General features: G+C 38.3%; 1 protein-coding gene across 1 annotated transcript; it reads right to left on the reverse strand.

The window, feature by feature from the left end:
* Positions 1-48,212: 48,212 nt before the first annotated feature.
* Positions 48,213-94,456, reverse strand: LRIG3 (leucine rich repeats and immunoglobulin like domains 3). The gene is made up of 19 exons (XM_090273536.1): positions 93,956-94,456; positions 87,980-88,051; positions 87,704-87,778; positions 68,516-68,647; positions 67,794-67,937; positions 66,629-66,772; positions 66,183-66,326; positions 65,620-65,763; positions 64,679-64,759; positions 63,615-63,686; positions 61,208-61,279; positions 60,529-60,692; positions 58,051-58,371; positions 56,637-56,918; positions 55,280-55,732; positions 54,350-54,508; positions 52,656-52,799; positions 52,293-52,565; positions 48,213-51,049 (listed from the first exon to the last, which is right to left on the reverse strand). Exons 1-19 carry the CDS (start codon positions 94,168-94,170, stop codon positions 50,805-50,807), a joined length of 3,336 nt encoding a protein of 1,111 aa, XP_090129662.1. The 5' UTR covers positions 94,171-94,456; the 3' UTR covers positions 48,213-50,804.
* Between the last annotated feature and the right edge of the window lie 49,723 nt (positions 94,457-144,179).

The following is a 144,179-nucleotide window of genomic DNA, read 5'->3' on the forward strand; positions in this document are numbered from 1 at the left end:
GGGTTGATGATTGTAGGGATTTAAGAGCATTTCAAGGAATACAAGACGAATGCCTTTGAGCCTAAGGAATGAACTGGAACAGGGACTGGAATGCTCTCAGGATTCTCAGTCTCCCACTAAAGCTAATCTTAGCACATCTGCTTCATTTTTGTTTCTTCTCTGTACCTCCTTCTACTCCTCAGGTCCAGTTAGTGCAAAACAAGATGACAGCAGGTCCTAAGTGTTACATGTTATAGGATCATTCAGTCCTTCATTTATTCAGCAAATATATATTGATATTGATTGCTATAATATATCAAGTACTCTTAGAAGCCTTGGGGCTCTAGCAGCGAACTAATGAGACAAAAGTGGATTCCAATTAAGGGAAAAGAAGGTAAGAAACAAGTAAATACACTGCAATAATATAATTTCAGTTAAGAATAAGGATACTGTCAGCAGCCGTCCGTCTCAAGAGACGATGGTGTAGCTTCTTAAGAGTCTATCTGCACCGCCAAGAATGGCTGTGCAGTCCGACTCGGGAGCGACACGGTATCTGTCTCCTCCCGTGTTGAATCAACATCTTGCGATGACGCTGGAGTGTCCTCTCCAGTGAAGCTGAAGCTACAGAGCCTGGGCAGGGTGATATGGAGGGTCTGCTGTTGCCCATGCAGCAGACCCCCCCTCTCTTCTCAGCTGAAGGGTCCAAGGGAAAGACGGAGTCAATACAGCTTGGCTTCAGGTGCGCCGCAGGAGTTGCCGGTGTTGACTACAACGTCAAACCGCCTTAGGGACTCCGGCTCCGGATTTTCTGTCGGGGTTTACTCCCTTAGCCTTTCCCCTGAAGAGGTATGCCGCAAGGCAGCGGAGGTTTTTTGGAATCAGAGTTTTCCTTCTCTGAATAAGGATACTAAAGAAAAGAAAAAGGGTAATGCAAGTCAAAGTGACTTGGGTGGGTGGGGCGGGGCACAGCTTTAGATGAAGTCTTGAAGGAAGACTGAAATTTGAGTGATGAAGAAGAGACTGTCTTGGGAAAGTTGGAGGACATTGATTTCATTTTTTAGGTGGAGCAACTGTAAAGTCTTTGAGACTGAAAGAAACATGCAATATTTCAGAGATAGAAGAATAAGTGAGGCCGAATGAGGAGTGGAATGATAAAGAGTAAGGTCAAGAAGGTAAGCAGAAGCTGTTCTAGAAAGCTGTGCAGACAGAGGTAAAAAATTAGTTTCTATTTTAAAAGCAATGGAGAATCATTGCATGATTTTAATTGGGAGACATAGAATCTGACTATATTTTTAAACCGAAGAAAATAGACTCTCATTAGGTAGTTTTTATATCTTTTTCTTAAATTGTTGTTTTTAAGTTATTAATTATAGATCCAAATTCCCCCAGAGAAAAAATTAATTTTTCCAATCTGTATCAGTTGTCCATCCCTTAGTTCAATGACTATGACCATTGAATAGAATCGTGCTACGGAATTATGACAGTGCCTTTTGAACTGTATGTTTAGAAAAAAGAAGAATTTTTAGAAAATGTGCGATAGTCCTGTCAGTGCTCACTCTGAGTCCCTGTGTAAAAACTGAAGTTCTTTGTGAGTTTTCTGTTGTAGTTCCAAGGAGAGATGTGACAGAAATTGGAGAGGCTTGAAGGAACCCATGCTTTGGAAATTAGAGAAGTGGTTTGTGCCTTGGTTTGTGGTTTGTGCCCCTGTCTACATCATCCACTCCAGCAATGTGGCTACTTCACTTAATATCTTAGAGGAATTGGCAGATGTGCCATTTTCCATCAGTCTGCATTGGGTGGAATCACTGATGTCTCCAAATGCAGATAGTTGCTAGCTTTCTTCCTTTTCACTTGAGGGCAAGGGATCAAGTCTGTGTTGTTAACTGCTGCATCCACAGTGAATGTCATTTAGTAGGTGCTCATTATATTTTTTGAATATGTAAATTATGAGGCCATCAAAAATTTATTCCTCGATTTTATTTTATGTCTGTTCTGGAAACTGCAAGGAAAATGATGTCTCAGGATTGTTAAAAAGAAAAATACAGTGTCTTAGACTGGAAGAAAAATGTTGGGACATTATGGTTTGAAATGTTTGGCAGCACATCTGGGTTTTTTGTTGGCTGAAGACAGCTCTACACATCGTCATGGCTCATTGAAGTAATTATCTTTCCTATTCCCTGCTATATCCCTAAAGCCATATAGAGGTCCTGATACATAGCTGCTGCTTCATAAGTATTTGCTAAACTACTTATTACAAATACATCAAAATGCATTGACATCAGAGATTTTTGCCAATTATCTTGAAGCAAGTCTTGTCTACTGCTATGATATTGTCACCTTTATGGGAAATAGAATTTCTCCAAGAAGTTTGTAAGAAATTGGAAACAGCATGAAGTTCTTTTTTTTACTATGTGCAAAAATCTATGATTTCCCAGAAGACAAGTCTCAAGGCCTTAATTGAACCTGAGGAAGATGTTTCACTTTTATTGAGCATTTGAGAAATCCCATTCTAAGTTTGACAAGGAGGGGCTTGTTACAGACCTGGATTGTTTGGTGGATAATTTTAGCCATGCAAATCCAGTAACTTTCTGTTTTAATACCCTGCAGTAACATGCTGTTACTGTAATCTCTTTTGACCAAACGGTTCCAATAGGAAATAAGATGGAGGCCAAGTGCTCTGTGAACTTCTAATCCAAAATGAATGCTCTGTAAAGTGTAGGCTCCAAAGCAACAAAATAAATGGTAGCAAAATTTTCTGTATATCAGTCTTACGCATTTCAGGCAACTGAGAGCTTTCAAAAGATTCTCAGTGAGCCTTTGACTCCAGAATGTTAAGAACCGCTGTTACCTATATTCACTTTGCAGATAAAACCACACAAAGATAAATGTACTCTGTTACAGCTTCTGTTGATAAGGTTCGTTTTCCTGTCCTATGGGGAGCTTTAAATGAGGGTGAAGGAGGAAGAAAAACAGCCTCTGGGCCAGTGCTTCACATACATTATCATTCATATACGTATTTTCAATGCTGTCATGACCAGTTTTGAGGTCCTGGGAAGAGGTTACTCAGTTCCCCTTCTTGAGCTCTCATTCTCCAGGCTACTAAGCATCATCCCTGATTGCATGGGGTCAGATATCACACAGCAAGGGACAGACCCTATGGGCTGGCACCTGAAAATTATTCAAATTATCCAATCCACAAAACGCTGATGAAACCCAACTATGTCCACCTGGCATTTGACTTGAATTACTTTTGCAAAGGGCCTGAGATTCTCTCCAAAAGTAGGGGTGTCTTGGTGACTATGAACTTGATTGCTTTTTCCCACTGTTGATCATGGAGAACCACTGGAGCTGTCAAACACATTCAGAGATGGCAGGTGAAGGGAAGGGTGTTGCCATGTAGTAGACTCAGGTAGAATGGAAACCAGAAGTCTGAGTCTGAGTCTCAACACTGTTTCTTAGGCGAGACTTAAACTTCCTAAAAGCCAGCAGGGCCATACTTGCCCTGACTGTCTCTGCAGGCTCACTGTGAGGACAAAGTAACCTAAAGAATAAGAAATTTTATGAGCACCGAACAAAAGAAGTTTGATTAGGATGCATTTTAAAGGGTCCCTTATATGATTTTAAACTAATTCATCTCTTAGTCATCTGTCTTCCAAGTTTCACCACTTTAATTAGAAAACCTTCTCTCCTCTGTCCTATCACCTTAACTGCTCATTACCTATATATGAACTCTTTCCTGCTTTTCTCTATTCCTCATTGTGTTGTGCTGCTCCCAGCTTCATGTAATTTTACATTTTTGTAATGTTCTGCTAAAAACTTACATTTAAAAAATTATTTAAAATCATCATATCCACATTATGGCAAACCTGAATTTTGAGAAATGGAATTCACTAAGTATTACAAAATAAGAAGTAGGAATTAATTACTTAATCTAACATCAACAAATTACTACATAAAGTGATAATAAACATATACGCCTAAGGACAGAACAATGAGCACGAGACTGCGAAATCACTTAATCTTTTGTGCTTTAACTCCAATACCTGCAAAATTGAAAACTTTAATTTTAACAGAAAAAAAACAAACAAACCCAAAACCATTATGCGAGAGAAGTGTTCAAAAGCAAATGCTCTGCCCAACACAAGAGATTTACTATAAGGTGCATTAATTTATTCCAACGAGTGTAATTCACATTTTAAGTTGTAATTAATTTCTCATTTAATGTCTAAGTTTCTCACAATAGACTGTAAACTTTCTGAGATCAGGCCTGGATCATTCTCCACAGTTAATTGAGTTTGTGTCACACAGTAGCCACTCAATAAAAGCAATTAAAAAATGAACATAACCTTAACAACTCAGAATGAATTTATAGAAATATAAAAATGAGTCTAGGACTTCTGGCCAAGATGGAGGCCTAGGCAGGCACACTGCATCTCCCTCCACAACTAAGAAGGAATACAACTACCTCAAAACTAGAAACAACCAGAAGTTCCAGAAAATCAAACTGCATGGAAGTCCAGTAAACCAAAGATATAAAGAAGAAATACTCATCTAGACAGGTAGGAGTGGTGGAGCCGGGGTAGAGAGGACACAGTGTGGTGGCAGCAGCAGCTGCAAAGCAGCAAGCCTGTGGAAAGCACAGTCACACATTTTAAAAAGTCAGGAGGGACACCTAGGGAGCATTCCCAGCTCCTCACTGGACCTCCCAGCTCATAGTCCCAGCACCGGGGAAGATCAAGCCTCATTGCTTCTGACTGCAGACCCATGGGGGTTGGGTGGAGACAGAAACTGCTGGTCTCTCAGCAGAGACTGCTTGTTTAAAGGCCCCCCACAGTCCTAGAACATCCACAGACCCACCCACTCTGGGAACGACGGCCAGGGCAGCAGCTAGAGGGGCATCAATCTGGTGTGGAAGTGGGAGAGGTGCCTGTAACAAGGGCGAGTGCTGGGCAAGTGGCATTGTTCCCTCTCAGACCCCTCCCCCACAAACAGTGCCACAACATGGTGAAACAGGTCACCCTATACTGATGAATCCCTAAGGCTCCGCCCCTTACAATGTAACAGGAGCAACAGCTCTACCTTGGACATGGAGGCAAACAAACACAGTAGCCTGTAAGAATGAGGAGACAGAGAAGTATGGCCCCCAAAGGGGAACGGATCAAGGTTCCAGTGGAAGAACTAAGCAATGAGGAGATAGCCAACCTAACAGACATAGAATTCAAAACACTGGTGATAAAGATGCTCACAGGTTTGACACATATTCTTGAGTATGGCAAACGTATAAGAGAAGACGTGAAGGTTATGCTAAGTGAAACAAAGGAAAAATCCCCACAAAACCAATGGTGAAGAGAAGGAAACCTGGGTTCAAATCAATGATTTGGAACATAAGGAAGAAAAAAACAGTCAACCAGTGCAGAAGGAGGAAGCAAGAATTGAAAAAAATGAGGAAAACTTCCCAAATTTTGTGAAGGAGATGGACATACAGGTCCAGGAAGCACAGAGGGTTCCGGGCGAGCTGGACCCTGAGGGGACCACACCAGGATGCATCATGATTGAGATACCAAAGGTGAAAGATAAAAGAGAGTCCTGGGGGCAGGAGGAGAGAGGTGGAGAGTTGCCTACAGTGGTGTCCCTATAGGACTATCAGCAGATTTCTCAGAAAACACTTTGCCGGCAGGAAGGGACTGTAAAGCAGTATTCAATGTGATGAAAGGCAACCTGCAACCAGGTTTACTCTGTCCAGCAAAGCCATCATTTGTAATGGAAGGGCAGATGAAATGCTTCCCAGACAAGGTGAAGTTAAAGGAGTTCATCATCACCAAGGCATTATTATATGAAATGTCAAAGGGACTTACTTAAGAAAAAGAAAATCAAAACTATGAACACTAAAATGACAACAAACTCACAACTATCAACTGAATCTAAAAATGAAAACAAAATCCAACTAAGGAAACCAGAATAGGAACAGAATCATAGTTATGGGGATCATTTGGAGGGTTATTAGCTGGGATGGGGCAGGGGGAGAAATGAGGATATGGTGCAGGGATTGGTACAAAATAGACAGGGGGAAGTTAAGAATAATATAGGAAAGGGTGAGGCCAAAGAACTTATATGCACGACCCATGGACATGAACTAAGGGGGGTGGGATTGCTGGAGGGAAGGGGGTGCTGGGCAGAGGGGAGCAAAGCAGAAAAAAAATTGAAACTACTATAACAACATAATCAATAAAATATACTTTAAAAAACAAACAAAAAAGAAAGGAGAGTATTTTTGTTTATGTTGGTAAGGTTAATTATGTCTTTCGTGACTTGAGGATGTACCATTTACCTCCTTTCAGAGAGGGAAAAGATAAGGTTTGTCCTAGAACAGGAGGAATTAATGGATATAGGCCATGCCTGATCAATATGGCAAGTCAGCATTGATCAGTTCTCAAACAGAAGTAGCCATATCCAGGTGAGAGACACATGAGAGACACATGAGAACTCTGTCTGCAGTAACCTGAATCTCCAGAGCTCTTTGCCACAGCGTTCTTTCCACATCGCATCCCTGTCTGTCTGACTCACTCTGCCACCTCCAGACTGTGAAAGCTCATGATGACAAATCTTAGTTCTATGACCTATCTTCTGCTTCTATATTCTCGCCCCTCACAAATAATTTTAATAAAACTCATTTTATCTAAAAGTATTTTTCCATTTCAAGTTATGAACTTTAGTTTCTTACAAAAGCCAGACTGCTCTTGTGTCCTTACCTAAGGAGTTTTCTTAGCAAGAACAGTCTGTGTGCACAGATATTAATGACTAAATCATGTTCTTATGAAGTTATGTCCATCTGTCACATAAGAAGAATAGTACCCTTTAGAGAACACTAAAAAAAACTAGGGGAAGGGTTAAGGAAAATGAGCAGCTATTTATAAAAGGTGAAGTGCTGCCAGTGAGTCTAACCGATAAAAGCAATTAATTAAGCATTAAGTGTAGAGTAGGGAATGTATGGCATGGCATAAGTTATAGCCACAATCCTGTTTCTTTTCTTCTTCAGAGTTAACACACAAAACCCCATGGCCTCCCAAAACAGTAAATTCAGTTCTGTTTACGGGACTGTTTCTTGTGAATGTAGGAGACTTCTGTCCAAATGACTCAATTGCACGGATATTATTAAAGTTAGCTTACAACGAGTGGAGGCAAACTGTAGCCGTTAGGAGGAATGAAGTGCAAGGGTGTGGAGGAATAAGATGTGAGCAATTAGAAGTGCAGAAAGGAGATTATATAGTTAAAGTTCTTCTGTCTTTCTTTTCTAAAGCGCCTTAAAGTTTATCAGCAAAAACTATCTCTCTGCCTGCACTTTCACGTGGCAATTACAGCAATTTCTTAATCTCAGGAGGATGCCAGTATCTTCTAAGGCAATAAAACCTGTTCTAGAATGATGTTATGGGCTTGCAAGATACTTTTCTAAAGCCCTCCTAACAATGCCATCTCAAGAAGTTTTCACTTTAGAGATGATATCGTATCGCATATATTTGACATATTTAAGGAGAGCAGGGATTTAAAGTACAATTTATTTCTGGTGAAGACAAAACAGAAAGTGTGTTACATGTTGATTGAAAGGCAGTCACGAAAATAGGTTTGTTTCAGTACTTTTTGTTGTTATTAGAAGCCATAAAGCTCTGAAAAAGAGATATATAATCTTAAATCTGAGTACCGCCAAATAAATCTGATGGCTTTCTCCGAGCGAGAGGTGAGGCAATGGCCTAGAAACCTATTTTGTGTGACATGTGAAATAGATCATACCAATTTAATTGGTATAAAAATTGAAATGGTTGTACAAAATTATCCCTCTGGGGCTATTTTACTGCCAAGGTATTATAGATTTCCACCCAGCTAGGTAAAACTTCTTAAAAAGGGCAATTTTTTATCCTGAACACAAAGTCTAAAAAGAGTTAAGAAAAAATGAATTCATGCAAAGTTAGAGTTGAAAACTTTAAAAATACATCTACATCTACAGAGTACAAAGTGGCCCTTGCTAACCGGATACAAATTCTGTAAACCTCTCCAGCATGGATCCCATCTCAATCAGCTACTAAAATGCATAGTCATATAAAAATAACACAGAAAAGAGATCTTAAAGGAATTGCATTCCCCGAGGTAGTTTGATGAATCTCTGAAGGTAAGCCAGGTCCATTTGCTTTGCATAAGATCAGCAGAATCCATGGAAGGAATGTGAAAGATTAATGACATTATAATTCAACAGTATAGGGATTGCCAACCATATTTCATTCATTATCCACTAAATTAGCAAGACAAGGAACTGCCAACAGGCAGCCAGACAATGGAGAGGGAGATAAAAGCCCAGGCAGACTTACTTGCTCACTAATCACTCTAAAAAGAAACCTGTCACTGCATAGCTCAATACAAACATCAGAGTCAGATATTTTGCCAAAGAATCCTAAAATAACTTAAGACACAAAACATTTTTATGAAATACTGTTCCCCATAGAAACTGCAGACATTCTTTGCTTTATCATGCACAGAACAGCTCTGGCGGTCCGGTGCCCCTGGGATGGATGGTGCCTCATTTATTGGGAGCCTATCAATTTTCAATTCTATATTTTATTTCACCCCCACAGCAGCACTCTGAGACAGAATGGCAGCCCTGATGTGATCGGTGAAGACACGAAGCAGGGAGCTCAAGCCCAAGTCCTCCCAAGGTCTCTCAGAGCCCCTGTAGAAGGTGCTCCAGAGCAGTGCCTCTCAAATGATCCATGGTGAAGATTTTATTTTTAATCCAGTTTGTCACTTTTGTGATGATGCATTGGTTAACATTTTTAAAAAAGAAATTAATAAGGAAATTAACTTCTTATTTAAAAAAGTAGACATAACATACAGACTCAAATATTTTAGAATTAGGTTTGTTCAAAAGACATAAAGATACTGTGTCAAATTGGTATTAAAATAAATGCTTAACTTTAATTACCATCACAGACTGGTTAGAAATGGCTCCTGGACCAACATCAGTCCATAGTCCACAATTTGAACAAATAACATTGTGACAAAGTGCTCGTACAATATGATGTTGCCAAACCACAAAAATATATATGGAAAACTCCTACTAGCTTCAAAATGAACAGAAAGACACATTGAACCCACTCTCAATCAGTTGCTCAGTTTTCACCTGGCTCCTCCTCCAGGAAACATTTCCAGAAGGTATCAACATTAGGGTCCAACTTGGTGTAAATGATGGATCTGAGCACATCTTCCACGTGAGTCTACAGTTCCTCCTGCGATGGGGTGAAATGGAGCCTGAAAGGGACAGGGAGCAAGGAGGGCAGCCAGAGTTGCATCTTCCTCCATGGGTCTTGCTTACTGTATCCTCAGCAGGTAATGGCTCAGGACCCTAGGACCACACTGCAGACCCTTGCTCAAAGTTGTGCTTCCGTGACAGACACTCCATCTTCACTCAGCTTATGTGGTAGAGATCAATAAAAATAGCAATTTTGTCTGAAAATATTTTTAGTTATACTTTATGTAAAATTTTAAAAATATATTGTTTATTCAAAATGTAATGTTCTCATTATTTTCATTTGGGCTGACTTGAGAAAACTTTTAAGAAATAGAAAACATGTCTTTCAACTTTACTTTCTTGTTACCATCCTGTTTTGTTCTTCTCTTCGAGGTCAAACTTCTTGAAAGAATGATTTATGCTACTTATAACCTTCTATGACTCTTAAACTCATCAAAATCCCTTTCTTTTTAATTGCCATCATTTTTTTCTGAATTTGTTATAGCTAAAATTACCAATTAACTCTTTACTGCTAAATACATGGATGCATCTTAGATACCTCTTATTTAATATATCTGAAGTATTTCATATTGTTGACCAGTTCCACAGAGGGGCAGGGAGGGAGGGAAAGAGGGAGAGAAACATCAATGTGAGACAGAAACACTGATTTTCCAACACACCCCTATGGGGGATAGAACCACAATCCAGGCATGTTCCCTGACTGGAAATCAAACATGTGACCTTTTGCTTTGTGGGACAATGCCCAACCGAATGAGCCAAACCAGTCAGGGCCACATTTTAAAAAATTATATGAAATAAAGAAAACTCAAATAATAAGCAAAAACTCTGACCCATCTCCTATGAAAATTTTCTCTTTTTAGTTTTTCTTACAGTTACCTTCAAACCTATTTCATAAACACTTATGAAGTGTTCATAAATATAAGACACTGGTTTAAGCACTTTACAAATATTGACTTATTTAGTCTTTGTAATGACCTTATGAAGTAGGTACTATTATTACAGTCATTTAGTATGGAAGACATTGAGGTTTCTTCTCCAATCTCGACTGTGATACCTAGACCTGCCAATTTTGGGAGTTCCCTTCACCACTCTTTTGTATGCTGAATCTGGTGTCATCCTCTTTCTTGACTTTTTATCTCCTTTAAATCTTAAGAAAGGGTAAATGACAAATAAAAGCTTTATGAATCTCCACATTTCTGAAAATGCCTTTATTCTGCCTATATACTTGTGTGATAATTTGGCTAGAAATATAATATCGAATTGAAAAATGAATTTCCTTAGAAATTTAAAAGGGCTTTTTTTATTATCTTCTAAAAGCCATTGTTATTGATAATAATTCTGATACTGGTCTGTTTCTTATTCCATGGTATGTGATATGCATTTTCAACTCTGGAATCTTTTAATCACTTCGGTGTTTTGAAAGTTTGTGTGAAAGATTTACTATAGGCAGAATTCTAAGATGTCTCCCAAGATTTTTTCACCATTCTGACCTATGTGCCCTATATAATCCCAGAGTCTGTGAATATGATGGGTTTTACTCTCAATAACCACAGTATGTTTATGGCACAGTTGACTATATGATAGGGAGATTACCAAGGGCTTGAATTAATTAATTAGCTCATTAAAAACAGAAAGGTTGGGATTTTTTGTTCTGTTTCGTTTTCTCCTGACCACAGAAAAGGAAGACAGAGATTGGAAGCACAAAGATGATTCAATATGCCATTGTTAATTTAAAATTGAAGCAGTCACTTGGTAGGAAATGCAGGTGGTCTCTAGGTACTAGGAGTGGCCCCAGCTGACAGCCAGCAAGGAAATAGGGATGCACCTCAGTCTTGCAACTACAAGGAACTGAAATCTGCCAACAAGAATAAGCTTGGAAGATTTGTCCTGAGAGCTTCCAGATGAGAATTCAACCTGGCCAACACCTTGATTACAAGCTTTGAGATATCCTGAGTAGAGACACCACTCAGATTATATTTCATTTAAGTTTATTAAGAATTTTTGGTTTTTCTCTTTCACTACACAGTGTTTCTCACACACGTGTAATCCTTTTAATATTGCAAATTACATGAGAACAGATACTTTGTGCTTCCCTCCCACTACTTATTAAACCCTAGATTTGTTGAATGAATGAATGAATGAAGTGATAGAACTTGTACTCAGATTTCTCTGGTGTTTCAGGCCCTGTCAGAAGTAAATCCCAATTGCTCTAAGGTGGGGTCAGCAAACAGTGTTCAGTTAGTAAATCTGTACTAGTTGTTTTTGTAGTTCTCTTGAAACACAGCCTTGCTCATTTGTTTGTGAATTGTATATATTTTTGCACCACAGCAGCTGATACTAGAAGGACTGTGCTGCCCTATTTACATTTCAACCTTTTATTGAAGGGAGGCCATTTCTGTGAATCAAATGCTCCTCAGAATTGCAGCACCCTTTCTGTCTCGGCAACTATTTGGGTCCTTCTGTCTATAGGAAGCTTCTATAATATTAGTGCTGTGGAAGAAAACTCTTGCTTTAGACGTTAAGGAAGTATGTCTGGATTCTTTAACATGACTCTAAGTTGCTTTCTTTACTTGAGTATAAAATAAAAAAGATATAGTATTTAAGTGCAAGCATCAAATGTATCAGGTTTTCTAGTTTCTATAAATTTTAACAGTTATGGATTTCAATTCATATTATGCATTATAGGTCTTAAATATTTTATTTTTTCTCTATGTAATGGTATAAAATCTTGATAGTTTCTAGAAGTGTAAGCGATCATTTTATTTTTGTCTTACTAATAAATATTTACTGAGTGAAGAGTTATATGCACTATCCCAAATCAGTACCTTAAATTGAATTTAGTAAATCCAGTACCTTAAACTCCTTTGAGTCACCACCTGATCTATATAAAACAAGGTTCCTCAGAGAACTAATTGAAGCTATTTTTCCATTTGTAGTTAAAACAAGTATTTTGCTGTGCAACACTATTTTATAATAAAATTTTTGCCAGCAAATTCTTTTTTAGTATGTAATTGTGATAGTCCTAAAAGCACTTCTAATTTTGTTAAAGCAAAAATGCTACAAGGTGCAACAATCATAAAACAAAGGTGAAATTCTCAATACACACAAAAATTTGGATCTTGAAATATTGCCTGTTTACTTTTTTATAAAGTCCTGTTTTGCTTGAAGAGGAAAACTAGACAGTGACACACTTCTAAGAGGGGTTTTGAAGCACATCATAAATGCCAGTTAAAGAAATATGATATATTTTTACATGGAAGTATTTTCTCTCTCTTTTTTCCACTTCATTATTAATTTTTTCTATTCCTCAGTCTAATTATGGCAGTAAAACAACAGCAATGGCAGTATTACAATCTTAATCTCTATTTGGGATTGAACACATACATTCATTTAAATTCAATAATACTCCCACTATTGTTCTATTATATTATATTCATGTAATTATATTGCAGAAAAAGAAACTGAGGATTTTAGAGTAACGTGTCCAAGACCAAAAGCTCCAAAGTCACCCCATATAGTCTGTTTCATTTGACCAGTGAGACACACTGCAATATTCATAAGGCATTCAAACTTAAAATAAAAAGAAACAAATCACTGATAAGAATTTGAATTACAAGAAATTGTTATAATGAACAATAATTTTGTCAAAAGGTGTCTATAAAATATCTGGATCATTCAGTGTTAGAAGGGAGATTTAGTTACCAATTAATAGAGTATTCACTCAGTCCTCATGTTCTTCTAATTAAAAATACTAGCAATGGTTAAATAACAATACCTATTTATTTGGAACATCAAAGGAGACAAAGCTCTTTCATCCCCAAGTAACTCAACTTCCCCAATACCAATAGAAACTCATATAACTCAATAACAAATAACAAACAAACAAAAACAACCAAATAATGATTTTTAAAATGAGCAGAAGAGAAAACATTTTCAGCTTTTCACCACTGACTATAATACTAGCTGAGGGTTTGTCATATATGGCTTTTATTATGTTGAGGTACTTTCCTTCAATAACCTACTTTATTGAGTGTTTTAATCATAAATGGATGTTGTATCTTATAAATTCTTTTTTTGCATCTATTGATAAGATCATATGACTTTCATCCTTTGTTTTGTCAATGTGCTGTGTTACATTGATCATTTTGCATGTGTTAAATCATCTTTGTGCCCCTGGAATGAACCCCACATGATCATAATGTATTATTTTTTTATCTATTATTTTATTTATTTGCTAGTATTTTGCTTAGGATTTTTGCATCTGTATTCATCAGAGATATTGGTCTGTGGGTTTTTTTTTGTATGTGTTATCCTTGCCAGGTTTTGATATCAGGGTTATGTGGCCTCATAAAATGCGTTAGGAAGTCTTGTCTTTTCAAATTTTTGGAAGAGTTCTATTGAGAGGCATAGGTATAAAATCTTATTTGAATGTTGATTAGAATTCACAAGTGAAGCCAGCTGGTTTCAATCTTTTAGTTTTGGGGAGGTTTTTGATGGTTGTTTCAATTTCTTCACTGTTTATTGGTCAACCTAGATTTTCATAATTCAGTCTAGTAAAGTTATATATTTCTAGGAACTCATTGATTTTTTTATAGGTTATTGAATTTGGTGGCATATAGTCTTTCATAGTATTCTAGTATGATCCTTTGTATATCTGTGATGTCTGTGGTTACTTCTCTTTCATTTATGATTTTTTATGTCTTCTCTTTTTTCCTTAGTGAGTTTAGCTAAGGGTTGTCAATTTTATTGATCTTTTCAAAGAACTAACTCTTTGTTTTATTAATTTTTACAGTTTTTTTTATTGTCTGTTTCATTCAGTTATGTTCTAATTTTTATCATTTCTTTTCTTCTGCTGACTTTGGGTTACTTTTGGTCTTCTTTTTCTAGTTCTTAAGATGTAATATTAGGTTGTTCACTTGTGATTTATCTTGCTTCTTGAGATAGGCTTGTAATGATATAAATTTCGCTTTTAGTACTGCTTTCGCTGCATCCCAGAAGTTTTTATGTCATATTGTCATTCTCATTTGTCTCTATATATCTTTTGATCTTACCTTTTAATTTCTCTTTTGACCAAGTCCTTTTTTTAGTAGTATGTTGTTTAATTTCCACATATTTGTGGGTTTCTTTATTTCTTATTTGCAGTTGATTTCTAATTTCAGATTGTGGTCAGAGGATATGCTTGGTATGATTTCAATCTTCTTAAATTTGTTGAGGCTAGATTTGCGACCCAACATATGATCTATACTTGAGACTGTTTCACGTGCACTGAAGAAGATGCTCACTGATGTTCTTAGATAAAATTCTCTATAAATATCAATTGTGTCCCTTTGGTCTAATGTGTCATTTAAGGCTAATATTTCTTTATTGACTTTCTGTTTGGATGATCTATCTAGAGCTGTTAATGGAGTACTTAGGTTCCCTACTATGACTGTGTTTTTGTCAGTTTCTCCCTTTAGTTCTGTTATTAGTTGCTTGATATGTTTCAATGCTCCCTGATTCAGTGCATTTATATTGAAAAGTGTTATGTCTGCTTGATGCAGTGTTCCCTTCATCATTATAAAATGTCTGTCTTTGTCTCTTCTTACCTTTGTTATCTTGAAATCTATTTTTTCAGATGTAAGTGTGTCCGTGCTTGCTTTTCTGCAGATACTACTTGTTGGGAGAATCATATTCCACCCTGTCACTTTGAGTCTGTCTTTGTCTCTGCAATTTAGATGTGTCTCCTGAAGGTAGCATATGGTCGGATTTTATTTTTTGATCCAATCTTCTACTCTGTGCCTTTTTATTGATGAAAGCTTTTCCTGTAAAATCAGAAACAAGACAAGGATATCCACTCTCATCATTCTTATTCAATATAGTTCTGGAAGTCCTAGCCAGAGCAACCGCACAAGAGAAAGAAATAAAAGGCATCCACATTGGAAGGAAGGAGTAAAAGTGTCACCTTTTGCAAATGACATGATTCTATATAAAGAAAATGCTAAAGATTCCACCAAAATACTATTAGAAACAATAAACAAATACAGTAAAGTTATAGGATGAAAAATCAATGTACAAAAATTCACCACTTTCCTATATACTAACAATAAAATTTCAGAAATAAAATCAATTCATTTTGCAACTGCAACAAAAGAATAAAATACCTAGGAATAAACTTAACAAAGGATATGAGGGATCTATATACCAAAAAACTACAAAGAATTATTGAAAGAGATTTAAAAAGACACAATGAAATTGAAAAATAGTCCATGTTCATGGATTGGAAGAATCAACATAGTTAAAATGTTCATATTACCCAAAGCAATATACAGATTTAATGCAATCCCCATCAAAATCCCAATGTCATTTCAATAAAATAGAACAAAAAAATCATCAGATCTGCATGGAACCACAAAAGAACAAAGCCAGAGGTAAAGAATTATCATTTTAAAAACTTTATGTAATAAATTCAACAACTTAGATAAAATAGACAATTTTTTGAAAGACACAAACTACCGAAGTTTACTTAAGAAGAAATAGCATTTGATAAATTCAACATTCATTCCTAATTTAAAAAATATCTGAAAATAAGGAATAGAAAGGAATTTCTTTAATCTGATAAAAGACACTTATGAAAAACCTACAGCTAACATCATCGTTAATAATATAAGACTGAATTATTTTTCCCCTAAGATAAAAACAATGAAAGGATGCCTTCTCTCATCAGTACTCTCAATGTGTACTAGAGGTCCTAATCAGTGTAATAAGGCAATGAAAATAAATCAAAGACATCTTTCTTATCTTGGAAAATAAGAAGTAAAATTGTCTTTATTTGCAGATGACATTATTGCCTGTAGATAAAATTCTTTGTAATCCATAAAAAGGTCCTATAACTAATGTTAGTTTAGCAAAGTTGTATGATAAAAGATTAATATAAAACTTTATTATGTTTCTGTATACTAGCAATGAACAGGCATAAATTGAATATTTAAAACACAATACCATTTTCAATATAACCAAAATTATGGAATACTAATGGGATACACTTGATTTAAAATGTACAAATGCTTTACTCTAAAAACTACAGAAACATTGCTGATTGAACTTAATGAAAACCAAAAACAACAACAACAACAAAAAAAAAACAGGCAGATATACCATATATTTGGGTTGAAAGTCTCAATATTGTTAAAATGCTAATTACCGCCAAATGGATCTACAGAGTCAATGTGTTTTTAAAGTTTATGCCATGTTTTATTTTGTAGCTATTAGCAAGCTATTTCTAAAATTTATTAGGAAATACAAAGTGCAAAGAATGGCCAAAATCACTTTGAAAGGGAAAAACTTAGTTGAAGGATGTGTTAGTTTCCAGTGGCTACCTTAACAAAGCACAATAAACTGGGTGACTTAAAAAAACAGAAATTATTCTCTCACAGTTCTGGAGGCCAGAAGTATGAAATCATGTGCCAGCATGGCTGTCATCTTCTGGAAGCTTTAGGAGAGAATCTATTTCCTGCCTCTTATATATTCTAGTTGTCAGCATTCCTTAACTTGTAATCTAGTGGCCACATCACTCCACTTCCATCTCTGTGAGCACAACACTTGCTCCTCGGTGTCCATCTTCACATTGGTGAGGCTCTTACAGGAATACTTAAGGACTGAGAGCCCACTCAGATAATCAGGTATAATCTGCTTATCTCAAAATCCTTTACATAATTGCATCTGCAATGACTCTTTTTCCAAATAAAGTAACATTTACAGGTTCCTTCTGGATGTATATTTTGAGGAGCTAACATTCAATCCCCTGCATAGAATTTATACTATCTGACTTCAATACTTCTTACAAAGCTACAGTTCTCAAGACAGTGTAGCATTAAAGATCAGTGGACAGGTCAGTGGAACATAACAGAGAATATACAAATAGACCCACTTACAGGGGTTGGCAGAGTAGGTTTACAGTTGTGAGTAGGTGATACAGAGATTATTCTTGTATTATTATTTATTGTGATATTTATTTGTATTACAACTGTAAACCTACTATTGCCCACCTCTTTACATAGGAGTAATTGACTTTGGGCTTTTCTTTCATTTCTTTTCAAATTTATGAGTGGATAAAACAACTATGGTACATTTATGCAATGGAATAGTACTTGACAGTAAAAAAGAAGAAATGTTTACTCTTGTGACAGCATGGATGGGCCTAGAGAACATTATGCTAAGTGAAATAAGCCATTTAGGAAAAGACAAATACCATATGATTTCAATCATATTTGGAATCTAATGAACAAAACGAACAAACAAGCAAGACAGAGACAGACTCATATACAGAGAGCAGGATGACAGCTCTGGGGGTGGGGGTTCGTGGATACAGGGACTGAGCAACAAGGAAGCAGGACTCATGGACACGGACCACAGTGTGGTGACTGGTGGGGGTGTGGTTTAGAGGGATAAAGAGGACAAATGGTAATGGAAAGAATACAATAAAAAATACTGTACAAAAACAAGAAACAAAATATGAAAAAACCAAAAAGAACTAGTCACTGCTCTTGTCTGAGGAGATGCCCAGGGTAGGGGACCCAGGCAGTGACCTCACTTCCTGGCAATGGAGCCCAACATAACCAGGGAGCCACATCCTAAAATTGCCCCTTCCCAGCTCACTTGGTTAGTGTCCTTCACAAGGGAAGGACGTTCTGTTGCTGTCTGCCCATCTCCTGAGGTAAGAGGCAGCCATGATACTTTGTTCAACTGTGGTCACCACTGGGTCCAGATACAGTCTAGACACCTGTGACCCTTTTTATGCCGGGACTCAGAGGTAAGAGAGGGAGACCCAGGGTGGTTTTGTTCAGGCCAAACTGTTACAGAAACAGGGGAGTCCAAAAATCCCTGGAGTTTGTGGCTGGGGGATGGGGAGAAGGAAGCAGCTTTCAGAATGCCTCCACATGCCTGAGGCTGGTGGCTGGTGTCTTTCATTATGTAAAATTGCTTGGATGCTTCCAAGGCCTCAGGTAGATGGGAGGAGTCTTGAACCAGGTGATGGTATGGAAAGCACACAGAGCCTACGTGGGGTTCTGTGAATGGTCAGAACTATTGGCAACATCCACTGCGTCAGAGGACGCAGTCACAGATATATAAGCAGCTGCGAACACTTTAGGGGGGGCACGCTCTGGGGCTGTCTCCCTGGTTGGTGGGTGTTCGCAGAGGTGCTCTGGAGAAGGAGAGGAGATCCACGCAGTTTACAGAAAGAAGACAGTTTGCAAGGAGGCTGAGAATCCAGGCGGTTCTGCATTGAGAGCTGGAGGGCACCACAGCACAGAAAGGACCTCCCCAATCAGATTGAGTGATTGGCAGCTGCTGGTAAAGCTGAACTGTGCCTAGGAAGTAGGGAAACGGTGTTTCTGACCTCCCTAAAACTGGCTAGGTTTGGTAGAGGGGAGGCAAGGATATGTGTAACTGTTAAATAAACAATTTTCTTTTCACTCAACTATAATATTCAGAGTTGTAATTCTGGTGGCGGGCAATCGGACCCCTAACTAAAGAGCCCGTGGGTTTGTTTTCAAGTGGAACAACCCAGGGGTTCTGTAACAAGATCACTACTCTGATCTTACCTGAGCAGCCCTATGTCCCTTCAATGTGTGTGGGTGTGTGTGTGCGCACACGCAGAAGGGAGTTTCACATGAGAGGACCCTCTCTGAGCAGGAACAGGTGAGAAGTCTGGTGCTCAGGTCATGTTCACACCCCAGGTCAAGGCTGTCTGGGTGGACATGGAGTATGGGTGGCATTCTCTGCCTGAGGGTTATCCCGAGCCCTGGACATGAATATCATTCTCCTGGGTGGAGGTCCGGGCAGACACAGGTGGAGCCTGATCAGAGGGCAGAAGGTGCAGTGGGCAGAGCAGCAGTGACTAGGGCCAGGCCGGGCTTGAGGCCTCCGTATAGGCTGCTCGTCACTGTCATGGCAAAACTCAACCCAGATCATGGAGGAGCAAAAGCTGCATGACAGGGACCCCTACCCCTTCTCTGTCAGTGAGGGGCAGGTGAGCCACACCACCAAGAACCAGAGCAGGCCCAACGTAAATGTGGCCACTCAGGGGTCTGGGAAACCAGAGCCCATGGCTGGCAGAGGAAGGACACCTGCCCCGAAGCCGTGCAGGCTCCCCAGGCAGCTCAGGTTCATGCACGCCAGTCTGGAGCACTGTGTCCATGTTAAACACACCAGGCCAGATGACCTGGAGTTGGAGGAGGGAGAGCCCACGGGTGAGAAGGTTGGGGGTGGGTGGGTGGGATGGGATTGGGGGTGGAGGTACAGGTGAGCTAATGGAAAGTGTTGGTGCCAGACACACAGGGAGCACTCACAGAGGCTGGCCAGGAGCAAAGCCCGGCCTCAGAACACCCACCTGCTGAACTGCCTTTCGGGAGGACATCCTGGGGTAGGTCCTGGGCTGTGGCTGAGTTCTGTGTGTGTGTGTGTGTGTGTTGGGGGGGGGGGAGCACACAGGGAAACATGGACACGTGCATTATCTTTTCTCTTCTCCCAACACCAGCACCAGTCTGGAGGCTGAGCCTGCTCCTGAGTTAACACCTATCCTACGGCCAAGGAGCCCAATGCAGGGGCAGACCTGAAGGCTGCTCCAGAGGTTGTGCCACCTACATCAGCTGCTGCAGCTGAAGCTCTGGAGCCAGGGCTGGTCTGTATAGCACCACCTGACCTGACTGAGGCCCCACTGCCCCTGCCTGAGGAGCCCTCCCTCAAACTTGTCCCAGTTCCTGCCAGGGAGGAGGAAAAGGCACCAAGGGCAGTTCTACAGTCGCTTGTTGTTCAACTGGCTCTCCCACTCCCACCAGAATTTGTTTCATCCCTATGCTTTGACATTTTAATTTTTATGTTTTCCCTTTACTTTCATCACAGTGTGGTTTATTTAAGTAAAAAGTAAAAGGTATTGCTTTTATTTTAAATTGTGTCATTCCTGAGCATGAGGTACATTTATGATGCTATACAGCGGACACCACTATCTAGTTGCACAATGATCCACCCCACCAAAGACAATGCTGCACCCCAAATACCACTCCTCACTCCTCCCAATCCTGGCAGCCCCTGATGTGCTTTCTGTCTCTGCTCCTTTACCTATTCAGGGCGTTTCCTATAAATGGAATCTTTCAATAGGAGCCTTTTTGTGCTGCTCACATAACTTGGTTTGTTTTTATCTGAAATAGCATTTTGGTTATTTGAAAAAAAAATCCCAGATGGATTAGAGTTCAGATGTTAAAAAGAAGAAGAAGAAGCCCCTTTAGTAAGTGTGTGTGTCATCTCAAGATAGAGCAAAAACAGAACCTTCGATTGACAATAGTTTCAGCTCCATTTCTCTACTGTTCTCAGCCAATCTTTATATAATTTTCTCTATGCCTCGGTTCATGCTGTTTCCTTGCCTAGAATTCGTTTTCTTCTCCCTCCAACTTACTCCTCCATTTTTACCTGACTGATACACAAACATTCTATGTTATCAGTTCCTCTGTAAATCTTCCCCTCATATCTTTGCAACTGTGGCTTAAGTGCTCTTTTGTCTCTTCTCCAATTTGGCCATCTTACATTGTTTTAAAATCAAATCATTCTGAGATTGTCTTAAGGGTGCGTACTTCATGCCGTTACTTATGCTACATGTAGAACATAGCAAATACTTTGTGTTAGATATGAATAATATAGCTTTGTGATTTATAAAACATTTATCAATGAGAGTGTTTATTTCAAATGCTGATTGTGAGCCACTTATAGAAATTTATTTTTAGAAAATGTTTTTAAAGTATATTTTATTGATTATGTTTTTACAGTAGTCCCAATTTTTCTTCCCTATGCTCCCCTCTGCCCAATACTCCCCTTCCCTCCAGCAATCCCACCCCCCTTAGTTCATGTCCATGAGTTGTGCATATAAGTTCTTTGGTTTCACCCTTTCCTATATTATTCTTAACTTCCCCCTATTTTGTACCAACCAATTATGCTTCTTAATCCCTGCACCATTTCCCCATTTATCCCCCTGCCCCCTCCCAGCTGATAACCCTACAAATGATCCCCATACCTTTGATTCTGTTCCCATTCTGGTTTGCTTAGTTGGGTTTTGTTTTTATTTTTTAGATTCAGTTCTTGATAGTTGTGAGTTTGTTGTCATTTTAATGTTCATAGTTTTGATCTTCTTTTTCTTAAGTAAGTCCCTTTGACATTTCATATAATAATGGCTTGATGATGATGAACTCTTTTAGCTTTACATTGTCTGGGAAGCACTTTATCTGCCCTTCCATTCTAAATGATAGCTTTGCTTGTTAGAGTAATCTTGGTTGTAGGTCCTTGCTTTTCATCACATTGAATACTTCTTGCCAGTCCCTTCTTGCCCACAAAGTTCCTTTTGAGAAATCAGCTGATGGTCTTATAGGCACCCCTTCGTAGGAAACTCTCTGCTTTTCTCTTGCTGCTTTTAAGATTCTCTCTTTATCTTGAAACTTTGGCATTTTAATTATGATGTATCTTAGTGTGGTCCTCTTTGGGTCTAGCTTGGTTGGGACTCTCTGTTCTTCCTTGATTTGTATGTCTATTTACTTAGCCAAATTTGGAGAGTTTTCCTTCTCTATTTTCTCACATAAGTTTTCAATTTCTTGCTCTTCCTCTTCTTCTTCTGGTACCCCTATGGTTTGGATTTTGGCACGTTTAAAGTTGTCCCAGAGGTTCCTAAGCCTCTCCTCATTTTTTTCAATTCTTGTTTCTTCATTTTGTATTGGTTGACTGTCTTTTTCTTCCGTATGTTTCAAATCATTGATTTGAACCCCAGTTTTCTTCCCTTCACCATTGGTTTTGTGTGGATTTTCCTTCGTTTCATTTAGCATAGCCTTCACTTCTTCCCTTATGTGTTTGCCATACTTAAGCATATCTATGAAGCCTGTGAACATCTTTATCACCAGTGTTTTGAACTCTGTATCCATTAGGTTGGCTATCTTCTTGTCTGTGAGGCTGGATATCTCCTTGTTGCTTAGTTCTCCCACTGGAACCATGATCCATTCCTCTTTTGGGCCATACTTCTCTGTCTTCTTATCTTGACAGGCTCCTGTGTTTGTCTGCCTGTGTCTTAAGTAGAGCTGTTGCTCCTGTTGCGTTGTAAGGGGCACAGCCTTAGGTATTAGTCAGTACAGGGAGACCCATTTCACCTCGTTGTGGCACTGTATGTGTGGGAGGGGTCTGAGGGGGAACAATGCTACTTGCTCAGCACTTGCCCCTTTTCCAGGCACTTTTCTCACTTTGTATGGGACTGGCACCTCTCTAACTGTTGCTTTGGCCATCGTTCCCAGAGTGGGTGAGTCTGTGGATGTTCTAGGATTGTGGGGGCCCTTTAAATAAGCAGACTCCGCTGAGAGACTGGCAGTTTCTTCCCCACCCCAACCCCCACTGGTTTGCACAGTCAGAAGCAATGAGGCTTTTTTTTTTTTCCAGAGCTGAACTGTGAGCTGTGGGGTCTGGTCTGATGCTGAGAGCACTCCTGAGGTGTCTCTCCCAACTTTTAAAGTGTGTGACTGTGCTTTCTGCTGGTGTGCAGCTGCCACTGCTGCCGCCGCTCCTGCCACCATTACACCATATCCTCTCTGCCCCTGCTCCATCCCTCCTATTTCTTTTTTATATATTTGTTTGTTGGACTTCCATGCAGCTTGATTTTCTGGAATTTTTGGTTGTCTCTAGTTTTGAGGTAGTTGTATTCCTTCTTAGTTGTGGAGGGAGATGCAGTGTGTCTGTCTAGGTTTCCATTTTGACTAGAAGTTGGAGCATCAAAAACTCTTTTAAACAACTCAAATATGATTATTCACTCTAGAAATACCAATCTCCAGCACCTTTTGCAACATATATTGTGCAATATTTAAAAGAATAATCAGATTTTAAACGTTATGTTATACAGATTAACTAATCCTTTGGGATTCTGGATAGACTTGGTTTTCATTATGCCTTGTAGGAGCTTTATACATATTTCAAAGTGCTTTCATGTACATTTTACCAGTGGATATGTTCAGCAGCACTATAACAAAGTTAAGGCAGGTATTTATTTCCATGTTACATGGTTGTATCTGCCTTAAGCTATAGTGAAATTTCTGCCACTGGAGGTGTTGAAGTTGAGGCTGAAACACTGACTATCCCAACTGGGCCATTCTCCATCTTCAAAGAAAAAAAAATTGCAACATAAAAGTAAGTGTCCTCTTGGCTGTTGACAATAACCTTTTAGGAGAGGTCATTTTTTTATGTAGGTCATATATAGCATAAAAAGTAAAGCTTTCATTTTTTCTTTAATATTACAGAGCTATAATTTTATCCAAACAAGTCATTCACCAGGTACCCTTATTGAAATTATTCCTTTGTAAATCATACTTTTCCTTAATAATTTAAAAAACATGCCTTAGTTGTGTTTTTATGTAGTCTCTTGCCATCTTCAATAAGGTGCTGTTTAAATAAGCATGGATTAAAATATAGTTGCTGGCAAATGTGTGAACTTGAGTAAACTTCACAGACCAAATGCTGCTGGTATCAGAGGTCCATTGCTACAACGGGCTGGCAAGTGCCACTTTGCGTTAGACATGCTCTTTTTATAGCTCATATTGTTGACACAGGAATAAATCAGGCAGGAAGGAACAATAGGAAACACCCGTGAGCATCTCCTGAACAATAGGCGTCACTCTTCTTGAATCTGGACATTACTCGGCTTTGGAAGAGTTAAGTTCAGTTTTGCCACTCACTGTTTGTAGATATTGTCTTCATAAGTCAAATATTTTATTAGCATGAATAGAAAATAGTGTCTCCCTTATTTCTTAGAGACAACGATTGCCCATTTTACAAATTGCTGATTGAAAAGATCATGGCCATTAACATTTGTTGAGCAGCCTGTGGGTGCAATGGGCTATAACAGGAAGAAGGGAAAAGGAGAAATGAATGATAAAGTGAAGGGCAGTTTCCAGAGAAAGTTTTAAAACTGCCTATCAAGACTCTTAGACATACCATGTGTGCTAAAAAGGCAATTTAGTAAGTACGTTTTATTTAGTATTAACTGAAGCACTGGAATAGTTTTAAAAGATGATTTTAAAAGACCCAGACTTAGTATCCTCCCTCAAAGAATTAACGGTCCCGCTATACAGAGAATATAAACATGTAAAAAGTAATCGACAATACTATTCCAAAAAGTAGGTTAAAATGAGTAAGGAAGAGTGTAGTAGCTATATATGTGGACAGTTGCATAAGAAATAATATATGATTTATCAGAAGAAACTGACTTTGAGATGAAGCTTTAAAAATAGGCAATATTTGATGCCTGGAGGAGAGAGAGGGAGGTTGTGCAGGAAGTGAGCGTTAGGCTCCCACAACTTTTATTCATGACGGCTATGCTGAAGAGGATGTGGAAGCTGTGGCAGGATAATCAGAGGCAACCCCCAGAAGATGGTTTGGGACAGGACTGTGAAAATCAATGAGCAATAATAAATACATTTTTCTCTAGTAGATTCTATAATACAAGCCAAAAACATAAGGGTGACAAAATATTTTTTATCTTTCATTTTTGTGCTCGGAGAGTTTATTTTTCTATGTTTTTTAATGATGTCTACCAAACACTGATTTTTATTTCAAAAAACTCACTTATATTGGGTAACTACCTTATGATAAGCACTGGGCTAGGTAACAAAACTGTATTCAAGAGCTTACTCTGGGAAAATAGAGACTTGGAATGTCAATACCTCTAATCTAGAACAGCATGTACTTATCATTGTAAGAGAGGTTTCAGGTGAGATGGGTTCAGATAAGGAAGAATTTGCATCTGGCCGAAGGCATCAGCATGCATGCACTCTAACCCTTTTTTGTCATAGTGCCTGAGATGGCACCACCACGTGGGTTTGATAGCTCTTCCAAAGAACATTTGCATGATGAGAAAAGAGCTGTCAAAACCCGAGAAGTGGTTCAATTTCAGGCTCTCTGACCAAAAACTGGGGAGACATTTCAGGTGAGGACTAGTTCCATGATATTTTACGTCATTCTCATCAGCAGCCCACCACTGTGTCTGACCAGCCTCACTGGAGCACTAGGAATCCTTAGCTCTGCTCACTAAACAGTAGATTTTGCACTCTGTGAATGGACCAGTTGTTTTAACCCACTCATCTACTGATAGGCACTTAGGCTGCTACCAAATCTTGGCTATTATAAATAGCTCATACACTGTTCTGAATTTGAGTTTTGGGATTCTTAGCGTATATTCCCAGCAGTGGAATCTCTGGGTCAAAAGATGGTTTCATTTTTAATTCTCTGAGGAAATTTCATACTGTTTTCCACAGTGGCTGCACCAGTCTGCATTCCCAACAGTGCACTAGGGTTCCCTTTTCTCCACATCCTCGCCAGCACTTGTTTGTTGATTTGTTAATGATGGCCATTCTGACTGATGTGAGGTGGTATCTCATTGTGGTTTTAATTTATATTTCTCTGATGGTTAATGATTTTGAGCATTTTTTCATATGCCTATTGGCCAACTGTATGTCCTCCTTGGAGAGTGTTTATTCAGGCCCTTTGCCTATTTTTAATTGAATTATCTGTATTCTTGGTTTTGGGTTGTATAAGTTCTTTATATATTTTGGAGATTAAACCCTTCTCTGATGTATTGTTGGTAAATATTTTCACCCATACAGTCAGTTCCCTTTTCATTTTGATGATGGTTTCTTTAACTGTGCAGAAGCTTTTTAATTTGATGTAGTCCCATTTGTTTATTTTTTTATTTCCCTTGCTGTAGGAGCTATATCGGAAATAATATTGCTCTGCAAGATATCTGAAATTTACTGCCTATGTTTTCCTCTAGAATTTTTATGGTATCACAACTTATATTTAAGTCTTGTATCCATTTTGAGTTAATTCTGGTGTGTGGTATAGGATGGTGATTTAGTTTCATTTTTTTGCATGTCCCACCCAGTCCAGTTCTCCCAACACTATCTATTGAAGAGACTGTCTTTACTCCATTGTATACTCTTACCTCCTTTACCAAATATTAATTAACCATAAAGACATGGGTTTATATATGGGCTCTATTCTGTTCCATTGATCTATGTGTCTGTTTTTGTGCCAGTACCAGATGGTTTTGATTACTGCGACCTTTGTAGCATAATTTGATATGAGATTTACACAATGGAATACTCGTCGTCGGCAGCCGTCCGTCTCGAGAGACGATGGTGTAGCTTCTTAAGAGTCTATCTGCACCGCCAAGAATGGCTGTGCAGTCCGACTCGGGAGTGACACGGTATCTGTCTCCTCCCGTGTTGAATCGACATCTTGCGATGACGCTGGAGTGTCCTCTCCAGTGGAGCTGAAGCTACAGAACCTGGGCAGGGTGATATGGAGGGTCTGCTGTTGCCCATGCAGCAGACCCCCCCGCCTCTCTTCGCAGCTGAAGGATCCAAGGGAAAGACGGAGTCAATACAGCTTGGCTTCAGGTGCGCCGCAGGAGTTGCCGGTGTTGACTACAACGTCAAACCGCCTTAGGGACTCCGGCTCCGGATTTTCTGTCGGGGTTTACTCCCTTAGCCTTTCACCTGAAGAGGTATGCCGCAAGGCAGCGGAGGTTTTTTGGAGTCAGAGTTTTCCTTCTCTGATGTGCCCTGACTGGAAGATCGAACCAGCGACACTTAGCTCGCAGGCCGACGCTCAATCCACTGAGCCGAACCAGCCAGGGCAGAATGGAATACTATGCAACAGTAAAAAAGATGGAATTCCTACGTTTTGGAACCAGAGATTATTATGCTAAGTGAAATAAGCCAGTTGTTGGATGACAAATGTCATATGATCTCACTTAGAAGAAGAATCTAATGAACAAAATAAACTAATGAGCAAAGTAGAACTAGAGGCATAGAATCATGGAACAGGCTATAAGGGGGGAGGATGTAGGTGGGGACTAATTAAAAGAGAGTGAAGGAATTAGTCAAAGAACACTGTGGAGGACCCATGGACATGGACAATGGTGTGGGGTGGACTATGGAATCGGGGGGCAGTCTGGATGTCTGGATGGAGGGGGCAAAGGGGAAAAATTGGGACAACTATAACAGCAAAACAATAAAATATTTTAAAAAATAGTGGGTTGCAGATATTTGAGCAAGTCTGTGGGCCTCTGAGTCATGCTCGTGGGTAAGACCATGGGGGCTTCAGCTCACCAGGAGAGAGCGTCTGCATAGGAATCTCTCAGGGCTGGTAGTGATAATCTGGGACCAATATCTATGTTTAGGGAAAAATGTCTACATTTGTTTTCATATTTAGAAGAAAGATACTCCACTGACTTTTCAAAGAAAACATTTATTATTAAAGAGAAGGAACAGAAAAAGTTTCTATCAAACAAATATGCAGGGAGACTTGACAGTATGTGGCAAAAGAATCTTTCTCCCTTATGAAGAATGAAAACACTAATCTGGTTTAGAAGTAGCACTACAAAAGAAATGTGAATTAACAAAATAATTTCTCCTTTATTCAAGTTAATTTAAGTATGGAATTTTTTCCCTACCATTAGTGTATTAAAATGATAGGTTCAATATTTATCACATATCATGGGAACTCATAGTGATATTCAGTTAATTAAACATTTTTTTCATTAAAAATTGTTTTGCTGCATAATAATCTTAGCTATAAGTTAAGGAAATACTACGTTTTCTTTTGTTTTACAAAGAAAGAGGACCAAAGAAATTGCTTGGCGAGAATTATATATCTAGTAAGTTTCAAACATATATTCTTTCCATATTACAACACTATAGAACCCATAAAATGGCACTTTGAAATATGCCTTTCCAAAATTAAGGGAGGTTAAAAATCCAGACATAAGATCTGAGTAGGTAAAAGAAAATGTAGTATATGATAAAGAAAGCATTTTGTGTCAGTAGGAAAGGAATGGGTGGTTTAATAAATAGTTTTGGAACATTATTAAATCATCTGAAAAACAATAAGGTTCCTTCCTCATGTCAAAATAAATGCCAGTAATTTAAGTGTAAAAGGTGAACCCATAAAAGAACTAGAAGGAAATATAGATGGCTATTTCTCTAACTCCAGTATGAAGATGCCATTAAATATTACAGCAAAGCAAAAACTATAAAGGAAGCAAATGATATAGTTGATTACATAAAATATAAAGCTACTCTAAGTCAAATTACTGTATACAAAATTAAGAAAAAAAACTCACCTGAGAAACATTTGCAAACGGTATCATAAATTATTTTTATAGCTAATAGATGAATATTTCTCACATATCAATAAATGGTAAGCACTCTAAAAGAAGAATAGGAAAATGTCTTGAATAGTAAAATTACAAAAGCAAGGGAAAGAACCAATAAACATGAAATAATTCAGTCTCACTCTCATAGGGATTAAGTAACTAGGCTCAAAATTGGACTGCGTATATTCAAATCCAAATTCGGTGGCAAATTAAAACATTTTTTTAACCCAGGGCAAATTATTTAGTTTAACATTTTTAACTTATGAAAAGCATTAACTTCTCTGACCCTCATTTTCTTTACTTGTAATATAATGACATTAATAGGATACCTTATATTATTGTGAGGATCAAATGATTTAATTTATTTTAAGTGGTCTAAAAATTGGTGCATAGCAAGCATTAAAAACTCTTTAGGTAAATTAAAATAATGAGAATCCATCTTTCACTTCTCAGAGTGTCAAAAATTTATAGACATAATACTTCTGATAAATGGGGAATTAGTCCTTCATATACACCATTAATTGAGTGTGAGTTGATGGAGTCTTTCAAAAGAACAAAATACATCAACTTTTAAAATGTACCTATCCTTTAATAATTTATCTCTTAGATGTTTGTTCTGAGCAAATAAGTAAAATTTATAAACATGTTATTTTTCATTATGGAAAAAGTAATTTAAATGTCCAATAATATGAAAATACTTAGATATATTATGATCTGTTTTTATTGACATACAATTGGCATATCATTATATTGTTTTATGTGCACAACATAATGATGATATTTGTAAATATTGCAAAATGATCATGATAATAAATCTAGTTAGTCTTTTAAAGTATGTCTGTATGACATACATATGTGTGATAAATATAGATACATATTATATTTAATGCTATATTTGTATGCATGGTGTTGTATGTGGAAAATAAGGTATACAATGTGATCATATGACTGATAACACGGTTTTGTCACTGAACAGAGGGATGACAGGATTTTTGAATTTGCTATACTTTCTTAATGATTATCTCTAAAGCTTTATTGTAATTACTTTTATAATAAGAACAGTACTAATAAAAGTGTGTTGTTGTTTTCCTTAAAATGACAAGGAAGAAGTGGGGAATGGAGAAACATTGCAATAGGTATTTAAGGGAAGTTGGTTTTGGATATCCACATGATTCAGATTCTAACATGGTAAATAGGGACATTATCTCTAGGACTGCACACCATCCAAGTGGTGACTGCCACTCATACCTTGTAACTAACAAGATTGCATAGTTCTTGAAACCAAGGCAGAAGCTGTGAATGTCCTGAGCTAAGTTAAAAGTCAACTCCTTGACTTTTCCATTGACACCATTTAAATTTAGAAAATTAGTCATCTAAATGCATCTAAATTAGTAAGTCACATGGTTAATGAAAAATTTGGATTCAGTTTTCTGACATGTTTATTGAACATCTAATTCTGCACCAGTGCTCTGCTAGGCCTTGGAAATACTGCAGAAAAGGTTACAGACTCTGACCCTGCTGGCAAACTGCTCATCCAGGTGAGGGAGAGAGACATTTAACAAGCGTTTACTGTAGAGTTGTGATGATGGAAGGGGAGCATGCTGCAGATATTCACTAAGTGTCTACTGTCTGCAAGGTGCTACCAAACACACTTAGCCATGAACCTACTAATTCCTGTCTTTATAGGGCTTACATTGCTAAAGATAGTCTATGTGGTTGGAGGTAGTGAGGGGGAGAGAATACAGTAGGCAATGGTGCCAGAGACATAAGGGTAATCTGGATTCTATATGGCTTTGCAGACAAATGTAAAGGTCTTTGTATTTTACTCTGAATTCACTGCAGTGTTTTGAGCATAGGAGAGAGAGGACCTGTATGTTATAATAGGATCACCCTGGTAGTAGACTACATTAATTCAGGTGAGCATGAAGGTAGCCTGAAACAGATTGGTGGCAAGGGACAAGGTGAGAAGTTGTTGGATTCTGGACATGTTTTAAAAGAAGAGTCAACAGAATTTGCTCACAGATTGGAAATACAGTATCACAGGAAGAGAGAAGTTAAAAGTGACTGCTATGATTTTTTTTAAACATGAGCAAGGGAAGAATGAAGTTGTCATTAAATAAAATGGGAAAGACTATGCCAGAAACAGCTTTTGATCTTCCCCTCTCAAATGCTTGACATGTCAAGTTTGAGATGCCTGTCAGACATCTAAATGCAGTTGTCTATGAGGCAGAGAAACAGAAGCAGTTCAGTGAAGAGAATAGGACTGGGCACATAGACATGAGCATCATCAGTACTTAGATAGTATTTAAAGTCATGGGATAAGACAATATTGATCAAGACTGGGTAGAGATAGAGATGAGAAGAGGTTCAGGGACTTCAAAGTTAAGAGACTGGAGGATGAGGTGGAGTGACCAAAGGAGAAAAAGAAGACACCATCCTTGGGATAGAAGGAAAACCAGGAAAATATCCTGGAAGCCAAGAGAAGAAAATGTTTTAAGACAGGATTGATTAACTGTCAAGTGCTATTGATAGATTGGGCTGAGGTATGACTGAGAAGTCACCACCAGATTTGGGAACATGGAAGTCTTAGGTGACCATAATAAGAGAAATTTAGAGCAGAGCTGGGCACGGCAGCCTCAAGGGGTAGTTTCATGAAAGAATAGAAGGTGAGGAATTAGACACAATTGTTTTGAGAGCTTTGTAGTTTGAACATAGAAAAAGAAAAAGAAATAGAAAAAGAAAAATGGAGCAGATGGAGAAAGAAATGGTGTCCAGATGGCATCCAGATTTTAACTTTTAATATGAGAGAAATAACACTGGTTTGTATCCTTATTTTTAAAATCCTGAATAGAGGGAAAAAAATGGATAATAGAGAGGAAATTCCTGGATCAGTGGCCTTGAGTGGGCAAGGGAGGATCTACTGCACAATAAAAATTGTCTTACTGTGGCTCCCCAATAAAACAAAGTTTTATGTGTTAACATAGTTTAATTTGTTAAAGCTTTACATTTTATTGGGAGGGTGAAATTATAAGAAATGAGAAATGAGGTAACAAGGAGTGTGGTGGGATGGAAAGGGCAGCAAATATAAGAGAATATTAATGATCTGGCCATAGTTTTGTGACAAACTGATTGCTCTGTCTTGCAGGACATTTTCAGAGATGCCATATCAGAGAAACTGGTAAGTCCCCAAACTGCCCAGAGTTTGTCCGACAGTGCACATCTCTCATCTGTCAAAGTCACCTCCCTTAGGGAAGACCCAGGGTGAGAGGCATGAGATATACACGGCAAAGGAGTAAAATAACAAGAGAGACAGCAAGTTCCTTGGGCATAGATGCTGATAGGTGGGTAGTGGTTGACTTTGTAAAAGTTCTCTTTTGTTTGCTTCTATTTTCTCAATGAAACTAGCGGAGCAACAACAGGTGATGAGGAGGTTTGGCAGACTTGGGGACAGAGGGGGTTAAAATAATTATCTGGGAGAATGGGAGGTATAAAGGACCAGGGAGCCTGGAAGCACTTGCCTTGTCTAGGGAGTCTACAAAACCTTCCTAGGTAAAGGGATCTTGAAGCTGAGATCTTCAGAATAAGCTGGAGTTAATAGAATGGACAGGGGACTTATCTTCTGGAAAAGGAAATATTAGTATGCATTAACACCCAGGGACTAGGAAAAGGACAGTTGAATACAAATATTGCTGAGTGTAGTGCATGGTGAGCAAAGTAGGAAATGAGGTTGTAGAAACAGGTAGCTGGAAGATTTGCTCTTTAGGCCTTGTATTTCATGGAACTGTATAAATAATACCTATAATAAGAAAGATTAAAAATATTACATTAACAAAAATATGTTAAATTAACAAATAGATAATTATTCTTAACTATTAAATTAGTTTTGATTAAGTAGGGGCTTGCTCTTTTCTGACAACATTCATAATAAAAATACTTGATGCATTAAGATTATTGAAGTGCAGGTCGAGTTAAGAAATTTATAAATACTTGTGAAACTCAGATACAATGGGGAGTACTTACGTTTCCAATGAAAGTCACAATTAGTCCCATGAATAGAAAAGTAAGCATAACTGCAATTCACCTATATGAAAAGTATTCATTTCACAAATAATAGACAATATTATCTTCAGTTACTCTGTAATATCTTCATAGCTATTACATCAGAGAGGAATTTAGTGATATAGTTTTGATACTTAGTATCTTTAGTAGAAGTATCCTAAGAGCCTACTCAGAATTACACAAACACACATCTGTGCACATACATAGATATTCACAACTTTGGCAGAAAAGCTAGATAAAATATGAAATAGAAGACATAAAAATAAAACCAATGACTCTCCTGGCAATAAAAATGTTTTCACTCTACTTATCCATCTCTCTGAAAATAAGAGTATGTATTAGCATCAATTCAGATAATAATACGTTGCAATATTGATATCTCTAGGAGATTTTTATCCATCTAATAAATAATCAAAATATACTTGGACATAATGACATCTAAAACTATAGAGGACAAGAGCAAATTTGACAGAATAATGAGACTATATTTTTAAAAAAGTCACACTTGGGGCTATTGTCAAATTTTAGGTCTTCAACAAAACTTGCTAATACTGGCTGGCTTATCTTGTGTATCCTGAAATAATAAATCCTGGAGGTTGCCTCTTTGATTTTATTTATTCTTCACTGTAGTATTAGTATGTCTACCATGTTCTCAGAGTTAATGCTAAAAGCTATGGGAAATACTAAAAGAAGTGCCTACCCTTGGAGAGGTTCCCTGAGAAAACCCATGAGAACTATAGCTCTCCCTTCATTTCCCCACTCAATGAAGTAATTGACTTAAGTCCATGAGGTTCCTCCAGGTGGAAGAGGGGTCTGCTAGAACCACATGAATCATTAATGGGCCTATCATTAGCCATTAAAATACAGTGGAAAAGTTAAGTCACCGTCCTCACGATATGCAGTGGTCCATGGAGGAGGAGAAGTTGTGTGCCTCCTTTAATTACTCCCCTGGAACTGAGCACATGTCTAGCCATGGTCTTTTCTTTTACTGTTTCCCAAATAATGAGCACTCTAATTGCTTCAGCTGGAGCAGCCCTTGCTCATTTTAATACTTGGCTGCCAGTGTTCTTTCCCTTTCTTCCTTCCCTTTATTCTCTACACACACAGTCTCCCCTTCCTCCCCCTTTTTTGGTTTGAATTTGAGGAAGGTCTGGTTTTTACTCCCAGAAAGTTTAAGTGGTTGAATTAAATCACAGCTTGCTTTGGTCAATCACTTAGGGATCTTTTTAAGAATTGGGGAAACATTTTATTTATGACTCAGCTTTCCACCTGTGCTGGCATGGCATGGAATTGAGAGCTATATTGAAAGCGTTATAACCAGCACTTCAGAAATTCCACATTCTCTTGAGCTACATTATTATGGAACATTTGTCAGGTAGCCAATCACTGTGTCAGCCCCTAATTGATTCATATTAGCGTCTGTAGGAATGAAGTGTAGTGAGGGTGGGAGTGAGCCTAAGGCCACTTTAGGCTACTCAGTTGTCAAGTTGCCTGTGGCATGAGAGATTTCCAAACAGAATTGAGCATAGACACCATATGGTTTTTTTGTTTGTTTTATTTTTATGCAACATGTTTAAAATGACATATATTAACAAAGCCAGTATTAACTTTGATTACTTTTTGAAAAGTTGAGTGAGCCTACCCTTTCTCTGTCATGCTGTTACTTAACTGTAAAGAACACCTGACCATAAAAGGTGGGATTCATTTTTCTCCAGGGATGGGGGTGAATAAAGAAACCAAGAAACACCTTCAAACCATTTTCCTCTGACAGCCTTCATTTACAAAATATAGCAGTTAGCTTTAATGGCTCTCTTTTACACTTAGATTCCACCCCTTCTGGGTTAGAAACATAAATCTAAATTACTCATTTAGACACACCTGGTCTGAGGTTAGGTCCAAGTTGAGGAAACCTGAATAAATCAGCAAAATGGGATCACAGTGAGAATGCCCAGGACACCCATTCACTACAACATTGGTTTTTGGGAGCGCAAATGGTTTATACAAGAGCCCCCAAACAAGGAAGCTCCAAGAGTGTCTCGGCCAACCTGATTTTTTAGCTGTTGGCATCTCTGATGGACACCCAGGCCTTGCCATTTCCTAATGTATTCTAGCTGCCCCAATTCATACACTTAGATTATATGCCTGGCCTCTGTTGGGATGTGAGATTTAAACATTGTTGTCTAGAAGCTTCTGTAAGAGGTGTAGGGGATAAGCATGGTGTGAGTATGAAAACATGATGTAAGAAAGGAGTGATTTAGGTTTATTTGGGCCCCTGTCTATGGGGCGACCACAGCTGAGAGGAACTCTAGGGAAGAGGTGGCTTCTTTCTGCTGCCCCCAAAGAACGAGCTAGTTAACAGAAATCCTAGCTGTAGGTGCAGGCCTGGGACACAGTGTTCCTGGAGCACAGAGCTCCCTGCCACAGCACAGCTGGGATGCAGTGTTCCTTGATCTCCAGACCCCATATCCAATGTGTCACCAGATCCTGTTGATTCCAAATTCAAAATATACACAATTATAATCCTCACTACCTTCACAGCTGAAATTAGCAATGAAGCCTGAAAAAAGAAAGGCAAAAAAAAAAAAAAAGTAAAAAGCAAAAAAAGAGATTTAAAATGTATTAATTGCAAAACATTTATTCATTTATTGAATATTTTAAAGTATATTTATTGATTATGTTGTTACAGTAGTCCCAACTTTTTTCCCTTTGCTCCCTTCTGCCCAGTAGCCCCCTCCCCCCAGCAATCCCACTCCCCTTAGTTCATGTCCATGGGTCATGCGTGTAAGTTCTTTGGCTTCACCCTTTCCTATATTATTCTTAACTTCCCCCTGTCTATTTTGTACCAACCAATTATGCTTCTTAATCCCTGCACCATTTCCCCATTTCTCCCCCTTCCCCCTCTCAGCTGATAAACCTCCAAATCATCCCCATACCCATGATTCTGTTCCTTTTCTAGTTTGCTTAGTTGGATTTTGTTTTTATTTTTTAGATTCAGTTCTTGATAGTTGTGAGTTTGTTGTCATTTTAATGTTCATAATTTTGATCTTCTTTTTCTTAAGTCCCTTTAACATTTATATAATAATGGTTTGGTGATGATGAACTCTTAGCTTTACCTTATCTGGGAAGCACATTATCTGCCCTTCCATTCTAAATGATAGCCTTACTAGATAGAGTAATCTTGCTTTTCATCACACTGAATACTTCTTGCCAGTCCCTTCTTGTCTGCAAAATTTCTTTTGAGAAATCAGCTGATAGTTTTATAGGCATTCCTTTGTAGGTAACTCTGCTTTTCTCTTGCTGCTTTTAAGTTTCTCTCTATCTTTCACCTTCGGCATGTTAATTATGATGTGTCTTGGTGTGGTCCTCTTTGGGTCTAGCTTGGTTGGGACTCTCTGTGCTTCCTGGACTTGTACGTCATATTTGCTTCACCAAATTTGGGAAGTTTTCCTTCTTTATTTTTCACATAAGTTTTCAATTTCTTGCTCTTCCTCTTCTCCTTCTGGTACCCCTATGATTTGGATGTTGGCACATTTAAAGTTGTCCCAAAGGGTCCTAAGCCTCTTCTCATTTTTTTCAATTCTTGCTTCCTCATTCTGTAGTGGTTAACTGTCTTTTTCTTCCTTATGTTCCAAATCACTGATTTGAACCCTGGTCTCCTTCCCTTCACCATTGGTTTGGTGTGAATGTTCCTTTGTTTCTTTTAGCATAGCCGTCACTTCTTTCCTTATGCATTTGCTGTACTCAAGCATATCTGTGAAGCCTGTGAGCATCCTTATCACCAGTGTTTTGAACTCTACATCTAGTAGGTTGGCTATATCCTCATCGCTTAGCTCTCCCACTGGAACCTTGATCTGTTCCCTCTTTTGGGCCATACTTCTCTGTCTCCTCATCTTGACAGACTCCTGTGTTTGTCTGTGTCTTAGGTAGAGCTGTCATACCTGTTACATTTAAGGGGCAGAGCCTTTAGGTTATTTGTTAGTACAGGGAAACCCGTTTCACCACATTGTGGCGCTGTATGTGGGGAGGGGTCTAAGAGAAAACAATGCCGCTTGCTCAGTACTCACTCCTTTTTCAGGCACTTCTCCCACTTCCATATGGGACTGGCGCCTCTCTAGCTGTTGCCTCGTCATTGTTCCCAGAGTGAGTGGGTCTGTGGACATTCTGGGACCGTGTGGGCCCTTTAAACAAGCGGACTCTGCTGAGAGACTGGGAGTTTCTTCCTCTGCCCCAACACCCACTGGTTTGCACAGTCAGAAGCAATAAGGCTTGATTTTCCCCAGCGCTGGGACTGTGAGCTGTGTGGTCTGGTCTGGGGCTGGGAACACTCCTCAGGTGTCCCTCCCAACTTTTTAAAACATGTGACTGTGTTTTCCGCCGGCCTGCTGCTGCCTGCATCTGCTGCCACCACCACCACACCATGTCCTCTCTGCCCCAGCTCCGCCCCTCCTACCTGTCTGGATGAGTATTTCTCCTCTATATCTCTGTTTGTTGGACTTCCACGCAGCTCAGTTTTCTGGTACTTCTGGTTGTCTCTAGTTTTGAGGTAGTTGTATCCCTTCTTAGTTGTGGAGGGAGACTGCGTGTCTGTCTATGCCTCCATCTTGGCCAGAGGTCTCCGAGCATTTTTTATATGTCAAGCATTGTTTCAGTCACAGGGAATACAGGGACAAACAAAATAAATAAAAGTTGCTACCCTCATTGAACTTATTGTGGAGGACAGACAATAAGCAAAATACGTGAGTTAAATATACAGCATGTTACACCATGACCAATGCTATAAAGAAAAATAAAGCAAAAAAACGTGCTTAGCAGTATCAGGGGTAGAAACTCAATTTTATATGAGGTGGCCACAGAAAATTCAATTATTTGAGCTATGCTCTGAAAAAAGTGAGGGATCCAGCAATGTTGATATATGGGGATAGAGCAATCCACACAGAGTAGAAGAACTGCAAGTGGAAAAGGTGCTGAAACTGGAGCATGTGGCTGGAGAGGGTTGCCCAGGGGGACAAGAGTGGGAGATAATACATGAGAGAGAACACAGGGGTCACATCATGGGGCCTTTGGGGCCACTGTAAGAACTTGGGCCCTTTCTCAGTTGAGCGGACATAGATATTAAGGGGTTTCTTAACCAAAGGAAAGACTTATATGTTAACAGGTTCATCTAGTGGCCATGTTAATAATAGACTAAAGAGGGCAAGGTTGGAAGCAAAGAGATGAGTTTATGTGACTATCATATTAATGCAGCCAAGATGTGACAGTCCTTTTTTAAGGCTTCATTGCTGATTCCCATTTATCTTTTGCCCCCTACACTTTTGGTTCTCTTATCTACTTGCTCTACAAACTCTCTTCATCTCATAACCTCTCAGGACTTAGACGAATGAACATGCTAATAATTCGTATCTCTTGATCAGGAGCATATTTTACTTTCCTGAGTGTTAAGTCCATAGAAATTTCCTCTTGGTTTTTAAATAACTTCTTCATATTATAGAAAATGAGACTTACTATCTTCTGTCACCAAACTTACCACGTTCTGTGTCTCAGTTAATGGGGCTACCATTTACCTAATCACAAAAGCTAGAACTTTGGTATCTTCACTTCCTCCCTAACAGTCACTTCCAACTTCATTTAGAAAATATTTTTCTGGTCAGGATGACATTATAATTTCTTGCTTCCATCTTCATCCAGCAAACAGAAACATATATTTCTGCATGTATGGATGTATGTGTGTGTTATATATACATGACATAGCCCCACTCAAAAATGACGTGAACATGCCTATGAAATAGAGACATGTAACCAAAAACAAACAAACAAAAAACCGACAACAACCCAGAGCACTAACAAGCTGAAGTCATGGTTCTATTAAGCTCTAAATTAGAAAAATGGCAGGTAGAACCAGAAGTTTGACCAGGAGCCAAAAGTACACCAGGTGTCAGAGGGTATAAAACCAGGTGCATTGCATGACACTGGACAGTGGGGAAGGGCTCTGCACCTGTGGAATGCAATGGAAAAGCAGTGACCACTGACTTGGGCACAGGCGTTTGTCATCTGTGCACTTATGATGCTTGAAGGAGGCAGACGGGACAGACTGAACTTGAACCAAGCTGCCTGCACTTGACTTACCTTTCAAGTGCCCCAAATCATTCTTGGCTTCTAATATAAAACCTGCTTCAGGAGTAGGCATCTAGCAGTGCCTCAAGGCAATCATAAAACCATTGTACAAGGGTAAGTAATCCCAAAAAGAAAAGAAAAATTACAAACCTGCAAGCAAAAATTCCAAAGCACATAACCAAAACTACCATGAAAAGAGATAGTCAACAAGATCGACAAGTAGAAGTGTCAATCTTGAAAAAATGAAAATAACAAAACAATTTATAAGTGATTTTGAAGTCATTTTGTTTAAGATTCTCAGAGACACAAAAAGTAACTCAGAAAAATAAACTGTGAAACACCAGCTAGTAGACATAACTCAAGAAGAAATGGTTACAATCAGAAACAACTAGCAATCATGTACCATGTGAGAGTCCTTGACTTTGAAATAAAAGGATATTCTAGAATACAGTTAAAGAACAGAGAATTCAAGTAGTACCAACCATTTGCCTAGAAAAAACACAGAAGGAAAGTAAATGAAAAATAGGTAAGATTATTCGGTGCTCCAAAACACATATTAAAGGGATTTGAGAATTCAAAAACAAACAGAAAGACAGATAAGCAGTTTTATACAAAATAATTTCCCAGAATTGAGGACATGAATTTTCAGATTAAAAGTACATGCTTAGTGATAGGCATGTTAAATAAAAAACCTGAATCTAGGCCTATTACAGTAAAATTGAAAGCATGAGAAATAAAGTGAAAAGCCTTGACTGCTACCAGAGAGAAAAGATGGATTAAAGCAAAGGAAAAACAAATATACTTAGAAACAATTTCAACAGGTGATCCTGGAAGACACTGGGGTAGTATTTTGAAATGTTAATGGAAAAATACTTCAGTTCAGTTTAATACTTTATACTGAACTAAACCATAATTCAAGAATGAAGGCAAGATGTAGGTATCTTTAGACTTATAAACCTCATGAAAACATAACTTTCAGCAGGTTGAAAGAACTACTGAGGAATATGATTCATCAACAAGAAAAATAAACCAAAATTAATGCAATTAAATATTGAAAAGAGAAGTAATGATAAAATATGTTGGCAATCTATAAACCATGTAAAAACTTTTAGAAACATCAGTGAAGATGGTGGGATAGTAGGAAGCAGTGAGAATTCAGTATATAGGAAAAAGATGGTTAAGTCATTATCTTAGGACAGAGAAGATTTATCTTTTGTTAAAAAAAGACAACAGAAAGTGAGGCAGAGAAAAATACATGTAAAAATTTTAGTCATAACTTCCCAACGAATAAAAATATAAACAATATGTTCCAGATTAGCAAGGAAAAAAATAAAAGCAAACACAGAAAATTCCAGCAATCTAAAAGAAGTCAGGAAAGGGAAAAGATGAAGAAAGCAAAGAAAAATACTAGAAATTAGAACAAAAAGTGGCAGCAATAATTCCAAATATATTAGCAATCTCAAATGGTAACAACTTATCATCTTTTATTAAGATCTAAAGATTACAATGTTGGGAAAACTTTCAGGTAAATTCTGATTATAACATATTTTTTTTACTGTGGTAGAAGACTAAAATTTACCATCTTAATCATTTATTTTTTATTTTATTATTTCTTAAGTAAAATATAGTTGACATACATTATTGTATTATTTTTGGGTATGTAACATAGTAAGTCTACATTTATAAAGTTTATGATGTGATCATCATGACAGGTCTAGTAACTATCTGTTACTGTAGAAAGTTCTTACAATATTTTGATTATATTCCCTGTGCAGTACATTATATTCCTGTGACTTATTTTATCTTTAAATAATTTTTAATTTATTAATTACAGTTAACATACAAATTATATTAGTTTCAGGTGTACAACATAGTGATTAGACATTTACATAACTTGCAACGTGGTCCTTCTGATAACTCTAGTAACCACCTGCTGCCATACAGTTATTGCAATATTGACTGTATTCCCTGTGCTGTCCTTTATATCCCATGACTATTTTTATAAGTGGCAATTTGCACATCTTGATCCCTTCCCCTTTTTCATGCATTCACCCAAACCCCTCCCATCTGTCAACCATTAGTATGTTCTCTGCATCAATGAGTTTGTTTCTATTTTGTTTTTTAGATTCTGCATGTAAGTGAAATCATATGGTGTTTTGTCTGACTTATTTCATATAGCATAATGCTCTCTAGGTCCATCCATGTTGTTGCAAATGGCAAGATTTCACATTTTTTAATGGCTGAATCATATTCATTGTATATATGTACCACTTTTATTTGTCTATTGATGCACACAGGTTGCTTCCATATCTAGCTATTGTAAATAACACTGCAATGAACATAGGGATGCATATGTCTTTTCAAATTAGTGTTTGGGTTTCTTAGGATAAGTACCCAGAAGTGGAATTGCTGGGTCCTTCTTTGTCTCTTGGTATAGCTTTTGTTTTATTTGTATGAGATTAGTATTGCTACCCAGCTTTTTTTTTTTTCATCTCCATGTACATGAAGTATCTTTTCCCATTATTTTAGTTTCAGCTTATGTGTTTTTTGGTTTAACGTAGATTTTTTGTAGACAGCATATGTGTGAGTCTTGTTTTCTTATCTTTTCAGCTACCTTATGTCTTGATTGGAGAATCTAATCTATTTACATTTAAAGTGATTATTGATAGGTGTGTACTTATTGCCATTTTATTATTCATAATATTTTTCTTATATTTTTTCTTCTTCCTCTTCCTAGAGAAGTCACTTTCTTCAGTGTCTTATAGTTTTCTAAGTATAGGTCTTTTACATCTTTGGTTAGATTTATTCATAGGTGTTTTATTCTTTTTGAAGCAATCATAAATGGGATTGTTTTCTTATTTTCCCTTTCTGATAGTTTATTATTGGCACATAAAAATGCAACTGATTTCTGAATATTTATTTTTTATCCTGCCTCATTGCTGAATTCATTCACCAGTTCTAGTAGTTTCTTGGTGGAATCTTTAGGGTTCTGTATGTACAATATCATGTGACCTGTGAATAAAGACAGTTTTACCTCTTCCTTTCCAATTTGGATGCCTTTTAATTCTTCTTCTTGTCTGATTGCTGTGGCTAGGACCTCTGGTACTATGTTGGATAAGAGTGCTGAAAGGGGACCTCCCTGTCTTGTTCCCAGCCTTAAGGGGAACACTTGTTGTTTTTGCCTATTGAGTATGATGCTGGCAGTGGGTTTGTCATATACAGTCTTTATTATGTTTGGGCATGTTCCCTTTATTCCCACTTTGCTGAGAGTTTTTATCATAAATAGGTGCTGGATTTTATCAAATGCTTTTTCTGCATCTATTTCTACGATCATGTAATTTTTGTCTTTAATTTTATGTGGTGTATCATATTTATTGATTTGTGAATGTTGTACAAATTTGCATTCCTGGAATAAATCCAACTTGACCATGGTGTATGATCTTTTTCATGTATTGCTATATTTGGTTTATTAATATTTTGTTGAGGATTTTAGCATCTATGTTCATTAGGGGTATTGACCAATAATTTTCATTTTTTGTAGTGTCATTATCTGGTTTTAGAATTAAGATAATGCTGACCTCGTAAAATGAGTTTGGGAACCTTCCCTCTTGAATATTTTGGAATACATAGTTTGAGAGGGAGGTGTGTTAGTTCTTCTTAGAATGTTTGGTAGAATTCACCTGTGAAGATGTCTGGTCCAGGGCTTTTGTTTGTTGAGAGTTTTTTTTTTTGAAGAAAATACAAATAAGTGAAAGCACATATTGTGCTCATGGATCAGTAGAACTAACATCATTAAAATGTTTATGCTGCCTATCCAAAGCAATCTTTAGATTCAATGCAATTCCTACCAAGATTCCAATGGTGTATTTTACAGAAGTAGAATAAATATTTCAGAAATCACAAAAGGCCCTACACAGAAACAGCATTCTTGTGAAAGAAGAAGAAAGTTGGAGGAATCACTCTGCCTAATATCAAACTATACTACAAGGCCATAGCAATTAAACAGCATGGTACTGGCATAAAAACAGACACAAATCAATGGGACAGAATTGAGACAATAAATAAACCCACACCTTTATAGTCAATTAATATTTGACAGAAAAAGCAAGCACATATGATGGACTAAAGATAGTTTATTCAATAAATCGTGTTAGGAAAACTGGACAGATATGTGCAGAAAAATGAAACTAGGCCATCTTCTTACAACACACACACGAATAAATTCAAAATAAATTAAAGACTTAAATGTTAGACCTAAAACCATAGACATCATAAAAGAAAATATAAAACATAGGCAGTAAAATCTTAGACATTGCTTGTAGCAATATTTTTTCAGATATATCTCCCCAGGCAAGGGGAACAAAAGAAAAAATAAGCAAATGGTACTCTATCAAACTAAAAAGTTTTTGCACAGCAAAGGAAACCATCAATAAAATAAAAAGACAACCCACAGAATGGGAAACATATTTGCTGATACATCTGGTAAGGGGTTAATATCCAAAATTTATAAAGAATTTATAAAACTCAACACACCCAAGAAAAGCAAGTAATCCAATTAAAAAATGGGCAAAGGACCTGAATAGACATTTTTCCACACAGGACATACAAATGGCCAACAGACATATGAAGAGATGTTCAATGTCACTAATCATCAGAGAAATGTAAATTAAAACCAAAATGAAATATCACCTCACACCTGTCAGAATGGCTATCTTCAATAAACCAACAAACAACGAGTGCTGTCAAGGATGTGGAGAAAGGGGAACCCTTTTGCACTGTTGGTGGGAATGTAGATTGGAGTAGCCACTGTGGAAAGCACTATGAAGATACCTCAAAAAATTAAAAACAGATCTATCTTTGACCCAGTGATCCCACTTCTGGGGATATATCTGAAGAAACCCCAAATATTAATTTGAAAGAATACCCCTATGCCCATTGCAGGCTATTTACAATTGCCAAGCTATGGAAGCAGCCCAAGTGCTCATCAGCTGGTGAGTGGATAAAACAACTATGGGACATTTACACAATGGAATTCTACTTGTCTGTAAAAAAGAAGAAAATTTTACCCTGTGAGAGAGCATAGACGGACCTGGAGAACATTATGCTAAGCCAGTCAGAGAAAGACAAATACCACATGTTTTCACTTATATGTAGGATCTAACGAACAAACTGAACTAACAACCAAAAAAAGAGACAAACTCATAGAGAGCAGGATGCAGCTAAGGTGGAAGAGGGGTAGCAGTTGAAGGGATTGAGCAAAAAGAAAAAATGACTCATGGACATGGACAACACTGTGGTAATTATAGAGGGTTATAAAGGGGAAAATTGTAATGGACAAAAATACAATAAAAAAGTTCCTTTAACATTTCTTATAATACTGGTACGGTGACAAACTCCTTTAGTTTTTTCTTGTTTGGGAAGTTCTTTAGCTAACCTTTGATTCAAAATGATAGCCTTGCTGGGTAGAATAGTCTCGATTGTATGTATAGGCTTTTCATCACGTTAAATATTTCATGATGAATACTTCTGGCCTGAAATGTTTCTGTTGAGAAATCAGCTTGACAGTCTTATGGGAGTGCCCTTGCAGAAAACTACCGTTTTTCTCTTGCTGCTTTTAAGATCTTTGTCTTTAACCTTTGTCGTTTTAATTAAAATGTGTCACCATGTGGGCATCTTTGGGTTTATTTTGTTTGGAACTCTCTGTGCTTCCTGAACCTGTGTGTCTATTTCTTTTGGCAGGTTTCAGAAGTTTTGTTATTTCTTCAAATAGTTTTTCAATTTCTTGTTCTCTTTTCCTTCTTGTATCCCTATGATACAAATGTTGGTACACTTGATGTTGTCCAGAGGTCCCTTAAATTATCCTAATTTCTTTGAAATCTTTTTTTCTTTTTGTTGTTCTGATTTGGTGGTTTCTGCTAGTTTGTCTTTTAAATCACTGATTTTATTCTCTGGTTCATCTAATCTGTTATTGACTCCTTCTAGTGTATTCTTCATTTTAGTTATTGTATTCTTCATTTATGACTGGTTCTTTTTTATATTTTTCTATCTCTATTTTTACATTTCTGGTTTCTTTGTTAAAGTTCTCACTAAGTTCATCTACTATTCTCCTTAGTTCATTGACCATCCTTATAATCAGTGGTTTGAACTCTGCATTTGGTAGACCACATGTCTCCATTTTGTTGAGTTCCTTTTTCTGGAATTTTGTTCTTTCAGTTGAGACATGCTTCTTTGTCTCCTCATTTTGTCTGACTCCCTGTTAGTTCCTATGTAGTAGGTAGATAGATATGCTGGCACCTGGTCTTTGTAGAGTGGTATCCTATAGTGTACAGTGTCAGAGTCTTCCTGGTCATAAGATCCAGGTGTTTCAGGGTGTATACCTTGTGTGGATGTGTGTCCTCCTTGATTGCTGTTAGCATGTCAATGGGAGGAATTGACCCTCAAACTGATTGGCTATGAAGGATGGTGGTAACTGCAGCAAAGGAGCTGTTGTGCAGGGGCTGACCTCACAGGGCATTATTTGCTCTAGTGGGGCTCCGGTGCCTGACAATTCCACTTTTTGGGTATGTCATTTGTGGGGCTGGTTGGACCATCTTCTGCTGTGGTCTAAAGCTGGTCACCAAGTGTGTTGGTTTGGGGCCTCTTGGGAGAGTCTCTGGTGCTGGCCAAGGTCAGCTGCTGCCTGTGTCCAGCCCAGGGCAATGTGGTATAACCTCCAAAGTGATCTGCAGATGGCTGCCACTTGTTCTGGGCTTGGAGGTACCTGGGATGGGCTGAGCAGAAAACCAAGCCTGGCTGCTGCTAGTGCTGGGCTGGGGGTCACTTATCAACAGGTACAGGGCATGTTGAGTCCAGTCACTCCTCATTTGGTGTTTGTGAACCTTTCAGATATTTTAGGAAAGTCCATAGCAGGAACTTTGGCTATTTTTATGAAAAATGTGCTCGAAGTGACTTGGTTTGGCCTGACAATTGTGTAGGCTGGGGCCTCAGGGAATCACCGGGGCTGACGAACTGTGTTAGCCAGACTGAGGGAGACTCAGACTTGGCGCCCACCTGTGCCTGTGGGCTGGGTGGTGGAAGGGCAAAGGAGTAATGGCACCTGCTAGGACAAATCTGTTCTTGCAGCCCTTGCCCTGAAGCCAGACAATTCAGTTCCTCCCCGATATGTCCGCCATGCTTTTCTGGCTGCTGCATCAGTACTGGAGCTCAGAGCGAGTGGGTTTGTAAGTCTGAAGAGGAGCACCTGGGGCCCCAGAAGGCTCCATCCCACTCAGCCACAATCTCCGTTGATTTTCACAGCCAGAGGTTATGGGGACCTCCATCCCAGCACTGGAATCCTTGGCTGGGGAGCCTGGTTTGGGGCTGGGAGTCCTTGCTCCTTGTGGTGGAACCTCTGTAGCTGAGATGTATCTCTCATGCTTCTTAATTGCCACATATGGGTGTGGGACCAACCCATTCTGAATCTCTGCCTTTCCAACCACTCTCAACATCGCTTATTCTGTATATCCTTACTTACAGAACACTGTTCAGCTAGAATTCAGGTGGTCCTCAATGATAGTTCTATAGCTTAGTTGTAACTTTGATGTGCTCATGGGAGGAGGCAAGCACAGCATTTACCTACTCCCTCATCTTGACTGGACATCCCAGAAGTCTTATGTGACTCATTTGTACTCCCCTTCACCTTTTTCACCCACCCCACCATCAAACAAAACAGAAACAGACCCATCTTAACCATTTTTAAGTGTACAGTTCAATAGTGTTAAGTATATCACATTACTGGGCAACAGATATCCAGAACTTTTCTATTTTGGAAATCTGAAACTCTACACTCACTAAACAGCTCCTGTGGTCCTCCTTCCCCCAGCCCCTGGTGACCACCGTTGTACTTTGTTTCTATAAGTTTGATTACTTTAGATACCTCAGATAAATGAAATTATACTTTTAGTAATTGCACAAATTGAAAATGACAGGAGTGTTAATGTTACGCCAAATAAAAAAGTAATTGGTGTAAAATGGACAGATTAACATTAGTTACTTCAATCAGGGTAACCCCTGAGCAACACTGTTTTTGAGTGGGGCATGGGCATGGGAAGAAGCAATCATAAAGCAGACTGAGAAAATATTACCAGCAAAACACGAGTAGAAGAATGCAGAGATTTAGAAAGAAAGCAATATGCAATGACATTATTGTCTACTCAAATAAGGATTCACTATCAAATTTGGAAGTTAGGAGTATTCTTTCCTACAGAAAGAAAAAAATTCCGTTCACACTCTTGGCCACCTGTTTACCTTTAGTAAACTGAACATGAGTTGATTTTCTTGCTAAGAGCTAGACCACATGATTTGGTGATTGTTTCAATAAAAACATAGATCTTTTGTCTTCCTTATTTCTTCCTAGAAACTGTACAAGTAACTGCTTAGTATTTCTCATACAATAACATCGCAGTTAGTTTTGTAACTTATGGCATCCTTGTGACTTTTCTCATGATTCATATAAAGTTCTATGGGAAAAAGTTGGCTAAAAGGAAAAGTTTGATTTTGAAGGCAGAGTAGATTCTACCAGATGAGAGAAAAGAGCATCTCAGGAAAATGGCTGTCATTTGTCTAGGAGCTGCTTGGGGGAAGAATATTTGTTTAAATAGCATATACGGCACCTAGTACAGTAGCCACTCAGTAAATATCCGCTGAACCAAAAGTGAGAAAATGTGCATGACAACCAACAGTATGTCGCTACCAAATTCCAGCTCTTGAGCTGTACGTGTGTCAACATAAAGCCATGGGGGTGCACATGGGCTGGTCAGGGGGCACTGCATTATCCTGTTAAAAAGTTGGGAGTGGGGGGCTGGGGAAGGCAGATGGTTTGAAGGGGGGACTGGAATCAATGTGTGAAAGATCTTATCTGTTATAATAGGGTTTTAAATTTAGCCATTGAAGGTCTTTGAACAGGAAGGTGACAAATGCAGATCTATTTTAGAAAAACAATTCTAGTAACAGTGAAACAAGGAGAGAGTGAGGGTACAAGAGATACAAGGGACAAGATGACACTGCTGCAAGGGTGAGATAAGGGTCTGAACTTGGCTGTGGTGATGGGCTAAGAGGAAAGGCAGAAACAGCCTTGAGATAGTTCAGGTGCAAAATCAACAGAATGGTGATTACTGGTAATTGAACAAGAAAGGGAGCCCTAGAACAGGACCAGATAATCACCTTGTTCTAGGACATGCTGAGTGAAGTACCTTTAATAGTTCTAGGTAGTTCAGGTAGAATTAGAGACAAAATTATTGCCAGTTTCAGGGGCTCTGCCAAGCTCTAGCACTTAACACATTGTATTTTAAGTATTTATTTAGGAACCTGTTTCCTATCCCATTGATAATTAAGGCAAGGATCATTTTACTCAATTCACGTCACCTACGAAAAATATACAACTAAGTATATTGGTTACCAGAGGGAAGGCGGTGAGGGGTAGTAATGGGTAAAGGGGGCCAAATATACGGTGACAGAAGATGATTGGACTTTGGGTGGTGGGCACACAATGCAATGTGCAGATCAGGTATCATAGAAATGTACACTTGAAACCAATATAATTTTATTAACCAATGTCACCCCAATAAATTTAATTAAAAATAAAAATAAAAATAAATTATCCTATTACACAAGTTTGATCACTGCAGATTCTAGGAGTGGGAGGGACAGAGCAGGCATTTTGCAATAACATTTGGTTCTCATTTTCTTTGTAAAGTATCAGTATAGCACATCTATTGTAATATTGGTTGTGAATTACTTCCCATCACATTAATTCAGAAGGACTAAAGCCTCTCAAGTGTTTACAGAGATCAAAGCAATTTCTTTTCCTATCAAATTTTAAAAAATAGTTCCATTGGCTTTATTCTGAGAAATAACTGTCAGTTTCTTTCTGCAGGGACACTGTGAAAATAAATTGTAAATGTTCTACAGATATTTAATTTTTATAAAATGCTGCCTGCCACAGGAAAAAATATTTTCCCCAATATCATAAAAAACAGATAAGATTATACACAGTAATTATCTTATCATTAGTGTTAATAGTAAAAGAAAAAAATACAAAAGTTGTGTGAACCTCTATTAGGATATGTTGTACATGTATAGAAAAATTAAATTGAAAATATTAAGTATTCCTTCTCATAAATAAGCCAAGTGATTTGATATTTATTTACATTAGTTTTTTAAAGCTATGTTATTTTAGGACCTCTTAATACCTACTAGACTCATTTTGTTAATTCAATATGAAGTCTCAAATTACACACATCCTTTTCCTGAAAATGTCCAAAAGAAACCGAGCTCTTCCTGTTTCTCCAGACAGCTGACGCAGTCCATGAATTTCAGCATACAAGCAAAGTAAAAGGGAAAAATCATACTGAGGTACAGTTAATTTAAGTTTTGAATTTCAGGCGCTAATGATTTGAACCTTAGTTCTTAAGTCTGGAAAAATTAAATCCTTTAAATAAGTTCATAATTACTGAAGAAGCCCCTAGCAATGCCTGCATCACATCTGGCAATAATGAAGACAAATCAACAATAAGATCTGAAAATTTGGCAAAATGATAAAGGCAAAGCATCCGAAATCACTTCTCTGCACTTATTCTTCGTGGACCACCAGTGACTAACTTCCTGCCTTCAACTCGGTATCTAAATTAAAGGAGGAAAATCTTACTGGGATCTGGGTCCAGGCTTCTGGCTCACAAACAGCAAACCTCTCAACTCACTAAGCACAAAAACTTTTCCTTAACATCTCCTCAGAGAACCTGCTTTTCTAATAGCTGTTTTCAATTTAGTTCAAAGAACTGACAATGACATATAGTCACACTTTCAGCTGGTTAGACTATAAAGCTGAATGTGCTATATTAACTCCTTCCATACCAACTTAATTTATCTTGGACAAGAGTTTTTATTTTTTTTTAAATACAAATTTAAACAAAGATTTCCTGTGGAAAAAAATCCAGTTTCATCATCTGAATGATTAAACTTAACTTTTTTATTCAATTACTTCAAATTATGTCATTTAACTTGTTTCAAACAAATACTTTAAATAGTTTGTGTTCAAGTAACAGGTTTTTAACAGATTTTTAACTCAGTTTTTAATAAGTAGAGCTATGATAACAAAATTAGAAAAACATTTTAATTCTCAATAAATGTTCCAGGACAGCTCAGTATACCTTTTTCTATAAAAACTGTCCATCCAACAGAAAATCAATAAGAACAGCAAAGAATTCTACTAGTATCCTATTATAACCTGGAAGAGTGGATGAAAATCCACATCTACTGTAGCTGTTTTAACACAGAAATGTGTAAAAACCACCCTTCTTATAATTAAAGGGGTGGTGAATATGAAACTGTCTGGAAAAGCACAAGGCATCGGACCACAGAAGGCATTATTATAATTAAGGAGTCATGGCTTGAAGCAGTGATTTAGCAATGGTGGTTGTACTGTATTACACCAGACGATACCAAATCTTTTGCTTGAAGGGTTAGAAAACAATGTATCTCAAATCTTTGTAGCTCCTTCTCGTTGACTATGAGCTTTCACATACGCTAATCTGATTTGAGTCTGTATTACTATCCTGGGAGGCAGGCAGGATGGTCAGTTTTTGCTCATATTTTTATGTGCTGCATATAATTTTCACCAGTTTGAGACATGATAATGTGAATAATTAAGCCTACACAGTGTTGAAAACATTACAAATAGTATTGTATAGATGGCGCTTGAGATTAAAATATTACATTTTATTAAATGTAATGTGCAAAATAAAATGAAGTGACCTCTATTCAAAAAAAGTACAAGACAGGTATTATTTAAAATGCTTTAGTACTTATTTTCAATAAAAAGAAATCTCGCATTATAAAAATACATAAAATAGTAATGGATTTATACCCTTAATTTACACAAGATTTTTTTGCATAAAACAGTTATAAAATAGTTTAAAAAGAAAAATTCTTATGTGAAAGTTACTCCCAGTATAAAATTCTTATAAATTTTGGTAATTTTGGTCCATCTGTATAAATAAGACATTTTATCCTTTTAAAATTCATAACTCCTTTTAAAAACATAGGGTTCTCTCTCTTTTAAATAAAAGTCCACTTGAGGTAGTAGTATGTTAGAACTCTTCGGCTGCCTTCAGTCTATGTATCCAAGTCATGAGACTGAAAATTTGGAGTCCTGTGGTTCTCTAAGGTCTGTTTATAGGTACACGTGTGATTTTCTTGCTGAAAATCTGTCCTTTCTTTCCCATCTTCCTCTGACTCAGAGTCCAGGTCTGGGGAAGAATGTGCTTTCAAGTGAAAGGCTCTTGGCTGACAATCCGACTGCTGTCCAAAGCCTGGAAAGGCATCCAGGTGAGGTCTCCTCACAGGCTTTCCAAATGTTCCTGAAAGAAACCGCTTGAGCGTATGACTCCTTTTGCTAATGTGTAAGTCATCAAAAAGCATTTCAAATGCAGCACCATACCCCATGAACACGAATAAACATTTTCCACAAGTCCACATTATGGTACTTGCATGGATATATATACCTGTGTTATGGAGACAGAACTTAACAGAGTGGAGCTGAGGATATCCACATCACTCTTACATATATCCACTGAACACATGCATTCATTCTTTACCAGTTCTCACGACCTACAGTAATACTAATCATTGAGCAATGAAGCTCCCCAATGTACATTCTCCCCAAATCCCGCTTTAGGACATGGGAGCCCATAATCTCCACGAAGGGCGTTTAGACAGGAATGTACCCATAAACTATGCCTGAATAAAGAAAGCACTTTCAAAATAATTCATATGCCATGTTCTTTTTTTAGTGGCAAAATATTATCCAATTGACTAAAATTCTTGCCTCAACTGTATAAAAGATATTTTCATTTTTTTTCAAAAAGGAATATGAATAATTATACTGTGACAAAACATAAAATTTCTTAATAGCTGGGTGAAGTATTTTAAAATTCTATTTCTTATATAACAAGACACATTGTGGTTTCTTTTCCCCTATCTCCACTCAGTGTAAAGATGACCTCAGTTCCTCCATCTCACTGGTGCCACGCGCTGGATTTAAAAAGTCCACAAATGAATCTCGGTGCCAGCCAGTGCCTACCACCACCAACGTGGGCTCTAAGGCTCTGCCGGTCCTCTTGCCAAAGGTAGTTCAGCCTGGCTGACGAGCAGTTAGCTGTTGCCAGGTAGGACGCTGTCTACCCTTGGACTGGGTTTCGCTATAAGCCACCAGACATCCCAAACCACAATCATGCAGTGCACACAACTCCACCCAGAGGCTGTTGTAGCCCAAAACCACTTTTTCCACATGGCTCACAAACTGAGCTCCTAAGTCACTCCCAAAACGCTTGCATTCTAGACGATGCCACACACAGCGCAACCCAAAAAGCTCCCAAGGCTTAGCTATGGATCAAATAGAGAATCAAGTAAACCCCCCCGTGTCTGGCTCGGCTTTCAGGAACATTTACACTAACTAATAGAATGTTATAACAGAATCAAAAAAAAAAAATAAATTTTTTTTTTCACCAGTTCAGCATCTGAAGCTCTCATTGCTCTTCCAGACGTGACGTGGAATGGAGTATGGGTCCCAAGTTGAGGTATCGCATAATTAAATAAACTTACCCATGAACGAATTGCTTGAAGTAATTGTTGCTTGCTCTGAACTTGGACCAAACTCTAGAGAGGACTTTATACACACATTTTTCACCCCAGGTCCTTCATTCTGAGAGTAAGTCGAGTTAATGAACTTCCTTGCGTGGGACGGCCATCCTATGTCACTGACACTCTGCTCACAGGACTCTTCTGAAGGATGAAGACATGGGTAGCACTCCTTCTTCCTTATGTAACTTGGCTCACAGTGCTCCATTAAAGTGGTTCTAGGGTCCGAACCACAACCTTTTTCATTTGGGACAGTATCAGGAGGACACAGTTAGCACTTGTGGAAATCTTCCAGGAAACAGAATTCAAGATAAGAAAATCACATACCTGTATGATAGGCTTCGAAAGGATCTGAGCCATACACATTCCCCTTCAAATACACAGGGCCTGGGGATCCCAAAAAGGGACAAAGGAATGGATCTGTGACAGCCTCTACATCAGCTTCACTGCTGCTGTCAATATGGCATGTCCCTTTAAAACAAATATCTTAGTCACTGAACCAATTTTATTCAAGTACCATTCAGCATGCTCTCCACTTTTGGCATTTTCTGTATTTATAGATGAAAACTTTGCATAGGGTATCAGATAAAGGAAAAAACTGCAGAAATTTAGAGTTATTAAAAATTAGTTTAAGCCTATGGACTGTGTAAACTTGTGACACCTAACCAACAGAGGACCTGGTTAACCATTTTACTTCATGTGTTAACTTGTTTGCTGGGCCCACCCATTACAGGAGAAGCCGATTTGTGTGTGGATACAGCAGCAAAGCGCCGTGAGCTGAGCCCCACGATGCCATCGGCCACCGCGCCTTGCTCTGCAACATCACAGATGTCCAGGACCGCAGACTAGCCCTTAACCAATGACCTCTTCATGCCGAGAGCAAAGACGGGCTCAGCCCAAACCAATTCCTGTCATGAGTATTTAGGCCAAACAGCCCAGAAATGATGTGTCAGTTAGCAGCGGACACAGCAGTGACACAGTGAAGGTCAGAGATGCTGTGCTGAGCCACACGGTGGGCAGCAGGAGCTGGACGGAGGGTGGGTGGTGTCACAGAGAAGCAAACATGCAGAGTCAGGACTCTCTGGTGCCGGAGACTTCCGGAGCTGCTCTGAGGGCAGCCCAGCTGCCAGCCAGAGCACCCAGGCGAGGTGGCACTGTTACGCTCCAGTTCCGTCCCTTTAGACTTTCCTGAATGTCTTTTCAGTAAACCCGGCTGCATTTGAACAGGCTTGGGCCTCTGCTCTTGGCAACCAAATGAGTCTAAGCAGAACATCTACTTTCATGCTCAAATCTTTTATCTCTGCATCCTCTATCACTGCCTTACCAAGCACTTAGTAATCATTAGTTGAAGTTTTCCTCACCACCGACTAAACTGTGAAAACCGAAAACACATATTCTTCTTTCCCAAGTATGGAGTACATCACAGAGCAGACACTCAATGAATGCTTGTGGGAAAAGACGCCAAAACGTTTGAAAATAATGTCAATAGCTTCCACTTGTTGAGCCCTTAGTATGTGCCAAACACCATGTAGTTTTTCATTACCATTTTGTTTACTTTTCCCAACCTAACAGGAAAGTACTATAATTGCCCAAGGATACCCAGGGAGTGTCAGAAGTGGTTCCAAGACTGCACTCTTAAACCATACAGTTCTTAAAGCAAGAGTCAGAATTAGATTTTCCAAATAAAATGATTTTTAAATCATTTAACTTTTCAGATCATGCATGAAACCAGTCACTGTCATTTCATAAGGTAGAACATTCAGGGCCAAAGAATATTTACAACACGAAGAAACTATTTACACTGCATGGAGGAATAAAATTCTCCTTAACCTATTTCTCTGCTTTTATTGTCACAAACAAAGACTTTTCTAGTATTTTAGAACATTTATTTAATTTTAGCTGTACTAGTGATCTTAGGCCAGGTTCTAAGATCAATTTCTGGAGAAAATTAGTATTATACTTAAGCCTTCTGTCAGATTATTTCAGAACAACTACAGCCCATGCTCATTTCATACACTTACCATTACTGTCGTGTTGTGGTAAGAAAAATCCGCCTCCTGAAGAAGTGACAAATTGGTGGTGGCTTCCGCTTTCCGAGGACACGTATCCATCCTGTCTGTCAGCTAGTGTTCCCTGAGATGACAAGTAACTAGGGATATCTGCTGGCAAATTGGTCTCATCTACAATAAATACCAACATTCCATTAACCAAGAAGCATCCTAAGGGCCCCATGGGCTTCCCTGATGAACAATATATGCTATTTTGGTTTCTGCACAATCAAATCAATCTACCCCTGCAAAGCCATCTTGACTGTGTGATACTCAGGCAGGCAGACTAGGGCTCTGCTGCTCTGGGAAGCCTGAGCCGGTCTTTCTACTTGATCACTTGTGAGATGCCCCTCCCAAACTTCAAAGACAAAAGATGTTTAAAAAGGAAGGTTGACGAATTTTTGTGGGATAGTATCTAAGTTCTTGAATCAATCTTGATGGTCCTGACTTAATATTATTCGTCGACATAGGAGTTTGCACACAGGCCTCTGCCAGGAATAACTAGTGTCCTTTTTAGATTCCTGCACACACACGACACAACAAAAACGTACAGCAGAATATAAACCTCACAATGGAAGGGCTGTTCCTGGTTCTCCATTACCATCTTGTGGAGGACATAGGCTGACTTCCACAGATAAGTGGAAGTCACAGCTAGCACGATATCCTGATGTGGGTTTAACAAAAAGTATTCATTTTTAGATGTTAGCTGTATTGTGGGCCAGGGTGTTATTTTTAGCTAACCGTATTTCTGCAGCTTGAAACAAGTGAACCACCCTCCTGACACAGCCTCAGACTGCAGGACACACATTCCAGAGGAGAACTGCCACAGGATCTCTCTCCCCCTCTCTCTCTCTCACACACACACACAGCTGTGGCACCCATGCCAAGCTTCTGTTTACACACCTGTGTTGGTAATGCTGCAATCTTCGTTCTTCCGCCTTGTGTGGTATATGATGACCACCCACACCAGTGACGTGCCCACCACACAGCAAACCACCGCTATGATCACGATGCCCACGGTGGCCCACCCGTCATCGTCTAAGGATGAGGCAGTCATCTGAGGGGAATCGCAGGTTGGCGTGGGGATCACACTGAGGCGCACGTGGCCTCTCTCAGTGCCGAGGGTGTTAGACATCTCACACGTGTACTTCCCCGCGTCGCTGATGTCAGAGTCCACAATGATCAGCAGCTGGTTGCCTGCTGCGAAAAAGTGCCTCTCGGTGACCACCAAAGGGCTGTCATCCTTGGTCCAGTTCAACCTGGGAGGAGGGCTGCCCCCAGCAATGCACTGCAGGACGGCCGTTTCTCCCTTGGTTACAGTTCGGTCTAACAGGGGCCGCAAAAATGATGGCGTTTCTGAAATGAGAGGTTGTGTTTTCTATCTCTTACATGAAATTAGGTTTTTCATAAGACCCAGAACTTGAACTTATTCAAATTTCAAGGGAAAATTTTATTCTCCCACAAGTTACTATGCATGCTTCTTTAAGAGTTTAAACATATACAACATTTGGGATTTGATTTCCTTGTTCAGCTGTCATTTAACATTTAATATTTTTTAACCTCAATCTCCCTCATTCTTGACAAGGTTGAGGAATGGTGGAAGAGGGACAAAGCAAAACACTTTAGGCATTTTTCAGAAACAAAAAAATGTATTAAAATAATTCCAAGCACAAGAGTGTACTGGTGCATGAAAAAAATCAGAACATTAAAATTTTTAAAGAGAAACTTTCTAGTGCTAAGTGTTCAGTCCTATATTAAAATTCTGAAAATGATTTACTTTTATTATTTGGTGTTAACAGCTTACTTTAACTCCTTTAAAGATACACATATGATAAACATGTTCACATTTTCAAAAAGCATTTGTTTAGGTAAAAGATAAAAAGCAAACTCCAATATTCAGAATGGTAGAGTTAGCTGAGAAAAGACAAATAGGTCCTTCCCTATATGTTCATATATTTATTTCTTCATTTATTCTTTAGTGTTAAGATATTGGTGGAGACTGCATGATGGGGATCTTGAACCCTGAAAAAAAGGGAAAGCATTTCCCCTCTCCTCGAACAGGGAGCAGATTCATCTCGCTGGACACACACTTGAAGATGGAACGCACTCCTGACTTCAAAGCTTCTGTGAAGCCATTTGTTATTTGCAACAAAGGGCCATGTCTTATGGATCATCTCTCTCCCTCAAAACTTAGGATCTTTGGGTGAGCTAGTATCTTCAAGACTACTTTATATTGTAGGACCTGAAAATATCTACTTACCTAGTACAGTCAGAGTTGCATTTGCAGAAATGCTTCCTGCACTGTTTTGAGCTGTGCAGCTATACACTCCGATGTCCTCTATCTTCACATCCACGATAAAGAACACATCATCCTCAGGCATCACATGCATACGTCTCTCCCTTGCAGCAGGGAAGTCGGTGCCCCCATCCTTTTGCCAGGCTATCTGAGGGGCTGGGTGTCCCAGGGCAGCACACTCCAAGCGCGCCATGGCCCCAGCACGGATGGTAAGGTCCATGGGGGTCTTGGTGAAAGAAGGGAGCACTGAAATCAGAAAAACAATGTGGGCATTAGCACTATGGAGTTTTAGAGGCTCATTTTCCTTCTTCTTCTTTTTTTTTTTTTTGGACACTTACAAGTGTCCCTGACATAGTTAAGGCAGGGATTACTTCTAATTACAAGATAAGGGATCTAAGGTTGAGAAGGAAAGATTAAGTGACTCCCTCAAGGTTACAGAGGTACAGAAATGATGGAGTCAGGATGAATCATAGGTCCCCGAATCTTCCGACTGAAGGTCTTTCTGCTATTTTCCAGTTTCCTCAATAATTATCTGTGAGATCCTGGGCAAATCAATTTATCTCTTTGTACTCTGACCACTCCACCTTTCTTTTCTTTTTTTCAGTCCCTCCTGGCTCTTATACTCTATGACTTTAAATGTGTTTTGTCCTACAATGTCAACTCAACATTGTTCTGTGGTCAGGCCTCAGCAATCATTTATTCAATGCATTAACAAATCGTATACAAAATCTTTTACCATGGAGGATAACAAATGTTTAAATGACCATGTGGCAGGAATCCTACTGTAAAACTGTATAACTGCCCCACAGAGCAAATGATGATATATATCTTTTATTAACAGCAGCTAAAACTTACTGTTTACTTAATGCTTATTATATTCTAAGAATTCTGCTAAGTGCTTTACACAAATTATTTAATGGTGATTATACCTCTATAAGGTAGGCACTATTATCTCTAATAGACAGACGTAGAAATGGAGGCACAGAGAGGTTAAGGAACTGGTTCAGAGTCACACAGCTATAAGGAGAAGTGGCAAGATTCAAACCTAGATCTCTGTGATACAAGCGCTGTATTTTCACACTATACTCATGGCCTCCCACATCAAATAAATCCAGTATGAACTCCTGAAGAGCACAAAATGTCTGGTTTGATCTCTGGGTTACCCACCATGCTATGTATGGGGTTGATGCAAAAAATGGTTGCTTAGATACAAATAACCAATAATCTTAATGTTGTGGCATGACAGGTAGGAAAAAAAAGTTTGGTGGAGAGCTATGAGAGCAGAGGACAGGAGCAGGAATAAGAGAAAGAAGAACCCAGGTGCTTTCTGTTTCTCAAAGGTGCCTTGAAGTACAGAAGGAAAAGTCAGATCACATACTATTTACTGTGAGCTTGGCTTTGACGGAGTAGGATGAACCAAAGTGATTGGAGATGACACACTGGTATTTCCCTTCGCTGGCAAACTCCACATTGCGTAGCCGAAGGATGGTGGTATACTCCATCACCTCCCCGCCCTGGGCCCGGAGGTGTGCATAGTTTTCCATTTCAGCATCATGCAGTAGCTCGTTGTCTTTTTTCCAAGCAAAAGTCATCGGGGAATCACTGCTGCTGGCAGCCGAGCAGATAAAGCTCAAATTGGAACCTTTTATTGCTGATTGTGTTTCTGGCTGAACCGTGATCTGGGGTTTAGGGAAATCATCTGTTCAAAACGGAGAGGAGGAAACAAAACCATTTTAAGGCTCAGGAGCGCAAATGCTACTCAGACGTGAACACCAAGAAACTCACAACAAACAGGGGCTTTATTAGGTTGTGCCCTTTGAGTATGTGTCAGAGATGGACCAGCAGCCCCAGTGCTGAAACGACAGCCTGGGAGAGCGTTCATAAAGGGGTTCATTCACTTCAAGTAGGGACGGAGATCTATCAATCACTAACTGCGAGAAGACTGTTATTTGGAATATAGTATATCCCAGACCTCCTGTATTTTTTTTTATTTTAATATAAATGCAAGAAAAAAATCAGTTCAGAATCTCACAGACCACCTTTAAATGCTACTATCAGGAGCTGCAATTCTCCCCATGTCCTCCACATATAGGGAGCAGCAAAATTAAAAAATCAAACATCAATAATGACAATCAACATTACTAAAGATAGCAATTAACACCCCATTTACCAAAAACAGAACTCATATTACCAGCAGTAATTTGTATGTAGAGCAGAAAAAAATAATCCTGTAGTGGAAGAAAAAGCCCCTCCATGGCTTGCTGTGAGACCCTGGTTCAGCCCGGAGCTTAGAGTGGACAATCCATCACGCGGCTGTGCTACTCTGTCAGAGCTACATTATAATTAGAGCTAAGCTACTCTTTCATTCCAAACAGTTATTTTTAGTTCTCTGTTACTTTTCGGAAAAGTTACCGTTTTGAACTACAGGTTTTTAGAGATGGTCTAAACCCAGAAGGAAACATCTTAGATCTACCAAATGTATTACTTGGGTTCTCTGCAAAAATAGTGCCTGTGAGAGAGAATGGGATATGGGGAACGCTCTGGTAACTCCAGTGCTGCTAATTTCCAATGCCATGCCTGCATGTCAGAGTTTCTTCTTTTGTATGATTATTGTAAAATTCTTATCTCGTAAATAAATCAATGTTCATGCTCTACAATGGAGGGAATGAAATATTACAGATACTGTATATAGAGGGCATGGCAAAAGTAGGTTTCAGTTGTGAATATGTGCAACATGGAGTTTATTGTTATATTGTTATTTATTATTGTGCTATTTTCCATATGAACTGTAAGCCTCCTTTTGGCCCACCCTGTTTGTAATGAAGAGTTCATATCTTGGAAGCAGAGAACTGAGAAACTAGATCAGGTCCTCAGAGCTAAATGCCAAAAGCTTGTTTAGACCCAAGAGCTACATCAGATGTTTTATTTCCAGAAACTCTTGGCACCATTTAATGCTGAAACCCAACAAACAAACAAACAAAACAAAAACAAACAAAAAAACATGTATTTTTCTTATACTTATCTAAACAATCATGGGAAAAAGTTTTAAATAAACTTTTAAAGGCCAATGTAAAATTAGGCTCTGTAATATCCTAACACACATGCTAAAATTTAAGGAAATTTTGACTTCCTGTTCTATATCATATTTATTTTTGCAAAGGTCTCCATGGCAGTGAATAGTAAACATGCAGTGTAGTAGACAGCAAACTGTCTTAGGGAGATAAAAACTTGGGGTTTTGATCCAGATCTGCTAACTAAGTAGGTGGCACTTGGGTAAGCAGGTTTCTAAGGCTGAAATTCTTCGATGCTAAAACAACAGACCTTACATTTATTTATAATAAATGCAAACTTTCATTACCTGAAATGCTCTACCCACTAACAGTAAAAATGTTAGCAGCCTGTAAATCACTAACTAATACTCTTCTCTTTCTACTGCACATAAACAGCATCTGCACAGGGCTGCCTTCAGCCTCCTCACTGAGCTCACGAGCGCCTCTCAACAACCCTCAGAGCTGGGAACAGCGGAGAGCAGAGTTCCCACTTCATGCATGCAGAGATGGAGACTTTAGAGAATTTCCGTTAAGCAGAAGAAGGGCTGGCACTATAGCCTTCAATTCTCTGAGGATCCAACATCGTTCTCTTTCCACCAAACCACCCAAGTGCCAAAACAAAGACAACGAAAACTCCCCTTCTCATCTGTAAAATTAAAATAAGCCAACTACAGATCCATTTCCATCTACTCAGCAGAAATAAAAGCTTTATTGAAAGAGCATACGTTTATTCAAAACCATTATTTGGACAAAAGGGAGAAATAAAAAGAAGAACGAATGAAGGCAAGGGCAGTCCTTACACTCACCGCACACAAAGCCATCGGGGCTGACGGCAAAAATGCTCCTTCCCTTCAGCAGCTGAGGATGGGCACAACTGGCATTCACAAAGCTCTGAAAGTTGTTTTCTGCCACCCACTGTGGGAGCCATTTTAGTTGGCAATCACACAAAAGGCTTGATGTATTTAAATGCCTGAAGAGAGTAATTACATTCAATTTGTTTTGTATGAAATGCAGATTTGTACAAGTAAGCTAAACTCAACTAAATATGAACAAAGCAGTGAAAATGGAAACACACACGTCCCATGTAATAATATCCTATGGGCCATCTTAAAATGCAAGAAATGAGATTAGCACAATTTTTGTTGTTCTTGTTCTTACTGACCTCCCGAGACAGAAGTGCTGATATAGCAAAACTACCTTACTACTGAAAACTTGTCACTATGATTAGGCACTGAACTGTATTAGGCCTCACAAATTTAAATTGCAAATTCTTCACAGAAAGGAAGAGAAACCTCGCTTTTTAACAAAAGGAACAAATTTTCCTTTCATTATTTTTTGCCTTCCTTTGACTTCTGGTATAAAAATTCAGGAATGTTAAGAATGTGCTGGACACATTTTACAGAGACATAATCCAGGATGATGCACCCCACGGTGGCTTCCCTCTCTCTGCTTTATTGAAAACTTAGAAGGAAAAGAAAAGCTTACAATTGCTGAAGTTTCTTCATTTGTGAAAATGCATTGCCTTGTAATGACATGATGGCGTTGTCACTCAGGTCTCTGAAAACAATCAAATTGAATACATTAGAGCAAACTATGGGCTCTGCACACCGTCAGGCAAAGGTTGAACCCACACTGCCCACAGCATTCACCAAACGAATACTCTACATGCTGAAATGCACAGAAGGCAGACTCCTGAAGAGGCCATTAGGAAGCCTGTGTTGAAGAAGGAGGATTATCTGTATCAGAGGCTAGTTCTGTTATGGTGAGAGAGATTCTCTTTACATTACCACTTACAGGTATTTGACTCATAAGGGCCCAAGCTATTCTGCTACATTATTTTATTGAATTTATTATTCAAGTTAACCATTAATAACTTTTAAGTACACAAATACAACTGTTCATAATCATGCTTTTAAACAACCATCATGTATAGAATATTTTGTATGATATGTACTGTTAAGTGATTTACATATATTGAATATTACATTCATTTCTCACAGCAACCCAAAAGATGGTATTATGACCTTGCTCAGCAGGAAAAAGGTGGTGAGATTTGGATCCAATTATTTTCAATTTCAAAACCTATGTTTATTCATAGCCTAATTCTGCCACACACAAATCGCTACTGTAAAGATGGCTAAGTGTTTAGACAAGATGTACTTGCTAAAACAAACAAACACTTCAGGCAGAACATTTACACAACGAACAAATATTTGGGGCTAGTTTTATTTTTAGCTAGTACATACTTACAAGCAGTTTGAATTAAAGCACTCGCCACAATGATTTTTCTTTACAAGGGTAAGAGTACACAAAAAGGATTTTGAATGAGACAAGTGACCATAAAGACAATGAAGGTACTAAACATGGGCAAAGAAAGAGGCTGGAAGAGTCAAGAAGGTTTAGAAACTTGAAGCAGAAGTTAATACTCCACTCATCCACTAATTCCACTTTCCCAGAAATGGAATGGATCAGATGACAAACCCTTTTGGCTAGTTTCCCTTGTTTCAGTAAGTCCAGCAATACCGGTCTGCCCTTCCAAATTCTGCTTCGCACAATCATTCTCCCACACCCTGAACTGCTGCACTGTCAGTATGCAAACTAACAGGTAAGTCAGAAGAAGACAACAGCAATGTGGTTCACAGAAAACAGCTACATCTTCACTCTCAACACACAGCACGATTGAGGGTACAAACCAAAGGTGTATTTTAAATGATAACTCCTTTTATATAATACATATTAAAATTTCTGGCTATAAGCATTTTTTGGCAGAGTGAAGTATTTATATTACTTTGTACTTTTACTGTACAAGTATAAAACATATACTCATGGTTATAAGCAGCTGGTTGGTTCAGTACTCGTGCAGGTTTTGAATCTTATCATGGTGGCCTAACCTGCTCTCCTAAAGCTGAAAATAGTTTAGCCCCTAAATGTCACTTCAAAATTCTGTGCCAGAAGTTACTGAGAATGGCCAGTGGCAGACGTGGTGAAGGCAAGAGCTCAGGTGATGCAGGGATACTGTGAGAACAGAAGCAGCCCTGGCTTGAGTCCTGGGTTCTGCCAGTTGCTAACTTATGTGTGAGTAGCAAGAGAACAAGAAAAAGGACAATGAAGAGGGGGAAGCAGGTTTGTTTGTTTTAGAAGCAAACATCAGCAATGACAAACTAACAAAAACTCTCAAAGTAGTATTAATACCCTCCAAATGTCATTCTCAAGAACTGTATGGATTGTTTTTTGTATCTTTAATATCTAAGTCACCTTCTTAACAGCCCAATGGAATCAATAAACCCTCAGACCCTCCACTTCTTAATTTAAAAGATAATACTATTTAATAGTCTTTGTGTCATGATTATGTGAGACTATATATAAACACTTTGGCATAATACCTGACATGTTGTGGGTATATAATAAATGGTCATTTGTTTAAAATTTTTATTTTTATTGATTGGGGGGGAGTAGGGTGGGGGAGAGAGAGAGAGAGACATCAATTTGTCGTTTCACTTACTGATGTATTCATTAGTTGATTCTTGTGCCCTGAGTGGGGATCAAAGCTGTTAACGGAGCTACCCGCCAGGGTATAAATAATAGTGTTTAAAAAAATAAAATACATCACTACTTGAGAAAAATAACTAAGCAAAATTCAACAGTAATCTGCAGCAATGTCTTAAATGCAGAAGGAAAATATGCACCTGTATACTTCCAAACAGATACAGATAGACAGATAAGTAAGTAGGTAGGTAGGTAGGTAGGTAGACAGAGGATAAGCAGATATGTAAATATACTTTATGGTTTGAAGAGGATGCCAAAAGAAAGACATTTTAGTTTATCTTTAATGACACATAAGTAAATACCTATCTCAGTCTACCTTTAGGGTAACTAAATGCCAGCTACTCACAGATGTTCTAATGCATCCAAACCAGCGAAGGCTTTTTTGGTAATAGACCGAATCCGGTTTCCCTGAAGGATTCTGAAAAAAAAAAAAAAAAAAAAAAAGTTACATTGGAATAGTTAATAAAAACCATTTTGGGGGCAGAATTGTCATGAAAAGTACTCTGAAAATCATTTGTGAATACTTTATTTTCTTGAATTAAACAAAATATTCTGTAAAAATGTATCCATGCCATCTACTTCAGTAATATGGTTCAGATGGTTTTCACAACATTCAACAGAGAACCCAGCAAAAAGATGTGTTCAATAAATTACTCTGATGGTTAAATTAAAGCAGGGGTTTAGCCATTCCTATAGACAGAAACTTTATTCCAAGTAAATTTTCTCAGTACTCTAATAAATGAAGCAAATAGAGTGGAGCTTACTCTTTGGCCTTTCTACTTATGAATATCTTCATTATCCACAGAAGTTTAGGGCTATCTGAACTCAATTTGAAAACCACTGGCTGAAAATACAAAACTTGGCCATCTGCAAGGCCATTTTATGGCTAAATATTAGCATGTTTTTATTTTGTATTTTGCTTGGAACCTACTTCAGGGTTACCGGTAGATACTGGGTCACTTCATTTAAAAATGTCTGTAAGTAGAGTGTAGTAGTGAAAATTTCAAAATGCTGAAGCTTTTACATAATGATAATCTTTTTAAAAATTTTATTTATTGTTTTTCTATTAGTTGTCCCACTATTCCCTCCATTGCTCCCCTGCACCCCACCCATGCCTTCTCCCACAGCATAATGATAATAAAGAGTCTAAGCACACAAATCAGTTTAAAATTCTTATCTAGATATTAAAATAGTTAAACTGGTATTGAATGAAATCCTTATACCCAAAGAAGAAAAGCAAATTAACACACATCTTGTGTAACAGCACTCATTTTGGGAAGTAACAGAGGATAGCAACCTGATTAAGCACTTATTTCTAAACTCTCTAAGCTTGTGGAACTGACTGAATTAAGACACAATGTTTATTTTAGGTCAAAGAGTGAGTCAAATTATGAGGCAAATCATACTCACAGCCGCCTCAGTTTGTCAAGCCCAGAGAAAGCACCGTTCATGTCCTCAATGGTCCAGGAGATTTCATTGTTCTTTAGATCCCTAATATAAAAAAAAGGGTGTTACTAAAACTGGTTCCAGGAACTTAACACAAAATACAAGCATTCTCTTTAGGGATACACTCAGAAAGCTAAGATCACCACCCAGGTGGCATATAATCTGTAATGAAGTCCTCATAATTCCCACCACCTTCAGTTTTTGTCCAAAATCAGGACAGCTGACTCTGGCTCTATTAATTCCTCTATCACGATGACTAAACTCTGAAGACTTGAATAGTCTGAAAAATACATTAAACTTTTAAACCACTGTTCCAACCACAGAAGCAGGAGTTCGCCAAAGCATACAGTATGTCTTTCAATTATGTAACGCTTCAAATAGTGAACACAGCAAAAGTTTCTGACAGTGCAAACATCAGAAGCCCATTGCACAACATTAAAATTAATGTTGGAGAGATTTTTCAAAGTTCAATTAATCCAATTCCCTCTTCTTACTCTTGGACAGAGATCAAATTTGGATATAACTGGTATGATAAACAGGCATCTTCCTTTGCTGCCCTTGTATATCACTTTGCTCTTGGCAATTTTTAATCTGCATTTTATAAAGAAAAAAAATTAGTGGACTTAAAATTGTTTTCCTCTTGAGCAGTTAGCAACTTCCTGGAGATCCTGAGAAGGCTAACTACAATCACCAAAACAACCTGATCTCTGTCTGTTTTAATTCCTTTAAGAAACCCATATGGACGAAATGGACCGATTTTAATCAAACTGATCTGGGAAAGATTAAGACACTACTTCTAAGGCTGTACATATTTCTTTCACAACAAAGGAAATCTGCTTCGAGAAGAGTGGGCACATTTAGGAACCAATTAGGTTCAAGTATGGAGAGCAGAATGTGTAACTTACAAAGTCTTTAAACTGGAAAGCCCCCGGAAAGCACAATCAGCAATGTAGCTGACTTTGTTGTTCCCAATGTGCAGAGTATTTAGCAAGCTGAGGCCCAGGAAGCTTGAATCATCTAACCTCGATAAGTGATTGAAAGTTAGGTCCCTGTAAAGGAAAAAGGAACATCAACAACAACAATAAAAATATAATAGCTTTTACTTTCTAATTCAACACAATGATTTATTAATTAATTTAAAAAGACAGGTAATATGTGTGATCACAATAATCCTTATTCTAAAATTCTGCCTCCTTAATAATACCCAGGGAAACATTATTTCTAATCCGAGTAATTAAAAAAAACTCTTTTATTTGAAAATAACCATCATTGCTTTAGCTCCTGCGTCACAGACCTGAAACACCAGAGTTGGCTTCAACTTATCACAACAAAAATATGACTAGGTTGCATGTGAAAAAAAGCTGTCACCTTGGAAACTGTTATGAAAATTTCACAGATCAGTGGTAAGAAGCTCATGCTCTGGCATGATCCCTGCTCTCAAACTTGAGGAGAATAAAAGGCAACTCACAGCTCACTGAGTTTTTGGCAGAACTCCCAGGCATCAGGACTGATCCTGTTGATGGCATTTTGGCTGAGATGAAGCTCCTGCAGCATCAGCAAGCCATAAAGCCAGCCTTTGGTAATCTCTGTTAGGTTGTTATGGTCCAGCTGCCTACATTAACAATAAGAATCAAAAACAGCATCCAAAGGTCATTATCGAGTCTCTTTCAAAGGGGACATATGTTGACAACCTATTGTATATTACTATTGTTACTAGATATTTAGCTTTTTTTGTATGGAGATATCAGCAAAAAAGACCATATGCTAATACATTTCTAAGCTGCTTTACCTGAAACAAAACTAAATTATAAATGATTGTAAATTATGATATTTTAACATAGAATTTTAAATAAAAGCTACTGAATGTTCAGTGATCATACTACCTGAGTAAGAACTGTGATAATCCACACTTACAAGATTTCCATGTTGCTCAGTCCCCAAAAAGCTCCATCCATAAGTTTTGTTACTCCATTTCTTTGCATTTTCAGAGACTTCAAAGCTCCAAGCCCTTGGAATGTAAGCCCATCTACGTTTTTAATCTTGTTTCGGTTCAGTTCACTGCATTGGATATTACAGTTAAATAGTTAGCTTATATGACAAATTCTGGAGGTAATAATAAAATGTCATCTTATTACAATATAGTTAAACCAGCCAGTGTTAACTTATATTGTTTTAAATTTCTAAACATTTTAATTGAGAAAAAATTAAATTTATTAGCAGTAAGTAAATTTCCTTCTGAAATGTGTGATGTATTTTTGGAATGATTAAATATTGACACTAGACTACACTTTAATTTCAAAACTGTGTCCATTTCAGTATAAAAGTAAACAATATTTGTTTTTAAATGATCCAGAATGAGAATAATGAATATTACATGAAAACATGAGGTTTATTCAGGAACAGGGACGTCAAGTTTATCTTACTGAATCTGCTTACAAAAGTTGGTTACTCTCGCGATTCTTTACATTTATTGCTCTCTCTTTAAGGCAGTCACTCCCAACCTTGCTTGCACATTGGAATCACCTGGGAGTTTTAAAAATTACTGAGGCCTGGATCTTACCCCCAGAGCTTCTAATATAATTGGTCTAGGGTGTGGCCTAGGCACTGGGGTTTTTAAAAGCTCCCCGAGTGTCTGTAATGTGCAGCCAAGGTTGAAAAGTACTATTTTGTAGGAGCCTGTTCACAGATCATTCAGCCATTATTAACGAGACAGTTCTTTACAGCCACTTAAGCTATCAGAGCCTCCTGGAGTTGTCGGCATTATTCTCATAAACCACAGCTGCTGAGAGTCCCCGTGATTTCGTCAGTGCCACAATGACGCCTTTGTGCACAGGTTGTTCAATGATTACACTGTTCGCTCTCCTGGTAACAATCCGACATGCCTTGTCAGGCAGGAGCTTGTCCTAGGTGACTTTTAAGGCTTGCTCCGATTCAGGGATTCTACAAGTCCGGCTCTCAAAGGGAAGAGGGCCACAGCCTTGCTTCTAAACTCTTCCTGCCACACTGTGGATTTTAGGGAACAAACACCAAGGGTTTAGAGGAGATGAGGAAACATTACCTAAGAGGATGTTTTACTTACAGATGTTGCAGTTGGGGCAGTTTAAACATCTTGGGTGGGATAGTTGAAATTCGGTTCCTGTTCAACTTCAATACCAGGAGTGTATTGGCCAAATTGTCAAAATATCCAGGTTCCACTGATGTGACCCGGTTGCTGTTGATATACCTGTTGAAAGTTTGAAGGTGAGCTTCTCCTTCTGGTTTCTTTGGGAAGACAGAGTGCATGCATGATCTGTATTACAAAGAGTCTCCAGAGACCCTAACCACCATTTATAACTATGGACACTTCAAATAACCATCCTTTTGGTCCTTGTGGACCAGTATCGACCATGATTCACACTCACTGGTAGGGGAAGAGTAACTGGAGAACCTGGAGGTTATAAAAATTTGTTAGAGATGCTTATGCACATTTTTAAAATTAATTTCATTTTTATTAATTTAGTCATAAACCAACAATGAAATGACAATGGTTTAAATCTGATTATTTTTTTCAAAGGAGCACTTTGCATCCCACAAGTTTTCTAACCGTCAAGGGATGTCTAATTCTTTTGTCATTCAAAGTATAGGAGTAAAATGAAGATTGTGGCTATTTGGACTCAAGAGTAAATTATCAGTAAGAAAGTTACATTTTTGATCCATCAGCAGTAAAAATAAGCAGAGTTTGTTATACTTTAATGTTTATTTTCTTATAATATGATATTTTCACCACAAGTAAAAGTTTTTGCTAAAGAAACCTTGACTTACAGATATTTGAGTTGTAGAGGTGGAAACACAGTTTTAAGATCTGAAATATTATTGCTGCTGAGATCCAAAGTTTCCAGGGATTGAAATTGTTTCAGCTGCTCAGGCAATATTTCAACAATCCTGTTTCCAGCTCTGGAATGATAGAAAAGATAACAGGTAATGGTACGACAACCCAAAAGGTGAAAAATACTTTCTATTCCAAACTTGTTCTCCAGAGAAATGGAAAACTGATTGCTCTAAAAAGCACTTTTACAAGTTAAACAGCATCTCTTTAGTCACTTTAATTTTGAATTGAATAGTATATCATAATTTTAGAATATATGAAAAACACTCCTATAAGAATCTGGGTGTGTTATCCAAATGCTATGCACTTACACTGATTTTTCTTTATTTTCATAGTCCCTCTTCATTTTTATTAAATGGCATGTGAACGCCTAGCACCAAGTTGGCATGCCAGACATTGATTTGTTAGCTCCCTCTCCCTTCTTCTTGATTTCTAATCTATTTCTAATTTTTCGCTTGGAAAGTACCCACACTGCAGGTGCCAATGAACTTAAAATACTCATCAGATTGGGACTTTTTTGAAGCCATGATAGAGAGATCTCTTTAAGAAATATCAAGTTTCAATACATTAATTGCTGCAGTCTTCAAAACCAGAGGATATGCTTCAGGGCTCTAAAGAGTGTAAAGTATTAGTTAAGAGCACCCCAGTCTAAATAATCCCTGGGAGTAATTTAAAATATTTGACATTAATTAACAGTCTTAGACACTAGACTGGAATGTTCAATATGGTAGCCACAGAGGCCCTTTAAATTTAATTAAAATTAAATGTTAAAATTCAATTCCTTAATCATAGTAGCCACATGTGCCTGGTGGTTGTCCAATGGGACAGTGCATATACAGAACACTTCTACCATCATGAGAAGTTCTACTGATGTGCACTTTAGACCACAAATTAAAAAAAAAAAAAAAAGGCCAAGGCAAAGCTCTTAAGAGATCATCAATACAACAGGTTCCAAATCAGCATTAAAAAGTCATCTTGTTAGAACAGAAAAATTAAACTGATGTGTGGGCCATCTTAATTGTCATATTAGATCTTTATCTTTTCAGGCAATCATTAAGCAGGGGAATATAACATGTTAATGTAGAAAGGCTGGGAAGATAACGGTCTATCTACAAGAGTCTTCTCTTTACAACCAACCCAAGAACAATGAAACAATCAGAAGGTGCTATGGAATACAATCTGCAGAACTCTGTAACGCAAGTGACATGCAGGCATTTCTATACATAGTATGAAGCTAACCTTCACTTAATGAGAAAACTTAGAAAACATATCTCATATGTGTATCTTTCTTACCAATAGATATTTTTTTTGTACCCTGAGTTTACTGAGCTCTTTCACATTATTATAATTCACAGGCCTCTCACCATCTCCCAAGGTTCCTGAGTTAGGTTCAATTCCAATGTATTTTCACAAAATCCTGTGTTGTATTCTGACACAGTCCTTACCCTGGTGGTCCTGTCTGTCATCCTGTGAGCTCCCTCGACCCAGGGACGTGTCTCTCTCCCTCTGTCTTAGAATGGGTACAGAATTGAATCATGCTGAGGACATATTAGATTCCAAGCCCTATGCTAATCATATATGCATTGCCATTTAATCGAAACAACCTTTCTCTGGTATAGATATTAGAGTTAATTTTAAAATTAGGAAATTAGAGCTTTTAATCTAATAGTTGAAGTACTCCCAAAGCACGTCACAGAATAAGTCCTCATTGGTCCCAAAACAGTCCCTGAAGGCTTGTATCATGGCACACAGTTTAAAGATATTTTGACAATTAAGTCCTTATGAGGAGACTCACCTGAAGAAATGCCTACTACTTCCCACTCCTGTAAAAATGCTGTACTTCTTCTGGTTTCAAACTAATGTGGGAACCCACCCTGGCTGACTGAGCTGTCATCCTGCCCACACTGAGGGACCCTGGAAATGCCCCAGCTGTGCATGCCCCCCAGGTTGCTAAGAGGGGGCCCTAGAAGTCTGTGTGTGTTTGGCACCCATCAGAGTAGAATATATCCTGAATATGTGCCAACCTCAGGGGATGCTTTCTCCACAAGAATAAGGTTAAGTTTTCTAAGTAAATAACTAACAAAACTTCTCAAAATAGTGTTAAAATCCTCCATATGTTACTTTTCAGGACTGTGGGGGATCTTCTTTTGTGATCCAAGTTATCCGAGAATATAACCTCATTTTAAAGTAATCCTATCTATACAAGGTAACAAGATGGTGCATAGGGTACAAGCCAAACTTTGTGATAACGGCAAGGTGAAAAACAAGAACAAAAACACAAACCAGAATTAGCATCTCCATGTACAAGTCAAAAATATTAAGCCCTCAAATTCCCATAAAGTCTTACAGACTTTGTTTAGAGTCAAGTCAGCCATGACCTCTGATTCTGGCCATCTCCCACATCTGGATTTGCCAGCGTACAAAGTCCTTGATCCAGCTGTGAGGTACAGGGTAATGCAAGTGAGACAATTAGTCAGTTTCTAGGTCCTGGAGATGGATTCAGTCCAGGAGACAAGCCACAGGGCCTTTGGGTCAGGGCGTGTGGGTTAGACAAAACCACGCTTTAGGGGCCAAAAAAATGTTCTCTTAAACATATAAGCCAACTGTTTGCATTACCAGGATGTCCTCCCACTGTGGAGTAACCCTTAAGTGCCCAGGTGCCACCTCTCTCCACCTCCCTCCCCTGTCCCTAGCCAGTACCTCCCATTAAACTTTGCATCTGGTTTTGGCCCCCAGGCTGTCTGGAGCTAGTATAGCTACATTTATATTTAACAACAACAACAAGAAAATGCTCAGCTTTAGATTTCTGCAATAAATGGGGCAAATTGGTATTTTTGTGGGAGGGAGTGGGGGGCCCACAGGTGTCTATCACATTGGTCAAATATGGCTATGAGTTAGATAACAGGCCATACAATCTTTGGTTTATATTTTCGTTTGTTTATAAGGTAATTATGAACAAGGTATTAAAACTGCCAATTACTTGAGTGACGAGTAAAATTTTCCTTGCAGTTAAAGTATGCTCCAGCCAAAGCCAGCAATTTCCTGAACTGCACACCTCCTAAACTGCAGTGTGAAAGTGCTCAGTGAGAGATGGCGCGCACACAGTGCTGTCTTTGTCAGCGCTGCTCCCTAGCACAAAAATCCCTTACACTGCCAGGATAATAGTCCCTGTATCACGAAAGCTCAACGCTGTCCTAATAGAGCTGAATTAAATCCAAAACCAGTTTCATATTAGCTCTCAGACTTAACTAGCAAATAACTACCTGATATGTACCAACTACATTAGAAAACTGCTTTAAAACTATTTTTAATCACTTAAAACCTTCAGTATAAACACATATGATAACAGTGGGTCACAAATAGCCACTTCTAGGAGACAAAGACTCAATTCAAATCCAGCCTTCATTTTTCTCCAAATGTGAACACACACCAAAAACTGACGAATACAGTTGCACTGCAGTTAACGTTTTGGACGAGAAACATGCAATGTTCTAACAAAAAACAAAACAAACTGCGTAAATATCCTTCTCCATTACTTAAGATAATGTGAATATGCCATCTCTGCATTGTTCAAAAATCACAATATGGTACTGTAAGTATTGAAAGGCATTTCAGTCCTGGACAAGTACATCCTAAGGATCATGAATATTCTGGTCATCTATGTTTGTTGACAGTACAAGGTGTTCCATGGTTAAATCATCGCCGAGGTCAAGTATAATCAGCCCCCAGTGGACAAACACAGACCTGCGGTCTTGGTCAGGTGGAACGCACAGGGTTCCCTCTGGTTTCTCAGAGGCCACAGGGAAAACAGAAGTCCCAGGTATTTCAGCCTGGGCTTCTCAGGCCCAACAAGAATGGCTTCCCTTCATTGCTCATTTCACTGTTCAGCCTACTTTGCCCAATACCTTTCAAATGTAGAGGAAAACATGCCTTACCATTCTGTATGATGGTATTGCTCAGAGTGCTCAAGATCTAACAATGACGAAGAGAGACACAGGAGTGGTCGCTGAAGTAATCAGTGCTATGATAAGGAAAGAGGACAGTGGAAAAAGAAAGGACAGTCTCCTACAAAGGGGTGGGAGGGGTGCAGGTGGTCAGCAAAGCTTCCCTGGGCAAGGCGGCAGCTAGTGTTCCCAGCAGAAGCACCTGAGAGCACCGCAAGCCTTCTTCCCTTTGCAGAACTGAAAGAAAGCCTTGAGGGCTGCAGTGTAGAGTTCATGGGGAGAGACTAGAGAAAGTTCACGAGTGAGTGTCATGGAAGGAGATGGCAGGTCAAGTGGTGCCCTGTAGGCTGTGCTAGGCGTTTGGCCTCTATCTTAAGATCAAGTAGGGGGAGGGGGATAGAAGATATCAAATGGTGGGGCGACAATGTCAGATGTGCATCACAGGAAGGCTGCTCTGGCAGCAGTGGGTAGGAAGCCTGGGTGGGAGGGAGGCAAGACCAGGTGTAGGGGCACCACAGGAGGTACCGAGGACAGATGATGGCCTATTGGGATGATGGTGACTGTCTGCCTACCTGTCCACCTTGCGGGTGAAGCACTGGTCTTCCTCTGGTTTCCCAGAGCACAGACTGTGCTCTTCTCCTCCCTTGATACACAAGCTCGGGTTTCCACCTCTGTGGTCTCCGGCCCCAGGGACCCAGTTCAGCACTACCGGAACTGCCGCTCCCTCCACCTGTTAGCGCAGTGTTTTGTCCTGCTGGTATGGGAGGACTTCTAAAGCACAGAGAACAGGCTATGTGCTGACTACAACACACTTTATTGTGCCTACAATCACTAGGAGAACGGACGAATGTACTATTCTCATAAATAAGAAATGTGCTTGTTTGTTCTGATACTCTGAACACCTCAACTAAATGTAAACCCAGACTAAATTAATAACAGTAAAATAAAACTTAGGAGGTTAGCAACACTACCACTCCGTATGATGATGATTGGTTCTACTATTTGACTCACTGTGATCTCCAGAAAGCCTAAGAGTCTCAAAAGAACCTCATGAACTCTTAAGAGGATATAAATGTTGTTAAGTCTATTTCTAGAGTCTGAAAGGAGAGGCACAGAGTGAAATATTCTTTGTTAGTGAGGAACCAGAATATCAGGTTTTTTCACACTGGAATTCCTGAGCCAATTAAACTGTAACTTCCTGATGAATAAGAAGTATCTGTCAATCATTTCAACTGTCTCCTACATATTGCACAACATGACAGGCAGCTTAAGGCTTTGCAGCTGTGATGTGTATGTGGCATTTTCCTTTTAAGAGAGGGTGCGTGCAGTGAAACTTAATTGGAAACCTACTTTTTTATATGTTGCAATGCCCTCTTTTCTTAGAAGGCATTTCTCTAACCACATCCCTTAAGTCCAATTCAGTTATTGAAGCTAACAAATTGCTGAATCTGTGGTCATTCCATACAACCACAGAGCAAGCATATTAACTGTATTGACTGGGAGCATCGGTTTGGCCCCAAGGAATACTGATTTCTATATATAACTTGCAAGCAACCAGTTTAGCATCATTTATAAAGGAATTACAAGTTGTTAAAGAAAACACTACATTTGCAAACACATTAAAGGTCACTTATTCTTCCAACAATAAATAACTCTACCCGCCACCCCAAAAGAAGCCTTCCTTGAAAACTATCTTGGCTAGAATACTAACATCCCATAATATTAGGCTTCTTTTAACAGAGAGACTTGGCAAGCAAAGAACCTCTCCCATGCAGATAAAAATAAACTCTCTTTGCTCATCTTTTTTTTCCAAAAAAGTAATTAAGAAGTTTCATTAAAAGAACACATGTTTAGACTGGTCCACTGGTATTGTGGCATCAAAGAGCAAAGCCAAATGAGGCAATTTTAGCAAGGAGAAAGATTCCTGATTAAGAGTTAATGATATTAAGTAGCAAATGAGCCACTGTGAGGAGCAAAGAGTCAGTTCTTTCAGCTAAAAACCAGGTCAATATCAAATATAATTATCTTTTGGATTGTGAACATTATAATGATGGCCACAATGTTTTAATACAGTAATCAGGCCCCTAATTAATATTCCAATTATAATGCATTAAAAATATTTTAAAAAGTCAAAAACCCATTCAAAACATACAAAACAACTCTTTTTATCCTCAAGTGTAAATTCAATTTAGTCCTTTATGTAAATAGAAATTTAAGAGCAAGTCTTTCAATTTAAGATGCTAAAGAAGATACTTACTGAACAATTATTTTAATCTGAAACAATTTAATTACGTGCAATAAAACTTAACTCTAATTTAGTGAAATTTAAAAATCTTCCCTCTCTTCTGAGGTAGAGGCCCTCCATAGCCATTTTACAAGCCAGACCACTGTTATTGTTAAGCTGTGAGTTTGAGTCTTCCCATTAGCTTGTGGTTTACTGGAGAGTGGAGAGAACTTCTAATTCATCTTTGGCTCCTCTGAAGATAGGATTAAATAAATGGGTTTAAGACCCTGAAGTGACCAGTAATTAGTCCAGAAACTCTAGATACAACTTTAGATTAGCCTGTAAGGATTTCTCTACATTGTGGTTCAAGATGTACATGTACGTCAGAAGAATGTTATGCTATCTCAGTGCCACCCAGAATAAGGAAACATAAAACTGTGGTTCCATACACTAAACCACCTGTTAAATGTAGGAGCTTGCGTCTCTCTCTCTCTCTCTCTCTCTCTCCCTCTCTCTCTCTCCCTCCCTCTCTCTCTCTCTCCCTCCCTCTTTCTCTCTCTCTCTCTCTCTCTCTCTCTCTCTCTCTCTCTCTCTCTCTCTCTCTCTCTCTCTCAAGGAGGATCTCTTTGAAGCAGCAATTCAAACACAGTTTCCCAGCAAGGGGATGTTGATCCTGGTCCTGGTTCTGTTGTGATTTACCACATTTTGTGACCCTTGATTTTTCTCACCTGTCGAATGGAGGAGATGGAATGGAATGACCTCTTCCAGATCTAAGAAGTTGAGATTCTAGATGTGGATGACAAACACTGCAAATGACTAGATTTGCTACAGAGGTGTCACACAATCATCATGCAAAAATGTAGCCTTTGTCCCACTACCTGGCTGTCTGGTCTTCCTTGGTTTACTCTGTCATTCCCTAGGGCAAATTCTCCATTAGCTTTCCATGAAACCATATGTAGTGGTATGTTTTGTTTCCTTTTGTTCTGTTTGGAAATATCTTTACAGGATTGATAGTTTGGGTGTGTACAGAGCTAAACTTAGAAATCCTTTTCCCTTAGGATCCGAAGACATTGTTTTGTTCCATTAGAGCCCTTACAAGTCTGAGAAGCCAGAGGCCATTCTGATTCTCTACCCAGTGTTTCTCCAACTTCAGCAGACATCAAGATTTATGGGACAGGGCTTCTTGAAGAAAGACTGTTGCACCCCACCTTCAGGGTTTCTCTTTCAGGAGGTCTGGGTAGAGCCTGAGAATCTGCATTTCTGTCAGGTTCTCAGGTGATGGTGACACTGCTAGGAGCACACCTGAGGGAACACGGTCAGTCCTTAGAGCTGATTGGCTTTGTGCCCTTTTCCCTTCCTCTCAGGACTTCTCTTTACAGCTGGCATTCTGAAATTGCACAGTGATGTCCCTTAGTGTAGATCATTCATATTTAATAAAAAGCAGTTCTAAACAGCTCATTAAGGGCTATGTGTGGCATGGACCTGTTGACTGGTGAGTCTTACCACAGACCTATTTCATGACAGGATCTCCACATCTCACTGCTCAAATCCTCCAACCTCAAATCTACTGTGTAGGAGGGCGAACAGGAACGGAATCTGAGGGCTCACAGGAGTGCTGTCACTCTCAGTACTCATATTTGATTTTATTCCCGATTGCAGAATATGCTGCCCTCATTCCCATCCCTGGCCCAGCTGGGGTTTTCTGTTCCAACCCTCTAGAGACTAAACTTCCAATCTCCTCTGCCCACATCAGGGGAGGGGCAGTCACTGGGCTTTGAGTTTTAGAGGAACCCAGACGTTTGACTGCTTCTTATAAGAGGTTTAACCAAACCCCCTTTAGTGCTACTCTGCACTTCCGCCTTTACAGGTCTTGAGTTCCTGAACTATTCTGAGGTTCTACAGCAAAACCAAAAGCGAAAAAGATAAGTTTGCTTCTTTTGGGATCTACTCCATTTTCTCTCTGAAGTCAGTTACAATTTGCTGCTTTACTTACAAGATTTTTATGGCATCTTTCATTTGAACTATCTCCTATATTTTATCTTTGTTCCCATTGGTGTACAGTCCTTCATTTTCACTTTAAGGGCATTTAGGAAGGTGCAGGGTTAAATTAATGCGTTTAGTCCACCATCTGTATTAACAGGGATAGAGGTGTAAACAGCCAAGCGCAAGTGCCACAGAACTGTAAGTATAGGTCATCTAATAGATGACTTATGACCCGCAATCTCTCAATGTACTAAAATAATGGTCTAGAAGCAACCATAGAAATTAAGCTGGGATAAGGAAGTGTTTCAAAATTTTAACCATCATTTTAAAAGACCTATTTGAAAGAAATTCTTATGAAAATTACAACAGACTTGGGAGCTCAGCTGATGACAACTGAATATGAGATAATACTACATCATGGTCCTTAAGAAGCCAATAGAATCTTAAGCTTCATTAATTTCCCATCTGGGTCGAGAGTGACGGTCCAATCATATTCTGTATTAGACATCTCAAAATTTGTTCTGGGAACATTATTTCCTACTGTCAAGCTAGACAAGGTGTATGTGGGGAGGACTGTCTGGTAAAATAGCCACCGGCCATGTACATTTAATTTAAGACAAATTAAATTGAAAATTTAGCAGCACTAGCTGTATTCCAAGTGGTCAACACCCATGTGTGCAGTGGCTAGCGCAGTGGGCCGCACAGACACAGAACATTCCCATCACGGCGAGTGCTACGTGCTGCTGGAGAGCACTGGCCTAGACCACATGGCACTCAGGGGGATGGAATTGGAATCTGAGCTGGGGGAAAGAGGGCTTTAAGAAAACCTTATATTTTAAGTCTTGTTTTATAATGCTGAAAATAGAAGGAACTTGGTCTCTCCAGCACAGAACTAGGACCACAGGTAAAAGCCACAGAAGGGCATAACTCAGCTAACAAAAATCCCAGCAATTTGGACTATTCACAGTGGAATGGCTCCTCCCCAAGAACTGAGCTTTTGTCCCTGGATGTGCTCAAGGAGGTTGGATGACCTCTCTTTATGAGGTTTCTCCATGGGAAGAAATGTCTCTTCCAAGTCTAAGTTACTAGCATTGATTATAGACACTCAAAACTAACAAAAAATTGAGTTATGATTAGTTATATAATGTACCAAATTTTTCTAATTCTCAACCTTTTTCTTGATACTTAAATGGGGATGGTGGTGAGGAAGTGAAGGCAAAAAAGACAGGAGAATAAGAGGGATTTATGTAATTAATTGACTACTTTCCTGACTCTATAAAATTCCATCTTTAAAAAATACTGGCCTCTTAATACCTTGCAAGGCAATCAGTGACTTAAGTTCGAAAAGCATCTATTTTTTTCAAATAATTATGCTCATTCTGATTCTATTCTATTCCATGTTTGTTTTGTTATAAAAACATTCAAAATTGCTCATGCATAGTAAAATTCACAGTCCAAGAATGTATACCATGTTAATGTTGCATGATACTTGCAGCATAAATATTACTTTTTCATTTGAGTTTCACCCTCACTCAAGAGACTACAGTACAGTATTCCCTCACTTATGGCAGGTATTACATTCCAGACCACCCAGAGAAGTAGGAACCTTACATTTATTCTACACTCTTAAACCTACGTAACTTTAACAACATACGTATACAGTACGCCAAAATCCTGATATATAGCAAAAAATCCACGATAAATAATTAAATATATTTTTTAAAATCCCGCGATACAGTGAGGCCACAATAAATGAACCATGATAGAGAGAGGCCTCACTGTATCGCGGGATTTTTAGAAATATTATATTTATTTATTGTGGATTTTTCGCTACATCGCGGGAATTTGCAGTACTGTATACATATGTTGTTAAAGTTACGTAGGTTTAAGAGTGTAGAATATGTTTAAGAATTAAGTAGTGTTATAAAAGTGTGGAAAAGGTTAATAAGGGACTGGGAATGGTTTATAAGTGTGTGGGAAGGGTTTATAAAGCCTTAAAATATATATAAATACTAAAACAAATGTAAGGTTCCTTATTCTCAGATTTTCACCTATCACGGGGTGGGGAGGGGGGGGTCTAGAACATAATACCTGCAATAAGTGAGGGAATACTGTACTGTGTCTACTGGCTAAAGCTTCAGGGAGAAAAACGGAGAAAGCCAAGCAGGTGATTTTAAGTACTAGAAAGGAGCTGCTTCTATTTATAATTGCCATTTCCTTTCATGTTTTGAATTTAGTACTTAAGCAACTTTCAGCCAAAGAAAGAAGTCTTATTGATTAGAGCCCTGTTTCATTGTTTTGGTCTCTCTGCCCAACTAGAGCCCGGAGCCTCTGGTCTAGGGAAGATAGCAGAGATACTCTTGTAGAATAAGGAAGAGGAGGAGGAAAAGGAACTGGGCCAGGAGAGAAACACATGTTGAATCTTGCCACCCCAATCGTGAAAAGCAACTAGCTGTAGCTTTATTGTTTTGTCCGTCTTGGCAGCACAAGCCTCATTCAGCTTAGAGATGTCTCTGGCAGAAGTTGTACTTGATATTTGAAAGTAGCAACCAAAATGGCTAGCATCAAGTTGAGAGAAGGGTGAGGAAATGGTGTAGGTTCAGGGTACGCATTGGTAATGCAGGAATTTTGTTCGTGGCTTGCTCCACGAGAAGGTCAAATCAAGGGACTGGGGGTCAGTTTTACTGACTCCAAGAACCAACACTGTAGAAAGATGCTTAATGAGTCACTAAGCCAAATCTAATGATGTTGTTACCTTGGAAAAACCATTTCATTAATGAAAATTTAAGTGTGTATAAAGAGGTAGGAACAGAAAGGTTAACTGAATAGTTTCTTCTACAATAACTATGTCTATTAATTTGAACAGGGCTACCTGCTTGGTGATTCATTTAGTAAACACGTACTGAGTGTCTGCCACCTGCCAGGTTCTACACTAACGTCAGGGTTATAGTGGAGATAAAAACAGATATGGTCTCAGTTTTTATGAAGTTTCATTCCGGTAGAGAAAATGGACAGTAAACTATCACAAATGCAACTGAAAAATGTGACAGTATATATTACAATAGACCATGTAAATAAAGGAGATACGAAAATATATAAGGGGAAACCGAAGGCTGACTTAAGAGTTGGGGGAGGGGAGTATTCCAGGCAGAGGGAAAGCATGTGCAACAGGGCCTGAGGCAGGAACCAGCTGGCACACGCCTCGGAGTGCGGAATGCGTCAGAGGAGGCTCAATGGGAAAAGAGGATTCAGACCATGCAGAGCATTGTCTATCTTAAGAAAAAATGTGCTCTGGATCTCAGAGCAATGGGAAATTCCCGAAGGGTTGAAAAGAGCCATGACGTGATCACATATTTGTTTCAAACACAATCCTTCTAAATTAAGAAGTCAAAAACCTCACAACTTGTATTCTGGGGAGTAGTTTCAAGTAAACGTGAAGATGAAACTTAGAGACTGTTTGTCACAAACATACCTCTGTGTACAGTAAACTCTTTTATGTGCAAATCACATAAACATTTTAAAGTCCAATAAAAGAATACAACTTATCATATTAACATGTGTAAATGTTTATTTTGTAAGACTCGATCTTCATGAGCTTATTTCTATTTAAACACAGTAACGTCTGGCTTGTACGGGTGAAGCCTGTAGCCCTCCCATGCAATGTCCTTTACTTTTGAAGATACTGGTCCGCTCATCTACATCAGTAGAGCTTAATTTTTTCAGTTAAGGTGATCAAATTCCATGGGTTTTTTTAATACCCAGACATAGGTAAAGAGGATATGGTTCATGTTCACTTGATCAGAACAAAGCTCCCTGATACCCTAGAGCCTACACTTCTAATTTCGACTAAAGCTACTCCCAGACTTCCTTAATTAATTTGACAAAATGGTGAACACGTTTAACATACTGATTCATATAAGTTTTGGTTTAAAAAAACAACAAAAAACTAACAATACTTTGAGCTGTACTCCAATTTAAAAATTACTCAGTTACATCATCACTTGAAAAGATACAAAATGCTTGCCTTCCTTTATACGCAGCTTTATCTCTGAGTTCTGAACAATTAAAATATCTATATGTTTTAAAAGTTATAAAGTGAATTTGATGAATTATTTAGATAAATTCTGAGCCATGCAATCAAGCAATAAGTCTCTTAAATCACTGTCTGCCAAACTGACTTTTTTTATTAGTCTAATTTTTGAACTGTAATGAGAAATGCATGTTAAAGGATGAAATTCCCATTTAATGGGGTAATGGGTTCAGTATCTAGATAAAAGAACTGCTGACCGGATTTCTAACCACTAGTTCAAATCTACCCTTTTCATCATCCAGAAGTCAATATGCAAGGGACACCCAACCCCATGGCCAATTTCCCTCTGTGGGAAAAAGACATGGAGCAAACACACAGCAGGGCTCACAGAATACAAGAGTTCCAAGAATGGATGGATGGCAGGAATTCAGCAAGTCCTAGCTGTTAAATGTCGAAGTCATGTTATTTATCTGTCTTTATGGCACTTAGAAAATGAACACTGTTTAAGACTGAAACACAGGAGAAAGAAGGTAAAAAGCAGGTTCTGGGATGAACGGAAATGCAGTCGTTTCATTCCCCTGCGTTAAGAAGTCTGCAACTGGACTCCCCAAACCTGTAAACCACCGAAGCTGATCCTTACCCAAGTCTCCATCCTCCCCTGCCCTCCGGCACCCTTGTTCTACTCTTAGTGAAACCCCAGCCCTGCTGGGCACTAGGACAGCCCCAAGCACACTTCTGTCAGCCTGGGCAGCACCCTTCTCAAGTTTCACCTCATTGTCTCTCTTCCCGGTTAGGTTTAGTTACTCAAAGCCCCTTGAGGGCAGAGGCCAAGTCCCATTTTTCTTTGTTCCCTAGCACTTAGCACCTAGTAGGCCGTGTTATTGGGCACTATGAACAGCTCAAAATCCAGCTTATAGATATACAAGCCTTAGAGAGGTTGGGCAGTTATTAACTATAATTGAATGCTCACCTGTTTTTGAAAAACTATTTGAAGAAAATAAAAGTTTCCTGAAAATTCATCCCAAATGCAAAGTTCTTTCTCCCTCCCTCATCTTTGCTGCTAGGACAATGTTTTTAAATCCTGCCTTCTTCCTGTGACCCTTAGGTTCCAGGACCCGCTTTGTCCGATTGCCTCAAGTCTGGGCCACCCCGCCAAGCCCACTGCAGCTTTCCGCAGCAGCTGCTGCAGCTCACTCTTCTCAGGGGCCTTTCCCATACATCTTGCCTCTTGATCCTTCACCAGAACCAGGTGAGATAGATGGAGAAACACCTTACACTGTTTTTACAGATAAACAAAGTCGGGTTAAGCCAGAAGAGTCATCAATGTGAGCCAGGACAAAAACCTATGTGCCCCATTCCCAGTTCAGGTCTCTCTGCTGCATAAGGGCCTGAGATCTCCCTCATCCACTCGGATATTCAATGAGCATCTGCGTGCCAGAGCCTGGACTCACTACTGAGGGAGCTCAGTACGACGTGAGCACTACCTTGGAATGAGATGTGTGGCCAATACCACTGCAGCACTACACATATGGTACTTGGGGGAGTTTCAAAGCTGAAGGAAAAAGACGACCAGTAACACCCTTCTCAGAATTCTGTGACTATTGTTCATGCCATACAATTTTCTAATACTCTCCACTGCCTACCATCCAGGATTGTTCTTTGTAGCATATAAATCACATCAGATGTTGGAGGAAAGGGCATGACTCACACTTTCCTGCCTCCCCAAAGCATCTCCAATACAGGGGGACAGGACGGGATGGAACCCCATCTCATATGGCACTCTGTTCTAAAACCATTGGATAGGGGAAGCTGGCTATCATGAATATACCCTTGAAGATCCCTTAACACACTGGCAAAGAATTTTTATGCTGACATATTCTCTCAATGAATCCCATACAGAGCCAGTTTTGTATTTTGAATTTTTAGTTCTGAAGATGCATGAGTGTTGTGCACAGGGGCTATGAAAAATCTTTATTTCTGAAGACCAAAATAATCCTCAGTGGGCCAAGATGTTCACTTAGAACAATGGGAAATGGAAAAGGAGTTTTTACTTCCCAGATACTTTCATTACGCACATACTCCAGGGCATGTGCCCACTGGCTACAGTGGTAAGCTAAATCCTTACCCTACTTCAATTACTTCTCTTGTTCTTTTTTCTTTATTACTGCTGTTGTTATAACTTATTATTATTTTTTACCAAGCACACACAGTTGAATACAAATTAAGTGGAACATAGGTATGCTTTGTCTCCACTGTATAGGCTAAATTTATAGGAGGAGATCTGTTTGAATTATGCCAACTGCATGGCTGTTCCGTAAATATTCCTTAATTCATGTACTAATTAAGCACCAACTACATGCCATATATCTGCATTAAGTGTTGGGAAAAACAAGAGTGAGCCACAGAGGCCTCAAAGTATAGGACAGGAGAAAATTACAAACAAAACCATTTCATTTCCACGTAACAGCGGAAGAGACAAGGCAAGATGGGCCCGGACAGGGCAGAGGACACTGGAAGAGATGACCCCACCCCCAGGATGCCCACCCATGACTCCCTACCTCACCTTCGGGCCCTGATTCAAATGTCACCTGCCATGCAAGTGGCTCCATGCGCCTGCATTTAAAACTGCCAATCCCCTCTCCCACCACACACTCCCTACCTCCTTTCTGCTTTATTTTTCTCCCAAGCACTTAGCACCTTCTGACCGCATGTCTCATTGGTTTTACTGTTTGTCTCTCTCCTTTCACCAGAGGGTCAGTTCATGAGGGCAAAGATTTTTGGCTCTTTTGTTCACTGCTGAATCTCAACCCTAAAACAAGTACCCAGCACACAGTAGGATTTGGTCAATATTCAGAAAGAAACCTTCCCTGACCACACTAAAGGGCAACTGCCGGAGCTCTTGGTCCCTCTGTCCTTCTTTCTTTCCCTTCATAGTAGCATTTATCAAGAAACTCAAGTTTTATTTTAAAGTTTGTTTACTTCTTTATTTCTTCCCACTCCTCACTAGAATGAAAGCTTCCTGGTAAGTGCTGTGGCTCCAGCACTTAAGACAGAGCCTGGTACTGTTTATTTCTTCAATAAATTTTAATAGAATGAATGATCATATTGACCATGGCCCATATTCACTGAGCAGACGCCTGCTGGTTTTACTTGTATTCTCTCTCTGAATCCTCACAACCACCCAGTGAGGTGGGCATTATTATTCTCATTTTATAGATGAGGAAACACAGAGAGACAGTAACTTGCCCAAGGGCACAAACCCAGCAAAGGGAAGAGCAAGCAATTAATTCTGAGCTACTCGACTTGTGCTTCTCTTTGAATCACTGTTCTGCTGACATATCAGCGGAGCTGCGCTGTTGAAGAGTGGAGCCACATCTCTCCCGGCCAACCGCAGTGGTTTCCTCATGACCTGCCCTGTCCAAACCACCTGCCATCTCCAAGCTGTCGTCCCCAGGAAAGCCAGAGTGGCACTTTCAAAAGGCAAGTCTGATCACTGCTATCTGCTTGAAATCCCTTCAATGGCTTCCCACTGTTAGAGCACACGTTTGGGGGGGGGGGGGTCTCACCGTGAAGGTGACCAATTTTTATAACAACTTTTTTGGACGGATGACAATGTCATTTCTGGAAAACTAGCGTATGATGAACTTGGGAGAAATGCTCTACCTCTGAGGTAAGAAACACTGATAAAAGGCTTATTTGATTATGATAACTGGACTCTATTAGTAATTCCAGAAATATTTATGCAATTTTTGATCAGATTCAGCCAGGTAGATATGTTAAAATGGATATTCTTGGGCACCACCCAAGCCCACTGATTTAGAATCTCTAGGGATAGGGCCAAGAAATCTACATTTTTAACAGGTAATCTAGGTAACTCTTAGACAATCACTCAACTAAACCTATCCATCTCTAAGACAACAGGCAAGTATCTGCATGTTGAGCAATACCATATAAACCATCCATGTCAAGACTAAGACTAAACTAGCTTTATTCAATGAGCAATAACTCCTCTTGTTCAGCAACAACATTATATATACCTCATGGATTCAAACCAGACCCCAATCCAGGTCACAGAACCCAGAAATGTCCACGGCTTGAGCATCTCATGTATGTCACAGAAGCCAGAACTATCCATCACATCCAGTGAGCACACTCACTTATGCCAGGTCAACAGTTTAACTACAAAATATATTCATTCCAAAGATTATTCCATTTCTTTCCCTAATACATACCATCCTGCCCTGGGTAGGAAGTAATTGTGAGAGAAAAACAAAGAAAATCACGAACTATGTCCTGCCCTTAGAATGCCTGCTGACTTTTGAGCTAGTGCTGTGTAGGCGTCAAAGACAAGCAGGTCAATGCAAATGGTCTTTTATATTCTGAAAAATCCCCACAAATGTTAAAGATGAGCTTTCTTCCTGGGGAGGTTCACTGCTCACCCAATGGCCAACCTAAGACCAAGTTTCGCTGACATCAGAACTGGTCCTTAAATAAATTCATCTCTGGACATGAGGTGCCAGCGGACCCAGTGTTAGCTCCTGGCTCCTGCAGCTGAGAGAGGAAAAAGGTCTTACCAGATAAAGTTTTCTCTGCATCCAGCCCCCTGCCACCCCCTCACACCCGCAGCGGGGAAGAGTCCCCACTGCACAGAACAGGAACAGTAAAGAACACTGACACCAAACCTTATGTTCAAGACTCCAAATAATTTCTCCTTTTCTTTAATATGTTTAAAATGATTTAACTTATGCAGATTACCCAGAAAAATAATATTTTTCTCCACAAACTGTTAAAAAAAAATCTTGATAGAATAAAAGTCAAATAATCCTGAGAACTACTTTGAAAGATGTGGGATTTAATTGTGGTGCTACAGCATGTTTCTAATCTGACTCATGTTATGTGGTTTAACAAATTTTTTTTTGAAATTTCAGAAATGTATAAGTACTGAGTTTTGGCTCTGATTATTTTCAAGTGCTTCTATAAAAGAAAATGCTCCACCCTATGCAACAAGAGGCAGAAAATAATAGTGCTTTAGAAACACTATTGTGTACCGCAACATCCAAAGAAAGCCTACAAGAGAAAACGAAACATATGTAGAAGAAAACAGAGAAGTACATTTTTAAAGATATTTCATAGGTATAAAAACAATTTTTCACTATCCATATTGAATTAGCAGGTCCGTCACAGAAATTATTTTTCACATAGATTCTATGTAATTTAGGGTAATAAGATCTAACATTATATAGATGAGGAAAGCAATCCCTGGTTAGGTGTACTGCAACAAATTAAGGGGAAAGAGAGTGAGATTATTCAAGTTCCAAAAAGATTATTCAGCACTTACTAGAGTGAAACACAAACAAAATATGAAGATGACTTCAAATTCTGAAAGTTTCTAACTTTCCATATTTTATTTCCGTTTTCTAATTACCAGTTATAGCTTTAAAGTGTAAAATCACTAATTATTTTTTTCAATAGAATTTTCTAATTTACTTACAAGTTCTTATGCTTTCAATTCTATATCAAGCTAAAGAGAAGACTGTTCTCCCTATCACACCCTGATTCTGAAACTCCACTGCCAATGCCCTTGGCCCTGAAGCATGCGATGACCCCCCTCAAGGCTCTCTTGAACATGCTGACAGAATCTGCCAATACACAGAACCAGGACAGAAGGGTGGAGTGGCATTCCCTGAGGTTTAAAAAGGCCCCACTGGTCAAATGAGAACTGCTAAAGATGTTTAAGATACCAAAGTCAGTGCTTCATTTAACTCCAAGATTTTAAGCAATTGTGAAAGAGAACAGGTATTAATGCTTGCATAAAAATGTTTTTCAAATTCAGTGTTTATTTGTCAAATACCAACTGCTTCTTCTCTCATTCCTTTCTGTTTCTGATCTTTGGGAAAACCACATCAGTATCAAATGTCACTTAGTTCTTATTCAAACAGAGGAAAGCAGACATAGCGGCTGCACTAGTGACTTAGCTGACCTGGCCCTAAGTAAAAACAAACCTCTATAAATCACCAGATGTAAGCAATTGGGTAGTGATCACTTTAATTAATTGAACAGCTTTCCTGAAATTTACTGTATAATTTTGACCCTCCCAACACCTTTCCCAGAAGCACCTAACAATGGTGGTTTTTCTCTTGGGCTGTATAAAGAAGGAAAACATTTTTAACTTCTGTGGGTTAAATATATTTTTAAATTATTCAAGATTAAGATGGGAAACTACTTAATTTTAGAAATTAAACCATGCACATTCTAAATGCTGGCTTTAAATTCTGAAAGTCAAAATTATTCCAAAGCATCTTCAGTGCATGAATAAAATGTTATCTGCCCTACACACACACAAAAGCTAAAACAATTTTAGTTTTATTTGAAAACTCCTATTTCCGAAATAACATGCAATGGTATTTCCAACTTCAATCACATACTTAATTTAACTGTATAAAGTTCATATTTTGATTTGATGTTTCTGAACCTTGCTTTCCACCCCAGGTTCCACACTTAAAAGAGGATACCCCAATGCCTTAATAAAAATTTCCCATTTCTCCTCACAAAACAACAACAGTCATTTTCCACTAGTAACTATGTAATAATATCTAATCCATAGATCCCATGCCAATCATTAAGTAATACCAGAGTTCAAGTCCTAGTCTACAGAATATAATCAAATACACGTCTCTGTTGAGTGCAGGTGACTTCTCTGAATCTCAGAGAGTAGTTTAGCAATAATAGCAAAGTGTAAAAAGTGTATTATTACAATGATCCTTCAAATTTAGTAGAGAGAAACTGGGACTGAAAAACAAGTCAACTAATTTAAAGAATACCTCCATTACCCATTGAAGAAAGCATTCACATTTTGCTTCTAAGGTCTTTACTTCAGTCCTTATCCACTGCTACCCATAGTCCCTACCAACAAACATACGTAACCCTGCTAACATTGACTTACAAGGACAGAAGTGTAATATTTGCTGAGACTGGTCCTAGATTTGGAATGGTCTCCAATTCATTGTTGTTCAGTTTCCTGTAAATGCCCAAAAAAGAAGCAAAAAAAGCTAATTAGGTGATCTGTAATTCATAGAGGTGAAACTCTAAAATTATTTAAAGGTACCCATCAAGTTAAACAGTTTTAAATAATTTATTGTAATCCAAATGTTCTTTACAGTTAAATAATGTAATGGGTAGTTATATTTTATTCAAATGTCAAATACAAAATAAGACTCACACTTCTCGAAGGCTGTGAAGGTGGCTCATGGAACTTGCTTTGATGACAGACAATTTGTTGTGACTCAAGTCCCTATGAGAAAACAAAAATAAAATTATAAGTAGTTTAAAAAAATCGCTTATAGCACTTAATGATGTACACGACACAACAGATCTGTGAACTAGCTCTATCAATACTAGTGACAACATAACAAATAACTGATCCATCTTGTCCATAAACTAGATGGTAACCAAAAGCCAAACTGAAAAACACAAACTGTGAGGACAAAATTAGTTTAGGAGGCTGGCAGATTTGAATGCTTTAAACCCACAAACATTTTAGGAGATGTTTTTGGCACAGGGTGAACAGATCTTTTGTGAGCTGGCTGTTTGGCTTCACCTTCCCCGTCCCCTACCATCTCCTCACTTCCAACTTGATATGATGAAGTCATGGCTTGTGAAAAGTGGCTAATTAGGTAGGGTGCTAAAACTAAAACCTCTAAAGGAACCTTTTCATTATAAAATATTAAGCATCAGTGTCCTTATTATAGTCAAACAAAATAGAAATTGCTTTTCATACATTTATTTCTCTGAGCTAAGGCAACAAATTATTTCAAGTATCATTGTGTGTGTGCGTGTGTGTGTGTGTGTGTTGAGGGTAGAAAACAACCTGAACCCTATGCTTTCCTGAACTCTCCAAATCTCAGTATCTGGTAATATAACGTGTAATTTAAACCACATTAACTACCTAACAAAGTTAAGCAGAATGTACAGGACCCCGTGATCAGATTTCTTTCCAATCATTAAAACAACTGCTTCTTACTCAAAAGACTCCATCTAATTTAGTAACAATTGCCATTAAACATTATTTTTTCAAAAGTAAAATAAAACTCTTACATACACAATACTACTCTAGGCTAGGAAGTCATCACAACATTCAAACTACGGAGTTAAATCTGCCAAGTATTTGGTTATATTCCCTATATTTGTCAACATACTGAATACGTGCCTTCAAAATGGTGTAATGAAAATAAAATGGCTGAGCAGCTATAGAAAATCAGGCTAACAATAGTATAGCTTAAAGCTCTCCTACTGAAAGAGGTTAACCAACCTTACTGAATTAATTCTTTGTGTTTGAAAAATGAAGATTTTTAAATAACCAAAGTTTCAAATAACCAAACTTGACTGGGGAAAAGCATGAACCATTTGTTATATACATAAGTATGCCCCCACCCCACCCCCATCACAAAAAAAGTCAAGAGAAATCACAGAGAAGCACAGTGTTACTTAGTGCACACCCGTTAGTTAACAATTAGAAATCAGAGATCCTTTCAGCCTTTGAATTTTGTTTTGAGAATAAACCTGGATTTCTCTATTTCACAGAAAAGAAAAAAAAAAAAATCTGCAAAGGTTTTTTATTTGAAACATGTTTGCCTAAAGACCTACCAGACAGTAACAGACATGAGTAGATTTGTTCTGGTAGAGTTATAACATGAAAAAAATCTGGCACAGTCTTTAAACTATAAAAATCCTGCAATTACAACCACTGCTGTGCAGGCTCACCACGCTGGAGCCAGACACTTTCCCTCACAAACCCAGCTCAGGTCCATCTGGAGTTCATCAAGGAAACCGTGAGCCCAACAACTCACGTTAGGATTCAAACAAAACCTGTGTGCTTTTAGCACCACAGACAGTCACAGATTTCCCACAGGGCTCAAAAAACAACCAAGGAAAAGAGTCCTTCACCTGGGAGGTAGCCTGAATCAACAGAAAGTCTCACTTGGACCCACTTAACTAAACATTGAGCCAGCATAAAACTGCATCCCCTATTGTTTCCAGTTTTAAAAGGAAAGGGGGAACCAATCTGGTATTTACAATGAACACAGGTGATTTTCCTTTTAATTACAAAAACTAAAACCTCACTCTTCACTTCGTTGTAAGGATGATTTCATGGGGCAATCCTGTAAAAAAAGAGATTGAGTGCCTGACATTTTTCTTGACCAGTAATGGGATGAGAACTCCGAGAACTCCAACAAAAGACCTTTAAATTGAGAAACTGCCTCCAGAGAACAGTGCACATACTGGGGACCACTCACTTCTGATTCAGAAGCAAGAGCTGGTAAGCTTAAATATTTCAGTTATTGCAACACTTCCATTCCTGAATTTTGTGTACTGCTATTAAAACCACATTATATGTGGGAGAAAAAAAATCACCCCTTAAGTGACTTTTATTGCTAAATACTTATTAAAGCCATGAAACTTTTAATGCACCTAAATTTAGACTTAATACAGTTTACGTTTCAGAAGTAATTACTTTCCAACAAGGATGTCACATTTCCCTAAATCTTCCTTACATTGTTTTTATGGCAAGACCATCAAGAAAAAAAAAAAAAAAAAATCAGGTTGTATAATGTCAACTCCTTGTTAAAAACCGTAACATTCAATAAGAAAGGCAGATTCCTCATTTTTACAGTCCCATTAATGAACATCTTCACCAAATTTTTTTAAAATAAGAAATTATTTATAATTGTATAAGAAACATAAAACATTTAGGGATATATCTTTTTAGAATGTATAACGATTTTTTTTTTACCTTTAAAATTTTTTTCTTTTTCATTTACTGTGTAGAGTCAATATTATTTTGTATTAGTTTCAGGTGTACAGCTACACATAGTGGTTAGACAATCATAATACTTTACAAAGTGTTACCAAGAAACCTTTTAAAAAAAAACTTTTGGTAGTGAGGTTAAGAAAAGGGAAAGGTGGTCAGGCAGAGGGGTGTTAACTATTTACCCAGAACTCAGCTGACCAAATACTTGAAAATCAAACTCTACTTGGTAGAGAGAAGTCTCTCTTCCTGAATACTAGCAGGCGAATAAATATATATGAAAATAATTAATTTAGAACATTTGGTTCTAACTATCATTTTCTTCCTTTTAGCATTTGGAAATGTGACTTCCAAGTCAAATTTTAAAATGCAAATCCAGCACAGATTCTTAATCAGTCCCACTGGGGCCTGCAGAGCTGCTAATTCAGCAGAAATCTGGAAAGCTGAAAAACAAAAAGCCAGGCTGTAGCTGTTTTAAGACACTGATCCAAAGTGACTCATAAATCAGCCTGCTATGTTCAAGTTTTAGTCTGGAAAATATAGAAAAACAGCTGTGAAAACCATAAGGACTTTACCCCCACCCCAACCCCAATTCTGGTACCAACCAAAGGATTTGTAACAGGCAAATACTCAAGAAACCCCACCAGCAAAAAGTACCTTGCCGACTTTTTCTGCCTAAGCCCTGCTAACTCAAACATCTTTAAGCGATACAATAAATAATTTTGAAATACCATTGAGATTTTAATAATACTTGAAGCTCTCATCGGAAATTGAGCAACTTTTCCTCCTTCTGGCTAACATACTAACAAACACTCTTATCCAGGTTCAGTACTCTTTGTAAGCACAAACTTTAGATGTAAACTCAAGTCTGCCTTTTAAGGTAGTTAGTTGTAAGCGACCTTCAAATAGCTTTAAGAGCCACTTCCATTAAAGTATTAGAAGCTACTTTTTAAAAGGAGAAGTAACTACAATATTAGTATGTTACAGCTTAAACTATTCAACTTTTCACACACTGGAGTTCCTATGGCAACAAATTACAATTGAGGAAAGTGAAACAATAAATACACAGTTATAATAGAAAGACCGACTTTTCTCAACTTGCTAATTCAACAAATAAGATAAAAGACACTAAACTTTTTCTGAATAGTGGTCTCATAAGTTAGTCCTAAGGCAAACTTTTACTACTATAATTACCTAACGAGAAAAAGTTAAGATATGGAAGAACAATACGCAGTTTTCTGCTTATTTCTAAACAATGAAACAATTACTTAAAAGCTTTTCTCATTATGTAATATATAAGCAGCAGCTCTCTTGTGCCTCCTGTTCCAAACACCAAGTAACAGGGAAGTTAAAGCTCAATTCCTTGTGTTTTTCTCTCAATTCCTTTCAAAGGTGGAGAGAAGACCTCTAGAGCTTTAGCCACGAACAAAAGAAACATTTACAATAAAGAATTTAGACCACATGGTTCGGTGACAACTACAAAGTTGGTTAAAAGTCACACAAGTACAAGAATGACAGAGCTGTCTAATGAGTGATCACAGTGGGGCTTCTGACAACAGACCTAGTGCTTATTTATACAAGTGGAACTTATTTTCACATACATTTAAGGAATGTAGACTTGTACTGAGACAATTTACTGCTGGCGGAAATGTAATTAAAAGATTGTGCTAACCAAATAAACTGTAATTTGTTTTTAGTATGCCACGAAATTACCTGCAAAACAAAATCCTAATTAGGTCAGCTACTTTTAAGACAATGTTTAAAATAGGTATCAACCCCTTTTGATTTAACTCAACCTCTAATCCAGAGCAATACAGTTATTTTCAAAAGACATCCAAATTCACAAAAATATACATTGCATAAGAGGCCACTTGATATTGAGAAACTACTGAATATAAATTAATTTGTGAACAATCCAAGCCTTTCTAAACACACCCCAGGAAACACTACTATATTCATTTTCTTTTTCTCATCCCTCCATTATTCATAGGTGTTCACCTCCAGTCATTCAAACGTTCAGTTCCATATGTTGTCAATAGAGCCATTCACATTTCATGAATAAGGCAGCATGACCTCCACAAGAGGCAATTGAACAGAATTAGCCACAACTAATTGAAAGTCTTCCTGCCTTGGGTTAAAGCCCTTATCTCCTTCTTCAATTGTAATAAAAACTACTCAACAAGACATCCCCTGATAAGCGATTAAATATCAATCTAAAACTCTCCAATTCTATGTTTTTTATTAAACCAAGGTTTATTAACACACACAAAGAATATGATCTTGATGGTCAACAATTCTACAATTCACAAAGGTTTTGATTTGCACAATGATTTAAAAACAATTTTTTCCTACTGCTATTATTAGGACGTTAGGATAGTTTACTAGAATTGTTTAAGACTTTAGAATTTTCATTGCTATTCTGCTAGGCCCAAATCTAAGGACTAAGGATACACTGTACTTTTATTTCTTTTAAACAGATAACTTTTTTTAAAGCACGAGTTTCGATTGCTTACATTTTACAGTTCTCCAATTTTAACGAAACTAAGGCTAGAAGAAAATAAAGAGATGACATTTCTAAAGAATCAGCCTTTCCAACTAAAATGCATTTTTTTCCTTGTTCTTGCACGCAGTTGGCAGTGATTTCAGGTATTCAGACTTCACAGCTAGCATCCAAAAACTTGCATAACAGCACCCAGCACTCTCCCCTAAACCGTCTGGGCGTGCTGAGAAGGTACAGAAATCATGCCCTTGGTTCTGCAAACTCTAGCACCTTCCTTTCCATATCTAGTGATCAGTCTTGACAACTTCTTACCGGAACGAAGACGTTACAATTTGGTCGACGAGGGGGAGAGGGGTTATGGCGCACAGGGGAAAAGAACAACAAAAGGATGTCTACCACAGCTTGTAAAGTTCCCAAACTGCAGTGAGGGGGCTTCCTAAATGGAAGAAGCACGTTCAATGACCGGTTGGGTACAGGAAAAGGGGCCTCAATCAGTTAGAAACTAACTGAGCCACAGATCCTACACACACAGAGAGCTGAGAACTCCGGTAGTAGGCAGGGTGCCACCCCCTCCCAGTCAGGCAGGGGCGCGCATTTGAACCTCCAAAGAGAGCTCCAGCCCCCTAGCCGCAGGACGCTGACTGTACCCGGAGTCATCAGTCGCTCCCTCCCCTCGCCCATCTGCGGCTAGGTGGGTTGCACCAGGGCCCACCAGCGCGGCCCGCAAGGCACTGGGGAAGGGAGACTGAGGCCCCGACGGCTCCTTTTACATCCCTACCAAGCGCCGCTGGAGGCCTGGGCCAAGAGGAGCTGCCCAGGAAAAAACTGCTGCGCGCCAAGTGCCCAGGCCCCGGGCCGTCTCCCCATCCGCCCTCAGAAAGAATACTTACAGCCGAGCGACCCAGGACGGGAGCGGCTCGGGAAGGCGCTCCAGCCGCTGGCGACTGCAGTCCAGCAGATCCCCGAGGCAGCGGCAGGGAACCGGGCATAGGCGCTCGCGGGCAACCCCGCGGCCGCTTCCGTCGGCCGGGCCTGTGCGCCCCAGCACCGCACACAGCAGCAGCCCCAGCGCTGCCGCGGGCGCGCGGAACGTCTGCGCGCCCATCGCGGTCCTGCGGCCTCTTGGTGCGCCCTGCGCTCCGCAGACGGCGAGTACTCGGAACCAGGCACAAACTTCCAGCCGAGAGTGGCTGCTTGCGCACCGAACCGCGTGTGCGCGCCCTCCTCTCGCACTGCCAGGTAAACTCCTTTCTTTTACTTTCAACAGCGAAGCCTTCTCATGCCCCGGAGCAGCGTGAGGGAAACCAAGGAGAACGGCTAACTGCGGCAGTTGCAGGACAAGCACGGCCGGCGCGCTGAAGGCCCTTTCGCCCGCAAAAGAAACTTTTTCACCGCCTCCGTGCCGCGGAGCGCCAAGCCCCAGCTCGGCGGAGTCTGGGGGCGGGGCGCGCCGTGACCGGCGCGTGTTCATTGGCTAGCCGGGCCCCAGTCGCCCGTGGCCACGTGACAATAACAGGGCTCCAAGCTCGGGGCGGAGCACATGAGAAAGTGGGGCTGAGATTGTAGGAAATTGAGGGTTACATTTTCCAGCCTCTTGGGCCAGAAGTCTCCACTACATCCTGGGAAACATATATCAAATGGAGTTGAAGAGGAAGAGGGAGTGAGAAAACAAGTGTACAAATATTAGGGCAGCTCGCGGAGTTGGAAGTATTTTAGGGAAAATCGGGGTAGTAACCTTAAGTTAGCTCTGTTACCAGGAAACCTTCCAATTCCAAATTTTAAAAATTTATAAATTGTTCTACTAGTCACAGATGAACAATGGTTTCCATGAAAGTACAGTTTTCTTTAACATTAACACTGATCGAATTTTTCCGTATATTCGCTCCAAAAATAAAAACAATAAAATGCAAAAGCCATGGTATTGGAAATGGTATAGAGTTACAAATAGCCAGCTGGCTAGAGCTGGAGGAAATTATGGGAAATGACCTTGTAATAAACCGCGATGGCAATCATGGATTGCATGCAATAGCTAGAAATAATAAAAGAAGGCATAGTTATATTTTAAAACAAAATAAAAACTAGGAGGAAAAAATTAATATATGTACCACGGTCCACCTGGACTTTGAGGACAAATCCTGACTGAGAATGCTACCAGGCTAGAAGTACTTGCCTGCGTCCTCATCCTGGGGTGGATTCAGCACAGGAGACTTTGCCTTGAAGTCAGTCCTGACTTGCCGGCGATTGGGGGCACCTGCCATCATCTGGGAATGCCCTCCTCTGGGTGGGGAAATAGACCCAGGGAAGGTAGCTAACCTGTTTGTGGTAAAAAATGGAAGCTTGTTTTAAACTTCCACTTCTGTGCTCAGTGTTTCTTGCATGCTCTCTGCCAAAACATTCTTTCGGGCCACTTAAACTTTTCATTATTGAGAAGGAAGTGGAGATAGCTTGTGAAATTGAGACTTTTTAACTTCAACTCTAATGCCCATTGATTTCCACTGTAGCATGTCACCTGTATAAGCACCTCCATTCATGGGGGAGAGAAAAGACTCACTTTGAATTTGAAATGAAGCACACTACTCCACATATGACACCCCATTCTCTTCTTTCCAGCCACCATTAGCACCAACTCCGCCACTTTTTTTTTTTGATGACGTACATTTAGAAAATATTTATAATGAAGACGCCTTGGTTTTCAAATGAACATTTTGCCTACTTGAGAGTGGTCAAGACACACCAGTCATGCTATGGATTTTTCAGCTCAGTCTCCCTCATCTATTTCAAATAAAATCTGGCTTAGTGAATTAGTCTTTAAAAAGAAGAAATGTGCCATTATGTATAAGTATGGTGGCATGACTATGCTGGCTTGCTGATTGACACTTCACCCACATGACAGAGATAGTCAGAAATAGATAGGCCACCACTCTGGGGAGGGTTGTCTCATTTTCTTTCCCCATTCTTCACTCTTTTATATTTGTCTTTTGTGATTTCCATTTACACTCACATGCTGATATTTACCACATCCATATTTCTAGCCCAGATATTCCTCCTAAACTTTAGACCCATATATTCAACCATCCATAGGTCATCTCAAATTGATGTTTAAGTGTAACGTGGCTGGAATTAAATTTCACCAACCCTGAACCTACTGCTTTTCCTCAAGAGTTTACTATCTCAAGGAATGCCACTCCCTCCATGCAGATGATTAACAACTGGTCCAGAATCCTGAATCACACTTAACATTTCCTCATTCTCACTACTTCCTGTACATTCAGTTAGTTAGCAAGCCTTGATGAAGCTAGCAACTAAATATACTGTATGTGTTCTCTGTTTCCATAGACATTATGCAAACTCAGACCACCATCAGCTCTTCCTTGGATTACTGCCATAGCCTCTTTCCTCGCTGGTGTTCCAGTCCTTTCTCCACTGTGTAGCCAAATAATATCCCAAAAGCTCAAATCTGAGCCTGTGACTCCACTGCCTAATTCCTTTCACAGGCTTCCATAGTCCTCAGATTAAAGTTTAATTTTTTTTTTTTAGAGTGACATATGCAGTCTTTTTCTGTGTATGTTTGGCCTCTATCTCTTGAACTCATTTTATTTGATCATCTCCCTTTTACTCTAGGAACTACTTGCAATTCTCTTCCCATGTTGCGCTTTTGCCTTGGGCCTTCCTTCACATGCCAGTCCCTCTGTCCAGACCACTCTCTGCCCTTCCTTTACCTGGCTGATTTGCACTTCTCTTATGCATCTCTCTTAAGAAGGAAGCTGCCCTGAGTCCTGCTTTAGCTGTTCCTCCAATGCACGCCCAGCACATACAGTATTCTCTGGAATGCAATTGGTCATTTTCATTCTACTACCTCCTAGATAATGCTTGGAATTTCCACATCACCATGTGCCCTGTATATCCTTTAAGGGTTTCATCAGATCTGTGATGTTAATTTATTTAAAATTTCAGTACCTCAGTTTCTCCTTCTGTAAGTTGGGAATACAATAAAATTTTTATCTGATTTCCATTTCTTCATACACTGCCTTAGCTGTTATTGTCTGTTCTTTCTGTAAGATCTACTGACTAATGCCTAAGACCACATGAAATCTAGAGGCTACCAGCCCCTCCCTAGTACACTCTTGGCATGTTTGCTCCTACCAGTCGGATGTTGATCCATAGTAGTTCCAGACTTGTTTATATCTATGATTACACAATTAAATTATTGTGTAAACCAAACAAATATGAGTGCAATCTGAAAGTAACATCATTTCTATAGTGATGAATTTGAAGGTTGGGAAATATTCTTTAAAGGAAATCACTAAAACACAATGCTGTGAAATTAGACATGGGCAAACAATTGTAAAAACTGGGGACATATTACAAATCTAGGAGATTTCTTTGCACAGATTCCTTTGCAGGCATCTTTAAATGTTTGTTCTACTTTAAAGTAATCATAACTGGGAATCAGTCAGCTGAGGATGTTTTATGGGTTTGGCTTATGCTTACTGAAAGCTTCACATGATTATTGAGAGAGCAAACTAGGATGACATGGAAAGGATGCAACACACATTACATGCAGCTTCTCTCCATCTCAATGCGTCCTCAGCCATGCAGTCAATAGAAATAGAAAATAGTTTCACATGGGAACTTGAAATCAGTGTAATATTTTTACAGACTTCTCAAACTCTTTATGAATCACAGGACAGAACTCTCCCTGGCTGTCTACCTGAGTAAGCAGGTGAGGACAAAGAGTCCTTGAGATCCTTCCCAGTCCGTGCACCTTGACAATAGAAAGGCAAGCAGAGTCTCAGGAAAGGTGGTCTGTAGTGGAGGCGGAAAAGAAACATAAAGTTCTATTTAATATCCCAAAAGTTATCAGTTAATACCAGCGACCCTAAACAGCCTAACCTGTGACCCTCTCATGATGCGTAGTCTTTCTAGGTATACACGCACACAGTAAAGTGGTAGCAAATGCTGATTCTCAACTCTTGTGGCTAGCCTAATAAACAAGGATTTCCTATGAGATAGTTAAGTTCATTTGGACCGGAGGTCTTTTAACTTTTTTATTAAAATGAGGTAAAGGGTTGGGTTTCTTCACTCCTTCAGAGGGTTACACTGGTTAACCAGGTGGTTGAAAATTGACTCTCCATTGGTAATCACCTAAATCAGACCCAGACAGCTTGTCATTTATAATTTTGCCCTGGTGAACGTAAAGTCCCAACCATTTTCAAAATAGTCTCCTATGGTCTATTTTATGGTTAGTATAACCCAGCCCCAGTGCTCTTTCCAGTTTTCCTGTTTTTTTTTTTTTTCCCTTCCTCTGGCAAGTGTGAGACTCTCTTATCTTGAGTGCTGGCAAGGGCAATGACTCACAGATAAAAAGTAATAGAGGTGCTAAGCTGTCAGTTTTAACATCCAAGGACAAGAATGAAAGCTAAACACTCAGTACTTGCTTTATCGTTACAATGAATGACACAGTTTGTGTACGTGTGAACTGTGAAAAGGGAAAGAGATAAGGCAAAGCAGGAAGAAAAGCACAAAAATCCCCAGATAATGATGCCAAAAGCAAATGTTGCTGTACTCTGTAATCTAACCATATCTTTCTCCATTCATTAAGGCATTTTAGAAGAAATAGATAACCCTCTTTTCTCACACACACACCAATGCAATGCTTCACTCAAAGAGCAGGAAAATGGAATCTTACTTTATAACCCCCCTGCTAGGAACATGTCTTAACTCTTTAGAAAATATTTAGAAAGACGAAGATAGTCGCCCATCTGTTTTCCTCAAGTTGGCCAACTGTACGATCTTACTTGAAAACAATGTTGTCTGCACATTCACTTAATTACAAATTAAACATATGCTATCTTTTATTTTACTCATTTCTCCAGTTACCCTTAGGAATTATGTGTGCTCTGAGGAAAACTCATGCTGTGGATAAAACTGGATACTCTGGGAATGAATCCAGTGCAGCCTGGGGCTACTGGGAACTGGGAGCCCTGAGGTGGGGTGGGGAAACCTGAAGGCTCAGGGTGGGGTTTTCAACGGATTCTCCTTAATGGTGAGTGTCCTTCCCCAGCAACAGATCCTATCAGTGGTCTCCACTTTCTGAACTCCTTTAAGGACCTCAGGACCCTTTCTTCTCTTCTGCCAATCCCTACTCCATTTTTGTTTCCCTCTAGCCAGCAGCAATACGAAGACACCAATGGGAATCTTCAACACATAAAAATAGCCCCATCCTGTCAGAACTGCAGAAATCCAAATGCGTGAGACTTTGTGATAGAGGAGGCAAGGTGGTCAGAAGTCCAACAGTGAGGTCAGAAGCACAGTAACTTTCGTTTACTGAACAACTCTACATTTCATGTTTCTTATCTGTAAAATGGGGTGAGGAGCGATACATTGCTGCAATATAGATAATGTTGTATAACTATAGTATTGTAGAACTATAAAGTTCCACAGAGATTCCAGTTCTCATGACTTAACTCTCAAATTGCTGTTCTCTTCTTATTATTCAAGGAATTAAAGTGAGTTAACTATACAAGCATTGTGCTGTTGGGATTATTGACAAATGGAATGTCGGAATTAAGTAATCCCTCAACTACTAGTCCTGCGTAAAGTGGGGAAAATAATTTTAAAATGGAAAAAAAAAACTTTATAACTTTAATATGGGACCCTTAATGTATGTGTATGACAGTATAGTATACACATCCCGACCTGAGATTTTTAATATGAATTGTATTATGCCATCTCCAAAAGTTACTGCATAACCCAATTTGTTATGATTTATGCCATGAGGTCAAAAAAAGAATCATTATGTGTATTTACTAAAAAGACTCAAATATCCCTCCTGGAAACTGTCCTGCAGAATATTTTTCTCCCACTACTTGGGTGAACAGTTTCTTGGCCTATACACTATTCTAAGAACTTATTTGCATTTCTAAACCATGAAAGGGCTCATAAATGAATCTATTGCTTTTATTTATAGATTTATCCTCTCACACATTTGATATTTATCCAGGCCTGACTATCAAATTATTTAAAGTGACTTTGTCATGAATAGTCTCAAAATCAGGTTCCCTGCATGAAAAACTCTGCTTCTATTCCTAAATATAAGGATCACTATCAAGCTCCAGTGTTTACATGTTCTTCTGCATAAGTATTTTTAGTTGAGATTGAAGAAGAATTTTGGTTCTGTGGAGTCAGGTTCAGCATGACATTGTGCTTCTGTCTTGGTAAAGGCAGGACAAACACTTTCCTGCTAAAATGTGCAGTTTTTAGCCCAGAGCTTTACACGTGTCTATAATGTTTACACAGTCATACACAAAGATTTTCATGGAAATACTGACGTAGAGCATGAAGAGGTTTCAGGGGCACCTTGCTCACAGCTTGCCCAACCTGGGCATGGCCCTGTCTGCAACAAGCAGCCCCCTCCTCTCCCACAGCAGTTCTTTCAGACTTGAACAGCTTTTTCAGTGAGAGCGCCAACCCAGATAAATAAATTCCTCCTGCTCTCTTGTGACCATCTGAGCTTCTCTGCTTTTTTTTTCTGGACAAAATTAGAAGCTCTTACCAGAAACATTCCTTAGCTTTCCTCTATAAACTAAATAACTGCAACTCTTTTTAACACTTTCTTGCAAGCACTACACTTCCTCTGCCTAACACCCTCATGAGACTCAGGAATGACTCCATTCTGTTTCCTTGGCTTGTAGAGATGAGTATGGTGCAGTGAAATTAAGAGACTCCTGAAACTCCACAAGTGATGATGGTCAGCTTTTGTCAAGCTCTTACTATTCTCTAAATGTGTCATGTGTATTAACCTATTTCTTACAACCACACTGTAAGGGATCATCCCCAAGTGACCAGATAAGGAGACTGAGGTAGGGAGAAGCTAAGGAATTCGGCTATGGTGGAATTGGTATTTAAACCCAGTTAATCAGACTCCTCAGTGTGCCCTTTTAGTCACTAGGCTACGTTGCTTTTCACTAGTCAGAAAAAGCAGTTTCCAAGGCTTCTTAAGGGAAGGGGTTTCCATCAATACGAAAGCATGGAACTTGACTGGTAATCTTGATGGTGGTGGACTATAGTTTAGTCACTCCTTCTCCTTTCCTTCCCTCTTTCTTCCCTCCTCTCTTCATGTATCTAAATTTGAGAAAAAAGATTTGTCTCAGGTAGATGTATGTATGAATCAGTCACGTTAGGTTCTGAGTTGTAAATGAAGGTAAGTATCCATGCCTGTGTGCTTGAAATCTAACTACTGAGAATAACTGTATGTATTCAGGCATGATTGTCTCCCAAAAGTTCTGCAATCCCAGTACACCCCCACTCCAGGAGTGGTGCATAGGTGTCATTGGCATGTTAGTGTCAGTGTCCTATAAAACTACACATGGCTTGCAGAACTCAGGGGGCTGGTAATCAGAATTAAAAGATGCAGGAAGAGAAACAGGCTTTGAGTTTTTCACATTTTTGTCTAGGACTGCACCTAATTAAGAGGACAGTGATGGGATGCATATGATCCAAGGAGCCCAGAGAAATGAAATATTAATACTGGAGATTATATTTCATCTGTTGAGATACTTCACATAGGATAGCAGATTTTTCTTTTAACTTTTGGTTTATTAGCTAATGCTAATTTTTATGCTTTTCTAACTCCTGTTCAGGTGAAGGAGAAATATTTTTTTAAAGTGTCTCAAATTGTCTAGTTTTTAATTCTAGTTTCCCTGTTAGCTTTTTAAAAGGCTACCCTTCAAGTCCATTACTTCAGGAATATGTCAGGGGCTGCCTTCCTGCGGGGAACTCTGCCCAGGTCCTCTCAGTGACACAAGTTAATGCCCTTCCACATTCGAAGACTCAACTCATGTTATAAGATAGTAACTTTCATTATCTTAATTTATACTTAAGCCATTCATTGTCATGACAAATAATTTCTGTTATGAAGAATATAATAGACATCATGAAAATGAACTTACTGGGGTTTTGATAAATATCTATAGTTTCTGATATTATAAGAGAAAGTACTAGGGACACAAGCTCCCCTGTGCTAAAAGTTGTAAATTCGTTTTTGAATTCTTATCACCTAATATTAAGAGTTCACATCTATGGTTTTGAGTCTATACACAAAGATAATTCATATAAAAATATTGATTTTTTCAGATATTTCTTAAATATGGTATTGAGATAGAGCTTATTTGAACAGTTTGTTCTAGAACGTTAAATTATTTAATGCAGTGTGAAATATTTTAAAGCCAACACATATCTTAAAAACAAGGATTGGACAAAATCGTTATTTTACCTAGTGAAAGGATAACATAGGAAGTTAATGGAAACATGAATAATTAATTACATTAAATGTTGATGGTTCTGTTCCAAAAGGATTCTATAGCATTAGAAGATGATGAGCATTTTCCTGAACTTTGTGATTATTCATTGAAATTAACATACTTGTGAAGGGAAAGATAAAATGTACTATTATTATTTTTTAACTTTGGATCTTTCGTTATAGTATTAATGAGAGTACATGTTAAATGTCTCAAGATGAGGGTAGAATTCTTCATCTTACTGAGAATTATACTTGAGCCAAGATGAGAATGTTGGAAACAAAATTATGCATAATTTACAAATACTGATCGCAGTCACAAAAGCTCTTTCTTAAATTTTTGCCTTAGGCAAAAATAAAAACTAAAAATTTAAATCAGTTTTTATGAATTCACTCAAATATAACATGCTTACCACCATTAAAAATAACTAAAATATCCTAAGGCAATCCACACTTGGTAACTAGTTACTTTAAGATGTGTTTTATATGTGACTAGATTTGAAATTAAGAGCAATCTGTTTCTTAAAACACTGATTTTTCAAAAGATTATTTTATTTCATTTATTTGAAAATTTTTATTGAATTTATTAGAGTGGCAATGGTTAACGAAATTATAGAGGTTTCAGATGTACAATTCTATAATACATCATCTGTATATTGTATTTTGTCTTCACCACCCAAAGTCATCTCCTTCCATCACCACTTATCCCCCCTTTACCTTCTGCTTCTTCCTGTCACCCCCTGCCCCTTTACCTCTGGTAATTACAATACTGTTGTATCTTATGAATTATTTTTGTGCTTAATCCCTTCACCTTTTTCATCCAGCTCCCAATACCCATCCCCCCTGACAGCTGTCAGTCTGTTTTTGGTATCTACAAGTCTGTTTCTATTTTGTGTGTTTATTAGTTTTGTTCATTAAATAGATTCCATATATAAGTAAAATCATATGGTACTTGTCTTTCTCTGACTGGCTTATTTTACTTAGCATAATGATCTCCAGGTCCATCCATGCTGTTGCAAAGGGTAAGATTTTCCTTCTTTTTTACATCCCAGTAGTATTCCATTGTGTAAATGTACCATCGTTGTTTTATCCACTCATCTATTGATGTGCACTTGGGCTGCTTCCAAATCTTGTCTATTGTAAATAATGCTGCAATGAATATGTGGGTGCATGTATTCTTTCAAATCAGTGTTGTGGGTTTCTTCAGATATATTCTCAGGAGTTGAACCACTGGCTCATAAGGCAGTTCCATTTTTAATTTTTAAAGGAAACTTCATATTGTTTTCTACAGTGGCTACAGCAATCTGCAGTACCAAAGCAGTGCAGTAGGACACCTTTTCTCCCCATTCATGCCAACACTTGTTTGTTGATTTATTGATAGAAGTCATTCTGACAGGGGTAAGGTGATATCTTACTGTGATTTTAATTTGCCTTTCTCTGATAATTAGTGATGTTGAATATCTTTCTATATATCTATTGGCCATCTCTATGTCCTCTTTGGAGAAGTATCTATTCAGGTCCTTTCTTATCTTTTAATTGGATTATTCATTGGTTTGTTTGGTGTTGATGTGTATCAGTTCCTTATAAATTTTGGATATTAACCCTTTATCAGATGTGTCATTGGTGAATATGTTCTCCCATTAATTGGGTTGTTTTTTTATTTTGTTGATGATTTCTTTTTGCTGTGCAAAAAAATTTTAGTTTGATGTAGTCCAGTTTGTTCATATTGTATGTTGTTTCCCTTGCTCAAAGAGACATATTAGCAAAAATATTGCTATGAGAAATGTCTGAGATTTTACTTCCTGTATTTTCTTCTAGAATTTTTATGGTATTGAGTCTTACATTTAAGTTATTAATCCATTTTGGGTTTATTCTTCTGAATCTAAGAAAGTTGTCAAATTTCATTTTTTGCACATATCATCCATTTTCCTCAACACCATTTATTAAATAGACTATTTTTATTCCATTGTATGTTCTTACCTCCTCTGTTGAATATTAATTGACCATGGTGACATGACTTTAATTCTGGGCTTTTTATTCTGTCCCAATGATCTGTACATTTGTTTTCATGACAGAACCATGCTGTTCTGATTACTATTACTTTGTAATGTAGTTTATACCAGGTAATGTGATTCCTACAATTTTCTTCTTCTTTTTCAAAATTGCTGTGGTTATTTGGGGTCTTTTGTGGTTCCATATAAATTTTTGGAATAGTTCTAGTTCTGTGAAATATGTCATTGGTGTCTTGATAGGAATTGTGTTGAATCCATAGATTCCTTTGGGTAGTTTGGACATTATAATGATGTTAATACTTCCAATCTATGAACATGGTATATGCTTCCACTTATTTGTATCTTTTTCAATTTCTTTCTTCAGTATCTTATAATTTTCCAAGTACAAGTCTTTTACATCCTTGGTTAAATTTATTTCAAGGTATTTTGTTGTTATTGTTGCATTTGTTAATAGGATCATTTTCTTATTTCACTTTCTGCTAGTTCATTATTGGTGTATAAAAATGCAACTGGCTTTGGAGATTTAATTTGTATCCTGCTACTTTATTCTGAATTCATTTATTAGTTCTAGTAGTTTTCTGGTGGAATCTTTAGGATTCTCTATATACAGTGTCATGTCACCTGCAAATAATGACAGTTTTACTTTTTCCTTCCCAATTTGGATGCCTTTTATTTTTTATTCTTTTCTGATTGCTGTGGCTAGGACTTCCAGTACTGTGTTGAATACAAATGGTAAAAGCAAACATCCTTGTCTTGTTCCTGATCTTAAAGAAAACACTTGAGGTGTCCTTATCTGGTTTTAGAATTAGAATAATGTTAGCTTCGTAAAATGAAATTGGGAGTCTTCTCTCCTCTTGAATTTGTTGAAATAGTTTGAGAGGGATATGTATTCATTTTTCTTTGAATTTTGGTAAAATTCACTCGTGAAACCATCCAGTCCAGTTAGCATTACATAATATCCTTATTGGTTTTTTTGTTATGGCCTTTGTTTTGAAGTCTTTTTTGTCTGATATATGTACTGCTGCCCCAATTTTGTCTTTAACTTTCTTTGCATGAAATATCCTTTTCATCCCTTTATTTTAGTCTGTGTGTATCTTTTGTTCTGAGGTGGATCTCTTGCAGACAGCTTATATATTTTGGTCTTGCTTTATTATCCATTCTGTATGCAATGTCTTTTGATTGGAACATTTAAGCCATTTACATTTAAAGTGATTACTGATAGGTAGGTATTTATTGCCATTTTATTTTTTATAACTATGTTTCTGGTTTTTTTCTTTTTCTTTTTTCTTCTTCTTAGAAGACCCTTTATCATTTTTTGGTGGTAATGAATTCCATTAGCTTTTTTTGTCTGGCAAGTTCTTTATTTCTTCTTCAATTTTAAATGATAGCTTTGCTAGGTAAAGTAGTCTTGGTTTAGATCCTTGTTTTTCATCACCTTTTCAATCCCTTTTGGCCAGAAATGTTTCTGCTGATAAGTCAGCTGAAAGTTTTAAGAGCAGTTTCTTGTAGGTAACTAACAGTATTTCTCTTGTGACTTTTAAGATTCTCTCTTTGTCCTTAAGCTTTACCATTTTTAATATGATGTGTCTTCGTGTGGGCCTCTTCAGTCTCATTCTGTTTGGGACTCTGTTCTTCCTGAACTTGTGTGCTTTTATCCTCCTCAGGTTAGGGAAATTTTCAGTCATTATTTTTTCAGATATGTTCTTGATCTCTTGCTCTGTCTTTTCTCCTAGTACTTCTATGATGTGATGTTGTTAGGCTTCATGTTGTCCCAAAGGTCTCTTACAATATCCTTATTTTAAAAAATTCTTTTCTAATTTTGTTTCTCTTTTGGGTGTTTTCTGTTACTTTGTCTTCCAAATTGGTGATTTGATCCTCTGCTTCACCTAGCCTGCTGTTGATTTCTTGTAGGGTATTCTTAACTTCAGATATTGTATTTTTAAATTCTGGCTGGTTCTTTTTTGTGGTTTCTGTGTTCTTTTTTATGCTTGCTATCTCTTTGTTGAAGATTCTCACTAAGTACCTTGAGCATCCTCATAACAATTCTTTTGGAACTGTGTAACTGGTAAATTGATTGCCTCCATTTCATTAAGCTCTTTTTCTAAGGTTTTCTCCTGTTCTTTCTTTTGGAGCATGTTTCTTTGTTTTCCCATTTTGACTGCCTATTGTGTGTGTGTGTGTGTGTGTGTGTGTGTGTGTGTGTGTGTGTGTGTGTGTTTCTATGTATTAGGTAAATCTGCTATGAATTCCTGTCTTGATAGAGTGGCCGTATGTAGTAGGTCTCCTGTAGGACCTGATAGCACAGTCTCCTTGATCACCTGAGCTAGGTGCTCCATGAGTGTCTCTTGTTTTTGTTGTAGGGGCCTTCCTATTATAATTGAGTCTTGATTTCCATTGGCCCATTTGTGCATGGGGTCAAACCTCAGGCTGGCTGACTATGAGGATTGGCTTATGTCATAGTGTACAACCTGCTGTGAAGGTGCTCAAGACATGAAACTGAATTCATTCCAGTAGGGTCTGGTTCCTGCCAAGATCTCCCTTTGGGTATGCTGCTTGTGAAGCAATTGGACCCTACTCTGATGTTGTCTAATGCTGGCCTATGGGTGTGTTGGTTCTGGGGCTTCTTGAGAGGGATTCTAGTGCAGACCAATGTCAGCTACTGCTTGTGACTGGTGATGGGCAACCTGTTTGGAGCTACAAATTGATTCACAGTTTGTGGCTGCCTCTCTTGGGCCTGGGTGTATGTGGGAAGGCCCAAGTTGAGCACCAAGGCTGGGTTTCACTAGCACCAGGCCCAGGGGAAGGTCAGCAAATGTCTCAAGGCACCCTGAGATCTGCCTCTGCCTGCCTCTGCCCATCAGCTAACTGTTAGGCTCAGCCACTGAGAGACCATCTGGTGGTACATAAATCACACGAGGTTGGTTCTCAGTGAGTTATCATGTAGGGGCAAGTGGTGTATGCTAGATTTATACTGGTTCAAACTCAGTGCCAGTGCCGGGTCTGAGGCCACTCAGCAAATGTTCCAGAGTATATCAAGTCTAGCTTCCACTGACCAGGTGCCCAAAGACCTTTGTGGTGGGGCTGGGTCTCAGGGAGTTTTCAGGTTGAGCCCAGCTGAGTTTATCAGGTCCAAACAGACCAAGATTTGGCTGTATGAAGGAAGGATTCTGCACTGATTGATCATGTGAGGGAAAAATGGCCCCTGTCCTAGAGCCACACAACTTGGTCTGTCCCAGATTCTGCCAGGAGCCTGAGCTCAACAGGGTGGGGCTGTCATGATTGAAGAGGGTGGGAATAGTTGATCTTTTGTGAGGGACTGGTGCCAGTCAGGCTTGGTATAAGGTAAGAGAAGTGGCTCCTGTCCCAGAGCCACATAACTCAGTCTGTCCTGGATTTAGCCCAGACCTCGGCAGCATGAGGCCACCAGGACTTGAGAGGTTGAGGCCGCCTGGAGCCTGGAGCCTGGAGTTATTAGATCTTTTGTACAGAGGAGGCACTGCCAGTCAGGTTTACTGGAAAATTGGGGGGATTGCCCCCACCTTAGGACCATACCATTCAGTTACTGATACCCTCTGAATCTTCCCAGACCCTCTACACCTGGCCCAGACAGCTGACTCCTCAGCACGGTGCAGGCTCTGAAGGGTGGGTTGATAGGGAATCCAGAGGGTGGGCCTATTGCATTCTCCCAGGCTGAATCTGTAAGTATGGTAGTGCGCCACCCGAGAAAGATTGTGTCTGCAGTACTTGAGAGTACTCAGCACAGGTGTCCCGGCAGCTGTCCCTTCAGCTCTCTCTTTAGATCCACAAACCTCAGTCTCTCCTCATACAGACCCCAGTCTGCTCTGTGCTCCCTCTGCTGGGGCCCAGAGTGAGGGGGTGCGAACAAGATTTTGTGCATTGGCCCTGTAAGAGGGCACTTTTGTCTCTAGCAGACTCCCTGGCAGACGGAATCCTCACTGATTTTCACAGCCAGATCTTATATGGGTGCCTCTTCCTAATTTAGGTGCTCTGGGCTGGGGAGCCTGGCATAAGGTTGAGACCCCACGTTCCTGAAGGGGAACCTCTGCAGCTGAGATAGCTCTCCAAAATCTCAGCTGCTGCCCCGGAGTGGAGCCTACCCTTTTCACATCTCCCCACTTTCTACCAGTCTTGATTTGCCTCCTTCTGCAAATTCTTGGTTATAAGACTTCTATTCAGATAGTCTTCAGTTGGTTTTTCAGGTTGATTGTTCTATATTTTAGCTGTGATTCCAGTTCGGTCCTGGGAAGAGTTAAGTGTAACATCCACTGAGTCTACCGCCATCTTTGATGTCACTACTGAATTCCTATGTTCGGTTCTGCACAAAAAAGCCCAAATCTTCTTTTTAAGACATAAACCAGATTTCTCTACTCTCCTGTTCAAAATCTTCCTGCTGTTTCTCTCAGACATGGAGTAAAAATCAAAGTTTTCACCCTGGTCTGAGTCCTGCAGGATCTGCTTTCTTCCCCAACCTTGCCCCACTTCACTCTTGTCTTGTACTCCTCATCTTCTGGCGGCACTGCACTTGCTCCCCTTCCTCGGATTTCTGGAACAAACCAAGGTTATTCTCACCCGAGGACAGTTTTAACTGTGGTTCTTTTGGCAATGTGCTTCCTTGATCACCTCCTAGTTCATTTTCATCTCATTAAGGTGTCTGCTCTGCTGTCACTTCCCAGAGAAACTTTTCTTACTGCAGTTGCAAAATATTCTCCCTCCCTTCCCTGTGGCAGGCCATCTTTTGTTCTTTCCCTAATCATTTTTCTTCTTTTCTTATTGCTTATGTCCTCTCAAGGTGAACCTTAGGCAGAATGGGGAGTTAGTCCTGTTTATCATTGCAACTCTATGCCTAGAACAATGCCTGATGTGGCATAGATATCAGTGAAACCCCAGTGAGTGTCTGTATCCCCAGAGCTGTCACATGGTCAGAGGTGTGTATACCTGGGCTGAATGTCTGAATGAATGACTATTAGAAGCTAGTGTTTCTAGCTGGAAATATCCCCTTAGAACAGAGTGTGTTCCTTGTCGGTGATGATCTTACCGAGTCCTCCCCTCTGCCTCCCTGATTGTTTTTCCCCATTGGAAGAGATTTATGTTCTCCTGTTTTGATAAAAGACGTCCAGGAGAAGGCAAATTCTTATTAACTGAAAAGCAACTTGGGGCTTGTTTTATCCTATAAAATAATCAGAAAAAAATTTTTTTTTCCCAAAGGAAGGATATAGGGTCACATTCAGTTTCTCATGAAGTAAGTCAATATCAGAGATAACACAATAGAGATTTAATAATCAGCCTTTTCTACTTGTTTCTCTTTCTTACTCTATGCCACTGGGAACCTAAGTGTCCCTCAGTAATCCGCATGTTATTGGTATTCTTCCTATTACAATTTCGGATTCCTCATCAGAGTCTCAGAGGACACCAGTTCAGGTCTGAGGCACTAACTCTCTCACAGTCACATTTCTAAACAGAAAGTCTTTCCTTATGGAACACTTTAGAACATGTGTAACTGAAAGCTGAGGAATTTCAGGCAGTACGGTGGTCTTACAGAAAGACCACTTCAAACTTTACAAAGTATCTGAACTATATCATCTGCTGTCATAGGAGGAGAAATATGGTTTCTGATAATATTAAATACAACGTTTGGAAAATAACATTAACGATGAATGCAGATTAAATCATAAAATTGTTTTATGTCACATTCTTTCCCCCCTCCACTTAGAATCACCTTAAGGATAATTTCACATTGGTAGACAACTGTTTCCCACATGTAAATTATAGTTAAATTATACCAGTGATGTCATTGATGAGGAATAAAAAGTGCTGTGGTTTTTGCGACGGCTATTTCACCACAGCTGTGAGCAATGTGTTCCATAAAGACTGGTATAATTCTCCCAGGAGCCATGTTAAAACCTCACTCTTGCAACTCTTTAGCAACATAATAATGATTAAAAATGGATGCAAAAGTCATTTACCCACAAGGTTAGTAATTTATGTATTTCCTAGTTAATAAGTTAAAAAAAAAGGTTCTGATCTTATTATATACGTAATATATTGGGCTAATGTCCAGCACATGCCTTATTATTAAGCACGTCTGCAAATTAAAATAAGAGGGTGATCAAATACAATAGGGTGATTTTCTTGTTTGAAATGAAAGTATAAAAACACAGTGCCTTTGAACTTTAAATATTTGAAGAAAAATAACCAGGGTCAAAGGTAGAACTAGATTTCTTTTTTCTTTAAGAGCTTTAAGATTGCCTACTCTTATTTTGGTTGGATTAAAGGAAATCATTAGCATTACTGTAACCTGGGTCAGAGTCGTCCTGGGAGAGATGGCCGTGTGCCCAGCAGACCCACTCTGGGGGGGACTGCCATGGTGGCCCTCTCCACAGGTGTCCTCCATGGAGCACAGTTCTCTCCTTGTGGGGTCTTGATGATTCACCATTGAACTTTCACTGAAGAGAGAGATTTTCAAAAAATGGGAAAAGAAAAACACCCAGCAATTAAAAATAAGCAGCTGTGTTTAGCATAGAGAAAATGAAGTAATTTCTTATATTCCAAGTCCTTCACCTGTATGCCCAAGATTTGATCTGATGTGACTGAGCAAATTGCAGCCTTTTCCCAAGTGATCTGTCTGTCTGGGTCCTGCTTGGTCACACTTTGCAGAAAGACTATTTATTTGAGTCGTTGTAAAAACAAAGGCTTCTTGGTTGGAGTTGTATGGGAAAGGATGGTTATCCAGGGTGGCTGAAGGCTCAAAAGTGAATGTGGATAATGCCTTTGCCTTTCATGTTCTGAGCTTGTATATTTATGAGTTTTGAGAATGCAAAATTATTCCTAAATTATATATTATGACTATCCACTGAACCTTGCCAAATGCCTACCACCAAACACATTTTACATGTTCAAAAAGAGGTGTGTGTATGTGTGTGTTGAAATAAATAAAAGGAGAAGGAAGAAACATAAAATGGGAAAACAAAAATGGTGTTGCCCTGGCAGGTGTGGCTCAGTTGTTGGAACGTCATTCCATAACTGAAGGTTTAGGGATCGATTCACAGTCAGGGTACATAGCTGGGTTGCTAGTTTCATCCCGGGTTGGCGATATGATCCCTGGTCCAGTTGCATAACGGAGGCAACCAGTCGATTCTTCTCTCTCACATCAGTGTTTCCTTCTCTGTGAAAAGCAATGAAAAAGTGTCTTCAGTTGAGGATAAAAAGAAAAGAAAATGATGTTGAGTATTAAGTCTATAAAAGTGTCACATGGCCATTTTCAGAGAACTACACAGTCCCTGACCTAGATGAACTAGGCTATTGAATACAAGACAGAACAATGTGGGTGTTTAGGTGTAAGATGGTAAACTCTGCAAGGCAAGGATCTCTGATGGCTTTTGAAAAGCTACTCACATTGTGGAAATGAGACTAGCCTGCCAGTTCACAGAAACTGTCCATGATAGCAACAAAGCCCCTAATGGACAGGTTTCCTCCCATGGTAAGTCCCACTGAGTAGCACCTGTCTCACTGTCCATTGCATCCTTTCCTTGTTGAACCCCCTGCTTCTACCTCACTAGAGTGTACATAAGTCTAAAGATCACCATGGATTGGCCTGGAAGATTTAGAATAGTTTCCAAAGACAATAAATTTGCTATCAGGAAGTAGCGCAGACATCAAGCTATTTTGGCTTAATTAAGACAAAAGGTCTTTGACAGCTACAAGTGGAAAGTTCTTGGGATGGAATAACCTTTAATAGCTCCAGACTTGGCAGTCTTCAAAAGAAATGCTGCCAGTTCTTAATTTTAAAACTAAGGCTATATTTATGCAACATTTACGCAACTGGTGAATTCAGTGAAATGATCATACTGATTTAACTTGATGGCATATCGACGAACACCTTTGATTAAATTTATCTTCCTATCACTTGTCAAATTGTTGCAAGTGGGCTGATTTCTTTTGCACAACTGGGATTAATGATACTATTAAAGAGCTAAGGTTCAATGCCTTTGTACTTGAATTATGACTTAAAACACTGTCATACATTAGGTCCTGGCTGGCTAGCTCAGTTTGTTAAAGTATTGTCCCAATGCACCTGGTCCGGGCACATACAAGAATCAACTGGCTTTAAGAGGGGAGGAGGAAGGTGGGGACTGTTTGAAAGAAGGTGAAGGGATTAGCCAAAGAACATATAAAGACCCATGGAGATAAACAATAGTATGGGGAATGACTATGGAAATGGAGAGTGGATGGGGTGAAGGGGGAAAAATTGTGACAACTGTAATAGTGTAAACAATAAAAAAATAACAAAAGAGTCAACCAATGAAAATTAAACAACAACAACAAACAATGGCTGACATTAATGATGGTGGGGAAGGATTTGCTTTCAAATGTAGTGTGACTTTTATTTTAGTGACATATTTATTAAGGATAAATACATGCTGAGTGTTCAAATATACCTTTAACCATACATTTTTTTTCAGGGATGAATTATATACTTTATTTTAAAATATATTTTATTGATTATGCTATTACAGTTGTCTCAATTTTTACCCCTTTACCCCCTCCATTCAACACCACCCATTCCCTCTGGCAATATCCTCCTTAGTTCATGTCCATGGGACATGTATATAAGTTCTTTGACTACTCCATTTCTATACTATTCTTAACACTCCCCTGCCTATTCTGAACCTACCAATTTGTACTTCTTAATCCTTGAAGCTTCTCCCCTTTCCTCCCCCTTCCTCCTACCAACTGTTAACCCTCTGAATGATCTCCATATCTATGATTCTGTTTGTTCTGTTTGTTTGCTTGCTTTTTTTTTTTTTTTTTTTTTTTGAGATTCAGTTGTGGATAGTTGTGAATTTGTTGTCATTTTAATGTTCCTAGTTTTGATCTTCTTTTTCTTAAATAACTCCCCTTAACGTTTCATATAACAATGGCTTGGTGATAATGAACTCCTTTAGTTTTACCTTGTCTGGGAAGCACTTTATCTGCCCTTCCACTCTAAATGATAGCTCTGCTGGATAGAGTAATCTAGGTTGTAGATCCTTTCTTTTCATCACTTTGAATATTTCTTGCCAGTCCCATCTAGCCTGCAAAGTTTCTTTTGAGAAATCAGCTGATAGTCTTATGGGAACTCCTTTGTAGGTAACTCTCTGCTTTTCTCTTGCTGCTTTTAAGATTCTCTCTTCATCTTTAACTTTTGGTGTTTTAATTATCATGTATCTTGGTGTGGGCCTGTTTGCATCCATCTTGTTTGGGACTCTCTGTGCTTCCTGAACTTTTATGCCCTTTTCCTTCACCAAATTAGAGAAGTTTCCTTTCATTATTTTTTTCAAATAAGTTTTCATTTTCTTGTTTATTCTCTTCTCCCTCAGGCACACCTGTGATTTGAATGTTGGTATGTTTGAAGTTGTCCCAGAGGATCCTTACCATATCCTCATTTTTTTGGATTCTTTTTTTCTCCTTGCTGTTCTGATTGACTGTTTTTTCTTCATTATGTTCAAAATCATTGATATGATTCTCAGCTTCATACACTCCATTGTTGATTCCTTGTACATTTTTCTTTATTTTACTTAGTGTAACCATTATTTTTTCCTGGGCCTTTTTTATGCTGCTGAAGTACCCAATGGGTTCCTTGAACATCCTGATAACCAGTGCTTTGAACTTTGCATCTGATAGATTGCTTATCTCCATTTTGTATAGTTGTTTTTCTGAAGTTTTGATCTGTTCTTTCATTTGGGCCATATTTCTTTGTATCCTTTTTTTAAATTTGACAGCCTCCCTGTGTTTGTTTCTATGTATTAGGTAGAGCTCTTTTGACTCCCTGTCTCAGTGTAGCCTATTGTAGAAAAACACAACCTAAGTTCAATGGGGCAACCCATGGGAACCAGGAGTCACAGATATGGTGCTGCCACTCTGTGGCTCTGTGTGGACAGGGCTTCATAGTATAATTTTTATTCTCAACAAATTTCAACATTATATATGGTACAAATCTCATTATACCAAATCTAATTGAACATATGAAAAATAATAAAAACAAGGACAGATAAATGAAGATAATGAATACAGAAGATTTAAGTACATTTTAAAAATTCTTATTTTTGTGTTTTTTCTTACTTTCTGCAGTGAGTACACTTTGCCTACATAAAAGCTGTTTACATTTCATTTTATTTTTAGTTTCAATAATGCCCATTTCCTTGATTAAAAAAAGAAAAAGCTGAAAAAAGTGGAAAGCACATGAGAAGAGTGTAGAAATAATGCAAATATATTACTAATCAAAATTAGTGTAAACAACTAAATGCTACAGTTAAAAATAAAATATTAGATTGAGTTTTAAAACAAATATAAAAATCCAGCTATATTCAGATCATATGATATACAATTAAAATATTTGAATAAAGATTTAAAGTCAAAAGACAGAAAGAGTTTGTTTACCTCTTAGTGATGAACAAAACAAAATTGATATAAATATTATAAGAAAGTTAACTTAAAGCCAAGAGGTATTCCTAGCCTTCAAGTCACCCCTAAGAATTAATAGTTCTATTTTTATATGCATCTATAATATAGTCTCAAATTGTAGTAGGACATTTTATGAAACATCTCTCAGTAACTGATAGACAAAGAAGACAAAGACATCAGGAAAGCTATAGATGGTTTGAACAGTATTATTAACAAGTTTGATTTGTTGAACATTCAGAGAACATTACATTCCACTATTGGAAAATAAATATTCTTTTCAAGTACACAGAGTACATTATGAAAATTGACTGCATTCTAGAGCATAAAGATTTCCTCAACAAATGTCAAAAGATTGATATCAGAAAGCTCATATTTCTTAAACACAATCCCAGGAACTTAGGAACTGATAACAAATTGAGTCTAGGAAGAAGCACATTAAAACACTTAAAACACATTTTCAAAGGACTCTAGATTTAAAAAAATCATAATTAAAATTGTAAGTATTTAAAACTAAATTGTAACAGAAATATTACATAAAAAATCTTGTTAGTAAAACCTAAAGCAAATTTTAGAATGAATTTTATAATCTTAAATACTTTCATCAGAAGCAGGCTCAAAAATTAATGTGTCAGATTGTTTAATAGAAAATCAATTAATATAATTTACTTCATTAACAGATTAAAGGAGAAAAATATTTAACAAAATGTTTGAAAAAAATGAACATTTATTCATGATAAGGTTCTTAGTAAGCTAGGAATATAATAAAATTTCCTTAACCTGAAAAAGATCATGCATAGAAGTGTACAGTAAATATATTCAGTGTGAAATGTAAGAAGTGTTCTTTTTATAATTCAGGACAAGCCAAAGATGCCCAATATCATTGCTTCGAACTAAAGTTAAGTCAATAAGAGAGCTTTACAAGTTTATTTAATACATGATCAAAGTACAAAACTGAATTCTTTATCCATGTACCTATAATAGTCAGGAAATGTAATTAAAATAAAACTGAAAAATACATTCTTTCTAATATTCCCCAAATCAACAACTTTTCAACAACAATAACTAACAACATACACACACACACATGTCAAAATATGCATGCCTTTTATGGAGAAAATTATAACATTTTATTGTAAGATATTAAATAAGACCTAAATAGAGACATACGTACTGTGTTCTCAAGCCCTATGTTATGAAGACATGAATTCTTTTGAATTTTATCTAAAACTCAAAGTAATTTCAACTTGTTTTTTTAATGGACTTGAATAAACTAATTCTAAAATGTATATGAAGAGAAAAAGTGCTTAACGTGCTTCTACTGATCTGACCTGATGTTGTGACAGTTTGTGCTTTCATAGAGAAAAACAATTAGACCAATAACACCAAATAAAGAACCTAGACAAAGATTCTTTCCTACTTGGTATCTGACTTTTGGAAAAAAGAGACATTGTAAATTGGTGATAAAAAAAGAACAATGTAATAAATGATGCTGGGAAAAGTGGTAATCCCGATGGAAAAAATGAAATTGAAGCCCTGTCTCTCTCATAAACATTAATTCCAGGTGTATTAAAGACTTGAATGCAAAATACAATATTTAAAACAGATATTTTGAGAAGACAATATAATAGACTATCTTTATATACTCTGGTGGTGGGGTATAGAAACATCTCTTAAGATATTTAATATGCATTTGAATTAAGTACTTCTGTTTAACAAAAGACATCATAAAGGAAAAGAATAAAAGACAAGCCAAAGTTTGGGACAAAATATTTTCAATACATGTCACTGAAAAATGATCGTTAACCAGTATTAATAAAGAAATCCTATGGTTCAAAAAGGAGAGAGAAAAACCCAACAAAAGCTAGTAGAAAAATTGGTAAATGTTATGAATAATGTTTCACAGAAGAGGAAACAGGAAAATCTCATAAGCATATGAAAAGATGATGAACATCATTAGTTATTAAATAAAATTTAATTTAGTATATTTTTATGTTAAAGCACAATGGTATATTTTATATGTACCAAATTGGAAAAAATTTTAAGTCAGAAAATACCAGTGTTTACAGGATATAGAATAGGGGTAAGAAAATTTTTTCTATAAAGGGCCAGATAGTAAATCTTCTAGGCTTCACAGGGCATAAGTTCTCTTGTAGCAACTCAACTCTGACACTGCACCACAAAAAGTGCCTCGGACAACATGTAACCAACCAGGAGTGGCAGTGTTCCAATAAACTTTTTTTTACAAAATCAATGCTTGACTTGGCCAATGAATGTAATTTGCTGATCCCTGATTTAAACAAAAGAGAAATAACATGGGAGTATAAGTTTACATAGACCTTTTGGAATTACCTACCAGAAGAATCCATGCACAATCCACTGCAACATACATACTCAGAGGGACTGAGGCACTGGAGGCTTTTGTGAGAATTTTCACAGCAGGATATTCAACAGAAATAGCAAAATACTATAGTCATCTCAAATAAATATTGTCAATAACATGGACACATTTATTTTGAAATATTCACACAATGAAACACTATACAGCAGCGAATGTGGATGAGCCAGAGTCAGTAACATGGATGCATCTCCAAAACTTTGTTGAGGAAAAGGAGGTCACTGAGGAATATGTACAATAGGAGCCCATTTGAACAAAATTCCAAAGAGGGAACACTAAAAAAGGTGTTTTTGTTTTTGTTTTGTTTTGTTTTAAGAATCACATACAAGGTGACAAAACTAAATTGAGAAGCAATAGAATGATTAACACAAAATGCAGGACTATGTTCACCTCTCAGGGGAGGGACATGATATGATTGGAAAGGCCACACAAGTGATTCTAAAGTACTGGGGCTTGTCTCTTTCTTAACTGAGGTGGTAGATCCTTGTGTATGAGCTTACACGCATTAGATTCTGAGTTCGGAGCTTTTCTTTCCTGTGGAAAACTTAATTAAAATTTAAAAAAAAAAAAGGTTAGGTAAAAGGAGGGAAAATGAGAGCCCTTGCATTGGAAGGAAGTCTGTCACCATATGGAGTGAATAGTTTAAATCAATTCAAATTGTGCGGATAACAGCTGAATATCCTGCTTTACTAATGGCCCAAAACGATTTCTTCCCCATTTAATAGTAAGAACAATAAAGTCAGGTCTTAACTACATGAATGGGGATTATTTTAGGATTTTTAAAATCTGCTTTGCCTTGGGAGAAAAACATACACTCTTCAAGGTGAAACTTGAAATACTGCCTTTAAATTATTAATTATATTTTATGGTGATGCTATTTCAATAATAATTAACTTTTGAATTAGATTATTTAATGCTTTGAGCTACACACCGCTACTATAAGAAATTAACTTCAGAAATATTTTAAAAGAAAATGGAAACTTTGCTTTTTTAATGAATCCCTGAAAAATCTATTTAGTAATTTTCTCAGACTAATCAAGCAGGTGATCTGTGAATTGTCATTTTTGCAATACTTTAGTAACAATTTAATAATTACCAACTAACATGTATGCAGTGCCTTATTTGCTTGTGGTGTTAACATGTTTTACATAGGAGGGAAAGTTAGATTTTCCTAAAGATGTAGCTAGTGTTTGCAATTTTGGAGGGTGGGTTGAGGGGAGAGATACATTGATCACTTCTAATTATAATTTGTTTTATTCACTTGTTCTTTTTATATCAGTCTAAGTAAATAATGAGAAAAGGAAAAGATCAAATAAATACAAATGCAACATCCGAGAGAGTCTTGCCAAGGAGCTCATTCATTAGAATTGTATTTCACAACTTTGTTTAAAAATAGGAGAAAAGATATGGCAACTAAAGCAATGTTTACATAGACTAAAAGCCTAGATAGCATTCAATCACATTAATTAAAAATGTGTTTTTCAGTTTGGTAAAATTAATTCAAAGTAATTCTTATAACTTCTTGTGACTTTTTAGTCATCAGGTAAACAAAATAAATGATGTGAATGGACTTTTTGCTTTGTGAGAGCTGTGTAGCGAGGAAACTGAAGCAGTAGATAGTCAGGAGGGAGGAAACTCTGGAGGCACCCCAGGACTAAGACAAAGGCCCTCAACACTGGACAGAGACCCTCTTCTGAGACCAGTTTTCCCTACTTTCTGGAAAGGTGCTGAATCATGGTGAATCATTACTGCTGCTGTACAGGAGATGCTACACAACTCCTGCTTCATTATTATAGCATTATAATAAATTGGCATTGTGGGATCTCCTCCCCCGGTGGCCAGTCAAGGAACATCATGGGAGAATGCATGCGCAGTAGCTTAAAAGTGATATAACTACTTGTACATGTGCAATGAAAACCTGCCAAAACTAGCCAGGAAATATCTTCCCTATGAGAATAGACTCCCTTGATCCCCTCAGGTCAATCTCTGCTTGGAGTTGGTCCACTCCCATGTTCTGTGGAGTATACTATTGCTTAATAAATCTGCTCTATTTCTGCTATTAACTCTCTTTGTGTTTGGTTCAAATTTTTGTCTGTGATCACCAAGAATCTGGTTATCTATGCCCACCTGTGACAAAACTATATGCATGTCCATTTGGTAGGATATCTATCGTTATAAAAGTGGATCAAGTGGTTACAGTGCCCGCAGCGCTCTGATGGGTGACACAGATGAGGTAAACTGTGGATTGAATTGGAATTCCTGTTCACTCAGACTGTTTACTGTCTCTCGGTGATGAAGGATGGAGGAATAGGACAGGCAGAAGACCCCAAGAGTGTGTTAGTAAATAAAGTAAAAAATGAGATGTAGGCTCAGACTTATTGACTCCACAGCAATAAGAACCTAAGTGACAGAGTCCATTCTCAGTTCGCAAGGCTGAGAAATTAATATAATGGCTGATACTTTTTAGTGTGTGTAATACTCTAGACACTTGACTAAGAACTTCATAAATCTTATACCAGCTTTTGATCCTCCTGACAAAATGGATAGTAATCATTATCACCATGTTATCAGGAGGAAACTGAGGCCAAGGGAAGCTAAATGAATCAATCAAAGTCACAAGCTAAGTAACTGAGTGGGCTAGGTTTTGAACTTAGGTCTCTGATTCAAGAACCCATATTTTGAACCCCTTATTGCGGTTCTGGGGTAAGGAAAGACTAAATGACTCCCAGAGTGAGAGATTCTACTGTGAGACCAGGATTAAATCTTCATTTGATATGAATATTCTTGAATAGTTTGATTTCAGAATCTAGTTATAATACCTCTGGGTGACCAATGGAAAGTATGAAAGATCTGATAAGAAATATTGCCTGCTACAATTTATATAATCTGAAGATATTCTTTTAAAGTTCTATCTGCTTACTAGACATTTCCTTATGAATATTTGTCAAATTTCTAACTGTCTATGGAGGTTAAAAAAATATCAGAATAACTATGTCCCAAAATAATTTATTTTATGGAAGTTGTGAAATAAATGTGCAACAGGAATATGCACTAGGTTATATTGCAGTCTTTTAAGATGATAACATAAGGTCTATGTAGCATCATAAAGAAAAATTATGAAAATACTAATTGGCATATACAAAATATAAGTTGCAAATACACTGTAATTATGGCTATATTTTGAAAAGCACTCTTTAAAAAACAAAATGAAACAAAAAGTACCAAATACTAACAAGTGGTTTATCAAGTTAGTGAGATTTTTTCATTCTTTAATTACGAGTTTTAGATAATACAGTTAAATTACTTTCATAATAGGAAAGAATGAATAGGAAACAAAAACAAAAAAAGCAAGAATGTGTTTGAAAGAGACATTTAAAGCTTATAAGCACCAGGGTTTCTTGACTTATGGATGTGACTGATGATCAAAAAGAAGGAAATGAAGATAGTTCTAGTTTTTCTGAAGAGTCAAATGGATTCTCCAAGATTAGAGGAGGAATCAGTTTGGGAGGAAGATAGTTGAGTTCAGTTTACTCAAATACTGAATGCAGGAGAAAGAGGAGGAGATTTTTGGAGAATAAAATATATTAAGTTTTTCCTGTCAACTTTGTTTTATACTGAAGTAATTTTATGCTGACACTTGATGCACAAATTAAGAAAAGCAACTCTGAGAATGTGTGAAATCACCCAGGAACAGATTCCAGAGAGAAAAACAGAGCTAAGGGTAGAACTTTGAGAAACTCCAGTGGGAGGAATGGAATTGAGTGAATGAGACCGGAGGCATGGAATCCATTTCAGATTTTATATTTCTTCTGTCAGTTACTGAGGAGATTGGGAACAAAGTTAGACCTTGAAAGTAAAGACTATTTAGGTAAAAAACTGAGTTTGAGATGTGATAAAGAAAAGATATAAGGATGTTTTACAGGTAACTACTGGCTTGAGAGACTGAATAAATGGTGGTGTCATTAAGTGATTAATGTAATAAAGAGGATTAGCAGATTTAGCAAAAATTTACGTATCTAGATTTTGAGCTCATGTCTATGGTACATCCAGGGAGAGATGGACAGTCAGCAGATAGATTTAATTGGAGATCATGAGTAAGGTCATGGCTGGTGATACAGAACAATGTGGAGATAATGGAAAAACCATAGTAATGGGTACAATATTCCAGAAGGAGCAGGTCAAATATCATCAAATGCTACAGAGAGGGCCAGGGAAAGACTGAGAGGTTGCCACTGACTTGACTATGGGGACAGTCATTGGTACTTTGTTCAGTTTATAGGATCAAACATCCAGTTGCAGTGGTTTGAACAGTGAGTGGGGGTGAAGGAGTGAAAACAGAAAAAACAAACCACTCTTTTAAGACTGTTGGTGTTGAGTAGCATACATTAATAACATATACATTTCATGTGTACAACTTTATATACAACTACGTACAACATCTGTATACTCCATTGTGTGCTCACCATCCAAAGTCTAGTCTCTTTCCATCACTGCATATGACCCCCTTTATCCTCTTCATCTTCCCCTTCTACTCAAATAACCCCCATTCCGTTGTCTGTATCTATGAGTTTGTTTATTTTGTTTGTTGTTTATTTTGTTTGTTCTTTTTCTTGTTTTATATCCCACATATGATTTTGTGGGATATACAACAAAAGGTGTTGAGTCTTTTGACTGGGGAAAAAGATGTATGGTGTGTTTTTAGGATGTAGAAGATGAGACCAAAAAAAAGAAAGAATGGTTGAAAATACTTTAGTGTGGAGATAGTGAATAAAGTAGGTCCTAAAGAAGGTGAGGGGCTGCAGTGTGAGTGAGTTGCCTTGGAAAGAGTAGGGATTTCTACTACTCTGAGGAGACCACGCTGAAGTGCTTTGCAAACATATTAAAGCAATGATTCCACCCCCCCCATGCCAACTTAAATCTGTATTACAGCTAGACTGGCATTGTTCCAGGAAAATAATTAGCAATCTTCAAATTAATAACTTCCTATCACTGTTTACCCTTAAGCTAGATATTAGAGTTACCCAAGTAAGAAGCAGTTCCATTCCTAATCAGCTCCTGAAATTTGGATTGTCTGCCCTTTTGACTTTGAAATCAGTCCATTTCCTCTCAATAATTTGGTAGTGGAGACTCTTATTTTTGAGATGCCACTAGGCCACCAAAGTGAACATTCCACGGAGCTTTTATCTTAAGTCAGATCACCCCTAAATGCTCTCCAGATTTGGTAAAAATACATATAGCTGTTTTTTTGTTCTAGTTCAATAGAGAAGAAGTTAATTTTGTTTACATATATTTTAAGCAGATATTGCATATTTTGCATATATTCCCCCAAACCTTCAGTTTTGGGATGAAGAAAAAAAACCTAAGTGACCTGTTCAGGGACTTAGAACTGATCAATAACACAACAGAAGCTACAAATGAGGCTTCCTGCCTTGAACTCAAATGCTTCATCCTGTGGCATACAGTTAGTGCTATACATCATGTGTGTATATTTTGTTTTTTTGTTTGTTTGTTTTTTTCACTTCTTTTTCTTTAGAAGTGTATACATACTTTATTGTATTTGGCCTCAAACAGGAGGATCATCCCTTATTACTGCTGATAATCTAATTTGGGTCTATCTGAAAGTTTTGTTAACTATGTATGTAATAGGATCTGGCTGCCAAATAAATGAAATACTGTTTCTGTTTGCCTCAACTGTGATCTTATAAAGTACCTATAATTAGTTTATTCTTTAATTTTCCCCATTGTCAAGAGAATTGGTTTGAAGGACTTCTTCAGCATTACCTTTTGCATGGTACAATGTACCATGTCCTGAGTAATACTTAAGTAATAAAAAATAAAAACAAGGACTTCCGGCCAAGATGGAGGCATAGACAGACATGCAGCGTCTCCCTCCACAACTAAGAAGGAATACAACTACCTCAAAACTAGAGACAACCAGAAGTTCCAGAAAATCAAAGTATGTGGAAGTCCAGCAAATAAGGATATAAAGAAGAAATACTCATCCAGACAGGTAGGAGGGACAGAGAGGACATGGTGTGGTGGTGGCAGCAGTGGCAACAGCAGCAGGCCAGCAGAAAGTGCAGTCACACATTTTAAAAAGTCAGGAGGGACACCTGGGGAGCATTCCCAGCTCCTCACCAGAGCAGCTCACTGTCCCAGCTCCAGGGAAAATCAGGCCTCATTGCTTCTGACTGTGCAAACCAGTGGGGGTTGGGACGGAGGCAGAAACTGTGGGTCTCTCATTAGAGTCCACTTGTTTAAAGGGCCTCCCACAGACCTAGAAAATCCACAGACCCACCCACCCTGGAAACAACGGCCAGGGCAGCAGCTAGAGGGGTGCCGGTCTGGTGCGGAAGTGGGAGAAGTGCCTGGAAAGGGGGCGAGTGTTGGGCAAACGGCATTGTTCCTTCTCAGACCCCTCCCCCGCATACAGCGCCACAACTCGGTGAAACAGGTCGCCCGTTACTGACAAATACCTAAGGCTCCACTCCTTACAAAGTAGTAGGAGCGACAGCTCTCCCTGGGACATGGAAGCAAACAAACACAGGAGATTTCCGGCCAAGATGGAGTCCTAGACTGACACCCTCCCTCTCCCTCCACAACTAAAAAGGAATACAACTACCACAAAACCAGCAATAGTGAGAAGTTCCAGAAAATAAATAGAAGTCCAACGTATGAAGTTATTAAGAAGTGGTATTCATCTGGAGAGGTAGGAGGGTCAAAGCTGGGGAGGAGAGGTCAAGCTGCGCTGTCTGAGGCAGCAGCAGTGATGGAGTCAGGACAGCAGTAATCACAGACACCCGTATTTAAGGGGAGGTGAGAAGCACCTGGAGAGCACCGCCGGCTGTAGACCAGACCTGTCAGCTTGTGATTTCAAAGCCGGGGAAAGCAGTCCCCCATTGCCTTGGAGTGTGAGGCCCAGTGGGGTTGGGGATGGAGGAGGAGGCTCCTGGTCTCTCAGCGGAGAGTGAATGGCATGAATCCATCTTGGACCCCCACCCATGCAGAAAACACCCAGTCATGACAAGTGCACAGGGCTCTGCCCTCTATAGCATAGGAGGTGTGACAGCCCTGCCCAGGAAGCAAAGGTAAACACAAAACTGTTCAGGATGGCACAGATCATGATAGAGATCCCAGTGACGCACCTGACCAGACAGCAAATTTCTAATCTAACGAAGCAACAGATAGGAAATCTTTCTGAGGCACAGTTCTGAGCTTTGCTTATAAAGGTGCTTACAGACCTAACAGCAGATCTTAAACAAGACAGGGAAGGAATGAAGGCTAGTCCTGCTGAAATGAACAAAATGCATACGGAACTAGTGGTGAAGGAAAGAAAACCAGGGATCAAATCAACAAATTGGAACATAGGGAAGGAACAAACAGTCAACTAGTGCAGAAAGAGGAAATGAGAAGTGAGGAGAATGAGGAGAGGCTCAGAAACTTACCGGACAGCTATAAGCAGGCAAACATCCAAATCATAGCATTGCCAGAAGGTGAAGAAGAAGAAGTAGAAATGAAAAAATTATATGAAAAAATAATGAAGCAGAACTTCCCTAGCTTGGGGAAGCAAATAGACTTACAGGTCCAGGAAGCACAGAGAGTTCCAAAAAGCTGGACCCAGGGAGAACCACATCAAGACACATTATAATCAAAATGTCAAAAATTAAGGATAAAGAGAGAATCTTAAAAGCAGCAAGAGAGAAGAAGAGAATTACATACAAAGGGGTCCCAATAAGACTATCAGCTGATTTCTCAAAAGAAACCCTGCAGGCAAGAAGGAACTGGCAAGAAATATTCAAAGTGATGAAAAGCACAAACCTACAACCACGATTACTCTATCCAGCGAAGCTGTCATTCAAAATAGAAGGGCTGAGAAAATGCTTCCAGGACAAAGTAAAACTGAAGGAGTTTATCTGATCCAAACCACTATTATATGAAATGTTAAACTTGTTTAGGAGAAAGGGGATCAAAACTGTCAACATTAAAATGAAAGCTGCATCACAACAACCAACAACAGAAGCTAGGGAACCAAAACAAAGGCAAACTAAGTAGGCAATGGGAGTGGGAAAAGAATTATAGGTATGGGGAACATTATGGGGGGAGGTCAACAAGGAGGGGGAAGAGGGGAAAGGAGGGAGATGGTACAGGAATTAAGAAGCATACTAGGAGGGAGTGGAGTAGATAAAAAGATGTTGAACTATATGCACAACCAATGAACATGGACTAAGGTGGGGAGGGACAACTGGAGGGAGGGATATCACTGGGTGGAGGGGAACAAAGGAGAAAGCAATTGGGACAACTGTAACAGCATAATCAATAAAGCATATTAAAAAAATAAAAATCAAAAATAAAAACAAACAGACCTATATTAGAACTGGTGTGTTATTTGTCCCAGAATTTGGTTTGTTTTATAGATTGAAATATAAAACATATGAAAAGATGCTTTTGAAACTGAGCCTTTAAGGTTTTCTTAGAAGAGGAGTTTCTGCATGTGTCAATTGAATTAAACATGATGTGGGATTCCCAGAGTGGAAATTTGAGCTCTTTAGAGAGTATTAGGTGGTTCGACTGAAGGGACAAATAAATCAGAGACTTGGAAAGCTTAAATTGGGTCTTATCAAACCCAATTTACACTCTTGAGGGTGGCAGCATGTAAAACAAATTAAGATGTGCCACTATTGGTATCTAAATCCCGTGATAGTTTTTCAACTCTCTTCTGTGGTAATAATCCTTATTTAGTTTGGGTTGATGCCATGTTGTTTCAGAATGGGGAGCTCTCTTCTATTCCATGGATCTTTGTCTTTCATTTGAATGATATTTTTTGATGATAGAGATGGAATGCAACTAAGCAAAACAAACTAGTACCCATTGCTGACTATGTTATATTTAAGGGTATTCCTTCAAAGACAAGGCATAAATAAAGTGTATCAATTAGGAATGGGTTGGTCTAACTTTTAACAATTATGTGGGCAGGAATAGGCTTAAATTATAGCTCGGCAGTTGGGGAAACCCTTCTTATTCTAAGAAGCTGAAGTCAGTAACTTAGAAATAACACCAGTGTGTTAGAAGTTCAGTGAGTGACATGTGTTTTTTGTTGCAGTGAGTATCACTATAGTGCACACACTTTGGCATTTCAAGGTTTAAAAATTGTCAGCAATTTTTGAAAATGTTTATATCATGTGGTTTTATTTTTCTTTGATTTTAAAAGCCTTGCATGCATGCATCTTGTCCTAAATTTATAAAAATCAGAAAAATATAAATAGAAACTAACAGTCTCATATTAATGTGCTATGTAGAGGTAACCACTGTAAACATTTAGGTCTTATTTCTCCTAGATTAAAAAATGTTAATAATAATGGCAATAATAAAAAAACAGCTAACACTTATTGAGAATTATGAACCAATAACTTCATAGTTTATTTATTGAATTTATCAAATGAAAAAATTCATGTAAACACATGGAATAGTGCTTTATATACACCTGTGTGCTTTATATAAATTTCTACTCTATGTGTTTATATACATTTCTTAATTTGAAACAAACATATTATGGGGTATGTGATATTACTCTTCCCATATTATAGGGGACTAAAATGCAGAGGGGTTAAGTAACTTGTCCAAGAACACACAGAGTAAAATGGTGGAGCATTTAAACAGAAATTCAAGCTATCTGACCCCAGAGTCTGAACTTCATTATTACACTCTGTTGCCTCATATACCTGCTCATTTATATTTAATTTAAAGCATACTTTAGAAATAATGTAACATTGTGTTTTTTTACAAAACTTATTATCATAAGGACTTCCTATATTAATAATGCTTCATAAACATAATTTAGTCACCCAATGCATCATTATATGACTATATCCTATTATATGTAATTATTCCCATTAAGTGAGGCATTTAGATTGTTTATAGATTTTTAATATTATAAATAGTGCTATGATAAAGTTATTTTTACTTAAATCTTAGCACTTCTAATTATTGGGGTAGATTTCTAGAAGTAGAATGATTGCTTGCTATAAAGACATTTTAATGTCACAGTTTTCTAAATTAGAATGAATACAAGTCAATTTTGAAAAAAATGTTACATCTACAAATAAACTCCAAATCTCCCTTAAAAGTTAATTAATGGGAGTACCTACATTTTAGAAGCTTTTATGCTGTGATGAGAGAAAGCAGGGGTTAAGCAATGGGGAAACTATTCTCTAATTCAAGCCTGACCTTTGCTCATTAATAAGCCACTGCTTTATCTTTGTATGAAACCCCTGGAGCCAATCCACACATAGATTGCCCATTGATTTTGAATAAACTATGTTCTCCAAGTAGCTTTTGAGGGAGACACAGCAAGAAGAGACATTAGGCCAAATCCTGCAAAGCACATATAAGTGCTTAAAAGGCACAACACACAATGTTGTTTTTAATCACAATTCTTACAGACCTCTGTGTAACACGAATATAAAATAACAAAATAGAACTTGGTTTTAAAGTGATATGTAGTATGAACATGGGGATTTCAAGATACATTATGGAATAAAGTCAGGATAAGCCCTCTGCAAATGTCTTTATTCTCAAAGTTGAAGCCAGAACCAGTGAACTGAGCAGATCTGAAGTGTTGGTGGTGTGTGTGACTCATTAGCTGTTTGCTCCTTTGGTAACCTGACTGATGCTCACTGTCTTCTTGCTTAGTGCTTCACTTCGGTTTTTTATTCTGGCCTTATCACTATCATTCCTAATCGCCAATCTTATTTATTCACCATACTGCTCTCTTCTTGATGCCAATTGTCGGCAGCCGTCCGTCTCGAGAGACGATGGTGTAGCTTCTTAAGAGTCTATCTGCACCGCCGAGAATGGCTGTGCAGTCTGACTCGGGAGTGACACAGTATCTGTCTCCTCCCGTGTTGAATCGACATCTTGCGATGACGCTGAAGCTACAGAGCCTGGGCAGGGTGATATGGAGGGTCTGCTGTTGCCCATGCAGCAGACCCCCCCTCTCTTCGCAGCTGAAGGGTCCAAGGGAAAGACGGAGTCAATACAGCTTGGCTTCAGGCGCGCCGCAGGAGTTGCCGGTGTTGACTACAACGTCAAACCGCCTTAGGGACTCCGGCTCCGGATTTTCTGTCGGGGTTTACTCCCTTAGCCTTTCCCCTGAAGAGGTATGCCGCAAGGCAGCGGAGGTTTTTTGGAGTCAGAGTTTTCCTTCTCTGTTGATGCCAATACATTCTCTTATATTTTCTATCTATCTTTCCCTAGACTCCAAAAGTTAAAATGACATTTATCTGGCTTTATCTATATGTTCATATACATATGTATGTTTACATATATACATTTATATATACATACATGTATTCTTATATATAGTCCGTCACTCCCGAGTTGGACTGCACAGCCATTCTCGGCAGTGCAGATAGACTCTTAAGAAGCTACACCATCTTCTCTCGAGACGGACGGCTGCCAAGAAGAGAAGAAGAACAAGATTCTTATATATATGTATATTTGGGGATATTATAACTATATGGTGTCTTCATTAACCAATAAACTTGATCCCTAGGTAAAAATGTTAATCATTAATCAATGTCCTCTCTTTATTCCTTGTCTTTACCCTGTGTTTTCCTACTATCCTGTGTCCCAGGCAGGTTTTGTCACCTGGGCCCAAATTTGTCATGACTATTTTATGAAAAATGACAGCTAAGTAATTGAATAAGCAAACTCAAGTAAATGAAAGGGCTTTTTTTCTGGCTCTAGTATACAGAAAAATGAAAGCATGAGGATTAAATACAAAGTGATTACACTGAGAGCACATAAATATGTAAGAGCACTTAGGATTGGCTAGGAGATTAAGTCCCTGCAGTTATACCTTTCCTTAAATAACATACAAATGCCCCTTTCCCAATGCTCCCTCGGGGAAGGGAGAACTACGTGTAATGTTACCTATTATAAAGGATCTATTGGCCCTTTATTCAGAGATTTACATTTAAATTCTTGACTTTCAAGGAACACTGCATAAGGAACTCCCCCTTGGTGAGTCTCTAAATGCTAAAGAGCAGTGGCTCTCCCAAATTGGCTGCATATTTGAATCACCTGGGGAGACTTATAAAAATGCACTGGGACCTTTGAGTTTATATTTTTCGAAAGTTCTCCAATTGATTTTGATGCTCAGCCAGGTTTGGGGACTGCAGTTAAAGTGGCTACTTGGATATTAGCTGAGCTGGTTTCTGGGCCTTCTGTTGGGTATTCATTAGGTAGCTAACAGTTATTGAGCATACGTGTTGTGCCAATCACCATGATTTTTTATAGACAAGGAAATTTGTCTAGATTTGTAAGTGGCAGAAACTGGATTCAAAGCAAGATTGAGCACTCATTCTTATGCAGCTTCTCAACCAAATGTTGATTAAAGCCCCCGAAAACGTAAGGAAGAGGCTAAAGTGAAAAATTCACTCTAACTCTCACATCTTAGCCAATCAGTTTCTTCACCATAAAAATGGAAATAGCCCGGCTGTTGTGGCTCAGTGGATTGAGCACTGACCTGTGAACCAAAGTGTCGCCAGTTCGATTCCCAGTCAGGGCACATGCCTGGGTTGTGAGCCAGGTCCCCAGTTGGGGGCGCGTGAGAGGCAACCACACATTGATGTTTCTCTCCCGCTCTTTCTCCCTTCCTTCCCCTCTCTTTGTAAATAAATAAATAAAATCTTAAAAAAAAATGAAAATAATATCCTTATAGGGTATTTTTACTTAACTTTATCGGAAAATAATTTTATACCTAAAGAAGATTTACAAAGCTAGCATGAAGACTTCCTATATACCCTTCACCTGCCTTCCTCTGTTAAGATCTTATGTAATGTAGTGTCTAATACAAACATTTTATATAACCATGGTATATTCATCAGAATTAAGAAAGTAATGTTTGAGTTTCCCCACTAAGTATTTTTTTGTGTTCCAGTATCCAGTGTAGAATAGCACATTGCTTTTAGTCAGTATTTCTCCTCCAGTCCGTGACAGCTTTTGGCCTTGTCTTTCATAACTTTAACACTTTTAAGAACCAGTAGTCAGGTATATTTTAGAATGCCCTTCATTTTGTGTTTATCTGTTGTTTTCTCATGATTAGACTGATGCTATGAATTTTGGGGAATGATTTCACAAATGAGATATACCCTTCTTGTCACATTGCCATAGGGCCTTTATAAGATTTTGTCATGTAGTCCCTCTCAATACAGGCATTTAAGCAAAGGTAGATGATTGTTTGCAATGCTGAAGGAATCCCTGCATTACACAGGATATTTAAGACCACTTCCAATTCTAAAACTAATAAGTGAAAATTACAAATAAAAAGTCACATATACAAGACAAATACAAGATTTGAGCAGAGTTCAAAGACTAGAAAGAATCAACTCTCTAAGAATGACCTTCATTTTAGAGAGCACTAGGGTTTTCCTACAAGGGGGGAGAATTAAGAATGTGATATCTCCATTATATGTGGGCTTTTCTCCAAGTGGAGCCTTTATTATAGACCCTGAAGTTGCATCCGTGAGTGAGTGTTTGCTGTGGATAATTGAAGCCTGGATTGCTCTTGTGGTTTTCCTCTGTGCTACTAAAAATTAAATTGATGTGTAGTTAAGTGGAAAGCAATCTAATCTGAAAGAAAGCAATAACCTGACTCTAACTATGACTCCGTGGTTCGGATATGCTAAGTTATGTTTTATTGCCTTAATTTCTCCAACTGTGAGTTATAATTCTTGCTGAAATATATTGACTTATATTGGATTCAGAACATATCTCCAGAAATACAATGCTTACCCCTGGCAAAATGGGCCATAATATGGTTAACTTAGAAGAGTGAATTCTATATGTTAACATATGTGTTGTAAAGGTGCGTCATTATAATAAACATTAAAAAAAAATGAAGATACCAAACAAACTAGTTCATTTGAAATGTGCGAAAGTGACTGGAGAAATAGATGCATGGCTGTGTCTCTGCAGATGCTGTGTTAGAATGTTGACTGCTTGTTTTGGAAAGACTTTGGTGTCATGGAAAATGGCCCTGGAAGTCAGAATGCCTGGTTTAGTACCAAGGCTGCAACCACCTACCCAAATAAGTCATTTACTCTCACCATGTGGCTTCTTCATGTTAGAGAGTTAGACATAATTTTTAAGATTTAAGTTCTTAAATTCTATAGTTCTTTGATTTTCTTTTGAGACTTTGGCTTTGGTATACATCAAGTCATTGGTTCTGAAAGTGTATGTAAATATATTATATTAATATTTCTTTGAAAATTCAGGAAATGCTTGGCTATATAATTTTTCCAGCTTGAAAAGCAACTCATAAATATCCCACAGTGTTTAAAATTTTTTTGGATAATTTATACATTTTTGTTCTTATATTTCTTAACTAGATAGAAGGACTGCTTTATACCCAAAAGAGGAAATACTTTAGTTATGAGATCTGAACTTTTGAAATAGATAAAAAACCTCATAAATGAATATATATACAATTCAATGAATAAATTGTCTAACTGCCCAAGATGTTCCAAATTATTTTATTGGCATGAAAATTGTAAATTGTTTGGAAAACAATTTCGTTGTGATAAGTATAATCAACACATTTCCTGTACTATAGTTGTAGACCTGTTCATAAACAATGTTACAAGGGAAATAAAGTGACATAATGTCTGGGAAAGAATTCTCTAATAGAAACAGCCTCAAGTTCATGGTCTGTGATTTTGCAAGTGCATAATACCTTCTCAAAGGCCCTCTTGACAGATTTGCTCTGATCATAAAAGGAATGTCATTTGGTTCTACCCAAAGGCAGTATCATTTCATTGTGGTCTGGTCCGTTCTGTTATCCTTGCTGACCAAAGAGGGAGAAGCAAATTACTCAATCAAACTCCAAACTATACTACAAACTTCCTGGCTCCTTTTTTTTAGAATGTTTGCCAACTCTAACTAACCCTTAAAGGTATAGGGGAAGATATCTTTTGAAGATCTTTAATGACACCTTCAGTAAGTCCCCCATTTTGGTGAGAGGCAGATGGAGCTTTGTGATGGGGCAGATGTGTCATGAATAAGTACACAGGTCATTTCTCATTAAATTCTAGTCTTGGATCAATTCCAATTTGAGAGTTAATTGTTTCTTTTTTTAAAATGAGAACTCAAACTCTTCATTAATAATTTTCTATAAGGGTTTATAATAAGCCATGTTCAAATAAACATGTGGACTGCTTTGGTGGTCACTTTTAGAAGTCAGAAAAGTTACCTTTTACATAAAAAATAGCAAAATCAAACACAACAATGTATTTAGAATTTGCAGCACACTGTGAATATAGATACTATACTTTATACTCAGCTGTGTGGTACATATTTAACAGCTGGCTCTCTGGAGAAAATCTCTGATTTTTGTAGTGTTTGCCCATGCTCACGGTGTAAATATTCCTATGATGGGCCAGTTTTAAGCTACCACATTTACTGTACATAGAACTGGGGAGAGACAGCACAGTCACCTTTCAGGAGCCAGCATGAGTGAGTACTAGCACACCACCGATTATTCCCATTACACAAACAAAGAAAGAGGAAGACCAGGTGACATTTCAGGGCCACAGGGAAATGTCTTTTTCCCAGGTTTAGTAGGGCAAACCCAGCAATTTTGCTGACATTCCCTTCTACTTCAGAACATTATTGAGAATAACCCTCTGTACAAAAATAGATTAAGATCAAGATGTAATTCCTGTTTGATAAGGCTTTTTACCACTGCTTTAAAATTGGATCCTTAAAAATGGTATATTTTCATCCAAAATTATGTATGTAAAGGGCTTCCCTGTGTGAAGTAAGAGAGTGCTCTTAGATTAAAACAATCTCCTGCAGGATCAAGCAGGAGAAACAAGTGAAGAGTGTCTGGTTGCTCAGCTCCTGACTGAAGACAGCTTTGCAGATCTTAGCCAGTTCAACTTCTAACTTTGAAGAAAAGAAATGTGAGAGCTAGGATTTTGCTCCTATGGATGATGCAATGTGACCTGGGTGTATTTTGGCATAATGTTGTAGCATAGTCAAATCCCTTTTCTTACTTTTGTGTAACTGAGCCTTATTTCTATGTGCGTAACTAAAGAGCAGCTAAAATGACTATCCTGGCATTTGACAAAAAGACTTTAAGATAAACTTAATAGTCTTATTTATGGCAGTACTGTACCCATTTAAGTGTTTTATGGTATTTGCTATCATCAAAACACATAAGCCTCACACCTTTTTTGAATGCTGGTATTCCTTAAATGTCTGCTTAAAATCCCTCTTCCTCAGGCTAAGGATTTCTTCCCCCTCATTTGTTGGAGGGTGTGTTCATTTAATGTTAACTGCACAAATCTTTTGAACACTTTCTCTTTTTCTCCCATCTCTCTCTCTCTCTCTCTCTCTCTCTCTCTCTCTCTCTCTCTCTCTCTCTCTCCTTTCTCTCCCTAACAAGGATAAATCCCGAAAATGAATTACAATTGAAATACAAATACAGGAAATTCCAGGGTTAAACTTCATATGGCAGAGTTAACTTGGCCATGAGTATGTTGCATTTTATATTTTTCTGAGGTACTGACTACATTAGGATAAGGTAACCAGATGTCCTGCATTAAGCAGGAGTGTCTTAGATTTCAGCATTCCCCCCCCACCTTCTTGACAACATTCTGTTTAAAAATTCCTACCAGGGCTATTCTGCTGAATGGCTTATTTTGATAATAGAAATGCTAAAAGCCTTCCTTACCAAAATTGTCTAACAGAGTCCTTGAAATCGGGCATTTGATCTGAGATAAGCCACAATAGTGCCCAAGGAGCAGTGGCACAGAACTCATTCAGTAGGAGCATCTCTTCATCTAATGAATTTCCTATTGCCGTGTAGCAGAGAACACAGTTCTAGCAAAGAGCCAGGACTGTTTTCTCTAGTGGGACCGGGGAAGTAAAGAAAGGTGTTTTGCTTGAGCAGCATCAGGGCAAACAGCAACTGGAGGCAGCAGAAGAGGGAGGTTAGATACAGGAGGAAGTGATTATCTGAAGGTGGGGTGAGAGAAGTAGGAAAAGCAAGAAACTTACCTGGGCACACTTGACATTGCCGATTGCCACATGGTTCTCAGTAACCTCTGCTCTTGCTGCATTCCCATATGTTCCTTATCTTTACCCTCTCCCTGCCTGCCCTTTTAAAAACTCTGTGATTTTGCTACTCAGAATAATATTTATTTGTTAACCTTAGGGCATTTACTTCTCTAATTTCTACAGCTAAGGGGGAAAGCCCATCTAGCTGACATGACTCATTCTCAATTCTCAGACAATGCTTGTTTTCTGATTTTACATACCCTTCTAAGATGGGTCTCTTCACCCAGAACAAGACTGGCCTGTCAGTGAGCATGTACCCACATCTGTGCTCAGAGTTCTATATTTGAAATCAAATTTAAAATATATGAGTTTATGCTAGTGATGGAATTCTAGGTTTAAATTTGTGCCATCACATAATTAAGAGTCAGACTCTGTACTCTAATCCTGGAACATGCTGGCCCTCCATGAGCTAACCCACTGTTACACTTGTAGCCTAATCACTTGTCATTATCTGCCACCCCTGAATGTGTGCTCCTAAACGCACCATTTCATCATCAAACATATTCTGAGGCTTTCTTTTTTTCTGTCTCTGAACAAGAATTTTTTTTACTTTGGTTTTTATTTTAGAACTAGATAAAAGCATGCTAAATATTATTTAGTAAAATAAATAGGCAAGAGAAGGTAGAAAATTTTTGAATAAGAATAATAATGGGGCAGTAGTAGAAGATGGCCTAGTAGGTATTAATAGTATTATTAGGTATTAATAATGGAAAATAAATGAGTAAAACTAAATCGATCAATTAATTAAAGTATATTTTATAAAGGCTTACAGAGGTAGATCTCTAAACATAGAGATATATAATGATCATGGATATAAAGACTATCACAAAAAAATAGTAAATTCTGTCAAAATTAATCTCTAAATTAACTACTATTTACATCACAATTTCAAAATTATTTTTCATGGAAATTGATGAGCTGAATGTGATATGGAAGAGAAAGTAATCCAAGAACAGGCATTCTTTTCAAAGAAGAAAACAAGAGGAATGTGCTCTTTCTATGCCAAAACAGAGAAAAAGAGTTAATTGTAATTAAAACAGTGCGGGGCTAGCCAAATGAATCAATGGGATACACTAGGATCTCCAAGATGAACCCTACGTAAATCAAAATTTGATATATGATAAATATAGCATTTCAAATTAATTAGGAAAAGTTATGGGACAGCACTATATTTATTTTGAAAAATTGTGTTTCTACTTCCCACCATTAAAAATAAAAGTCAAATGTATTAAAATCTTGCAAGAAAAAAAAGTAGAATAATTCTTTAATGTCTTCAGGTAATGAAGGATTTCATAAGCAAACTGAAAGTTTTAAAAATAGACCATAAACAAAATTAAAAACACAAATGAAAAACTGGAAACATGCTTGTACCACATATAATAAAGGATTAATATATTATACATTTTAAAAGATCCCAATTTCAATAAGAAAAAGACTAAATAATATAAAATGGGTAGGTATATAAACAGTAAATATATAGAAAAGAAAGCAGTGATAATAAATGTATGGAAAATGTTTTACTTCATTGATAACCAAGAAATTACAAAACAAGAATTAGGTGCTACTTTTTAATCACCAGATGGGCAAGCTTTAAATATTTGCTAATAGCATAATTTGACAAGGGTAAAAGGGAAGTAGGTAGTCACACATAGTTAAGAGAGCAATGTGGCCTCATCTATTAACATTTAAAATGCACATAACCTTTGAGCCACCAGTTTGGTTATCAGTAGAGAGAGAAATTTGTACCAGAAGGCCTTTGTAAAGATATTCACTGAGGAGGATTTTTGAAAGACCACGAAACTCCTTTTGTTTTATCATTAGGGAAATGTCTAAACATAAAGGAACTGTAGAGTATTGTAGACATGTAGATACACCTATTATATATCAAATGAGAACATATTTAAGTAAGAATAAATAATACGATATAATATTTGCTTGAATGCATATGTATTCTCTGTGATCTCTTAATTGGATGCAAAAGTGTAGAAAAAAGTCTAGAAGCATCTATACCAAATAGGTAAGAGTGGTTGTGTGTGTGTGTTAGGGGATGTGCCTTGGATCGGTAAGGTAGTTCAGCTTCATCAGAATAAATCCTCTCATTTTTTCTGAAACACTGGCTCTGGCACAAGGCTATGATGCATCCATGAAGGCTTATCTTTATGCTTTTACTTTCACTGCCCAGGTCAAGGGGACAAAATTGTCCCTTTCTGAAAAGCTTTACTTTAGGTCCTCCTTGATATCAGTAGATGCGTGCATGGGCAAGTCAACTTGGTAGAAGCCCCAGAGAGTAATGACGTCCTTTTGGAATGTGTCCTTCCTTGTAGCTCCTGCTCCCACAGGAGATGCTCAAAAAACAACTTTATGAAGTTTCTCTACCAGAAGGTCTTCCCATGAGGCTGTGGTGGCTACTGGGCTACATGACCTCTCAGGAGGCTTTTTGTTTAAGGAAAATTAATGCTAACATGAAACTAGGTATTTTGGGGAAGCTTGAACATGAGATAATGCCACATGGTTAAGGTTATAACGTGCATTTGCTGTTACATTTATTGGTACCTCTCTGAGGGGAATCTTTGCTTTCAAAAGTACATTTTTGGAAATGGGAATGTGAGGGATCTATTTTTTCCCTCCCCTCACTTTGTGGTTCTTTGTGGCCAATGGATGCTTTGGTAGCATTTAGCATGACTTCTAGAGTTCTGAGCCATTAAAGGCCATACATCATTTCTGCCCCATAGATCTTGAGGGGATTAATATTCAGAGTTTTAGTTTTAGGGGTTTCAAATAGTGATGGTCTCCAGAAGATTATTTTCAGACTTCATAAATGTTCTGGCTTTTTGTTTTGTGTCTCAATTAATCCAGTGGCCGCAATTCTTGGAAAGCGTATGTGTAAATAATTGTTCATTTTGGGCAATCAATGATGACTGGAAAAGGGCCAAATGGAGATTTCTTTATTGAGAATCCATGTGAATTCTGAAGTCTTTGGGTTTCTGATCTATTGTACACAAGCAGTCAAGATGGATTTAAACCTAGTCTCTATGATGTAACCTGCCCCAAGCTCTTGATTCGCATCATAGTTGAGCACCTTGAATTTTCCAGATAGGTGCTTCAATTTTTCCTTTTGCTGTGTTACCTGATTTTTGTGGCTGGAAATGTTATGGCCACTCTTATTTATTGGTGGGCCCAATTTAAAGTGTCAAAAAGGATACTGTTTAATTTTTGGAGTCCTTAAACCTCTTATGAGATAGAGGATTAGTATTGTATTCATTGGAATTTTTAGTATTTTCGTACACAAAATAATAGCCCACATGCATCCATTATCATTTTAGATCCAGGTTATATATTTATGTCAGTGATGCTTAATTATGGTGAAATTTCAAATAATTTAAGAATGGACCAATGGCTGACAACACTAGTCTGAGGGGCCAATTTATGTTCAGTGTAAATTGAAATGAGTGAGGTGAGAAAAGCCCTTCTTGTTTCTTTAAGTTTTATAACTGACATAGTGAGGGTTAAAAACTTGGAAAGGAGGAGGTTTTTGTGTGTGTTTTGATTTATCATAAACATCAAATGCTCCCTCAATTTTATGTTAACAGTAGTCTGTCTCTCTTTTATTTGCCTTCCTATAATTTTAACTCACTTTGCTTGGGCTTTTATTGATAAAATGCACAGTGCTCATGACTGAATGCTATGTGGAAAAAACATGAACTCTGGTATTAGGGAGACTGAAATTCAAAGCCTTGCCCTTCCACTTACTAGTTTACTTGTTATGTGATCCTGGACAAATTTCTTAACCTTCTTGTTCAATAATAGCATGTGTCATGCGTATTGCAAGGACCTTATGATAATTATAGAAACATTTATTTATGCCTTAACGCAATGCATATAATGTGTGTGGGTCTATACATATATATGTATATGCATATATATGCATATATGTACATATGTGTATATACATGTGCTTGCAAGACAGTAATGTTCTATAAAAGGTGAATTTGTTTAGTATGTATATTAAATTTTTTCATATATGCATTTGCTTCTACCACTGGACTCTAATCTTCAAAAGAGCATTAACTATGTAGTATTTATTTTGCATTCTCTTTACAGTACTTAGAGTAATGATTTGCACAAATTAGTCATCCTTTAAATATTTAATTGAATTATTGAGTTTTTCTCTATAAGAATAGAGATTTAAAAAAAAATCTGAAATCTAACGTCTATGCCTGCATACGCTTTGTTAATTAATTTTCAAATATAAAACACTTTGATGTGATTGCATCTTTTCCTTTTCTAAAAGCAAAACACAACAAAATCGAATTTTAACCATTAGGTTACTCATCTACCTTTTGTGATTTTGGGGGCCAGATCAGGGGCTTGAAATCAAATGGATGACAAGAAAGTACAATTCACAGAACTGCTATAGAGGGATCCTGAGCCATCTTGGCTCCCAAATGTTTGTAATTTTTCGGTCTTGCTTCATCTGTAAGTGATTCTGTTTCACAGACCAGGAAGAGAAAAGTTAAAGGTCAAGGGAGTCCAGTTCACCGGGGTAGTTTGTAACAATCAGGAGAACACAGAAAGCTGAGGGAAGCCGAGGGTCTTCCTGTCTTGGCTATGTGCACCATATGGAAATTGATTTGTGCTACAAAAATAGGGGCTTCGGTGGTGTAGGAAAGAACCCAAAGAAAAAGAACCCTCCCAAAAAGCTGAAATGCAAAGTTGACATGCCAATAATAATTTGCATCTGTCCCCCAATTCAGTGTTCTGAACCTTTCAACCATTTATTGAATGATCTAAGTAAGGGTGTTTTTAATGCTCTTTATTTCTTACTGCTGTGAAGACCTCACTAAAGTAAATGTTCACTCATCAGAGGTAATTTAGGCCAATCCCAGCAGCTCCATTTGCCTAGGTAACATCACGTCAAGGTTTTATACACAGACACTTATATGTAATATAGTATGTGTAAATGTGAAAGAAAATATTCTTTAAACTATTGCTCCTTAATTTTCCAGGGCAAATATTTCTCTTCCAAAAAATACCTTCTGTAAGACAGAAATGGGTATTGTAGCCAAGAGCAATACATTTCATTCATTCACTCAACAACTATTTTTGAGTGCCTATTATATGCCAGACACTTACTAGGAAAGTAGCATTAAATAAGCAGTGACTTTACAGAGCTGATATTTTAGCAAAGGAAGGTGGAACTAATAGGAAGGGTCATAATACTAATAACAATATTAACAAAAATAATAAATTGTCACCAATATTTTAGGGTTATATCCAGGGCACCAAAAGGGTCAGGTTAGAAGACTTTGCTGACAAAAATTTTTAAAATTTTTGCTTTGAAAGCTTTAAAACAGCAGAAGAATGTGATCGTGTTTGCACTTTGTAAGATCATGGATTTGGGGATGGGGTCACACAAGATGAAGGTAGAATTTTTCCCAGCTCTGCAGTGGGAGTTGTCTAGAAGCTCAAATGATTTCCAGCAGGCAAAGACACTTTAAGGCACTGTGGAAATACATCCCAGGACTGAATATGCACATGTGAATTTCTCTGTGGGCATGAAGGCAGCAGGATGGTTGCTAGGCCTCGCTACACCTGGTTCCATGGAGAGACTGATTCATTGCTAGGCAGGTTGGATAGAGGAGGCCCTCATCAGTTGCGTTAAGTGGCCGGGTGTTAGGAGCTCCTAACTGTGGGCAGTGTGCCTCTCCTCACTTACTCATATTTTGACTTGTGATCAGTTTAGACCTTGGCTTTGCAAACGTAACTGCTCTCCCACAGGAGACTTTGCCTCCTCTTCTGTGGTTTGGCTCATGAACTCTGATTATCTGAGCAGGCTTACAACCCATTTGCCAGTTGTAGAAATTTTTCTTCCTGAAATCAACTTTCTAAATGAAGCTTTAGGATTATAAGATATTGGCAAATTATAAAATACCCTAGACAGTTTTGAGAGAAAGTTATTTAAGATCAAAATCAGAACAAAGCTTTGTATTGAGTTGGAAGTCTAAATGTTAATTACATAAAATAATCTCACTAGTTATTCTCACCCCACCTTCATTTTCAAATTTATGCATACCTTTTAAGCTCTTCATTATGTTGTCATGGAACCTGGTTAGATAGCATTTGTCAACTGTGGACGAACTGCTGCACTGCAGCTGGGCAGTGTGTTTCCTCTGGGCCAGAGTACATGCATGACCAGACAGCTGTTGCATGACTTCATGCCCAATGCTCTTTGCATGGATTGTTTAACAATAACGTAAAGGCTGAAGAAGGTTGCTTCATTTCAGGAATGTCCTAATCCTTCAAGTTGAGAGTGATCACTGAGTGAAAAGAATTGCTCTAGTCTTAAAATGAAACATAATTCAGATATTTTGAAATTCAACTCTAAATGTTAAGCCAGACTTATACCAAATTCTTAAAGGTTCTTGCTTCACTTTATAGCTTTTGATGATCTTTTATTATCAGAACCACAAAGACTTATACTCTAAGTACTCACAGATGTACTATGAGCAAATAGTTTTTTTATGTATACTGTATAGTTAGATTTGGCTTTTTCTTTTTCTTTCAATATATTTTATAGTAATTAGTAAGCTCTAATTACTTGCTATGTTTCCACTTTTATTTTATCGGTAACTGATACATGGTATATGAACATGTGAGGTTGTTCTGCACGTATTATGTGCTCTTACTGAAACAGAACCCATGAGCTGCCCAGATTGAAACAGAACCCATGGGCTATTGTTATGAGGGGCTTGATTGCCTGTCACCAAAAAAGCATAACTCCTAATACCTGAGTTTGGTGAAAAGGAAAATAATTGTTTATTTATAGGTTATACAGATTTAGATTAATGGTGGATTTCTGCTGTTAAGTCTTACTTTCTTTAAAATACCCCAAAACACATAGTTCTGCCTTTCCCTGCCAAACCAAGCTAGTTTGAGAACAGGAAAAATCAGAGGTACTGTTTCCCTCTAGGAAAATAGAAGTCCGTGGATTTCCCAGACACAGTGCTGCTTTCCTGGCAACTCCCAATCATTCGTGCCAGGTGGGGGCGGTTCCACCCGTGTCTCAAGTGCTCTCCAGCGCTTAGTCTAGAACTGCGTGGCACCTTCTCACCCACCCGACCTTAAGGCCGGCTGGTGAGCTGCCTCTGCTCTTTTTTAAACCACATGGCTCTCTCTTCTACCTCCTTGCAAACCGCGTGGAATTTCCCGGGTTAATGGCTGCCTCCTTATTTTTAGATGCCTGACCTCGGCCTGTGACACAGTCAGTGCGTGGTGACGAGTCGCAGACACTTGTAGAATTTTACGTGGGCCCTGTAAGCTTTTTGACACCATTCTATGGTCAAAGCTCCTCCCATCTCCTTGGTGTTTGGAATGGCCAGAGCTATTCACATATTAAGAAACTAGGCATCTCTTAGGAAAATGGCTGTGCTCCACTGAGTCCCATCCCCGCCCCCAAACCACCAGCTGTGAGGAACTTTTGGGGACCCTGCTCTGTAACATTATTTCCCTTCTTTAAAGTTTTAGTGTTAATTATTTCAATTAAAGAGACATTTTTGTTTTTAATTAAATCATATTCTGTATATTTAGTATAAAGTGTATTTCCTTTGATAATCATTTATAACTAATGAAGTAAGGGTTTTATGGAATAAAATTTGAAATTATTAGAGTTTTGAAAACTGGATGTGTAAAAATTCTTGGTGAGAATTTTTATCTGATATAGATGGAACAATTTCATTAAAAACAAACCTATTTGAATCTGTCAACCTATCCTATTTCCTTCATATTTTAATTTACTTACTATTCTGTGAAAACCTATCAAGGTGTCTGGAAAATTTATTATAATTTTTGGTCTTCAGTAGTCATAATTTGTTGTGTATGCTAAACATAATATATCGATTTTGGGCATAATTGTCACACAGTGTTTTAATATTGTGTAATGAATGCCTTTGGAAAAATAAGTACACTTCATATTTTTAATAGGGAACCATTTGTAAAATACACTAGGAACACATGTAGAGCAATGCTGCAGCAAAATCTTTTGTAAAGTAATGAATATTCATACATGAAATTGATCAACTATTATATATGTTTTGCCTTCCTCGACTCTTCTGTTTTAGGATTTTCATAAGACAGGGCTGCATGTGAGGATTAGAAGTAAAATGCCTCCCTCCTCCATGCGCCTTCTTCAGGCTGCTATTCTTCAGGAGCATCTTTTTCCACCACAACATCTGGTAAAGCAGCTACACATGAGAAAGTATCTCCTGCAGGGAATGCAATGTTTGGCCTCCTTTGTAAAGAGGATTACAGACGAAACCAGGCCTGGTCATGAGCTCCCCATCCATTTTACTAAAGCTTTTACTGAACTCATTCAGGGTCATCTTTACATTCATTTTCAAAGGAATAATAATCTGCTGTGCTTCATTTGTGGTTTTTGGGGAGTAGATTCTCTGTCTTCTACACTTTTCCCTTAACATTATTTTCTATTAACCAGCTTGCCTAGCCCAGTTCTGACTATAATAAATAAGTCCAAGTTTGCATTTCTCGAGCACTAATGCCCTGCTATTGCTGGGTTATGTGAAACTCTTCCTTGTGTCGAACACAAGAAGCCCAGGATTATTGGTACCACAGATTCTCACATTCTTAATCAGTTCCACCTGGCCAATAAACAGCAAACCGGGACAGCTTCTCTTCTGTGTGGGTTTTCTAGTTTATGGGCAATAAAACTGTTCTCGGTGTGATTTAGGAATCCCTTTGATGCCTGCAGTTTACTGTATTGGTATGTCAGGGGTGTTGGCAGTCCCTGGTGAGGCTCCACTACTGGCATCCCTGAACAGAGGCGGTGAGGTAGTGTGTGAAAATTGTGGGGCCAGCATAGCTGGTGATGCATTTTCTTCTATTTAGATCCATCAAGGAAAAATTTAGAAATGGTCATGTTGAAAAAAGCAAGGTCAAGGGTAGTCACATTTCTTTCAAACACAGAGAAAAGAAAGAAGAAAGAAAAGTAGGAGGAGGGGGTGTATGGAGAGGAGAGAGAGGGAGAACAGAAGATGCACTGTAGTTTCATGAACTCTGTGAAAATTCCAAATTATTTACTTGCAATGGTATTTTGTTAAAATAAAATCATTGCCAGAAATCGAGCTCCTATTCTGTCAGTTAAAGAAATGAAGTTGGGCTAATTCTAAACTTTTCTGTATTGAATTAGCTGGTGAGTAAAAGTGCTGTCTGCAGATTTCAGGGAAGAGAGAAGGTTTAAGAACATTCTCTTAGCCCTTTTCCAGCTCCAAATTTGAGGTCTTTTTGTTTTTGGTGCATGGTTTTGGTAATGTGTTAATGTTTCTTGAGAGGGTGGTTGTTTTGATTTTTTTTTTTTTTTTTTTTTTTTTGACAGGTCTGTGTAGAATAGTTGAAGTGGGAAAGACTAAGTGGTGTAGGTGGTTATCTCCTAGCGGATCAGAAGAGACAAGAAACTGAGGTATCTGCAAAAAATAAATGCTGTGTGAACTTGGGAAGTTTTTGTTGGTGTCGCCATATGTTTTGAAGTATTCCACCAAATTAACCAGTAATTTAAAAATGGAACTCCTTGGACTTTGAAATAGTTATGTTACATAATGCTCTTCTTTGTTTTAATGTTCATTCCTGTCTTTAACTAATTTGGGGGGTCACTTTTTCAGTGGAATAAATGCCATCAACCTTATTAGTAGTATCATCATTTCATTTTATTAATAAGCAATATTAATTGACTACAGCATAAAGAGCATAGAGAAAGTTCTATAATATTGCACATATACAAGAAAGAGCTCTCCTGTGAGTGCCTAGTGCTCAAGAGT

This window comes from Furipterus horrens, unplaced genomic scaffold (genome assembly GCF_987537825.1).
Source record: "Furipterus horrens unplaced genomic scaffold, mFurHor1.1.pri manual_scaffold_4, whole genome shotgun sequence".
Taxonomy (NCBI): domain Eukaryota; kingdom Metazoa; phylum Chordata; class Mammalia; order Chiroptera; family Furipteridae; genus Furipterus; species Furipterus horrens.

Bases quoted from the DNA above. Each gene is read 5' to 3' on its own strand.
- LRIG3 (XM_090273536.1), bottom strand. From the start codon at position 94,170: ATGGGCGCGCAGACGTTCCGCGCGCCCGCGGCAGCGCTGGGGCTGCTG. The intron at 88,052-93,955 runs GTAAGTATTCTT...GTTTTCTCATAG, and splicing joins CCGTCCTGGGTCGCTCGGCT to GGACTTGAGTCACAACAAAT. The intron at 52,566-52,655 runs GTATGTGATTTT...CAAATGAAAAAG, and splicing joins TTTCGAAGCCTATCATACAG to GTTGTGGTTCGGACCCTAGA.